The sequence below is a fragment of the Carex rostrata genome, chromosome 13 (genome assembly GCF_964058835.1).
Source record: "Carex rostrata chromosome 13, lpCarRost1.2, whole genome shotgun sequence".
NCBI lineage: Eukaryota > Viridiplantae > Streptophyta > Magnoliopsida > Poales > Cyperaceae > Carex > Carex rostrata.
In genome coordinates, this window is record NC_135930.1 from 6,331,324 (window position 1) to 6,448,190 (window position 116,867).

The following is a 116,867-nucleotide window of genomic DNA, read 5'->3' on the forward strand; positions in this document are numbered from 1 at the left end:
CAAAAGATAATTTCCTTTGTATAGAAAGGTTGTAAGTTCAAAATTCAAGTAAATAATCTTTTATAACCATAAAAAAAATAGAAGACTAAACTTCTTTCTCAACTTTTATGGGTTGGTATAATAACAAGAGTAAGGCTAGGGTGTGCATTGCATGCTCACCCAATAAAAATTTTCAGTCATTAGATTCATCTAAGATTAGTGCTATTATAAATTAAGCATATGCTCAATAATTTATCTCTCTCCATTAAGACCTTTCTCTTCTTACTCCGTCCCACACTTCTCTACTCTCTCCTTCGCGATTATGCTAGCTCTCCCTTGTGATTTCACCTCTCGATGCTCTCTCGCCGAGCAAAGCTAGGGTTTGTCCTGCGAATTCAAAAACCCTAATTTGCTACCATTGGCATCATCAGATCGGGTTGAAGTTCGGAAACCCTAAATCTACCCTCACCTTCATCCTAGCTCGTACCTCGATTTCAGAAACTCTAATTTTTGAGCCGTCAAATCCATGGCCTCTAAGTTCTCAACTTAGGTAAGCGTGCTCTCTCTCTCTCTCAGTTTTGTGTGGTATAGATACCACAACCTCTGAGTTCTCAACCTCTAAGTTTGAGTTTTGACTCTATAATTATTTGTGATTTTTTTTTTTGCATAGCTGATTAAATGATTCTTCATTTAATTAGAACAAAATGTGAAGATTAATGCACTTTGGCTCCATTTCTCCTTAGCCTAGTGTATGATTTTGGCTTAGCAAAAATAAAACCACTCGTTATTGGTTGTTCAGATCATAATAAATGACATATTTATAATTTTTAAACAATCTTGTTTGGTTATGTTTATGGCCGATTGACATCTAGATTGTTCTAATGAATATTATAATAAAAAATTGATAGCTAGTACACGGGGGTTTAGAAGCTCTGTTGCATGTTTCATTCATTTTTTTTTATGTTGATGTGCATGATACCAACTGTAGGTTTCATTCATTCTTTAAACCTGAAAGCTGTACCGTACCGACTTAATACATGAAGAATGGATGTTGCACGAGCATTGTTATTTGATGTGCCCTCAAGTAGCATGATTCCGTTTGAGGAGTCCTTAGTCCCTACTGGAGATTTAGATGAAGATATATATAGAGATCAAGGTAGGTTTCATTGGTACTGAATCTGAAATTATAAATGATGTTTAAATAGTCATTTAAATTTTATAATTTGATGTATCTTTGTATTATTTTGATAGGAGCAACTTGTTGACCCTTATCCTGAAAATGAACAAATCGAGGAAACATTGGACCAATGTTTTGAGCCCTTTGTTGACCCTTGTCCTGAAAATGAACAAATTGAGAAACCATTTGTCACACCCCAAATCCACCGGGTGTGACAGCCTGCCGCGTGTATCTATCAGGTGTCACATATACACGCAAGGCAGTGGATCTTTTATATGCATTACCAATATCCTCATTCGCTGCGTCCGTGTAATGAACCTGAAAATAATCGGGAGGGTGGGGGTGAGAATAAATCCTCAGTGCGAAATTTGCCACAGTTTAGATTATTGGACTTGCAATCAAACTCTATATTCAAAAATGAAACCCAAACAATAACAGTTCAAACAGATATATATTCATAAACATAAATAACAGAATGCCAATGCACGACAACAGTTAAATCAACCTGCAACACAGTTTACGGAATTTCCAAGATGAATTTCAAACACAACATATATTTTGGCTTAACTCGATTCATAACTCAGTTCATTAGGGCTTGTAGCAATTACAGATGTTCTTTCGAGCCGAACCTTTATCAAACCCACATCTGTAGGGTTACTGACACCTACAGATGGCCAACCGCTGGACCCTTTATCTGACACCCATCTGCAATCGCTTGGCTTAACAGTTTATTAAGGTCTGGTTTGAATCATATAAAGAAAATCCTTTTTAGAATCGTTTTCAATATTCGTCATATTCAATCGACCGTTCAAATGCATTAACATGTAGGAAAATGCCACAGATCCATAGACGTTACACATGTCACCCACGATTTCCAATCACATCTCATAACATAATCACCCTCCCTCGTCCCAACCGGTACTGGGAATATCGAGGGCCATTCACCTAAGGCCATTTAGGATCCTGGGAATCCAAGTCAGCATACAGCCCGACTTGGCAAATTCATTGGATCCAAGTGCTTAACTTCGTAAATCCATTCACATACATTCACATACACAGCTCGTGGTGACTTTCAATCAAAATCAGATCACAATAGATCAACATAACCTATAACCATACCAGCATGCAAATCATTCAATTCAGATCAATTCGAGTTTAATTTAATTGGGTTATGCAAATGCTCTACGCAATTCAGTGATGCAATCAATGATATTCAACATGACAAACGAAAACACAGTTTAATTCCTGAAAATAAAGTATCAAACAAGTCCAAGAATCCCGCACCTTATTATGACGAGCGTACCGCTTAATTTAAAGATCAGGCGTCTCGAATTGCCTCGCGAAATCTGGCTCGACTGAGCCTACACCTATATTATACGATTACTTGGTTTAGTTCGGTTACATTCTCAAAACTTAAATTCCAAAAGCCGTCTTTCAATTCGTCAATTCTTTTATACCTTTCGGCTCATTTATAATTATTTTAATTCAAGTCTAATTTAATAAGGCCCAAAACAATCAATCATTTCAATTCGATTCAAGTATATCCCAAGGCTTGTATTTTGCACAAAACAACCCTCAATTTAATTTATTTACATTTCAGAGCCATATAGGACTTCATAATATCAAGCCATGCATATAATATGTCACACCTATAATCACCCTCAATCTGGATTTAATTTAATAACAATACATCATTATAAATAAGAACACGGTTTATCAGTTATTATTTTATTTGTTTCCTTTATATTTATTTTAATCTAATAGTCTAAAATCACGTCCAATAAATCCACTCCAATTCATATTCACTCTGACAATCCATATATGTACAGTCCAGATCATTTTAAATTAAAACAGTCCAACTCTAATCTAAATTTTGAGATGCATAATTCATTTTTGAACTATGTTATATTTCAATTTCAACAATTCAGTCCATGTAACTTCAAATAATTAATAAACTAATAACACAATTAAACTGATACCAACACTTAGAATATTTAAGGTGTTCAATACCAATTCAATATAATTTCACATATGGCCGGCCACCATTTCAAACAAATCATTTCTTACATTTTAGCCCCTTTAATTCATACAAATCACCATGGTTCTATATTTTACAATTCCGACCATTAATAAAATCATTTTACAATATAACCCCTTATACTTAATTTATTCGAGCAATTCGATCGAGTCGGGAAAATCAACAACCCGTACTCGAAAATTAACAAATTCACATCCTACGACATTAATCAATTCATCCAGACACAATTCAAGAAGTTTATAATTTAATTTAAAATTTAACCGAAAGAGAGGATGTCAAAGGAGAACGGTCGATTTCGAGGGTTTCGTCTCGCTCCGCCTTGCAGCTGTCTCACTTGAGCACGAGCAAGCACCATAGTACCCCAAGATAGCACCAATCGAACACCGAGACGGCACCAAGCCTAAACCCTAGTTTCTAGGGTTTCACGGGAGGGGATGGGAGGCGGGAAAAGAGGAGGGGCAGGGGTTTCGGCCGGGTCTGGTGGGTCAGACCGAGAAGGAAAGAGAAGAGAGAGTGGAGCGGCGGCGGTGGCTGGCCGTTGCAGCGGCGGAATGGGAGGGGGCCGCCCTGTTTTTGGCGGAGAAGGGAGGAGAGGGGGCGGGGGCTGCAACTCTCACGGCCAGAGAAGAGAGGAGAGCAAGGGGAGCGGTTTCGGTGGGTTCGCCGGCGACGGGAGAGGGGAGGGGCGGAGCCCTCTGGCCTTGGGCGTAGGAAGAGGAAGGGGACGGAAAGAAGAGGGGGGGGTTTCTGTTTCTGTCACGGGTAGAGGGAGAGGAGAGAAAGAGAGAAGGAGAGGGGTTAAAGGGGCTGCATCAAGATTCGTGCTGGGTTGAAATCCAAAGGTTCAAACAAATCAGAATTTCATTATGGTCTCCTTTAATTGATTTAAAATCTGTTTCTCCTATAAATTCGAATCGAATTTTCGTAAAATTTTACAATTAAATTCGTATGTATATTTCGGACCTTTATTTGTCAATTTAAAATCTAAATAATTCGTTATCAAACAATATATATATATATCAAATCAAATCCTAAAATTTCATAATTGAATGAAATTCGTAAGTTTTATATTAATCTTATTGGCACAATAATTTTGTATATTTATTCTCCTAATTAGAACTCAATACAACTATTTATTTTATGTTTTAACCCTCTAAATTTTAATGTACATAATTTTATGATTCATTTATATTTCAAAATTTTAGTTTCGTTTTAGTTAATTAGACTTTTTATTTAAGCCAATGATTGATTTATCAATTTAAATCATGTTTTAAATTTCAGAATGTAACACCATTGGACCAATGTTTTGAGCTCTTTGTTGGTATGGAGCTCGATAGTATTGATGCTGCTTACGAATTTTACAACAACTACGGGTTCAAAACTGAATTTAGTATTCGGAAAGCACAAAAGGGAAAAGGGAAGTAGAGATAAGTTCTCCGCCTGAGCTAACAAAGAATGTTATTCAAATTTCTTACTTTGTTATTCAAATTTCCATCCACATTCAGCGCATTTGCGAAATTTATAATAGCATGAATCGTAATTGATCGAACGGCTGAAAATTTTTGCTCATAGAAAGGACTGGATGAGCATGTCACACCCTAGCCTTACTCTAATAACAACTCGGCGAGCCCTTAATAATTCCTTTGGTGTCTTTGACTTCCCATTCAAATGAAGCAACACAAGAGAATGAATAAATATATAATCCGCGTTATTTATGCCGCATCACATGGCCAATCTGGAGTGCTCTTGGGTACGATATAAATATTCATGGATATGACTTCCTTCAAAATCAGTTTTAAATTTTGTAACTAAGATAATAGAATTTAAAAAGCAGATTTTAATTTGGTGACTAAGATAATATTTTCTATGTCAAAATTGCCGATTTAAAAGTCAGGTGAAATATTTCTTTATAATAATTTAAAGATCTATCCCAACGATGTTTTAGGTTTGGAGCGGACCCAGGATTTTCATCAGGGGGCAAAAAAATATCGAATCAGGTTTAAATAACTTATCGGATTTAAACCCATTAACTAATTGGGTATTCGATAAAAAAAAATAATGTTTTGACTTATATTTTACAATACCCCGACTTATAATTTCTAATCCTATAACTTATAATTAATATTACTAATCATAATTCAAGAAATTTATTTTGATTTTAACACTAAATTTAACCCGAATTACAAATCAAACTTCCAGAGGGAGACAAAAAAATTTCCAGAAAGAGGCAAAGTCGATCGGTACCAATAGATCACTACTAAAATTTGAAATCCAAGGGGGGCGGCTGCCGAATTCGTATCCTCTGAGATATCTCAAAGTTTACGTGACTTTATGGAAAATTCCAACCGTTTAAATGCGTTCTGCACGAATCTCAAAGCACACATAATACTGACCCCCTACATCACCCCCGAATAGGCACCGGACACGTCGGTCACGCAAAAATTGAGATATCTCAAAGAATATGCACTCGTGGCTGCCCCTCCTTGTGCTACAGTAGATCCACCTCTGGGCTTGTTAGCGATCAATGAAGCTTTATTGAGATGATAATCATCTTTTACACTTATATACCAAATGTAATGAAATTCACTAATTTAGATATAGATCAATTTAGATTCATTTTGTTTTCACCTCTTCCATTATGAAATGGCAAGAGACCCCTAATTTTTTTTTTTTTTTAAATAAAAAACTTGAAATGGCAATATATGAAATTAGCAGCAGGAGCATTTCTAATACGGGGTGCCTGAACAAATCAAGTACCAAAATATGAGCTTACATATTTACCAACAAAAAAAAAATTAGGTGTATGGTTTCTTCAAAAAGGAACATAGAATAAAGACCCACACAGATAATTTACTCATCTCATCATGTTAACTAACGTAATATTATTCATGTTTCAGCATCATTGTTTCATAGCAAAATATTAACTCAAGAACTATTTCGATTCCGAAGAAAATCAGACAAGTAAATAAAAAAACCAACATAAAGAAATTACAAGAATCAAGGGAAATATAACACAAAAAGTAAACTTAAAGAACCAAAACAGTTTATTTAATTTAACTCTTGCAGAAAAAAATCATCCGAAAAGCAACTATGCCAACCCATCATTCACATAAAAAGATCATAATAACAAGAAGGGATTTACTAATACATTATTCAATTTTATTTTATGTGCTATCAACCTATGGCGATTCATCTTCATGGTAGAGATATAGACCAAAACCAAACCTTGCACACGCCTTGCAAAAAGCTGTCTCCTCTGCCTCTGCCACTGGATCTTTGTACCGGCCATCATTCAAAGCTATGGTACCAGTTGCTTCTCTGTGTGCCTACAGAAACTTCATTAATTAGTTTAGATAATTACTGGTTATGCAAATTTTCCATACTTATAGATGCAATCAAGCAAGCAGAGAAGGGAATTTCCATTTTTGTGAGAGTAACCAAATATGTCATCAACAGGCTCTGTCAAGTTTTTCCAAAAAAAAATCTGGTTCTCTTGGGTATAAATGCAAAATTACCTCAAGTGCAATAGAGGGAAAAAATATATGATAGGTTAATAACAAGCATTAACCTAGAAAAATGGTCAATTTCTTCATATTAATGTCCATGTCTTAGATAAATTGAAAGCAAACTGGTAGGAATTAAAGAAAAAAAAAAAAAAATGATATTCTATCCAAGGGACTTGCTTCAAGCATTCTTCATTTCATCCAAAGAAAAACACTAAAAAGTAGCAATTAAAATTCATATAAAGTTAACAAAATACCTCTCCATCAGTTCCACGGATTGTGACACGGTACACCACAGAAACACTGCCATTGTCAGAATATTTCACATCTCGCACTTCTCCACACCAACCTGAGAAATTAAACCATTCCCATTGGTTAGAGAGAAAGAAATGCATGTATGAGAAACAAAGAACCATTCATGTGAACTCAACAGCTGAGGTATCTTGATATTGTTTTTTTAGTTTTGGAGAGTTATTAACCTATAATAAGTGAATAATTAAAAACTGAAAAAAAAAATTATATTAAACATTACAAATGTGCACAGATCATAGATTGTTATGTGTTAAAAAGGATCACCTGGGGCATAGAAGCTCAACATTCGGTTGGCATGGTACCTGCATAACCATGCAGATAGACACCAATTACAACCACATAATATTTAGTAATGCAGATATGGTCTTTGAAACATCACCATTTGCCACTTTTGGCATTAAAAATTCAAATTCTCTCAGTGCGATCCTTGAGAATTCTGATTTGTGCCATTTTGGAGCTGATAAAAGGTGATCATTAATTTAGCATGAAAATTTGTAGTGAAAATGCTGATCTATGATTTTACTTTTTTAATTTGTACCAGTTCCAGCAGGAATCAAGGGGCAACCTCACGTGTACTGTTTTAAAAAGAGGCTTTTTGAGAGAAATAACCATGTAAAATTGGCACTAAAATTCTCAATCCTAGAATTTCACTTTTATTCTGTACTCATACAATGGAATGCATCCTTAAAATATCAACCAATGTATATCATACCCCAGCCTGAAAACTTAATTGAAAATTTGAAACTACCTAGCACACCTGAACATCTATTTTTAGCAAATTTAGCAAGATCTGAGAGAACCCGTGTGCAAATTTAGGAACTTTCATGAGTATATAGATAAGTTACCTAAGTAAATGCTATGTTTTTCTTAAAAACTAATATAAAGCATATCATGCCATCGAATCTAAAGCATGTACCATGGGATGGAGGTTTTGTCTTGCGAAATTATATTATCTGGTACGCGCTTGTTCAAATCGCGCAAAATTTCGACCAACGGCCGGGTAATTCCAGTGGTAAGCTTATCCAATGGTACCATATAATTCGAGGTCGGTACCGGACCGGCCGCGCCACCCGATTTCGACACCGATTTGCTCTTGTTGTCCCCTCCGGCGGATGCTCTGACCGACACAACGGAAGGAGCGCAATCGCCGGTGATCCTGCCACGTGGAGCCCATCGGAGAGATCGGATCGAGCAGGGAGAAGAGAGAATGGTTGTTGCTGATTCCATTTTTCTTTTTGCTTTTGCTGATCGATTTGAGAGTTTGGTGGGAAGTCTGGAAGGGAAGGTGGTATGAAGCAGCTTTTGTGAGCAGTGAAATGTTGAAAAAGGATTAGATTTTCCGTGATAATTATAATAAAATTAAATATGTAACGATGTTGAAGTAACTCGATTCAGGTTATTACATTATACGAGGAAAACATTTTAGGGAGCGATAGCAATGTAGAATCGTTCTCCTGCGGTCAAAAGTAATGAAGTAACATATAACGAGCGGAAATTTAATTTCGAAAATGACTTGATTCAGAATAGTGTACAAAATATATGCCACAATATATAATTTAAGTGTGTTGAGTTGGAATTAATTGAGTTTGAGTAGGTATGTGGTAGGTAGGTAACGAGAATTTCGAACATTTCCGTTGGCAATATGTATTCCATCCGGCTCTGTTCGGCGGAAGGAGGCGAATGGGTATAAGAATGGACCGAATTTTTTTATAGATATCCAAAAAAAATTAAATATTAAGAATTAATCAAAGTTGTGCAGGATTTTGAAATTTATCTAAACTGCAAAAACATTTTTGTTGTAATTCAGTCAAAACTACAAAAAATATTTGTGATTTTATAATTCCAAAACCACGGATTAAAAACAAAAATCGCAATTTTCTTTTTCCGGTTTTACAATTCAAAAACAACGGTTTAAAAAAAAAAAACACCGCAATAAATTTTTGCGGTATCAATTTTTTTCATTTTTTAGCTTTTTTATTTAAATAGAAATATTTATAATTTTTTTATTTTTTTATTAAAATATTATAAATATTTAATATATTTCTTTGAAAATAGATGGAATACTATATAATTTGATTTATTAGAAAAACTGCTACAAATAACTCAGATCAATATTTTTTATGCCGGATTTTTTGCTGTTGTAAGAAAAAATAATATATTTCTTTATGAGTTATTGAAAAACAAATAAAAATACTTGGAGTTTGAGTTATTAATCCCAGTTTAAAAGTCACTTCTAGGTAATACAGAAAATATTGTGATTCTTCTAGTACATTTAATTTATAAAAAAATGTATCTATTTTGAGAATTCTTTTTAATAACAATCATTAAATAACTTAAAATTTTTGTTTTTTTTCAAAAATAAAAATATTTTTTTATAAATTAAATGCACTAGATGGATGACAATATTTTATGTATTTACTTAGAAGTGACTTTTGAACCGGCATCAATAACTGAGAATCTAAGAATTTTTATTTTTTTCCAATAACACATAAAGAAATATATTAATTTTTCTTACAACCGCAAAAAATTTGGCATGAAAAATGTTGATCTGGGTTATTTGTAGCAGTCTTTCTAATAAATCAAATTATATAGTATTACATCTATTTTCAAAGAAATACATTAAATATTTCTAATATTTCAATAAAAAAAAAATTATAAATATTTTTATTTAAATAAAAAAAATCTGAAAAATAAAAAAAATGAAATTGCAAAAATTATTTGCGGTGTTTTTTTTTTAAATAGTGGTTTTTGAATTGTAAAACCACAATTTTTTTTTGCAGTTTTAGATTGAATTACCGCAAAAAAAAAATTGCAGTTTGGGTAGATTTCGAAATCCGGTACAACTTTGGTTATTTTTTAAAATTTAATTTTTTTTGGATATTTATAAAAAATTCGGGAATTGGATTGTAAAATCTTTGAATTGATTTTTACTGAAAAAAAAAATTTACTCTGAGTGAATTTTTTTTTCCATATGAACAGTAAATTCCGAACAGACCCTCGGATCTGACCACAAAATGAGCTTGGCATAATTTGGATTTTTCTTTAAAATAAATAAATAAAAACAGCTCTACCAAGACAAGGAATTGAAAGGAGAAGAAATCAGTGAAGCTGTTTTTTTTATAAAATCTAACTAATTTGTGTTTGTTGCGTTAAAATAATTAAAATTAATTTTATTTAAAAAAAAACCTCATAATTTATATTCTCGTTTACTATAACCGTTATTAGTCTAGTCACATGTGTAAACTACATGACATGACTTATATATTGTGTGAAGTGTTTATTTACATATTTGATCAAATATAATATGTCACAATATGTTATACAAATTTGTTAAGTTTGATCGTGTCTATAAACTAACTTTAAAATAAAAATAGTAATTAAACATAACTAGTTAAGTTATATTTGATCATATCATTTGTAATAATTGCATGACTATACACGATAGAATTATTTGAATAACATATATATTCTTTATTATTTTAATCACATTACATGAAAAAATATTTTAATCACCTAACATAATGACATAACGTATGTTAGATTAGTCAAAATCACGTTTTCATTATCTCATTGGAAATTATTTTATTGCGTTTTTTTAATCTGAACGCATTTACCGAATGTGATCGAGCCCAGAGACTCCAAACACGCGCACAAATAAAACGAGGCCAAATGCTACTTTTTAGTGGCTAGATTTTAGACCGCACAGTCATCGTATTTTTATCAGAGGACAAATGCACCCAATTTTTTGTGTATTCAAATGCACTCTATCTTTCAAAAATAATTTTTCTGTTTTCAAAGTCTGAATAGTCAATCCGAACCGTTAGATGCGATCTATATATTAAGATGTAGTTGGAGACCAAATTTTACATTTTTTGGAATTTTTTTACTATTTATTAAACCACTTTGAAAATCGCTGATCCAATGGTCCAGAAAATGTAAAATCAGCGATTTTCAAAGTGACTTAATAAATAGTAAAAAAAAATCCAAAAAATGTAAAATTTGATCTCCAAGCACATCTTAATACATAGATCGCAGCTAACGGTTCGGATTGACCATTCGGACTTTGAAAATGGAGAAAAAAGATTTGAAAGATAATGTGCATTTGGGTGTACAAAAATTTGGGTTCATTTGAACACTCCTCTTTTTATTTTAAATTTAAAAAGAGTAAGTTTAACCGTTTAACATATCATGTTTGAATTATATCTCATATAATTTAACTTTATTTTGAAAATTCAAATAATTAATCTAAATCTAAATCGTTTAACATAATTTTTATATTGAAGTACAATTTTTTTTTTTAGGTATCCTAATTTTTTGAGAAACAATAATTTTTACATATCTAAAAGATTAGTAATTTTTTTTCCCAAAAATTATAAAATTTGATATCCAAATAGATTTTAATATGAAGATTATGTTGAGCAGTTAAGATTGATTGTTTGGAGTTTAAAAACAAATATAATAATGTGAAATATGATTGGAACACAAAAACAATAAACCATTTTAATTATAATGGTTAAAAAAAATGCGTTAAGCTGATATATTAAATTATCTTTAATTAAATTGCTCATACTCGATTGTTAACTGTTGGTTAATTGTACGTAAACATAATTGGTTAACCACTTTGAATATATATATATATATATATATATATATATATATATATATATATATATATATATATATATATATATAGAGAGAGAGAGAGAGAGAGAGAGAGAGAGAGAGAGAGAGATGGGCTACGGTGAGTTGCGAAGTAAAATGTGTTTTATAACACCCGATAAATTTAATATTTTATTTTCTTGAAATCATTTTGGACTTACATGTAAAATAAGAAAACATAAAGGATTAAAATGTAAAAAGGTAACTTAAAGAAAAGAAAAGAAACAAAGACCAACGTGGCACAATTGCTAGTTACCACGCGGTCCATGGGTGTGCTCCACCGTGTTCTCTCTAATTGACTTTAATTCAATTAGATAGGGGATCAGACTAAACCAAAAAACAAAGAAAAAGGAAAAATGGAAGAAAAAAAAAAGGGGGAAAAGAGATATCTTGATAAAAATTCTTATTCGATTATATATTCGATTGGAATTCCGACTACGTCGCACTGATTTTGAATAGCCGTGGTAACTCGAATTGGATTTCTGTACTGATTGCTATAAGATAATCGAATTTCTCTATAATCTGTGTTTTCGAGTTGTGTGGTCAAATTGGACGTTTGAATTGAGTAGTGGATTATGATGGCATATCTAACGGGATAGTGGGGCTGATGTTCGAATTTGATTTGTGAAATGATGTGTATTCTGAAAATTTGTGAAATGATATTATTATGTGAAATTTTTAAATAGATAAAATTTAAATGAAATGAAATTAACAAATTGAAGATGCAAGCTAAAATCTTGTGGGAATTTAGTTGAAAACATATTTAAAGGTGTATTTTAATTGATTTGCCTGAGGTCCCTTTTCTACCTATATGAGTTCAATCGGATCTGAATCTAATGATTGTTTAGTAATTTAATTATTGGATTATTGTTGGTTTATAACTGAACCCGAACAGTACCTTTTGGTACCGAGGCCCACTTTTCTTATTGGGGTTATTTTAGTATATTTTTCTAATGTGTTGTTAAGTAGTTTGCGGGGTATTGAAGTCATATGAAAATAGGTACCTATCCATACCAGTTTAAATGGGTTACCATGGTACATCCATATAAATTTTTGGGAGCTTGTTTTTTAAATAAAATCAGACAATGAAAGTATAATTTGTAAAATACCAATGAATTGGTAAAACCAACTTGTCAGAGGGGCCTCAGTGCAAAGTTACATATATAATAAATTGCTAGCCGGAAACTCTATAAATGAAAATTGTAAACATATTTTGGATTGTTTAAGAAATTATTTAAAATAGATGAATAGAAATAGGGTTTTGAAACCAAAACTGAAAATTCGGATTTGGTCTTGGACTTGGATTGCTTGAATTTAAATGAAACATGATTACTATAAATATGCTAATTATATATATATGGATTTGCCTGATACTAATGTAGTATCGTATGAAATATAAAATACTTTATTGATATATGCATTGATCAGAATATATATATTATTCTCATATAGGCATAATTAAGAAAGAGACTCATGATACAGAGTGTCCAGGAAGAACGGATTGCTAGCGACCTCACTTGTTGCCCTACGATATCAGGTGCGAGGTTATTGGATTAGTCTGAGATTCATAACTAGGAATTAAATCGTAACTCGCTGTGCATTTTGAATATTTGATTGACTGCATTGATTGAACTGTTGCATCATATGCATAGCCCAATACAACTGAAACTGAATTACAGGTAAGTCTGTTGACTGTCATGTTGATATTGTTTATCGATTGCTTGATTCTTATTGTAAATGATTGATTGAGACCACAGTGACTGAAATTGAATAAATATGAAATACTGTAATCCTTGAACCTCCATATAGTGGAGAAAAAGGATTAATGTATTGTAAAGTCTAGCTAGCTACTAGACTTTACTCCAAGACCCTTATGCGCATATGGTGAATGGCCCCAACTGAATCCAGTACCGGTTGGATAGGGGATATTGAATAAATGTGAATTGTGATTGTGAAACTAATGAATTGTGGTAACTGTCTTATCATTGATTTTCTTTCCGATAATGACAGTATTGTAATATTGTTTCCATATTGGTTCTGTTAATAATATGTCAGAATAGTTAGAATGATATAAGCCCTGACACGACAGATACATGTTATATTATCTTTTAGTGTTACCAGACTATAATTGTAAAGTTAAGAAACCAAATGTTACTAGATTTAGTGGTTCTAAAGATAGGTCTCAAACATTACCTGACGTTATGGTTTTAAAAGATTTTGACCCAAACCATTTATTATGATAAGATTCTTAGAGTTCTAATTTAATTATGAAATATTTGTTATTCAATTGGATACTGTTATTGAGCATTTGCATTCGTCATTATGAAATAAACTGGTTGTTTCTCGTGCGGTGATTTCATTCTGAATATGAATTTCCTTCGAATCCAATAATCTGAGTGGCAATCAGCACTGAGAAATAATTTATTATTTCTCACTCATTTCCCCTTGTGGGTTACAGGTTTATTATACGAAGATAAAGAGCGATTCCATGTTATAATTGACAACAGGGCCACCTAAAGGTATGAGATTTGGAGTTATTTTATCTGACATGGTGCAGAGAGTATTTCTCTAGCATCATCCACTATAAATGGTCAGATAATTCGTTTTAATAAATTGGGATGTGACTAAAATAATGGATGCTATTGGCAATGCATAAAAAGATCAGTGCCCAGTGTTACGTATATTGTATGAAAAATAGACACGGTAGAATCGTCTCACCTCCGGATCGGGGGTGTGACACGTTTCTACTTCACACCGTATTTTTATTTCGAAAGTCCAAACGACCGATCCGAACCATTAGATGTTTAATCCATATTGAAATGTGCTTGGAGACCAAATTTTACATTACATTTTTTGAATTTTTTTTACTATTTTTTAAGCATTTTTAAAAATTGTTGTTTTGCTGTGAACAGTAAAAAACAGTAAAATTTTCTGGATCATCAAATCAACGACTTTCAAAATTGCTTAATAAATAGTAAAATTTGGTCTCCAAGCACATTTCAATATGGAGAACAAGATGAACGGTTCGGATCGACGTTTTGAACTTTAAAATCGCAAAATACGAGCGTGAAGTAAAATAGTCGCTTTACTTCGCAACTCACCGTAGCCCATTTCTCTCTCCATTCCTAAATCTACACTCTAAAGAGGTATGATCAATTTTACAATAATAATTATAAAATATAATTGATTGGTTTTTAGTAATTAAACCTTGTGGGTAAGTAGCAAAATAATTGCATTTTATTTCTTGAAGTTTATTCATTTGATTATCAAGAAGAGACCTCAATTTAATTTCATCCCTGTGATGATATATTAATATAAAAAAACAGGGTACATTATATTACAGACTAATATAGAGACATCCCCTGTTCAAGGCCCATTAACCCGGCCTTTGGTGAACAGTGCCATGCAAGCATGCACGTTCCAATTGTGAGAATCCAATCTTCTATAAACCCTAGGCTGAATAGCTACACAAAAAGAAACATTAAAAAACTAGGTTGTGCTTAAATTACATCAAAATAACTCCTCTTCTTACTACTACCACTCTGACTTAAAGTTTCTTTCTCACTCGCTGGGTTTTGCAACTACTGATAAATCTACTAAATGTTTAAATCTCAATTTCCCTAACTCAACATATGAAGATTCGGACAGTCCGAATGATAATTCAGGTCAATTCCATCTTAGAATTTACAAGGAGCTAATTTAGAGTTTATAGGAATTCAGATCTATTCCGGATACAAACTCTAATTTTGAGTTATTTAGAAATCCGGATCCAAACACGTCACACTTTTTTTTTTTTTGAGTATAAGCCCTTAGGCAGATTTTATTAAAAACTGAACTGTTACACGGTCCTAAAATATTAAAAAGTAACTTCTACATCTAAGAAAAGGTTAAGCCTTTTTTCAAACTTAAAGTCAAACATAGCAACTAACTTAAAATACTCCAAACCGCTAACTCCCTGCTCCCTTCTCATTTGTGCAAATAGTGTAAGTTCAGGGGCTCCGTTGTAAGTTTCATTTTTCCTCTGACAGTCTAATTTTCTTACCAGTAACAGCGGCAAGACCTCTAAAGCGGCAACAAGTAAAGCTGCAAGCCCTCTAACAGCGGCAAGACCCCCTCTATCTCCCTAATTTCACTTTTGCACCATATTTGAGCGACAACCAGCAACAGCGGCAAGACCTGCTCTTCCCATTCTTTCCCTTTCTCCTGCCTCTCCTTCCAATCTGAAAAAAACCCGATTAAGGTTGTGTTCAATTTCCGTTTGTGGTAGGAAACATTGCAGTGGTGTGCCTTTTCCTGATCTTCCTGTTTTCCTTGCCCAATTCGCCATGTTGTGTGAAGTTTTGACCGCCTCTCTCTTGATATGCTGTACCAGTATCCTGCTTGGATTAATTTGGTGCCCATTGATGCACTTCACTACTGATTCTGCTGCTCTCCAAGAGGGAATTTTTGTAATGTCCCCTTCCTGAATTGCCTTAATCAGTAGTTGGCAATCTGTGAAAATGTAGAAGGTACCTTCGCATCTTGCCTCCAAGGCATATTGTATCGCCATCAGCATTGCCTCAGTTTCAGCATGAAAAGGATCAAATTCCTCTCCTTTGTCATACTGTATGTAAACTAGGTCACCTCTCCTATTATATACTGACATGCTTTTTCCGGACCCATGCACCTTATCCCACGACCCATCAACCAGTATAACACGTCCATTTGTTGGTATATTAACAGCCTCTACCACTAATAGATCCCTTGGCCTCTGTTGTTGCTCTTGTTCCCCACTTGTTACCAGTAGAAGTTTTGCCAGTACTTCTCTGATATTGGGTTTCTTGCCATTGAAAATTTCATCATTTCTAACCTTCCACAACATCCATAGCACATTACAGAAATATGCCATTTGTGTCTCATCTAGAATTGCAGCCATTTTCAATAGTGTCTCCCCAAAATTCATTGGCAATTCTCCTACTCGTAAAGAAATTCGTGATGCAAACCATATTGCCCTTGATGCTGGACAGAAAAATAGCATGTGCATTGTGTACTCATTTTCAAGTCCGCATCTTGGGCAAGCTGGTTGTATTCTTCTTATCCTTCTTGAGAGCTCATGTGTTGTTGCTAACCCCCCTTGCAGCGCTCTCCACAGAAAGGTTCTAATCTTAGGAATAATTCCTTTCCATTTCCAGAGGCCTTGTAATACTTTTAACTTACTCTCTTCATATTTCGGATCCCACTGCATAATTCCCACTAGCATGTTGTACCCCTCTTTGACCGTATAGTTCCCTGTTTTTGCTGGCAACCATATTGCTCTATCTTGGATTAGTGGGTTTCGGATTGGTTTTTGCACCTCCTGTTGGATCTGTGGAACAGCTTCTATCCCCAAAAGGTCCCTTATAAGTTGTTCTTTCCATTGCCCAGCATCATAATCATATAGATTCGATACAGTAAGGTTTGTTGATAGTCCCCTACCCGGTACTGCCCCATTCCATCCCGGGTACCATGGTTCTCCCACAGCCATAACTGATGATCCATCTCCTATCTTAATGACCACTGTTTCCATTATTTCCGGTTTTGCCTCTTGTACTGCCTTCCACAAAGCACTTGCTCCCACTTGCCCTTGACTCTTCCAAAATGATTTGTCTGAATAGTACTTTGCTTTCAAGATCTGAACCCACAACCTTTCCTTAGCTGTTATCATTTGCCACACCAGCTTTTGAATTAAAGCTTTATTAAAAAGCTTAATATTCTTGATTCCTAGACCCCCTTCTTCATGTGACATGCAAACTTTATTCCATCCAACCATCGCCATGTACCGATCTTTCCCAATTTTTCCCCAAAGGAACCTTCTCATTATTCCTTCTAAGGTTTCTATTGTTCTGTTTGTGAGCTTTTCAATTGACATATAATAAACCGGGAGTGATGTAAGTACGGACTGGATTAACACTATTCTACCAGCATGTGATAGGAGTTTTACCTTCCATCCAGCTAGTTTGGATTGAAATTTCTGCACTAGCATTTCAGCCGTATGCTTTTGTTGCGCCCTTCCTTTTGCTAGTACTATCCCGAGGTATTTTTCTTTTGTACCTGCCACCTTTGCTTGGAGCACTTGAAGGACCTGTTCTTTACTCCTCTCCTTACACTTTTTACTGAACCACACGGTTGACTTTTCCGGGTTTACCTCCAGTCCCGATGCACTTGCAAACTCATCAAAGATGTCCTTATAGGCTCCTGTCTCTGTTGCCGTGGCCAAGCCCATCACCACTAGGTCATCGGCATAGATAGAGTGGGTTAGCACAGGTGCTGCTTGTGCTAAGCTTATACCCTTAATTTGACCGGTTTCTATTGCCATGTTTAACCTTTGCGTTAGGCTTTCCATTACTAAGATAAACAGGTATGGGCTTAAAGGACACCCTTGTCTTAACCCCCTCTTTGGCCTAATAAATCCATCCCCTTGTCCATTGATTCTCACTGTTACCCTTCCAGCACTTACACAGTTCTGAATTAACTCCCTCATTTGATCCGGTACCTTGATTCTTTTCATTGCCTCCCACACAAATGACCACTTGACTGTATCGAACGCCTTTGCAACATCTGCCTTCAAAAGAAATGCCTCCTCTTTGTATTCTGTACTATCAAATGAATGTAGTACTTCTCTAACCAAAATAGCATTATCAGCTATACTACGGCCTTTCAAGAAAGCCGTTTGCTGGTTTGAGATTATAGTACACATATGTTTTTGCAGTCTCTTTGCCAATATTTTCATAAGCAGGCGGTACATGATATTCCCTACTGTAATTGGTCGGAAATCCTTTGGCACTTCGGGTTCATCAATTTTTGGTATAAGTGCGATGTAACTGGCCATCCATTCATCAGGTGGTTGTTTTGTAATGAAAGCATTTTGTATCTGATACACTACCACTTCATTGACAGTCTTCCAATGATATTGCAGAAACCGTGCCGTTATGCCGTCCGGGCCCGGTGACTTATCGGGTCCCATTTGAAATAAAACCTCTCTAACCTCCATCTGTGACGGTATTCGAGTTAGGCTCATTTGTTCCTCTTCCCGAATTTCCTTCCATCTGGCTGGCCCAACAATTGCGAAAAAATCAGCCGCACTATTATCACTTACTTCTTGGGGCGGGCTGTAGATCCCCTTAAAATAAGCGACAAAGGCCCGTCTAATTTGGGCCTGTTCCATTTCCCACTCTCCATGAGAATTTTTAATTTTCAAGATCATGTTATACCTTCTTCTATTTGTTGCCACAGTGTGGAAAAAGGATGTGTTTTTATCGCCTTGGGTGGCCCACTGCAATTTTGCTCTCTGCCTCCAATATAACTCCAATTCGCACTCTGCCTTGTTAATTTCTTGTAAACATCTTTCCTCTAGGTCATGATCCTGTACCATCGGATGCAAGCACTGGTTTTGATACAAACATGTTTCTGCTTCCTTAATTCGGTTTTGAGGGGATCCATAATTTCTTGCCCATTTTCGGATATTCTCACTCATCTGTTGTATTCTTTGCTGCCATGTAGTGTTTATTGGTCCTTCCCACACATGTTCCCATGCTTCTGTAAACCCCTCTGCTGTAAACCACCAAGTCTCCATCTTAAAACTTCTTTTCTTTTTTTCCTGAAATTTCATTCTCAACAGAATAGCACCATGATCACTATGCCTTCTTGGGAGATGATTAACGTATGCCTGAGAATTTAGTTGAAGCCATCCTGCCGTTGCAACTACACGATCTAGCCGTTCGTATATAGCATTAGCACAGTTTCTTTTGTTAGTCCACGTAAACGCCGGACCTTTGAAGCCAAGGTCTATTAATCCTCCCTCAAACAAGAAGTTCTTAAAGTCCCGGCAATTTTTGTTCAAACTCGGATCTCCTCCTACTTTCTCATCCTCATTGGCAATAGCGTTGAAATCCCCCATGACACACACTGACCCCCTAACTTCAATGATCTCCAGGATTTGTTTCCAAATTGCCGGATTTCGGTTGTGGTTCGGATCTCCATAAACACAAACCAGATCCCAAACCACTCCATCGGGTTGTGTTATAACCCCATGAATTATTGATCGTGACTTACTTACTACTTGCAGGTTAGTTGCTCTATCCCACATCAAACAAAGTCCCCCGGACCGGCCTCTTGCCGGTACGAAGGAAGAATTCTCTAACGGAAATTGTTGAAAAACTGTTTTGCATTTTTTTAGCGAACATTTTGTTTCTGAAAGAAAGCAAACACTCGCTCTTGTCGAAAGGAGGAGAGAACTTATGAACTGCTGCTTCCGAGGGCCCCCAATTCCCCGGCAGTTCCATGATACGAGACTCATGGTTGGGGTGGAGACGGTCCATGACTCGCCTCCACTAGTCTTTTCTTACTAGCATGGAGATCCGCAGCCCCTTGACTGCCATTCCCTGTGCTATGTGTCTCTTCTGTCCCCTTTGCATAATACTCTATCGGGTTCGAATCCCTACCCGACCCTCCTCTTTTCAGTGACCCTTGCTGATACTGTTGTGCCAATTCTGCCACTATACCTTTATTTTTCGCATTTGGGTCTAGGCCCATTTGCAGACCCGATTCATTTAGGTCCATGTTAAAAACAGTTCCTTCTCTACCTCCTATTTTAATTCCTCTTGACCTGTAGACCCGTTCTTGGGCCGATGCTTGAGGTGTTTGTTCTGGCCCACTACCTTTTGGATTGTTCCTTTGTTCATGGTTTAAACCTGGATTCATGCTGGCTCTAGTTCTCCTATTTGTTGGTATCATGCTTTGATTATTCACCCACAGCCCCACTCTTTTTTTCAACATACTGGTTATGTCTACTCGATCTTTGTACTTAGGGTCCTGTTGCAACCTTTCCATTCTCATTTTATCCACACATAAGCTTTGGTCGTGCCCTAATCTAGAGCAGTAGAAACATATTCTATTGACCCTTTCATATACCAGTAGTGCTTTAAAAGCCTCCCGAGTTGGGTGTGTTACTTCCATGCTATCTTGTAGCGGTTTATCAATTGGTAAAAGCAACCTAACCTTATAGCATCTGCTTCCTGCAATGCATGTTTCAGTGACCTCTGAGAGTGGTGTTCCGAGTGTTTCTGCGAGGTTGAGTATCCCTTCCTTCGTCACTGCATCTACTGGGATTTTGTGCCACTGAGTGTTGATGGCTACATTTTTTACCTCTGGCACCTCGAGGTCGGCTGGACCATAAACTCGGCTTGTTGCAATAGCATCCTCTCTATAATTCCAGAGGCCCCTGTGTAGTACGTGCAATAGGTCATTTTCTAGAACAAATTGTATGAGGAAGATGTTTTTTGCCACCATTGTTATCTCTGTCTCAGGATCAACCTCCCATGCCTTTACCATGATTTTTTGAAAATTTGCCTCAATGACACTTTTGTCCGTGACCACCCTTGCTAGTACACACATAGCCCAGTCTCTTGTGCGTACCGTGCTTGGTGGTAACTCCACTGGGTTCATAGCCGCAAATCTTGCTAGGAATTCCTCATCACTGAGCTCTGTATCCGCCATGGTTGTTGTGATTTGATTTTTGGTATTCTGGTGTTGTGGGATGGTGTATACTTCTGCCTTTTTATTAGTAGAGGTATGCTTCTCTTTTGCAAAGTAGTTGTGTGGGTTTAAATGTATCTTTAAATTTGATCCATTTCCAGAGTGTTCTGAAGAAACCTTTTTTTCATGTGCAGCGACATTTGTATTTTTTTCTTTGCATTTACTGCCTATCAGGCTTTTTTGTGGAGCTTGTTGAGAGTAATTATGAGGCCCAACTTCAGTTAAATCCTGCCTTTTAAAATTTGTTTCTGCGCAGCCTGTGTTGGAGTTGGGTTTCTGAAGACAGGTGTCACTTTCCTCCTTTTGTTGTTCTTGTGACCTTCTTCCACCTTTTATTTCATGTACTTTCATTCTACTCTTGGTATTACTGTTCAGCTTTGCGTCAGAGTCTATTGGGTTTCGTGGTTCTGTGTTTATTATTTTTGGAGTAAGGCTGGGGTTGAATTCTCTTTGACTTAGAGAACAGGTTCTTTTTCGTGCAAGGTTTTGGCAGGTGGTGGGAGAAAAAGTTGGCTTGGTTGTGGTAATAATTTGTTGGCTTTTTGCTTTTTCTTTTTCACTCCCAGATCTTATGTGGTGACTCACTGCATGTGTTCCCACAAATAGAGTACTAATAAACAAGTTTTGGCATGGGACATGGATGTCTCCAATCTTAACGGCTAGTTTGTCTACAGGTTTTGTTAAGGCCTCCCACTTTTCAGCTTTTGGCTTTTCTCTGATTGCCTTCTTGTTTGGTATAAGGAAAGATGGACCTGTCCTATCATACACCGTGAGTGGTGCCATGGCATCTGTTGGTCCTTGAGGTGAACCGGTTCGTGAGCCCGCCGTGAAGGATGAAGAAGAAGGTGGTGGGCTTCTTTGAGCTTGATGCAGCATTAGCTTCTCATGAGCTGCTACAAGTGCACTTCTAGCATCATCATTTTCATCTGGGTAATACCTTTCTTCAGGCGAGATGTCTCCAATATACTCCCATTTTGTAACCTGTAGATAGCATTCCTTCCACACCCTTCCATATGGTAATACTGTTGAAAAAGGTATTCTTTTTGGATCAATGCATGTAATGGCCACGTTAATTTCTGTTCTTTCTTCACCCCACATGTTTTCTTCATCTATATGATAAGTCTCCCCACACTTTGCCATGACCATTTTTACGAAAAAAGGGTGCCAAAATTCTGGGGGAAATTCGATAATTCTGATTTGCACATCAAACAGTTTCGGTTGTTCATATGCCTTTCTCCCAATATCCCACTGCTCAAAAAGCCAGCCCGACTGGTGACACCATTGTGTTGTATCCCTAAGTACCATCTCTCTCGGCACTTCAGGTGGCAACTGTATTAGATAGACATCTTGCGTTTTTTTCCTCTGTGTATAGCTTTCCGGTGGCCCTCCATACCTTTTAGCGAGATATATTTGCACTTGGCAAATACACCCATTTCCTCTTGAGTTCCAGTCCACCGCCTTGACCATTATGGTTTTTTTCAATCCTTCCACCAGGTATTCATACACATTGTCTGTTGGCAGGTACACACACCCCCTTACCTCCTGTTTTAGGCTCATTGGAAAGTTTATTTCCATGTTTTGGTTTTGTCTCAGCATGGTATACTAAAGGTTTTGTAAGTGAAATAGATGTAGTATGAGTATTCAAAGAGATAGGGATAAGGAGTTAAGAGCAGGTAGTAGGTAAGTTCAGATGTAAAATAATTAAAGAGGTCCAAGAAGAGGTTTCAGTACGGTAGAATTTTTCTCAAAGCAAACTAAGGAAGAAACAAGAGCCACAGATATATTTGGGTGAATAAATGAAAACTTGCCTACTTCAATCAATGTATTCGAGGTAGTTTAGGTAGCTCCTTTAGGTAGTAGTTGCATTAATGCCGATGGGAATGTTGATGGGAGGTTTGATGGGGCTTCTCTTCATTCATGTTTTCTCCAGAAAAATCGCCATAGTACTGGGTACTAGAGCCTTGACATGATTCTATGGTAAAAGTAAATGCGGTGAGCGTGGAATTGACCAAGCAGTGTACGTATTCCTGAATAGATCTGAATTCCTATAACTCAAAATTCACTACAGGCTTTATTCCTGACAGTGTACGTCTAGAAGTCCAAGCAGACATTTTTTGTCTCCTATCCCATCCCTGAAAAACCACTTGATACACTTGGTTCAAACAATCTATCTTATGAAAGAACAGTGGGACCCAACTATCAGTATCACAATGAGTATCTTCTTTTGTTGCTCCACTCTTTCTCCGCTCTCCGTTCTTTTTCCTTCTCCCCAATGCATCTTCGACGGAGCTGTCCTGAACGATCATAGACGTCCAAATGATCATGCATAGCTCACGTTATTCCTCCCCGAATTTTTTATTAATAGAAAATAAATTATTAAAATATCGAGATTCAATACCGTTTGCATTTTTTTTTTAAAACTAAGAAGAACGGGGTAATACAACCCGTCCCTGCGGACGGACCAACTGAACCCGTCCGGTTAACAAACAATTAACCAACCTAACCAACTAAACTAAAACCAAACTAACCGAAAAAAAAAAAAAAACCTGGACGGGGAAGTCCAACCCATCCCACATAATTCAATAACGACAAAAACGCCGAATTTTTTATTAATAGAAATAAAATAAATAAAATATTTAAAAAGAACACTACCGTTGAGTTTTGTCGAAAACTAAGTAGACCGGGTCCTGTAAACCCGTCCCACCGGACGGGTCCAATTGACCCGTCCCGGTTAATCCGTATTAGCCGTTAACTAACATCACGGAAGAAAAAAAAAAAAAAAATTTCCCGGACGGGTTTAAGCATCCCGTCCCGAGTCTGTAAAAAAAAAAAAAAAAAAAAAAAAATTCCGGACGGATTTCAGCATCCCGTCCCAAGTCTGTATAAAAAAAAAAAAAAAAAAAAAAAAAAAAAAAAAAAAAAAAAAAAAAAAAAAAAAAAATCTGGACGGGATAAGTAAACCCGTCCAGAATTTGAAATATTATATTTATATTATATTATTATATTATATTATATTATATTATTATATTATATTATATTATTATATTATATTATATTATTATATTATATTATTATATTATATTATATTATATTATGATTTTATATATATTATATTTTTTTGTTTTTTATATTATATTATTATATTAATATACTTATATATATATATTATATTATGAATAGAACTAGTTTAGTTGTGCTTAAGTTCACCAAAGTGTTTGGTGAGCTTAACTCCAAAACTTATTAAATCGTTTTCAAATGACGAATCCAAACCGTTAGAACCTGCCTATCTTGCGAGTGATGCATCTACATGTGAAAATTTTAAACGTTCAAATTAATTTAGTATAAAGTCAAGCGGTAAGAAAACGTTCAAAAAATAAATGCACTAAAATTAATTTATTAATCTTTTAATCTTGACCGATTGACTTTATACTAAATTAATTCGAATGTTTAAAATCATAATATAATAATATAATAATATAATATAAAAAACAAAAAAATATAATATATATAAAATCATAATATAATATAATAATATAATATAATATAATAATATAATATAATATAATATAATAATATAATATAATATAATAATATAATATAATATAATATAATAATATAATATAATATAATATAATATAATATAATAATATAATATAAATATAATATTTCAAATTCTGGACGGGTTTACTTATCCCGTCCAGATTTTTTTTTTTTTTTTTTTTTTTTTTACAGACTTGGGACGGGATGCTGAAACCCGTCCGGAATTTTTTTGTTTTTTTTTTTTTTTTTTTTTACAGACTCGGGACGGGATGCTTAAATCCGTCCGGAAATTTTTTTTTTTTTTTTTTTTCCGTGATGTTAGTTAACGGTTAATACGGATTAACCGGGACGGGTCAATTGGACCCGTCCGGTGGGACGGGTTTACAGGACCCGGTCTACTTAGTTTTCGACAAAACTCAACAGTGGTGTTCTTTTTAAATATTTTATTTATTTTATTTCTATTAATAAAAAATTCGGGACAAAAACGCACCGCGCGAAAAAAGAAAAAAAAAAAGAAGAAAAGAACCTGGACGGGTTTGTCAAGCCCGTCCGAGAAATCGCAAAAAAAAAAAAAAAAAAAAAAAATCGGGACGGGGTAGTCAAGCCCGTCCGAGAAAATTCTGCAAAGTTACGTTATATTATATTATTATATTATATTATATTATATTATATTATATTATATTATATTATTATATTATATTATTATATTATATTATATTATTATATTATATTATATTATATTATATTATATTATGATTTTATATATATTATATTATTATATTAATATACTTATATATATATATTATATTATGAATAGAACTAGTTTAGTTGTGTTTAAGTTCACCAAAGTGTTTGGTAAGCTTAACTCCAAAACTTATTAAATCGGTTTCAAATTACGAATCCAAACCGTTAGAACCTGCCTATCTTGCGAGTGATGCATCTACATGTGAAAATTTTAAACGTTCGAATTAATTTAGTATAAAGTCAAGCGGTAAAAAAACGTTCAAAAAATAAATGCACTAACGGTAAAGATTAATTTTAGTGCATTTATTTTTTGAACGTTTTTTTACCGCTTGACTTTATACTAAATTAATTCGAACGTTTAAAATTTTCACATGTAGATGCATCACTCGCAAGATAGGCAGGTTCTAACGGTTTGGATTCGTAATTTGAAACCGATTTAATAAGTTTTGGAGTTAAGCTCACCAAACACTTTGGTGAACTTAAACACAACTAAACTAGTTCTATTCATAATATAATATATATATATAAGTATATTAATATAATAATATAATATATATAAAATCATAATATAATATAATATAATATAATATAATATAATATAATAATATAATATAATATAATATAATATAATATAATATAATAATATAATATAATATAATAATATAATATAATATAATATAATATAATATAATGTAACTTTGCAGAATTTTCTCGGACGGGCTTGACAACCCCGTCCCGATTTTTTTTTTTTTTTTTTTTGCGATTTCTCGGACGGGCTTGACAAACCCGTCCAGCTTTTTTTTTTTTTTTTTTTTTTCTTTTTTCGCGCGGTGCGTTTTTGTCGTTATTGAATTATGTGGGACGGGTTGGACTTCCCCGTCCAAGCTTTTTTTTTTCGGTTAGTTTGGTTTTAGTTTAGTTGGTTAGTTTGGTTAATTGTTTGTTAACCGGACGGGTTCAGTTGGTCCGTCCGCAGGGACGGGTTGTATTACCCCGTTCTTCTTAGTTTTAAAAAAAAAATGCAAACGGTATTGAATCTCGATATTTTAATAATTTATTTTCTATTAATAAAAAATTCGGTTATTCCTCCATGTTGTCAGACAAATCTTATTAAATGTACGTGCACCCGGAGCACGAGAGTAAATGACGTTTTTTTTTTTAACTGAAACCGGGGTCCACGCAAAGTTTCCGTTTCACCTTTCTTCCGAGTAGCTGAAGGGTCCCAAAATCTCACTTTATAACTCGCGCCTCGATTTTAATTCCACCTCAGTTTCATTCTAGCGAGTCTCATCGGCTCCATTCCACCTCAGTCTCTACCTGTTTCTCCACCTTGATTTCTACAGAAGATGTGGAACGACAACGAGGAGGAAGAAGAAACAGACAAAGTATACATAGGAGCCCATGAAGAAGAGGAAATAGGTGAGCGTGACGAGCGGCGGTCTCTCATGGACACCATCTTTTCTTGGTCGATAGAAGAAATAGTGAACAGAGATCTATATCGAGGCGAGGTATCACTGTATCAGTACTATCTCTTCTACATTGAGCGATTTCTTACTTTTTCTACATGAAATGCTTAAACGTTGAGTTATTATTGATTTACGCTCTATTCAAGTGAACTCGGGATTCAAACTATTTTAACCAGGTGTTTTTCAATTGGGGATTTATAGTTCAGTAAGGTGAGGCAAAGAATATTCTTCAAACTTGGATATTTTAGCCAATTTTAAGACTAACAGGTCATTTGAATTATTTATGAGCACTGCTTAAAATCTCTTAATGATTCCCTGTTCATTATCAGTAATAATAGTGTGCTTATTGACTGACTGACTGTAGTAGTCAGTTTATTCAGGGGAAAAAAGAAGCTACAGATAGTTGATCAATGAAACTCTGGTATCATGCTACTTACCGGTTTTTATCAGGAGTGAAAGTTCATGAATCGAAATGAAACAATGTATACTTACAAGATTCAAATGTAAAATAGTAGGCTCACACCGAAGTCATCCTTATTTGAAACAATTACAGTAATTATTCCTTAAATCCATGCATTGATGTCAAATCAAACCTTTAATTTCGTTCTCCAATATAATAATGTTGTTTTAAATGCAGGTACCTACAATACCAAAGTCATTCTCGTCTTCAAAGCAGTACATAAATTCGTTCTTCCCTCCTCTTATAGAAGAAGTGCATGCTGGCATCTCATGTAGTTTAGAGGCGGTGTCTCAGGCAGCTATTGCTTGTGTATCGGATTCGGGGATCCAGAAGAGCAGATGTGAGAAGAATAAGAAATCAGTGCTATACGAAATGTCAATTAACAAATCAGCGTACACACCAAAGCCCGCTGACATCATTCTAATTTCTGAGAGTATTCAACCCAAGAATCAATTTCAGATAAGGAAGAATGCGGGCTCATGCACACTTGGTTGGGTCATCAAGGTCAAAAGAGGAAATATTTTACATGTCAGGGCTTCAAAAAGAATTTGACAAATAAGGAAGCTGTGTTGCCTGATCAGGCGGTTGAAGTCAAAGAGTGGAGCGACTCCTGTAGTGAAGAAGCAGCTGAAGAATTTAATGTTGTGGTAAATGACGACAATCAGAAGAAGCCAAAGGAAAGTGAAGATGCAGGCAATTTGCGTAAGTTTTATGTGGTGTTTCTATTGAATGCGACGACTTATGAGCGCACTTGGGAAGTACTTCGTACAGGCCTTACAAAGGGCTCGAAAATTATTCGGAGCATTTTGGGTCCTACAGTGAGTTTCTCTTGAGCTATTCTATTATGTAATGATCTATTTTTCCATTGTTTTTCTAGAAGATTCACTCAAATAAAATTTTTTGTGTTAGGAATTTGATGGATGTGAAATCTGTTCAGAAGATACCTATACAAATGCACAAGAAGAAATATGTCATTTTAATCTTAATGCGTCACAGTCCAAAGCCGCAACAAGCTGTATTTCGGCAAGCAACTGTTCACATACATCCTCGGTAGAGCTTGTGTGGGGCCCACCTGGTACTGGAAAAACAAGAACAATTGGTACTGTTCTAAAAGTTCTACTCGGAAAGAGATGCAGAACACTTACCTGTGCGCCAACCAACACTGCTATCATGCAAGTTGCCTCCCATCTTCTCTCGTTAGTCAAAAACTCGCAAAGATGTGACACATGTTACCTAGGTGATGTGGTTTTGTTCGGTAACAAAGACCGACTGAAGGTTGATGAAGAGTTATCATCAATTTACTTAGATGATCGTGTGAAGAGGTTAATGGGGTTTTTTCATTCACAGACTGAGTTGAAAGATAAAGTGGGTGGCATGATTCAATTCCTCTCAAACCAACCGCCTCTGTACAGCACCTTCTTGATAGACAAGAGAAGAACCAACAACTTTAGCTTGACTTTCAGGGAGTTTCTGATTGACCGGATTGATTCTAAGGCGAGAGACTTGAAGAGTTATCTTTCTATGTTGAGGATTGAATTGCCAAGTAGTTTGTTTAAAAAGGAAAATGGGTTTCATGACCTAGATTGTGCCAAAAATATGGTCGATAAAATTGAGGATTTACTTCGTGTGGAGTCCCTCTCTGTCGAGGATTTGAGAGAGGCTTTTGAGAAATCCAATGTGGTTGAAGGGCTGGATGTTGATTGGTCAAGTTCTAAGTTAATCCTGTTGAAGAAGAAGATATGCATTTGCCTCCAGAGCTTAAAGAATGTTTTCAATAGGAACCCACAATTTGTCGACCTTGATGAGCGGTCGATCAGGAAATATTGCATAGAAGAGGCAAAGTTATTATTCTGCACAGTTGCTTCAGCTTATGAACTGCATAATAGAATAATGGATCCAATTACGATGCTGGTTATAGATGAGGCTGCACAGTTGAAGGAATGTGAGTCCCTCATCCCTCTCCTGGTCAACAATATACGCCATGCCTTCTTAATTGGAGATGAGAATCAGCTAGCTGCCATGGTGAAAAGTCAGGTGGCTTTTATTTACTTGGTATTTGAAACAGTCACCTAAGTGATAAAATTTAGTTCCTAGTAATGTTTTGGAGTTTGTTTTGCTTTTGTTTGATATTCATTTAAGCATCGATTCTGTTATTGAGAACAAACTAGACCAAAGGTTGTGCACCGAAAACAAAGTAGACCAAAAAAAAGCATCTAATGTTGGTAATAAACTCTTATATCCAAGTGTATTTGCTTAATTTTTAGAATTTCTAGATGTTTGAGATTTTTGGTTTCTCACAATGGATAACTGTAACTTTTCCAAACTACTGTTCTCAACAGATCTCTGAAAAAGCTGCTTTTGGAAGGAGCCTCTTTGAGAGGCTCATCTTGATAGGCCATAGGAAGCACCTGCTTAATGTTCAATATAGAATGCACCCACGCATCCATAAGTTTCCAAACAGGAAGTTCTATTCAGCTCGAATTTTAGATGGACCCAATGTCAGGCATGAGAGCTATTCTAGGAGTTACCTCAAAGAGCCAATGTATGGTGCTTACTCATTCATTGATATAGTGAATGATAAGGAGACCTCTGACCAGCTCGGGCAGAGCTGCAGGAATTTGGTTGAGGTTGCAGCTGTCCATCATATCATCAAACTTCTCGTGGAAGGTAAAGCAGCTACATATACATTTATATTTTATCCATACAAATATAATCCTAAGAGTTTGCTGGCTATTTATATTAGCTTTTAGGGTTGCAACTTTTGAATTTTGTTATAGTTTTAATGGATTGTGTGCACCATTTCCACCTTGCTGTAAGTTAATTGCAGTAAAACAAGTTTCTAATGTAACTAAGTAGAATAATTAATAGGATTAAAATAAAATTGGCAATGGTACTTGACGGATGTGCTATCTCTTTCTAATTCGCTAGCTTATCGATCATCATGTACCATTAAATTAAGATTATTATGCAAGACCCTGTGTTACTTTTGGAGGATCTTTACAGGGGCACACACTCTGAAAAATGCCAACTAATAATGCTTTGTAAATTTGACAGCATCTGAGACTTCTGGGAAACATGTAAATGTCGGTGTAATATCCCCTTACGCGGCACAAGTAAAAGCAATCCAGGGGAGACTTGAAAGATATTTGAAGCATGAGTTCCTTACTGTGAAGGTAAGGTCTATAGATGGTTTCCAAGGTGGAGAAGCTGATGTGATTTTGATGTCCACTGTCAGGTCAAATAGAGATGGTACCATCGGCTTTCTGTCTGATAAACGAAGGATCAATGTGGCCTTGACTAGGGCAAAGTATGTTCCTTCTTGCTGTTTGGTTTTACTGACTAAATTGTCAACCAATTCTAGTTAGAAATAACACTGTTATTACCACGTGTCAGTCTTGCATGATACATATAATTCACAGATCAAAAGGGAACTATAACAACAGTTATAACTCTGTGAGATTAATCTCTGTGTATTATGTATAATGATTTTACAGCATGCCTTAGAAATATGTGTAAATTGTGCAAATGTCATGCACAATTCCAAGCAACAATATCATGAGCGATTTTCATTTACACTTTTTGTACTCCATTATATGGTGGACCAGAGACCATAGTGAAGCTTATGTTTTTTTGTGACACAGATAGCATGTTTTTGCTTGTATTGAGAAAGTAAACTGCTGAAGTTATGTTTAAGTGTAGCTGGCTTATTCTTGTAGGCACTGCCTTTGGATTCTAGGAAATGGTTCGACTCTACAAAAAAGCAATTCTGTTTGGAAAGATCTAGTCCTAGATGCAAAAAACCGAGGATGCTTCTATGCCTATGATGATGCGAGTCTTGAAAAGATGATAAAAAGTTCCATTGAAGAACTTGAAAAATCTAGAAGAACATTCAACCGAGACGATCTTTTGGTATACGTCTTTCTTAAGGTTTAGATTACAGCTTTAGCAACCTTATTAAAGCATTCAGCCTTGGATATGTGTATTGCAATAATCAGTATTAACCCTGTATTTTTCTAATACCAGCAAGTGATCTTTCTGGTCCCTTTGTTTTGCTTTTGTTGAAACTCACTAGTCCACTCTGTACCATTAATGGTACGGTCATGCATGGAATATATGTATGGATTTTTACTACAACTCAGTCGCGACCTATGATGATATAATATCACAGTAATCTGTCTGCTCCTTTTGCATACAGATTGTGATTTTTTACATAAATGGTCACCTTTCAATTTATAATTTCTACATTGGTAGTCCTCATTTCGATGCAACTAAACTATAGTTTTTAAATCAACAGGACAACCCATGTGAAGAAAAGGCAGGTGAGACAACATCATCCCCTGAAGAGACCCTCTCTCATGCTGTTTCCAAGACCCAACCTCCAGTAAATAATTTATGGTCCCCTCAAGAAACTGCAGTCCATCAAAATCTGCAATTATTGGAAGAAGCCTCAAATGGCGAAGGTCCTGAGTCTTCTAACTTGAGAGAATCTACCAATGAGATTCCTGCATGGTTTTTACCTTTTATGGGTAGCAAATCCCTCCAACAAAGAGCTGATAGTACTTTATCAGCACAACCAATCCAACCTGTGCAAATGAACATCCCCCACTACCAAAGCAACCAGTGGCAGAGACCCAGCAATAGCCACCAGTGGCAGAGGCACAGTTATCCTAGCGAATCCTTGCATGAAATTCAGATAGGTGAGAAAAGGTCAGCGGATAGAAACTGGGGTAGTTTGGATGAGGTGGGCTCACAGAGGAGTGATGGTAATGAGAGACAGGTGGCACAACATGATTGGGCCAGAAGCCAGTGTGGTCATTGGAGCAAAAGAGAAGCACCAAGGAGAGGAGAGGCACTAGAAGGTTGTGCTGGTACCCATGACAGAACATCGTGGAACAATCATTGGAGGGGAGCACCAAGGAGAGAGTTGAAGAGGGAAGACAGGAACTTTGATCGAGTTGGTAGTGACTGGAGAAATGACACATCCCCTAGTGAGATCAAGAGAGCACGTGGAAAAGAATGATGAGGAGGTTGTGTAGTCTCTAAAATTTATTTATTTTTCTTTTCTCCTCCGCCACTTGCATCCCCTCTCTTCTTACTTGCTTAGAAGCTAAAACTTAGTGCCTACTTTGAACCCTCTGTCAATATCATTTCTCCCAATTTTTTCTATCTTCTCCTACTTTCCTAGATTGAGAGAGACATTGTGAAACTTACAGCCGATTTGATCTGGGGAAAAGCCCCCATTTCTTTAACACAACTAAAGAGCACGAGCTCGACCTCTGTTTTTCTCTTTCCTTCTTTCTATTTTTCTTTTCTTGCTCTGTTTTGATGAATTAATTTTCTAATATAGTTTTATTTATTCAATTTTGGATGTAGGAATGATGATCTTTTCCTAGGTTCGGTAAATGGCAAGATATATTAGTGATGAAAGGATATCATTTTAGTGTTTCATGGCATAACTTTGTTTCTTGTACCTTTTATTAAAATTCAATGAGGTACATGCCTGCTGCAGAGACTGTAGATTTAGGTACCGAGGTTTCTAAGCCACGATGGATGTTTTATGTTTGGTTAAGTTAATTACTAATTTTCTTTACTTATTTGGTTATCTGATGGTGAGGGTATCATGATTATCTTTGATTTTAATCAAGGAGAATGGTGTCGCTCAATCCGGGAAAATTGTTCAAGTATTGTTCAATGTGCTGGTACGATTGACGTATGACAAAATATGAATCTTATATATTTGTTGAGTGAATTTTGCATAAATTTTAAAGCAAAAAATGAGGGACCCTGTACTAGGTGAGGTGAAATTTGAAGAGTGAGAATTAGCATCCTTTTAATTAAATATTAATTGATGACTTCAGATAATTACAGATTAGATCAGATTCAGTAAAGGGGAGAACTGAAATGATTCTTTCTCTGGACGGATAATTACAGAGTTTTAGTTTTTATGCGAATGCAGATAATCTTGCCGAATTTTTTATTAATAGAAATAAAATAAAAAAATATCGAAAAACGGGATTACTTTTGATTATTTTCGAAATATAGGTATAACGGGTTTACACAACCCGTCCCACCGGACGGGTCTAATTATCCCGTCCAGATTACATTCCGTTAATCTCTCCCCTTACTTAAATTTGCGCAAAAAAAAAAAAAAAAAATCGGACGGTACTACACAACCCGTCTTGTTTTTAAAAAAAAAAAAAAAAAACAAATACCCGGACGGTGCTACACAACCCGTCCCGGGTTTTAAAAAAAAAAAAAAATGTCGGACGGGTTAAGTAATCCCGTCCGACAAATTTATTTATTTAATGTTTAAAACCTAATGGGTTCAGTTTATTCTTCTTTATATGTGCATTGGTTAATTTTCGACACTTATCCTGCCTTATATGTTATACTTCCTATAGGATCTTTTGTCCTTGAAGGAAGGTGGCCGTGGTGCTTCCAAAGAGTTCACTGAAAAGCTGGCTTCACTTCTAGAAGCTACCCCAACTCGGTAATAACGAATTGGAGAAGAGCATATGCGGAGTATGGCATTTGACACTGCTTTACAATTATTTCAAAGCATTTTTGTCTTTTGATTAAATATTAGAATGGGACTTGTAATGAACATCTGTTGGATCCCTTGTGTACAATTATCTCAGCTGGTGGAGAGCACATGCAAGGAGATGTTGGCTGGATTACATATAAAAGCATTTAATGAGAGTAAACAAGAGATTGCAAATCAATTGAGCAAAGCGGAGGACCCTACATCTGCAATCCACGATGCAGTCAAAGGTTGTATGACAAAATTTGTTGAATCATGTGAAGGTAATATATATATTTCTCATTGAACTGTAAGATAATATATTTAAGTTTAATAAATCTTGACCATTACCTAAGAGTTGCAATAGTGCACCAAAAGTCGAGGAACAATAATAATCCAGATAAGTATTGAAGCAGCTGAGAAAGCACTTCTTATCGTTGCACTTTGGCACGGGAAAAGGTCGAAAGGTGAAGCACAAACACTCGGATCGGATTCAGGTACGCATAATGGAAAGGGTTGTTAGCTAATGTTAGCTCGCCGTTACTAAATCAGTTCGACAATTGTGTACATTAATGATATAGGATTGGTGCAAGTTGGGTGTGTTGATATCTCAGTAGTGTTATCAATTTGTCGGACGGGATTACTTAACCCGGCCGACATTTTTTTTTTTTTTTTAAAACCCGGGACGGGTTGTGTAGCACCGTCCGGGTATTTGTTTTTGTTTTTTTTTAAAAAAACCAAGACGGGTTGTGTAGTACTGTCCGATTTTTTTTTTTTTTTTTTGCGCAAATTTAAGTAAGGGGAGGGATTAACGGAATGTAATCTGGACGGGATAATTAGACCCGTCCAGTGGGACGGGTTGTGTAAACCCGTTATACCTATATTTCGAGAATAATCAAAAGTAATCCCGTTTTTTGATATTTTTTTTATTTTATTTCTATTAATAAAAAATTCGGGATAATCTTGTAGCGCGATAATGCTTTTCTAACTATCTAAAAAAATAATAAAAGTTGTAAATTTTGATTTTCAAAAAAAGAATTTTGTTGTAAATTTTTTGGTCCACCTCTAATTGAAAGTCTTCACTCTGCTTCTTCTTATGGATGGCCTTTTACTGTTGATGAAGATATCAATGGACATCCTTAGAGAGAGACATATCAACAGTAAGTGCCATGCTATGACTTACCGCTTTTCAATGTGTATAACGACGACATTGGCTTTGATCCAGAAAAGATACAAGGAGCATTATATAAAAATAAGTTGTATATGCGAGCGCGCTTGATTTAGAGGAATTGGAGATGCGTATGTAAGAGAAATTCGTATCCTCTGCATTAATTGACTCAAAATAAATCTTTTGAGTTAATGAATCTCGACCATCTAATATTTTTAAGATCCGTACAAACTAGATCTGCACTAATATTAAAGAGTCCCTATGTTTTAGATAGAAATCGAATTAACTCCGTTTAAAATCAGACAATTGAGATTCATTAACTCAAAAGATTCCCTTTTGAGTTAATGCAGAGGATACACATTCATGTAAGAGTGTGACGATATTGACAATGGCCATCGTAAACCAATTTTCTGCTAGTTGTTAGCAAAGACAGAACTAAAAAAAAATGATATTGAGGATGCTGATCAATAAGTTATTGTAATGGTTTTATTTTACAAGAAATATGGTACTTATAAAAATTATAATTATAATAATAAATAAAGACCAAAACTGTTATTTTTTAATTCATAGTGCGACTTAGTCATTTCTAATTAGACTTTAGATCTGTTCCCCGATTGCCAGTTGAACACCATCAACTTTGATTTGCTACAATCAACGACATGAACTACATAGCTATAATTTATGAATCTTGTATTTCATATTCAGATTCACATTAATTGAACCTTCTGTGTGCTCATGCACGGTTTATCTAATGTTTTTTTTTATTATTATTATAAAAATTGTCTGTTTTAAGTTGAATAGCTTAATTATGTAAAGAGACGATTAATTTATCTGAAGTGCAAATATTTTGTAGAGTGAGATCATCTAGGTGGATCATAATTTTATAAAAAAAACGAGTGAAAACAATTTGAAAAGAAAATAGGAAAATGCAAAAAAAAAAAAAAAGGAGAAATGGAGGTATCCGAAGTTAGCTGAAATGGAGAATAAGAGAAACAAAAAAGGGGATCACAGATTTGAGGCAAAGCGAAGCACCCGAAAATAAATAAAGAAAATCAAGGAAAAGGAACTATTTGGACAAAAAAAAAAAATTCAAAATCTAAGAGAACTATTATGATTTATAACGTTCAGATAATCTATCTCGTTAACTCTATAACATTCAGATTCTATCAACGTTATAGACCATAATGTTCAAACTCCATACGTTAGGAGTAGCGACCAAAGAGCAATTTAATACTATTTAATAGTTTATATTTTATACTAGCATGCATTATTTCATATTGATTCCCACGACAACATACATTATTAATTATTTCATACTAGCAATTTGTTTGATTCATCATTCATCTTTACTTTATATCGATTCCCAAGACAACATATTGGTCATTATTTCTTCTTAGATTTTCTATTCTTTCTCAAAAGAAATTAGCATTGGCTCTGGACGTAATGATCCAAAACGTTCAGATAGCTTTTATTACGAAAATGGATTTTTTTTTATTTTTTTTTTCTGTTTTAGTTAGTTAGGGGGATTTAATGGGATAGATTATCTGAAAGTTATGATTTATAACATTTACTGGACGTTATAAATCATAACAGTTTTCTTAGGTTTTGAATTTTTTTCCAAAATCATTCATTCTTTTGATATTTTTTTATTTTATTTTTCTATTAATAAAAAAATTAGGCGAAGCACGGGTGGCAATAAGCCAATCTCGAGCGTAGCTAAACCCAGCTCATAATCAGATTGTAGGAACTGAACCGGAAAACCTTAGTCGGCTTATTGCATTCAGGTTTTGTCACCGGAAAGCCTAGATGAAAATAAAAATACAGCTACATCGACACTCCCATACTTTGATCTGCATCTAGACTTTGTCACTGGAAAGCCTTCTGCACATAAAGATGAGTTATAAGAGAAAGAAATACAATGACTGACTCTTCCATATAGCACGTGATGCACAATTTACACTACCATATAGCACAATTGAAGTAATGTACTCTTTATATATAGACTCCTCTTTAGCTATTAAGAAAAAGTCATAAAGTTTAGTGGTGGCAAATATCATAACTAATATTTGAAAACAAACATAATTGTAGACTCTCTTTAGATTTCTCGTTTCATTTTCGAAATATGTAGTATGTCTCTCAGTTTGAGCATGATTATTTCTAACTTAATACGAGGCAGCAAAAATCACAACTGATATGCACACAAAATCTCAGTTTGAGCATGTTTATAACATTTGATGTACATCGGACGTTCTATTTTTACCCTTCGTTTCTGAACTATATATCCTCTCTATTCACACCAACTGCATTATGAAAAGTAAAAATTACAGAATGAATTCTGATATATATAAATTACAGAACATTGCTCATATTGTCAAAGAGGTTGCTGGTTATTTATCATTGAAGGTTGTATAAGTATAAATTATTGACATGCATGTCAAATACTGCTAATAAATTTTATATATAATTTATTATGCAAAGTCTGTCAAGTAATAATATTTTTTAACAGTACTCTAAAAGATCAAATGCTATGTTTGAAGATCAAAACATTATTTATATTATAAATTAGAAGTTGGGAAGGCAACGAAATCACAAGAAAATATTGTTCTAAATTCACAGTATAAAATACAGTAAATTAGTAAGTTTTTCCAAATTCACAAGAAAGTTGTTAACCTTAAAAGAGGGGGTGACTGGGTGAGACATTGAGGGGCGCGGTCGGATGCGAGGACACTGGGAGAGTCGGGTGCGATACCTGGTTCTCTACCACTCGCATAGAGAGACAAGTTTTGAAGGCAAGAAGTGGGTTCCCTCTCACCTCTATACCGTATATAATGTTTCTTTCTCTCAACTCTATACTTTTTTGAGTTTTTCTGAGCTAGGTGAGGAACCAAAGCGTGAAACATTAATTATTCAATTTATTTCCATTTATGTAACATAGTGAAGAAGTGGGTTCCAGTGTCATGATTACAACTCTTGAGGAACAACGTGCCATCAAATAATGAACCATCAAAGAACTAAAGAAGGCTCACCAACCTCAGAAAAAGAATGATAAATTAAATAAATATAAAAAAAAATGGTGTTCTGCGCAGATTACGCAGAAATGTAGAAATAGAATTTTGAAAAAAGTGCCGGTAAGATCACAATTTAAAAAAATTAAGATGGTAACTAAAGAAATTTCGGAGGTAGAGGAAACCTAGGTACACATTATCCTAATTTTTGCATATTTTTTGAGTAATGGTAAAAAAGATAAAAGATACATGAACAGTATTCATCTGAAATTTTGAACGAGCTGAAATTGCATGCAAAGTATAATTTTAAAATTTTAATAGGTTTGGCTTTGAATCAAATCTTGAATTCTCTGCTGTTTGTAGGCCAATCAACAGAGGATCATTTCCAACTGGTTTCAACTTTCAAGTCCATCTTATAATCTTATATATATTAAATTTACAAAATGACACCGTTTTGAAAAAGGCTGAAAACAGTTTACGAAAATAAAGAAAACCAAACAAATTAATTTTGTGATGGAAATATGTCTTAAAAACAATAACCACATTGTAGACAAGAAAATTTGATTAATTTTTATATAAAGCACACTCATTTTGGTGAAAAATTCAATCAGATATGAAGGAAATAAGAAAAAAAAAAAAAAAAAACGTGATCATACAATGCGGATCATGATACCACAGCACGTATCTTGATGGGATCAAAATGCAAAACCTTTTGTCAGGATAGTTGGGCCCGAACCTGGCCTGTTCGAAGGCCCAAAGAAGTAATCATCATGTTGAATTCAAAAGCCCATAATGAGAGTAAAATAAGGCCCAGAAGGATTTCAAGATAAATTCAAAGTCCAAAAGAGAATGATGAAAGAATGTAAACGAAGTAAATAAAAGCACAGAACCGAGAAGGAACTATGCACAAATGACCCTGCTAATTCGGAAATCTTAAGCAGAGTTCAGGAATCTTCTGAAAGAAGACTTTGCGGTTTCAGGAATTCACAATCAGGTTTTTTGGGTATGGAAAATTTCCCAATCCACCTTGAAAAATCCTGAAACGTACTCAAATCACGAAATCTTTATAGAAGCCCCTGGAAACTCTGAAAATTATAGAAATACCACCAAAAGCTCCAGAAATTAAAAAAACTAGAACCAACAATAACCAAACAAAAATATCAAAGGTGGATTATGAAACAAATTTTGAAGAAATAGAAGATTAATTAGGAATTTATTTTCAAAATATAAATATATTCGAGGATATGAGAAAATATTTTTCTGGATGAGAGATTATTTATATGGTAGACATTCTTGTTGACATGTCTTAATCGCATGGTTGACTTCTCGTCCTGATATAACACTATTATCTGGTCAATTTAATTAATTGTTCAAACAGTCGCTAATACGACATAATCAGCGCTTTTGTACATCATTTTTTTTGTTTATAAGGATTCTGTATTAGTCTAACCTTATTCCAATCGAGCTATAACTTCTATAAGAGGTACAACTGTACTGTAATCAATTGGGCGGTACAACTGGTATTGGGAACTATCCTATCAGGGTCTACTAGAAAAATAAAAAAATAAAAAAAATAGAAGCAATTCCTCAGCTTGCATATATTGCAGTGAGGTGTAACCGGAAAGATTAGAGATAAATTTTCAAGGAAAGATAAGAAAGTAGAACTTAACAGCTTTAACAAATTAAACAATGTGTCAGGCGAGAATTCCCTTCCGCCTCTCTATCTTCTCCATTTCGTCCGTTCTCTGCTCAGGACCCACTCTTCAATGATAGTGGCAACTTTACACACAATCTAAAAGTTCAACATTGTATGTAACTAGGTGCGTTGTTGCGGCTTCGCTGCAACATTTTTTTCTTGTGTATTTTGACGTACAAGGATGAAATTAAACTACAATTGAAAATAATTGTTTGTTTTTTGTTGAAACAACAATTGAAAATAAGATTAAATGACAAAGGAACCTATTGTAATAAATGTTAGTTGAATTTCAAACCAAAGTCATAGTACTGTACCAGCACATACATGCAAGCTTAAAAATATTTGTCTATAATTCATGTTAGAGTCAGAAAAAGCTTATTAAGGCCTATAGATGCAAATCATGGGAAAAAGATAAACGACCAGTATCACTACTAGATCTGACCAACTCGGTACCAAAAACTAACAATAGACTTTAGTTATCTAGCTGTAAGACCTAGAGTCAGTTAATTACCAAAAATAGAGTACCTTCTCGATGTCACATAACTTGCAAAGCCTTTCTATGAAACCTAACTCTATAGTATTCTAATAAAATTGTTCTCGCCTCTTTCAGCAGCCACCCTCTCAGAGAGCTATGGCAGAGATTCGCCGTGGTTGGGTGTAGTTGCATGTGCGCACCCCCCCCCCCCCCCCCCTCCCCCAATAGCTTCTTTCTTATATTCTAGAATGTATTGCGGGATTTGCATTGTCTTACCACAACTTGTTTCGCCTGAAATTACAACAACCTGTTCATCCAACAACCAAAAACAAAACTGCTTTAATCATTCCCCTCCTTTGTCAAGTTTGAGTTTTCTCATTTACAAAAAGTAAAACATAAATAATAATTGAAAATAAATTGAAGAACTGATTTTTGAGATATTTCGACTTCTGCAGAATTCTAGTATTTTTTGACCTTCAGATGATTCCTACACAGTAGCATATATGTATTTACATTTGACATAGTACAACTATAAGCACGTTGAAACATCATTTAAAACTTTCGAATATTCTCATCTAGCTCAAGTAATTTGGTCATCTATTTTATCAATTTTTTGTATTCAAAATATTTAAAAAAAAAAACTCTATGGTTCCTTCCCATTTTATCCATTCAAATTGGATAGAAAATTTTGGATTTAATTTTGTTTTTTGTTTCCATTTTGATTCAAAGGAAAGGTACGTGGAACGTCAACAATTCACTATGAACAACTTTTAAAAAATTACGCAGTATAATTGAATTCAATGTACCTTTTTCAAATATGTATTCAGCTAATTAAAAAAAGTTTTTGTTATTTTTTTATGATAGTACTGATTTTCTTTATAATTATAAAAATATTTTTTTTATTTTTATTATATATATGAATCCAAATTACACATAAATCCTAGAAAAACGTATATACCAACCAAGTCCGTTGCTGGTTGCGGATATTTAAGCTTTTTCTAAGAATTTTCTCAATGACTGTGCTTGGACGGGCCACGTCAGACTGCTGATCGAGAGTCTAGTCAGAACCAAAGCTGTCGAAACTGCTCGACCTAGAGAATGCGAGCCTCAGTAAAAAACCTTTTGTGCTTCATTTTCTCTGCAAGTGATCCCCTAGTAGATTGTCCACCTCTCTTTGCAAATCAAATGGTATCGAGTCTATCGACACCGAGACATCATCAAATTAATTGAAAATTACCATTTTGCCATCCAGTTCAGATATTCTGATATTGCAATTGCCTCCTCAAAAGATCAATAGTAACACATGCTCAAAATAATAAGGTGCTAATCAATATCCAAAATTTTCAGAAAAAAAAAATCATAATAATGCCCCTAAAAGTCCCCAAATATAATCCGTATTCCCAAAAATAACAACATAGACTATGATTAATTTATAACTTTAAATTTAATGGTATAAAAGGTGTAGGTAAAATCACACCAATGCCACTCACGCTAAAGGCAATTTGAAAGTTATAAAAAGTACAATACCTCTCTTAAAGGTTTTTTATCATTGAGATCCGGTCAGTAATTGGGAAGTGGTACTTACTAACACAACCACTCTTTCATAGGGACGGTTGAAAATTCAAAAGCAATATAATATGGAATTAAAAATTTTGACACTTAGTTAAAAGAGAATATCACTTTGACATGAAATATTTTATCATCTCTTAGTTGACTCGTATTACTTTACATAAGACATGTCATACACTCGGGTCGATAGAGAACATTTGTGCTAGAAGGGGAAACTTCGAGTCTTGCGATTTTTGAAGAAGATGCACTAACTAGGGCTGGCAAGAAAGATCGTGGCTCGTAGCCCGCTTGGTATTAGCTCGTGACTTGATCGGTAACAACTCGTCCGTTAGTGGGCCGAGTTAAAAATAGCTCGCTTGCCACATACTCGGTCATTAACGAGCTATTTAATACACATAGTTTAATATGATCTATTCACTTTAGGTTGGGGATACTATGTTATGTATGTTATAGCCAGTGTTATGGTAATTGCACTTTGGATTGTGCTTAATTTGATTAGTAATTTTGTATGTAATGTGTGAATTAATTATAAGCAACTAAGTTAATTTGTATGAATTTGTTTGATTTGATTTGAATGAATTTATTATGTGAAGTATGCTTGTATGAATTTAGATATTTAATATTTTTGTATGTATGAATTTAATTGCAAACTTTTTTTTTGAAAAATAGTGATATATACCACCGATTTTATTAAAATCATAGCATATTTGACTTAGTACCTAATTGGTACCAAAATCAAATATAGCAAGTCTATACAGTTGTTCAAAACAAAAATAAAAACAAAAACAAAAGAAATACCAAAACATCATAACATGCACATAACTAACTAAGGCAACAACATAAGAAAATACTAGTGTTCTAAATAACGCACTATAGTGGCGCTATAGCGTTTTTGGACCTTAAACGCTAAGCTATGGCATCAAAACGCGCTATTTGAGCTACAGACACTATAGCGGTAATAGCGGTCCGCTATAGCGCATAGCGTGTAGCGCAAATAGCGCGCGCTATGCAACATGAGCTGTTTTTTTTTCAATTTATATGGGCTTTAAATAAAGGCTCAAATTGGATTTTAACTATGATTTTTTTTATTTTGCAATTCACGTACTAAGTTTTATATTAAACTATTAATTATTAAATGAGAGATCCATCAAACGAAATCAAATAATGAAGCTATAGCGCGCTATGCAACATGAGTTTTTTTTTTCTTTTCAATTTATATGGGCTTTAAATAAAGGCTCAAATTGGATTTTAACTGTGATTTTTTTTTTTGCAATTGACGTACTAAGTTTTATATTAAACTATTAATTATTAAATGAGAGATCTATCAAACGAAATCAAATAAGGAAACTACAGCGTGCTATGCAACATGAGTTGTTGTTTTTTCAATTTATATGGGCTTTAAATAAAGGCTCAGATTGAATATATTAAGATATTTCTTGAAGTAACAAAATGATACTTACTATATGGTAGTTTGAATATTTTGAATAGATTAAGATAGTTAATTATGTCATGATGTCTAAGTTGAAATTTAAATAAAAAAAATTATATCATGATGCTGAATATATTTTGAATAGAAAAAGATCGATAGTTTATGATATTAGTATTACTATGGATATTTTGAGTCGCAATTTGGACTTCGTATTGGTTTAATATGAATATTATAATTTTTTAATAAATTTGATGTTATTTATTGTTCTATGAGACTTAGATAATGTTGATATTTAGAACAAATATATGATATAATTTTTATAAAAATAAAAATAAAACACTATGTAGCATAGCTTTCGTTATAGCTTTTTTTGTAGGTTTCCCGCTATGACGCGATAAACGCTATTTAGAACCTTGAAAAATACCAAAACATCAAAATATGCATAAAACTAAGTACTACATATCTAATAAGTCTTCATCATCATCCTCTTCTCCAGACATTGGTAGTTGATTTGCTTAGTTGCACTTGAATTAAGAGTATTTCTCAATAATTAGTCATATAAATATTATTTTGTTTTAGCCATATTTGATAAGATGCGCTATAAAAATTTATGATATAGCTAAAAAGAAAATATACAAATTTATAAATCTACCAAGCTAGTAAAGAGCTAGCTCGACTCGCTCGGATAAGTCACAAATCAGTCTTGAGTAACAGTTTCAGCTCGGGACTTAAAATCTAAACTTGCTCGCTCAGTTTGATCCACAAACAAGCTGATTACGAGTGAAGCCTAACTCGCTCTTTAGCAGCTCATTGCCAGCCCTAGCCCTGACACAGAGAAAGAAATTCTATTGGTTTTATGATTTCTATTTTTTAGATCAGCAGTATGTTACGCGGGAGGAAAGGAGGGGAATGCCACGGAATAGCAAAGCAGGGAAAAAGGAAGAGGGCTGTATACGTGGGCCGGTTCGGAGTCCGATCTGGGCCAATGCTAGGATTCGGCCTAATCGGATCGAGCCAGAACATAGTATGTATCTTCAGCGATTGGAATTCGGTTCTATTTATTTAGATATAGGGTTTGTTTTGACTTTTGAGATTCGTATCAAGTTAAAACTGCCGAGTCAGATCTAATTGCACTCAGGTATTGCATTTGATCTGAATTCACCAGAACGAGCTGATTCATTTTCAGATCGGTTCAGGTTTAAGCGAGCCTTTTCGGATCAGGCTTAAGATAAGAACTTTCAAATAAAAAAAAAAAATATGAGAACTTTTTTGCCAGTTCTACTTTTAGAACTCTGTTGGCTTTGAATCAAATCTTGAACTCTGCTGTTTGTAGATCAATCAACACTGGACCTTTTCCAGTTTTCCAACTGGTTTCAACTCCATCTAATAAGCCTACAGATATATATTAAATTTACAAAATAACACCCTGCACAATTTTGAAAAAGGCTAAAAACAGTTTATGAAAATCAAGAAAACCAAATAAATTAATTGTGTTGGAAATATGTCCTAAAAACAAGAACTGCAATGTAGACAATTACAGAACTCAATTTTTTAACTAGATGAATACATTAAAACCTCTGATCTATTCTGAAAAATTAAAAGTTGGGTAAGTGTGACCAGTAAAGCTCCATGTAAGACCTTCCTTTCTTCCCTTCTTTGCCAACTGATCTTCCAACTTGTTTTGGCACCTACTGACATAGAAACATTTACAGTGATACTGCTCATTTAACATTCTCCATATATCAAACGTTTCCTTGTTGGCTAGCTTAGCTAGTGACTGGTTGAGTTTACCTTTGCCATTCTAAATTGTGATGCAGAGAACACCATTGATTCAGTCTTGATTGAGGCAAGATACCTTCTGAAAGTTTTAGTTGTGGGTAGATGCCCTCAATAGGTGAAAGCATTTCTGCACCTCCAAATCGCCCACATAGCGTTGGCAAACATCATACATTGTTCATTATAAAGATTGGAGCTAATTTTTTTAGTGCCAGTTAAAGCGAGAGTCCTGGCAAAACAACAGCTTCTTGCAATGGCAGACTGAAAGTTCTCCCCCTTAACTGAATATGATCAGAGATAAATATGACACCCTTACCCTCAAATAACCAAATAATTAACGTAAATTAGTAATTTGAATAAAAATTGTATCACCAACATAACCAAACAGAAAAGATCCATTGTGGCTCAGAAACCTCAGGATCTAAATCTACAGTCTCTACAGCAGGCATTTCCCTCGTTAGATTTCAATAAAAAGGTACAACAAAAATGTTATGAAAACCTTAAAAGACTAAAATGAAATATCCTTTTAATGACCAATCCATCTCACCATTTGCCGGAAGCTAACAAAAGATCACCAATCAAGCAATTAAAATAAAATTAATAAACAATATATTAGAAAATTAATTCATCAGCCATATATTGAAAAAAGCGATCCAATTGAGATGCTGGTTATATATTGACAAGCCGGGGAGGGATCAATGACTCACATTCCTTCATTTGTGGCCTCGTGGTAGCTTGGTGAGAGCACCGGAAGAGAAGGGGAGGAAGGGAGGGGAAGAGGTAGCTTACGTATTGCACTGGATTTGATTTCACCAGAACGAGCCAGTTCATTTTCATATCGAATAGGTTTAAGCGAGCTTTTCTGATTTTTTTTCGAGTCAAGTTCGAGCGAGATGAGAACATTTTTGCCAATTCTACTTTTAGAGAAACCGAGAGCCGATAAGAGTTGCTACTAAGTAAAGGAAAATTTAAATTTTGCTCCCCTATAGAAATATCAAACAAATAACCCTCTTAGGTTGTGCTCCACATGGATCCAAGGGGAAGGAAAATTCATTCTTCAATCATTTTTTCGGCTTTAAAATTCATACAAGATTCACTCTTCAAAGATATAAAATTCACCCTTTTCATGCATCAAATTCGTGTCAGCACAAGCAAATCTACTTAATTAAAATCGAAAATAATTATGATACCCTCATCCTCAAATAACCAAATAAGTAAAGAAAATTAGTATTTTTAATGAAAAATGTATCACCAACATAACCAAGCAAAAAACATCCCTCCTGCTTAGAAACCTTGGTACCTAAATCTACAGTCTCTACAGCAGACATTTACCTCGTTGAATTACAATAAAAGGTACAAAAAAAAATGTTATGCATACCATAAAACACTAAAATGATATATCCTTTCATCACTAATCCATCTCACCATCTGCGGGACCTAATAAAAGATCATCAATCCTGCAACCAAAATCGAATGAATAAACACTATATTAGAAAATTAATTCATCAGCCGTGTATTAAAGAAAGGGACAAAGGTTCTTTTAGAAGAATATTAGTTCTTGATACAAAAGTTTGTAGAGGAATGCCAAGTTACCAAGAGCGGATACAGGTGGGATAAAATTAAACCATTCTGTACTTTTTTCGAAGGAACGTTTGTTCTGATAAAAACAATTTAAGTTATTATTATAGTGTGTATTTCTAGCATCCACCCTTCTGTTGCAACTCCTTATTTATAAGGCAGGAAGCCTTTTGACCCAATATATCACTACCACTGCAAAACCATACATTTCAGAGAGCAAGGAAGAATCAATATTCATGTGCTCCCATACAAATTTTAAAATATCAAATACAAGCCTGCAAATTGTAGAATATCATATATACTATAGAGAACCCCTTAAAAGCAGACACAAAAACACTGCTTACATTGCAAAAGGTCAACCAAGTATTTATGAAAGAGTGCTAGTAGGAGCATCTGCATCATTTTGGTGGCTTTGCAAGGGTGCCGACAATATTTCAGTTTTAGCAGAGATATACATAATATTAAAGGTTTTGCAGATGTACACATGAAATTGCTCCTTCCGACAAAATATTTCACAACTCAGAAATCTTATATTAATACCAGAAGGTTGATATACTACCTCTTCTATAGGGGTTGCACCATCAGGCTCTTTGTTTTCCTCCTGATTTTGATCATCGTTATTATCTTGATCCTCACTTTTGTCAACTTCCATTTGATCAGCTTTTCCAGAGCCATTGGTTTTGTTACTGCTATTAGTATCGTTTTTGGGGACTGCAAATTCAGCTGGGATCTGGCCAGTACTCAATGCCTGCACTCATTTTAAGGGTAAATGTGATGAGAAAAGGAAATAAAGACACGATGTGAAGGCATTTTATATATATTTAGTTAAGTGTTACCCTTTCTTCATTACAGTGACAACAAGAGATCTGGCACAAGTATAACTATCATCTGATTTGCTTGTGTACAGTTTAATTCTACTGAAGGCCACTAAATAATACCATTGTTCAATTTGCCCATTCAAATTTGACTTGTCACGCTATATAACACTATACGGAGGGTTTTATCATTCTGGTCAAAGGTCGTTGTGGTCATTTCAAATTCAGGTTAAGCTCAAATGATCAATCTCAAAAAAATACATCTGATATAAACTCACAACAGAAGTGTCTAGTGTCCAATCTTTTCTAATTCATACAGAATAGATTTGAAAAACTTGAAATTTCAATGCCAACATAATTACATAAAACATATTTTATTGTTTTGTTGCAAAGAAAACAATTTGTTTGGCTCAATAAAATAGCAATTAAATAGAGCCAATAATTTGACAAGCACCTTTGACCGGTATCAAAGATCAATGGTTTAAAGTGACAGATAAATGCAAGTGACCAAATTCGAACATGTGGTATACTTTATTAACCTCTTGTGAAATTATTGATTGCATCAATGTATGTTCTTTCTCAACTATCAAATTTCAGTGGTTGTAGAGAATTGTGTTTACTTAAATTACTTTCCACTAGTACCAGTTTTTCAAAGCTCATACACTTGAGAGACCTTCTCAGGATATAATGTCCATCCTACCAGTACCAGTAGGAACCAGAAGTATCGTAATTACCAACAACAGAGAAAATGGAATATTTGGGCATTTAGGTCATATTTGGTTCTGGAGTAAATTTAATTAGGGTTTAATTGCTTATTTCATCTTACTCATATTTTCAACCTTGTTTGTTAGTTTAAATTAATCCGCACAGAGTAAGATGTTGGAAAATGAATCACTACATAGTGGGTCCTACAGACAGAGAGGTGGAGGAACTTACTCCGGATTAACCCACCCTCTTACATACCACAAGGAGAAGTTAACCACCGGGAGAGGTGGAGTAACTTACTCTGGATTAACCCACCTCTTACTACATCTTACTCCTATGTTAGTCCTTGTTTGGCGGCTTAAGTGTGGAGTAAGAGATTACTCCACCGCTTACTCCACAGCCAAACATGACCTTATGGTATGTAAGAGGGTCAATAACAAAACTACAATTTTTTTAACTCACGGCCAAAACAGTTGAGTACCTTTTCAAGCCTTGCAACTTCTTCAAGTGTCTGGGAGTTCACAATTGCTGCCTGCACAAAGATAGAAAAGAAAAATTAAAAATAGTTATAATAACTTGAAAAACACCAGCTCACAACTTTAACCATATGGAACTAAAAAATAACCTTTCACTTCATAAAAAGTTCATGTAAAATTCATTGCAAGTAAATAATTACCTTGATGGCTGTAATTTGCTCGGGAGTGGGGCCCACTACCCGTGGACCCTGCTCTGGCTTTTGCTCAGAATCCTTGACCTCACCAGGGGTAAATGTTTTGACAGGAACCTTTTTCGCTGCCTCTTCAGCCTCTTTTGATGAGAAAAGCTTAGCAGCTTCAATCCTTTCCTAGAAAAGTAGAAATTCATCTAGTTGTCATTCTAGGATTTTTAGCCTCATAGCACAAACTATATTTGACGAAATTGCCATTATCAAGTTTCTGAATTCCATTTTTTCGTCAATACAGAACACTAATCAGCTTTCACTTATTCTTATTAAGGTGTGATGGTAAGGTAATAATAAACATTCAGACTACCCAAGTACCCAATGAAGATCACGGTGACAAGTTTTAGTTTTCAAAAGAGTTGTCCCAATAGTCAGTATTCCTCCTACTAGAGTAGAATACAGTATCTTCATTTTTTAAAGTACAAACGTAAAACAAATGAAATAACCCCTATTTGACAATCCAGAAGTTAAAAGACAGAAGTACTTCAACTTAAAAGTGGCGTAAAACAGACAATTCGCTGTTTTGATATTTGAAGAGTTGTGAAGGATACTACAAGAGACGGATGACTTCAGATATTGAGATCTATATTTCCAATTTTTTATATGGGATTTCTATAGAAATCATCAGAAACTCACCTATATTGCAATGGGCTCTTGAAAACAGCAAAATGCCCATGTCATTCCAAATGGGAACCAATACTTGTCGTTTATATAGCTGATACCACCATTTTGTTAATTTGAATCAGATAATTACTAAGTAGTTCTTGACTTCTATACAACCAAATCAATTAATACATATTTATAACCAAGCAATTTAACTGCCTTTTCATTATACACAGAGTAAAGCTGGGTAAAATTTATTAATGCATAAAGGAAAATAACAAACTCCGTTAGTTAGTGGCTTGGTTGTAGTATCAAATAGCTCAGAAAATATCAGGTCCTAATTGCAAACATGACATTTTAGTCTTGCATATATAGTAAAACATTAGGTGTTATCTGCAAAAAAAAAAAAAAAAAAAAAAAAATTAAAAAGAAAGTTCAAAGACAAAGTATAGAATACCTTCTGCTTGATCTTCCTGAAATCGAGAACTCGCAAATGCTTCAGTTTATGGATCACATAAAGACGATAATTCGGCTTTTTAGTAATATTATTATCTAATAAGCTCAGAAATTGAAGGTTAGGCAAGGAGACGAGTGGGTCAATCTCAACTAAGTTCACCAACCGGTTGTTTGTTAGAATCAGAGTATGAAGCTTGGGCAAAAACTCTACATGAAAGAAAATTTAATTAATTTAGATCTGTGGTCATAAGTTCACCTAGGGAAAAATCTAATTGTTATGTAACGCATTTTTTACCCAAACTAGAACTAGTATATCAACTACATTCCTCAACAACATCATAGAAATCTCATACTTGCAAGTTGCAACAACCTAATTGAGAGTATGGGAAATATTTGATGCTATTTTTAAATGTGGTAAAACACTGGAGTATATTGTAAATATCCTGAAAAATAAAAAAAAAACCACTAAATTATTGTGGATTGAAGTTGCGCACCAGCAAATACCTGCTGAATTTTAAAAATGTGGAACCGATGCGATTTGGTATGGTATGAAACTCACCTCCAATGTTGGGATTGATGCGAGTGATCCTGTTATTGTTGATCAATATGGTGCCAAGGCGGTTCATATATGGAAAATTTTCGAGCTTTACTATCTCATTGTCAGTTAAGTCAATAGTGTCAAATTGATCCTGTTCGGAGAAAAAAAAGGTATATAAACAATCACCTTCCAGCATACTAAAAAAATCTAGTTAATTTCAAAATTGGGTTCTATCGGAAGTAAGGGTTTACATCTGTCAACCTCATAACAGTACCAGTCAGGCCTGTACTAACACTTTAACAGTACAATATGATGGGAAGTAAGACTACTAAATTTAAGCTTTGTTTTAAAAACGGAGGTAGAAATGCTCCAGACCAGTACAGAATTAGGGCAATAATTTGACTATCTAGTTACTACATAAAGTCAGAAAACGAACCTCAGTTGCCCCCAAGTTCTCTAGAACAGCAATCTTGTTGCCTGAATGTAATAAAAAATACTTATTTAAATACTCAAACAAAACCCTAAACCCTAGAACTGAAGGCGATTTGAAAGAGGAAATGGGAGATGATTAATCAGAAATCAAGAACAAGGAAAAGAGAAATAGAAAGAAGGAAAGAGAACCTCGGAGGTCCAGCTCGCGCTCTTTTATTGCGTTGAAGAAATGGGGGCTTTTCCATATCAAATCGGCCGTAAGTCTCACCATGTCTCTCTCTCTACCTCTCTCTCAATCTAGGAAAGTAGGAGAAGAAGGTAGAAATTGGGAGAAATGGTATCGACAGAGGGTTCGAAGGAGGCACTGAGTTTAGCTTCTAAGCAGGTAAGAAGAGAGGCGATGCAAGCGGCGGAGGAGAAAAGAAAATGGCCAGTTTAGTAGATATCCTTGCAAAACTGTATAATTTGTTTGTTTGATTTAGACCCTATAAACCTTGCGGTTTTATAATATAATCCCTGAGCTTCCTTTTGCGTTAAAGCGATGTGCACGTCGATAGACTTGGTTGATCTGAGTTTTTGTTTTATTTTTTTCTTAGATTGAAATCATTAATTGATGAATAATTATATGAAACCCCCCACTCTTATCTCTCTATTTTTCCCGCACTCTCTCTCTTTCTTAACTGCCATATACCCCCCACTAATTTCGTTAAAAGTTTCTTTTTATCCCCTCATTAAATTAGACTGTCATTTAATACCAATCCCCACATTAATTATGCATTCCTCTAATTATTCCTTTAAAAACAATCTCCGCATTAATTATACTGTTATCTAATAACAATCCATGTTAATAAATGCTTATCTGTTAATTGATGTTCAAAAAATTATTTATCATTATTTCTGAGAAGTATTTACCCTTGTAACATAAAGTATTTATCATTATATCTGAGAGTATTTATCATTGATGTTTTACTGAAAGTTGCAAGTATGTCTGAGAAGTATTTATCCATGTAACATAAAGTATTTATCTATATAATGTAAAGTATTTACCTATGTAACATAAAGTATTTATTATTATGCCTCAAAGTATTTATCATTGGGTGAGGGGATTGTTTATTTAATGCTCTCCAGTTGTGTGGGGACGATTCAAAAAAAAAAAAAAAAAATTTGTGCGAGGACAATTAATGGATTGATTTATTCTTTCATAAATAGATATCATTGCATAGGGTTTAATACCTGACAAGTTCAAGGTAAATACTTTGATGCTTCAAGTTAAATGCCCGCAGTTTTTTAAACGCTCATTAATGATTGAGCGGTCCCCCATGTTTTTTTTGGCAGTATCTGAGGGATAAATGTGGGGTGGAGGCTGCGGGGATTGTTATCAGCGTCCTTAATTGATATAATGATACATAATGATCATGTATTAAGTGTACAGAATTTTTACTTGTATCATATTATTGATAATTTGTTTACATTTGATTTAGTTTTCTCGCCTTATTTTTTGAATGTGTGGCTTTCATATTATGTTTTCCTCCTAATTTAAAAATATGCATTTGATTTGTCTAAAATACAATATAATTCTTAAAATAATATATTATTTTGTGCTTCTCTGCTATATTATTGTGAACAACTAAGTTTTATAAAATAATCGTATTTATTTACCATTGCATGTCTTCGAATACAATATAATTTTATTTTAAAATTTTACTTTTCATTCAGAATATATTGATTTGTTTTCTTAAACAGAGACTGAAAAATAGACTAGTTAATGTTGATTTAAGTTGGATTGATCCAGTCGATTTTTTGTATTTTTTTTTTCCAAAAATTGAGAGGAAAAAGAAACATTTTGTATTTAAAAAATGAAAGTTTTTAAAAAATTGGTAGGTTAAATCTTCATCTTTCTGTTTTTTCAGAAAATTTTGGATCATAAAAAAAACGATTTAAAAAAATTCTAAAGAAATAGTAAAAAAAAAATTAAAAAAAAATGTAAAATTTGGTCTCCAAGCACAATTTAATATGGAGATCAACTTGAACGGTTCGGATTAACGTTTTGAACTTTAAAATTGAAGATATAGACGTGAAGTAAAATACTTGCTTTAGTTCGCAATATATATATATATGTTTTGTATTTACCCTATACAATGTAGCCTGTCAATCTCTGAGTTCGACCAAGAAAAATATTTTTTTAACTGTCACTTCTTGATATTGGAGATTTTTGATCTTTAGGTTTTGCCTTTGCGTCCCTTGTTGCTTTTCTTCTTATTGACTATTAGAAACTCAGGGTCAATAGAGAAAAGCCTCTGACAAAGACAAACCCATTATATGAGCATTCATTCTTTGACAATACCAGTGCCGATACCAAAAGCTGAATAAAGACAAACCCCTTATATATGAGCACCCATTCTTTCACAATACCAGTGCAAGGGAGTGTACCAATTGTTGAGAGTCTGTGTAAAAGATACATTTGTCAATCCCTTCATTATTTAAAATTTCAATCGAGTCCCAACTACTCTAATATCTTTAGTCTGTTTACACTCTCCACCGCTCTCCAAAACAAGATGTCAGTCATAGCATCTCAAGTTCTGACAAATAAAAACTTGCCTCAGATTTTATTTCTCCTCTTTGTTTTATTTGCATTGATAACTTGGGTTAAAGCAATCAAGCTCTCTAAGTTTACGCAGCCCTTAATCCCTGCTCGAGCTCAATCAAAATGATTTTTAGATACACTCAAAATTCGCAATCGAACAAATGATAACAAGAGAAACAAAACAAAATCAGACTAAAAAGGGAGCATAGAAACAAGTAGGAATGAGGCTGTTATACTCAAAATTAAAAAATAATTATAACATTATTAAGTAGCAAGTTTTGTTTGGGGGACAAACCATCACAAACTATTTCAATATCTAAGACAAAATTGCCTCCATCTTTAACCTTCAGAAAACAAAACAAAAAGATGATAATACCACGCAAACCACATTCCAAAATAGATATGGTAAGTACCAGTAATAATATTATGTAAATAAATTAGATCATAGTAATATAGCGTCTATAACTAAGTCCAGACCTGTTACATATTGTCAAGTAATGTCACATAAGAGAGTATAACTATTAATTAGCTAGTTCTACTATTGCACTTCTCTAAACATGTAAAAACACAGTCATCCTAACCAGCTAAAACTACAGCTGAATTAGCCTATTTATTATTTCTATCTGTAGACACATGTAAACTATACAAAACCCTAATCCAGCCTTTATCACTTACCCTGGTCTAAATAAACTGTAACTCGCCAGCTCACCAACTAATCCAACTATATGGCCTCCTCAACATTGCTTGAGAGTATCCCATGGGGAGGTGGAAGGCTTTACCTGACAAGGCCACGGGGACCACCCACAGGACGACTGTTCTCTTGTCTCTCTATCAGGCCCCACCTTCTTCCAGCAGTCAACTTTGTTCTGTTCAGGCATAAAAGCACGTGCTCTCTTTACCTCACTATGGGATGTGTCATTTCGCCAGTCATCACATTTAGTGTCCCAGTCACGGCAAACTCCACCCCTCTTCAATCCTCTCCCTGGTGTTCCGTTCCAATGACTGTTCAACGATGTACTGGCACAGGTATCACGGGTATCAGACCAACCATCTCGTGCCACCTGCCTCCTTGGTAATTCACTCCTGTTGTCCCAGGATGTTCTGGCATGGGTACCAGCCCAACCTTCTTGTGCCCCTCCTCTCCTTGGTGCTTCTGTTTTGCTCCTATGATCTTGCCGGCTTCTGGCCCAACCATCTTCCGCCACCTGTCTCTCAGCACCATCCCTCCTCTGTGAGCTCACCTCATCCCAACTATCCCAGTTTTTCTCTGCTGTCTTAACCTCCCCCATCAGCATTTCATGCCAGGATTTGTTGGGATAACTGTGCCTCGATTGCTGGTTATTCGTCCCATGGCAGTAATGACCCTGATGCCGCCAGGTGTCAACAAATTGATGCCTTCCATATCTGTTGCTGGGCCTCTGCCACTGGTTGTTTTGGTACCGGGGGATGTTCTTTTGCTCATCTTGGATTGGTCGTGCTGATATAATACTATCGGTTTTTTGTAGCTGTGGCTCGGTGGCTCCATTGGTAGATTCTCTCGAGTTAGAAGATTCAGGGCCTTTGCAGTTCGAAGCTTCTTCCAATAATTGCAGATGTTGATGGACTGCAGTTTCTTCAGGGGATCCTAAATCATTTACTGGAGGTTGGGTCTTTGCAACAGCCAGAGATGATGTTGTCTCACCTGCCTTTTCCTCACATGAGTTGTCCTGTTAATTTAAAAACTACAGTTTAGTTGCATTGTAATGAGGACTACCAATGTAGAAATTATAAATGAAAGATGACCGTTTATGTAAGAAATCATAATGCAACAGGAGCAGACAGATTACCGTGATATTATGTGATAGGTCATGAGTGAGTTGCACTAAAAATCCATACATACATTCCATGCATTACTGTATCGTTTATGGTTCAGAGAGGACTATTTGAGTTTCAACACAAGCAAAACAAAAGGGACCAGAAAGATCACTTGCTGGTATTTGACAGATACAGGATTAATACTGATAATATTCTGTGAGGCTGCAACACTTCAATAAGATTGCTAAAGCTGTAAGCTAAACATTAAGAAAGACAATTGTATACCAAAATATCATCTCGGTTGAATCTTCTTCTAGGTTTTTCAAGTTCTTCAATGGAACTTTTTATCATCTCTGCAAGATTTGCATCATCATGGGTGTTAAAGAAGCATCCTCGGTCTTTTGCATCTAGTACTAGATCTTTCCAGACAGAATTGCTATTTGTTAGAGTTGACCCATTTCCTAGAATCCAAAGGCAGTGCCTACAAGAATAAGCCAGCAGCACTTGTTTAACTTTAGCAATTTACATTTTCAAAAGTAAAAAAATATGCTATCTGAATCACATAAAACATGAACTTCACTATGGTCTTTGGTCCACCATAAAATGGAGCATAAATAGTGTAAAAGGAATTGGACATGATATTGTTCCTTGGAATTGTGCATCACATCTGCATAATTTACACATATTCTAATGCATGTTATAAAGAACTCATTGTGCATGCATGGTAAGATTTGTAGACAGAAATTAATCTCAAGAAATTATTACTATTATAATTCCCTTTTGATCTGTGAATTATATGTATCATGCTAGACTGGCAGGTGGTAATAACTAATAACAGTGTTATTTCTTACTAGAATTGGTTGAAAATTTAGCCACTTAAAAGAACAGCAAGAATAAACATACTTTGCCCTAGTCAAGGCCACATTGATCCTTCGAACATCAGACAGAAAGCCGATGGTACCATCTCTATTTGACCTGACAGTGGACATCAAAATTACATCAGCTTCTCCACCTTGGAAACCATCTATTGACCTTACCTTCACAGTAAGGAACTCATGCTTTAAATATCTTCTTCCAAGTCTCTCCTGGATTGCTTTTACTTGTGCCGTGTAAGGGGATATTACACCCACATTTACATGTACCCTGGCAGTCTCAGATTCTGTCAGATTTACAAAGCATTAGTTGGCATTTTTCAGAGAGTGTGTCAGTGTGTGAGTGCAACTGCTAAGATCATCCAAAAATAATACAGGGCCTTGCGTAATAATCTTAATTTAAGGTTTCATGATGATCAATAAGCTAGTTAATTAGAAAGAGAAAGCACTCCGGCAAGTATCATTGCCAATTTTATTTTTAATCCTACTAATTATTTTACTTGGTTCCATCAGAAACTTGTTTTACTGCCATTAACTTGCAGTAACTTACAGCAAGGTGGCAATGGTGCACAAAATCCATTAGAACTAGAACAAAATTCAAAGTTGCAACCTAAAAAACTAATATAAATAACCAACAAACTCTTAGGATTATATTTGTGTGGATAAGAAAATAAGCATATACATAGCTGCTTTACCTTCAGCGAGACATTTGATGATATGATGGACAGCTGCAACCTCATACAAATTCCTGCAGCTCTGCCCGAGGTGGTCAGAGGTCTCCTTATCATTTACTATATCAATGAACGAGTAAGCACCATACATCGGCTCTTTGAGGTAACTCCTAGAATAGCTCTCATGTGTGACATTGGGTCCGTCTGATATTCGGCCCGAATAGAACTTCCTGTTTGGAAACTCATGGATGCGTGGGTGCATTCTATATTGAACATTGAGCAGGTGCTTCCTATGGCCTGTCAAGCTCAGTCTCTCAAAGAGGCTCCTTCCAAAAGCAGCCTTTTCAGATATCTGTTGAGATTAGTAGTTTGGAAAAGTTACACTTATTCCCTTGTGTCAAACCAAAAGTCTAGAGCATCTAGAAATTATTAAAAAAAATAAGAAAATGTACTTGAATATAAGAGTTTAGGACAAAGTTAGATGCTTTTTTTGGGCTAGTTTGTTTCAGTGCACAACCTAAGAGTCCCGACAACCAAGGGACTTCAGTATTAGTTTCTTTTGGTCTAGTTTGTTCCTGCTCAATAGCAGAATCGATGCTTAAATGAATATCAAAAGAGAGAAAAGTAACTCCCAAAACATTACTCGGAACTAAAATTTATCTCTTAGGTGACTGTTTCATATACCAAGAAAGACCCACCTGACTTTTCACCATGGCTGCTAGCTGATTCTCATCTCCAATTAAGAAGGCATGGCGTATGTCGACAAGCTGAAGAGGGATCAGTGCCTCACATTCCTTCAATTGTGCAGCCTCATCTATAACTAGCATCTCAATGGGATCCATTTTTTTTTCATGCAGTTCATAAGCTGAAGCAACTGTGCAGAATAGTAGCTTTGCCTCTTCTATGCAATAATTCCTGATTGACCGATCATCAAATTTGACAGGAAGTGAAAATTGCAAGTTCCTCCTGAAAACATTATTTAAGGTTTGGAGGCAAATGCATATCTCCTTCTGCAACATGACTAACTCAGAACCTGACCAATCAATATCCAGCCCTTTAACCTCATTGGATTTCTCAAAAGCCTCTCTCAAATCTCTGTCATGGAGGGACTTGGCACGAAGTAACTCCTCAATTTTATAGACCATGTTTTGGGAGAGAACTAGGTCATGAAATCCCTTCTCATTAAATAAACTACTTGGTAAATCATTCCTCAACATAGCAAGATAATTCTTCAAGTCTCTCGCCACAGAATCAATCCGGTCAATCAGAAACCCCCTGAATGTCAACCTAGTGTTGTCAGTTCTTCTCTTCAATACCAAAAATGTGTTGTACAGAGGTGGTCGATTTGAGAGGAAATCTATCATGCAACCCACTTTATCTTTCAACTCCGTCTGTGAACGAAAAAAATCCATTAACCTCTTCACACGATCATCTACATAAATTGATGATAACTCTTCATCAACCTTCAGTCGGTCTTTGTTACCGAATAAAACCACATCACCTAGGTAACAAGTGTCACTTCTTTGTGACTTATTGACCAACGAGAGAAGATGGGAGGCAACTTGCATGATAGCAGTGTTGGTTGGCGCACATGTTAGGGTTCTACATGTTTTCCCCAGAAGAACCTTTAGAACAGCACCAATTGTTCTCGTTTTTCCAGTACCAGGTGGGCCCCACACAAGCTCGACCGAGGACGTATGCCAACAGTTGCTTGCCGAGATACAGTTTACGGCGGCTTTGGACTGTGACGGATTAAGTTTAAAATGGCGCATTTCTTCTTGTGTTTTTGTGTAGGTAACTGCTGAACAGGTTTCACATCCATCAAGTTCCTAACACAAAAAAAAATAGATTTTAGTCTCATAAAAACTATAGATAGATCATTACATCGTAGAATAGCTCAAGAGAAACTCACATTAGTACCCAAAATGCTCTGAATAATTTTTGAGCCCCTTGTAAGGCCTGTACGAAGTACTTTCCAAGTGCGATGATAAGTCGTCATATTTGATAGAAACACGACATAAAAAGACCGAAACTTGGGCAAATTGCCTACTTCCTCACTTTCCCTTGGTTTCTCTTGATTGTCTTCATTTTCCACAACCTTAAATTCTTCAGCTGTTTTCTCAGCCCATTTGATGTAATTTTCAATATCTAATGGATGACTAGAGGAGTCACTGCACTCTTTGACTTCAACCACCTGATCAGGCAACACAGCTTCATTTTTCGTCAAAGGTAAGTATCTGTTTTCCTTTTTAGTTTCTGGGGCTACTATGTCAATTCTTCTTGAAGCCCTGACATGTAAAATCCTTCCTCTTTCTACCTTGATGACCCAACCAAGTGTGCATGAGCTCGCATTCTTTCTTATCTGAGATTGATTCTCGGGTCGAATACTCTCAGAAATTAGAATGATGTCAGCGGGCTTTGGTGTGTGTGTCCCAACACTCCCCTCCATGTCAATTGACATTTCGTATAGCGTTGATTTGTTATACTTGTCGAGTTTGCTCTGCTGGATCCATAATACACTAGCAGTAGGTGCCTGAGACACCGCCTCTAAGCTACATGAGATGTCAGCATGCACTTCTTCTATAAGAGGAGGGAAGAAAGAATTGATGTATTGCTCTGAAGATGAAAATGACTCTGGAATTGTAGATACCTGCATTACAACAACATTATTATATTGGAGAACAATATTAAAGGTTTGATTTGTCATCAGTGCATGGAATCGAAGGAATAGTTACTGTGGAGCTTAATTGTTTCAAATAAGCTTAGCTTCGATTTTACATTTGAATCTTGAAAGTATGCAATGTTTTATTTCAATCAATGAGCTTTCACTCTTAATAAAAAATGATAAGTAGCACGATACCAGAGCTCAAACCCTTATTATACTGGTAATAGTGCTACAGACACTGACTCATTCTGGTACTTCTGTATAACTTAATGATCCAACTGAAATAAATGCTAAACAGAAAAAAACTAATTGCCAGTTTCATTAATCAACTATTTTTAGCTTTTTTCCTTAAATAAACTGACTAACATAGTCAATAAGCACAACAGTATTACTTATAATGAATGGAGAATCATTAAGAGATTTGAAGCAGTGCTCATTAATAATTCAATTGACCTGTTAGTTCTAAAATTCACTAAAATAACCAAGTTTGAAGAATATTGATCCTCGAAGCTTCTTTTTTCTAACATTACTGAATTATAGATCCCCAATTGAATAAACACCTGCTAAAACGTTTTGAATTTCAAGTTCACTGGAATGGAGCGCAATAGCAACGATAACTCAACCTTTAAGCATTTCATATTCAAGTTGAAAGCGAGTGAAAAGAAAAAGTGAGAAATCGTTCAATGTAGAAGAGATATTACTGATACCTTGCCCCGATATAGATCTTTGTCCATTGTTTCTTCAATTGACCAAGAAAATATGGTGTGCATGAGAGATCGCTGCTTCTGACGCTCACTTCCTTCCTCTTCTCCATCGACTCCTTTGTCTGCCTCGTCCCTTTCTTCCTCCTCGTCGTAGTATCTCATCTTCTATAAAAATCAAGGCAATCGAGGCGCTGAGTTACAAAGAAGAGGGTTTTAGCGAAAAGAGAGAGATCCGACGAGAGTCAACTGAAGTCGCTGTCGCTAGAAAGTAGAAAGAAAGAAACTGAGGTGGAATGGAAATCGAGGCGCGAGTTATAAAGTGAGATTTTAGGACCCTTCAGCTACCCGGAAGAAAAGTGAACGCGTAACTTTCCATGGACCCCAGTTTCAGTTCGTAAATCTCCGATGTTATCGTGCTCCGGGTGCACTCACATATAATAGGATTTGTCCGACAAACGTGGAGATAAAACGTGAGCTCCTGCGTGGACCGCGTGGTCATTTGGACGGCTGTGATCGATCGAATTGTTTGTGGATTTGCAAATGGACGAAGACGGTTCAAGAGACAATTGAGGGAATGGGAGATAGAACGGAGAGTGGAGAGGGAAAGGAGCAGCAGAACAAGCTACTCCTTAGGACACTGAGGGCTGGGTCACACAGTTCTTTCATGACATGGAATGTTTGAACCAAGTGTATCAAGAGGGTTTTTTTATGGACGGGACGGGAGACAGCATGAAAACTCTGTTTAGACGGTACACTGACACGAGTTACTATTGTCAGAAAAAAATTACAAAAAATATATATCCTTTTCGTGCCTGAAATTAGTGAATTCAGATCCAGCGCAATAACTGAGTGAGTACAACTAGATCTAAGTCGTTGGTTTTAGGTTGGCATGAATCTCAACGGTTCTCTATAAATAAATAAACACCGAATTTCAGAATTTAATAATAGCTAATTGTAATCACTGGGAGGATAAGGACTAGAAATTAGCTGGCACGATGATTAATAAAAAAAAATGAAATTTATCCGTATAATATTTGAATGATAATTTTTAATATCGTTTTGAATTATTTTTCAATTTAAAGAATTGTACTAACAATACAAAATTTATTTTAAATTATTCGTATTATTTACAAACTATTTATTTATTTTTTGTAAATTTAGCAATATTTTGCTATTTGCGTTATAATATAAAGAGCTGTATTATAGTCATAAAATATTTATCTTATAAATTTTAGATATTGTCAAATTATTTCAATCATTAACTAGGTATTGTGAAAGGCAGAGACACTGGCCAATTTAACCGAGTTACATATTTACATTCATGCAAATACACTTATAATAAAACTTAAAGTTGTACAATACTGCATAGTCCGAGATCAAATTATAATTAGCGGATTTTTTCTACATTAGTTATGTACATGAAACTTAAGATGTTTTCTTTTAGCAAACCGATAATAAAAACAAAAAATCTTGAGAGTCGACGTGGATTGGCGAGAATCCAAATGATCACAAGCTTTTTATTTAATACACTTTTCATCCACACAATTTATACGTGCTATGCGACATTTTATATTCTATCGAGCGAGATTTTGCTGTCATTATTTTTTCAAGTTACAAGTTGACAAACAACATCTTTCTTGCACTAATATTTCAAACAATAAAATTCAAATTTCTAGTCTTATTAGTTGATCTTCATCCTTTTTTGAATGAAAAGCATGCACGTTGAACATTTATAAATTTTAAGTTTATTTTACACAAATTAAGGAAGTCAATGTACTAGAACTTGTGTACTACAAACATTGAAAAGTCTGTTTCTTTCTTAAAATTTTATTAGCTTGAATGTATTGCATTATGCATATAAGTTCAATGTCGAACAACAAAACAACACGTTGTAATAGAATCGAACTTATTCCAAGACATTTCAATTGTAAAGCAAACACTAGAGCTGTATCATTAGAGCTGTATCATTAGTTTAAATTTAGGTTCTTGACAATTTGACAACAACAAAAACCAAGTTTATTGGTCTAAATTATTATGCCAACTATTGAGAAGGTTATCAGATCAGGTTCAATTTAAATTTCAATGATAAATAGCTTACATTACATGCTTGAAACTTCTTGGAGAAGATATGCGACAGAAGTATAACACTGGAGAACAAAAGTTACAATAATTACTAGCTAAAAAAACAGTGTTTTCTCCGAGACATTTCAACTGTAAAGCAACCAGTAGAGTTGTATCATTAGGTTTAATTAAATTTCTTGACAATTTAACAACATGAAAACCATGTTTATTGGTCTAAATTATTGAGCCAACTATTGGAGAAGATTATCAAATCAGGTTCAATTTAAATTATTATGATGAATATCTTACATTACATGTTTGAAACTTTTTCGGAGAAATATGCGAAAGAAGTATAATACTGGAGAACAAATGTTACATTTATTGCTAGTTAAGAAAGCATTGTTTTCTCCAAGAGCTCCTGCAGCTCCCCACTCTTGTATGCTTCTGCAAAACAAAACAATATTTTTTACATAAACAATGACACCGACTGAAAATTGAAGAATTCTCATTTATTCTTTTTAGTTGCAAGTAGTACCCAACTTTTCACTATACTAGGCATAAGCTGATACCTAACAACTATACTGGTAAATCTAGTCTATTATGGAAGCTGGTACACAGTTTATTGATCAGTTTTGCTTGATTTCTGTCAATTTAAGCTTAAGGAAAAAAAAAAGCTAGAATAGGGTCAAATGGTCAATATATTATTTTAGCTATAACATAAATTTTGCCATTCAAACAAACTCAAAGGTCAAAAATCATTTCCGAGTCCCCGAAAAAGAGGGACCTGTATCTGACTATGATTAAACATTTGTACTCATTCCAAAACTCCTGAAAAAACATAGCTTATAAAACTTGCAAATTAAACTCCCCAAAAGTAAAAAAAAAAAAAAAAAAAACTCACCAACAGTGATGTCACAACCTCCGAAAAACTCGCCATCAATGTACAATTGTGGAAAAGTAGGCCAGCTTGAGTACTCCTTCAGACCCTGACGAAATGCCTCATTTGAGAGCACATCTAGGGTTTCAAAAGGCACATTCTGGGACTTCAATATCTGCACAACTGTGTGAGAAAAGCCACACTGAGGGAAGTCTTTGTTGCCCTTCATGAACAAGAGGACTTTATGGGAATTGACCACCTTGTCCAGTGTTGATTTCAACTCTGGGCTCAATCCTGCATATTTTGAGCATAAGTTTACCAAATGACTTTATAAAACCAAGGAAAGGGTTCTCACATTTCATTGCAGCTTATACCATTTTTTTTAATGTTTTGTTCAGTGGTGTCAATTGAAATCTTAATGGTGGGGCTGGATAATGGTGTATCAACACAATATAACCTCACCCAAGTAAGTGGCATATATTAAATTTTACGTATATATACAACACATACACATCATGTTTATGATGTTGGATATCATGTTTAAACTTTATTTCTGAAGATTGTCAAGTGATACCTCCTCTTTCTCTTATATCTATACAATACACGGTTAATTCTATATAAAATTTATATCATTTTGGGCAATTACAGATGAAATTATGTTTCTGCCAGAAATTTATAAGATGCTCACTCATGATTCCTCCAATCCCAAAAAAAGAAAGAAAAAGAATGAGACTATGTATCAAGTCTAGTGATATTAAAATTATAGAGAAAGTAGGAAATAGCTAGTATCGTCCAAGTCAGGTCTGGTTTTGGTGAAACACATCGAGTTGTTGGATATAGTTTAGTGTAGTGTACTATAGTAAAATATGAGTAATTCAGCAGCAATTAATGAAGTTCTAAAATTAACAAAACAGAAGGAAAACAATCTAAATTTGAAAGAAGATTTAGCAGTGTCCCTACTCACCACCTGCTGGACTGGTATCAAATATCATATTGTACATAGGTCAGTCTAGTTCAGCTAACTTAATTCATGAGGCCAGTACAAATATAATGTAGCATACTCCGAAACTAAGGGACTTTATTCAAGAACTAATTGGATGGAATCACAATTCTCTGTTATTTCATTCTAATTAACCTTTCAGAAGTCCATCAGACATCCTAAATTTGAAATTTGCCTTCACGGGACTTCCAAAAGTTTGCAACATGATTAAGTTGCAGTGCCGAATGCAATTGGTAGAACCATCTCTAACAAAAATTGATAGCTCCTAGAGAAAAAAAAATGAGAGAGGGAGAGAGGTGGGGTAACCGGAGCTACACCGAACGGAGACAGGCCTCAATCGTCGATGCGTGTGGGAGAAAGGAGCAGAGCACGAGCGCAGCGAAGGGAAGCTTCTAGAAGAGAGGGCAGTGGCGGATACTTTGAAAGAGCTTCTAGGAGAAGATGAGCAGAGAGGAAGAGATGGTCTCAGCGGCGTCCTAGCCGATACGGTGGTGGTAGAAACCATTGGAGAAGGAGAGAACTAGAAACTGGAGTTGGGGATTTTCCTGGTTTGGGTTGTTTGACGAACTGTACGGGCCACATAAAATCTTTCTAGAACTGGGAATTTTGTAAGAAAACCCTGAAGATACCTATATTTGTGGACTATAGTTGGGAAGAGCCAAACCTTGTGAAATGTTGGAAATTAATTTCTTTTGGGTCGCCCCCTAATAAATATACGACTATGTAGACAAATGTGTAGAGAGTGAACAACTGACAAATAACGCTTTGAGAGTTACATATTTTCGTACTTCAAACAGTACATAGCTACAAAAGATCAACAAGAAGAGGAGAGAGAGATTGCGGGTGGGGCCCTGCTTTTAGTGGGACCCGCTATCGCTGGCCTGGCGGCTCTGGCCAACCACCAAGCGACAGCGCAAGATTCTTTGCAGATAGCGGGTCCGGCTAGAATTCGTATCCTATGCATTAACTCAAAAGGGAATCTTTTAAGTTAATGAATATTGACCATTCGATCTGCTTTAGAATCGTGCAAACTAAATCCGCACTAATATTAGAGGGCGGCCCCTATATCATAAGCAGGACCGGATTGGCTCCGTTTAAAATCAGACGGTTAAAATTCATTAACTCAAAAGATTCCTTTTTGAGTTAATGCAGAGGATATGCACTCGTCTGGATATTAGTGTATCATTTTCTATGTAAATAATTACACAGTAGACGTCTCGTTATTTTACGAGTAGACGTCAAATATTCTGTAAATAATTTCCTTATTTTACGAGTCGGTCCTGCAAGTTTTTTAAACTTTGGAAAGAATTTTTTCTTTAAAGAATGATTGCACGGTTTTTCATACTTTTTATTTTTTGAGAAATATAGCTTTGAGATATTTTTTAATAATATTGCTGAATTTTGTATGCGGCTGGTTTATAAAATGGAAGAATTTTCAACCAATTAATATTGTACTTAAAATTCGCAACAAGTGGCAATCATTAATGAAATTATGTAAAACAACTAAACATTAATTATTGATAATATACCCACTTGAAAATGCATATAATACAAATTATTGAGCAAGCAATTGCCAATAAAAGCAACTAAACATTAATTATTGAACTTCTAACATGACACTAACCCAAGCAATACTATAACAAAAACTCTGACCTTGTACTCTTAAAATCAATTTTGAAACGGAAACCACAATTTTTTTTTTAAGAGAGCTTGGAAATGACTACCAGGAACTAGAGTCCATATTCATTGTTAATATCAGTGTTTTAAAATGCGGCCGCATGGGCCGCATATACGGTCGGCAACCGTGCTCAGAATGCCCATGCGGTTTTGACCATGCGGCCGCATATGCGGTCCAAATATGCGATCATGCGGATTAAAAATGCGGTCATGCAGTCCAAATATGAGGCCATGCGGTCTGAATATGTGGCCATGCGAACTGAAATATGCGGCCATGCAATTTTTCCATGCGGTTTTGATAATTTGATTGTATTTTAATTAAAATTTATATTAAAAAAGTCAAAACAATATTGTTGGTTATGTTATTATGTGAAAATAAATTCAAATATATGAATATGATATATATATATATATATATATAGGATTTGGCTAATATGCTATGGGTAGCTAAGAGGCCTCCCGTGCTACGGCTCAATATTCGACTTTTCAAAATCCTAACGGTCGATCCGAACCGTTCATCTTGTTCTCCATATTAATATGTGTTTGGAGACCAAATTTTACATTTTTTGGAAAAAAATTTAGATTTATTGAATATCGCTGTTTTTTATGGTCCAGATTTGTCTGAAAAACAGCGATTTTCAATAAATCTAAAAAAATTTCCAAAAAATGTAAAATTTGGTCTCCAAGCACATATTAATATGAAGAACAAGATGAACGGTTCAGATCAATCGTTAGAATTTTGAAAAGTCGAATATTGAGCCGTAGCACGGGAGGCCTCTTAGCTACCCATAGCACCGTAGCCAAGTCCTATATATATAGAGAGAGTGGCTAATATCAAAACGTTTGCACCAACCCTCCCGTGCAACCGATTCAATTTCCGATTTTTAAAGTCCAAATGATAAATCTGAACCGTTAGATGTGTTCTCCATATTAAAATATGCTTGGAGACCAAATTTTACATTTTTTGGAATTTTTTTACTATTTATTTAGCCACTTTGAAAATCGCTGATCTAACGGTGGCTTCTGATTTTACTGTTCCAAACAGCCACCGTTGGATCAGCGATTTTCAAAGTGGCTTAATAAATAGTAAAAAAATTCCAAAAAATGTAAAATTTGGTCTCCAAGCATATTTTAATATGGAGAACACATCTAACGGTTCAGATTTATCATTTGAACTTTAAAAATCGGAAATTGAATCGGTTGCACGGGAGGGTTGGTGCAAACGTTTTGATATTAGCCACTCTCTCTCTCTCTCTATATATATATGTATATATATATATAAACGTGAATTTTTATTTTAAAATCCGCATATATACATCCGTATGAAAATTAGCATATGCAGTATGCAGTGGCCTTCTGCATGCATGAACAAAACCGCATTTTAAAACACTGGTTAATATAATTAATATCATTGCCTTCTTCAATGTCATAAGATCCAACGGTTTGAGAGTCGTAAAGCACCCTGCCATCTTTTTTAAGAACTTGTTTTATTGATTGCATCCCTGTTTGCTGACGGACTCTACTTTTGAGCGTAGAGATAGTATCATCAGCATTAATCTGCACTAGAAACTCACGGTTGTGCAATGGGTGACTGCTGCTATACATCAGTGCTTTGACTCTAACATTCATGTTTGTGATTACGCTACTATGAATTAATTGATGTATTTGGGGGCAAAAAATAAAGATATATGAAACACCACAGTTTGGAGGTGAATTTCTTTGTTGTTGCTCGGGAGAATTTATAGGGTTAGATTATACAAGACATGTTAAGAAATTGATCATCATGCACTGGCTTTATTTAATATTATGTAATAAATTCCGACAAGAAATTATATTTGTTTTTATTTCATTAATAGGGAGTGCTATTTTTAGCTCTAAAATTGTAACATTTGTGTCAATATATTTTTTGAGTTAAAGTTGGAGGTTAAGCAATCAATTTATGTCAATATTTAAATATTTTCCATCTCTAGCTCTTTTTTATGAATCTCAAAAAAAAAAAAAAAAAATGTGTGATATGGCTAAAATAATCAAATCCCTTCTCATTCCATCATATTTTGTTCATCTTTCTCCTTCATCTCAACTCTCAAGAAAAAAGAAAGGAAAGATAATGGAAAAAAAAAATTGATGGGACTTAGTTTAAGTAATTGCAAAAAAAAAAAAAAAAAAAAAAAAAACTAAGATTTTAAGTTACGGCCATTTTTATTAATAACCCAAAATAAAAAGTGAATTTTAAAAATAACCCCGCATCCTATTTTTTTTCAAAAATGACCAAACCGCCCGGCACACGGGCGGTCTCCTCGGAGACCAAACCGCCCCCCCCCCCCACGGGCGGTCTCCTAGGGACCAAACCGCCCCCCCCACGGGTGGTCTCCTTTTTTTTTTTTTTTTTTTTTTAAGAGATATGAGTATTTTGATTTAAATAATTTTGTGAAGAAAAAGTTTTATTGTTTAGAGTGTATATGTCAAAAAAAATTGTATATATGTATATGTGCATATGTATATGTGTATATGTGTATGTGTATATGTGGATATGTATATGTGTATGTGTATATGTGTATATGTATATATGTGTATGTGTATGTGTATGTATATGTGTATATGTATGTGTATATGTGCATATGTATATGTGTGTATGTGTATGTATATGTGTATATGTGTATGTGTATCTGTATATGACGACCATTTTTATTAATATCCCAAAATAAAAAGTTAATTTTAAAAATAATGTGGATACATTTTAATATATGACGGCATTTCATTGTTGTTTTGGTTGTAATAATATTATATAATTAATATCCTTTTATTAATAATTATTATATTATTATATTATGTTGTTAATATATTAATATTGTGTAATTAGTATCTTATTAACGATATATAACTATATAATTAATATGTTATATTATTAATATATTAAATAATTATTATAATATTTTATAGTTATTATTAATATATTAATATTATATAATTAGTATCTTATTATTAATATATAATTATATAATTAATACCCTATATTGTTAATATATTAAATAATAATTATAATAATATTATAACATATTTATATTGTATAATTAATATTTTCTTATTCATAATTATTATTAATATGTTATATTTTTAATATATTAAATAATTATTATAATAATATTACAATATATTATAGTTGTTATTAATATATTAATATTATATAATTAGTATCTTATTATTAATAATTATATAATTAATAATTAATATTCTTAATATAGTAAATTATTATTATAATAATATTATAATATATTATAGTTGTTATTGATATTGCTTCCGATGGAATTTACTTGCAAAAAAAAGTATGCATATTTTTTTTCTAAAATATTGATATACATTTTAATTTTGTTTTTATGTGAATCAATAAGTTAAAAAATCAACGTCTAGAAACTATCCACCGATTTTTTTATTTATTCCGGATTTAGGAACCAATTTCCGGAAAATTTTTTTTTCAGAAATTGGTATGGAAACCGGAAATTTTTTTTCCAGTTTGGGTAGTTTTGGAAATAATCAAGAGGCTTGGTTAGTTTTTTAAATTTATATATTTTTTTGGATATAAATAAAAAAATCAACGTCTAGAAATTATCCACATTAGTACATTTTTTATAAGCTCTTGATGACAACCAAAACAACATTGAAATGCCGTCATATACATATACACATATACACATATACACATATACACATATACATACACATACACATATACATATATACATATAGACATATACACATACACATATCCACATATACACATACACATATACACATACACATATACACATATACATATGCACATATACATATATACAATTTTTTTTGGCATATACACTCTAAACAATAAAACTTTTTCTTCACAAAATTATTTAAATCAAAATACTCAGATCTCTTAAAAAAAAAAGAAAAGGAGACCGCCCGTGGAGGGGGGGGGGGGGGGGGGGGGGGGGGCAGTTTGGTCCCTAGGAGACCGCCCGTGGGGGGGGGCAGTTTGGTCTCCGAGGAGACCGCCCGTGTGCCGAGCGGTTTGGTCATTTTTGAAAAAAAATAGGATGCGGGATTATTTTTAAAATTCACTTTTTATTTTGGGTTATTAATAAAATTGGCCGTTTAAGTTATGACCCGAAGCAACTCTCTCTACAGTGATGTCAAACAAAAGCCCACGTGAAATTGTCTGCCTTTGCAAGAATATCTGCACTGGCACGTGTTTAGTGTTTACCCTACAATATTCATAAAAAGCCTACATTCTTCCTCTCCATTTTTAATAAAATGGAGATGTCAATCTATCAACATAACTTTCAATATATGCGTTTACGAATTAAACTATAACATCTGCCTTTTCTTAATTTTATTTTTTGGATTTTTTTTTAAAGTTGATAAGACTTGATTATCCGATAAATATTTGTTTCATATTCGTATTCGAATTCGTATCCGTGAATTATCCGTTCTGTATCCGTTTGAGATGAATTTGGTATTAAATTTTAACATCCGTTTACTATCCGTATCCATATTCGTATCCGCTCATTGAAAAACGGATATGAATACGGTATGAGCATTATCCACTCTGAATCCGCTCCATTTTCACCCCTAAATACGACTCTGCCAATTATCTGTAAAAAACAAAATAAAAATATTTTGTTTGTTTTACTTTTTGGAAACTGAACCTCTGATTTCAAAATCAAAAGTACGGAATATGAAAAATAAAAAAATAAAAATCCTAAAGAAACAAATTAACTCTTTCTATGTTAGTAATGGCGAATATACCCTCAATCTTAGTGAGCTACAAGCCTGCAGGGGGTGTTCTCACCACATGAGCGATTAAATTTTAAGCAGAGTTAAGAAGCACTTGTTCGGTAGAATGGGATTAAGCAAAAGGTGATAAGTAGACAAAAAAAGATGCTAAGGAAGCTTAATCTAAAAAAAGTGGTGCCTTAAGAATTGAGATAAGAGGGGTTTAAGTTTAGAAATTTGAGTAAAAGGAGCACAAGTTAATCCTCACTGAGGAGAGATTGTTCTGATGGAATAAGCTTCTAAAGAGTCTAAAGAAAGTGTAAGGAGGGATTGCCGAATACCCACGCAATAATTATTTCAGAGTAGTTTCATAGTTTCTTCGTATAATTTCGTCACCAAGTCTCCTCTCTTTTCTAACAGGACAGGAACTCCCTTCTCTATATATTTTCTTTAATTTTATGTGTTTTTAAGAAAAGACGTTCAATAAGATTCGAGTTATTTATAATTATTTTATATTAGGGAGAAATAAAAAAAATGATAAAATAATTGCCGATTTTACAGATTAAAAAAAGTGTTAAAATTATTTCGGTAATTTTTTTCAAAGAAAAACAAATATTGTCACAGGTAGAAAATCCGAACTCGTAGTTCACTGTTAGATGAATTGGTAGAAAAGCAGATTTGTACGCAGTTGGATGAATTTTAGATGATGAAAAACTTCCTTTAAATTTTTAATTTTATCCTTAAAGAAATTGTCGAAAATATCCGGTCAACTATCCAAAAGAACAGCCCAATTCCATTTTCCTTTATTTTTAAACGCTCAAGAGAACGAAAGCCCAACATCAAAGATCCATTGTGGAATTCATTTAAAATTCACAAGCCCAAATCAAAAGCCCAATTCCGAAAAATTAAATAAAAAATTGAAATGGCGAGAGTGGGATTTGAACCCACGCCCTTTCGGACCAGAACCTTAATCTGGCGCCTTAGACCAACTCGGCCATCTCACCATTTGTTGTTTAAAACAAATTTATTTTATTTATAAAATGTATTTATATTTGATTGATAATGATATTGTAACGCCTAATCGACCTCCGTTACACCAAATTACGAAACGATGCCTATTCTCTTTGCTTATGCAGGTTGTGTATCATTTTATTTTGCCTCTCGTTAATGTATACAAAAAAAATTATTGAAAGTATATTTTGGTGTGTAGAGTTAGAGTGTGTTACTACTTGTTAGAACTTATCCTAGATGCATAAATTAATTGGTTAAAACAATCAGCTTAAAATTGAGTCGAGATATAGAAAGGTATAAGCCGTGTGGTCAATGTCATTGATAATTTTACAAAAAAAATTTATAGGATTGAGACCAAATTTAATTTTTAGTCAGAAAAATATGAAATTAATAGACAGTGTCAGAATAACTTTAAGATCACTTCAGAGTAGGTCCGATGCCCATTGGACCTACTTTGGTTCGATGGGTGATCTGGCCATCCAATTGCATCAAGAATCGTGTACTCTGTATTAAAATCCGTATAGTTTTTATCAATTTCCGTGCGCACAGATCTTAATGTTAATCGTACGGTGATAGAGCTAATTGAACCTAAAAGTAGGTCCAATGCCCATTGGACCTACTCCTATCTACTTTAAGATATAATGGAATTTTAGGTATACCTCTCAAAACTTTTAAAACTACCGTATTTTCCCATCTATTATTAATAATAGCATACACACCCTTATAAATTTAGAAACTCGCAAATTAACAAAATTTATTAATTTTTTTTTTTATTAAAACTCATTTAGGTTTAGAAAGTACTCAATTACCCTTTAAAAAATAAAACATATTTAGTCCGTGTAAGAAAAATGTTCGTCTTTAAACTTATCAGTTTTCCAGAACAAATTGTTTATTTATCTATTTGTGACGCACATATTATGACACCGTTCACATATGACAAATGATTCTTGCTCCTCAAATGCTTGTATAACTGCTCTATTCTTATGCATGGTATATCTAAACAATAGACGTGTCTTCAACTTTACTTTGATGGAAGTTTTGCTAATTATTATGGTTCTCAAATTCTTCTGCTTTTTTAATTTTTCCTTCCCTTGATCTTTTTTTGAAGTTTTCCTTCCCTTGATCTTGTACTGCGAGCTCCTTTTTATCTGTGTATATAATGCTGTTTTTGTTGATATTTTTGAAAAAGGGTTAACTATTCACTAATGATGTATTAAGCTTGCATTGGTAGAATTTTTTTTTTTAAATGTGAAATGTGTTATGATGTTTTGCAAAGTATAAATAATGTCTGTATTTTGCATTAAATTCTTGATCTTCGAAATTTCAAACGTCGATGTCAGTTGAATGCAATCTATATATTGAAATCGGACGTAATATGAATTTCCTCATTTACCCATCTAAATATAAAAAAGTTCACAAATTTAACAAATTTATTGTCTTTTCTTAAAACTCATTTTAAATTTATAAAATTTTCATTTTACATATTAAAAAAAAATGAAAGTATGTAGTATGTTTAACAAAAATTAATATTCAATCTTCTAATTGATCGGTTTTTGAGAGTAAATGATTTATTTCTTTACTTGTGACACATATACAACAATATTTAGACATACATTTGTGATTAATATGTATTTGATCCTCATAATTTAAAAGTTTAACTCTGTGTGTGCAGCCGTTTATGAACATTTTACATAATGCATGTTCGACATTTTTTGAGTAACAAGTTGGAGATATAAGAATGGTTAGTGCTACTTATCAAGAGTAACTACAAGAATCTGTTACTATCGGTCAGGATAGAAAGAGATTATTGTCAAGGGCAAGCTAACATAAATTGTTATTTCTGAAAACATCACTAACATAAATTTCTATTTCTGAAAACATCGCTATTACATTGCTATTATCCTCGCACAAAGTGACAGATTCTTGATTATCAACCAACTATTATGAGAATATCTACACAAAGTGACAGATTCTTGATTATCAACCAACTATTATGAGAATATCTACCATATTTAATCTGGACTATGTGAATAACACACTGTTTGAAGATGGCGAAGTATATTAATTGTGATTTATCTCAGGAACTTGATTTCTAACGAGAGGTTCAGTAAAATATGGATGCATTACTCAGAGTAATATATATCTTTCTAATTTCTTCTTATTCTCAGATTTGTTTTCTTTTTTAAGCATTAGGAATGGAATACAATGGTTCTGTTCCCCCCTCTTTTTCTCTCTCTCTAAAAACATGTCTCTCTCTCTCTCTAAAAGCATGGCTTTCTCTTCTCTAACTAAAAACTTGGCCTCGTTATAATAAATTTGGTTCCATGAAAGAGGTATAATTGAAAAAAAAAAATTCTGACTATTATTCTTAATAATGAATAATTATTTCTATGAGTAAATAGAAAAAGATAAATATAATTAAGAGATATTTATATATAATAAAAAGTACAGGGTTAAATAAAAAAATGAAGAAGTCTTCGAGGAAAATTCATCAAAAAAGTATGAAAATATTAAATAGTTTTCCCAGGTAGAAAAACAGATTTGTTGGTAATAATTATTTTTTTATCACTGTACATAATCTGCATTGGATATTCCGGTACAAATCAAGGTTAAACAAAGGAAAAGTAGGGAATTTGGCAAATTCTCATATATATAATTTGAGCACATGTATAATAATTACCCGAAACAAATAATGGTACCCATTTAAATTAATTGCATCCTTTTATTAATTATTCCTTAATTTATTAATCCCTTAAAATTTTAATTTCAGCCTTAATGAAACTGTCCAACAAATCTGGTAAACTATTCAAAAACTAAAAAGTCCTCGGCCACATTTTTTTTTTTTTTTTTTTTCATATTTTGCTTTTGAATTTCTGAACCGGCTCAAAAGAACCAGCCGAATTCCATTTTCCTTTTCTTTTTAAATATTCAAGATAACAACTTTAAAGCCCATACATCAAAGACCCACTTTCATATTCATTTATAATTCACAAGCCCAAGGCCCAATCTGGAAAACAAGAAAAACAAAAAAAAAATGAATTGGCGAGAGTGGGATTTGAACCCACGCCCTTTCGGACCAGAACCTTAATCTGGCGCCTTAGACCAACTCGGCCATCTCACCACTTATTGATTATTATGGACGATTTAGTTTTATATTGTTTTCTATAAATGCGACATTAAAATAGTTTGTAGGTCTGTCATTCATTTAAATGGTAAAATTTGCCTTTTAAAATGGGAATAACTGCAAAAAATTAACACGGACTCTTATGACAGAGTATTGCTATTTTTATTTCTTATCCAGAAAAAATAGAAATTGATTGAGAATCATATCTAGTTTGGTGGTTAATAATATATCTTTGTGTTACATGTTACGGTTCGAAATCCAGTATTTATATTTAAAATATTTGAAGAATGCCCTCATCGCACTCTAAAGATAAAAAAAGAAAGATAGACTGCTTGATAATATTATTTTATCTTCTCAAATAATTAATAAAGAATAAGTTACCAAATTTTGTCAAAGAGAGTCAAATGTGCGTCTATTTTCTAAATATATTTTATCTTTGACCGCTTAAGTTTAAGCTATATAAGTTTAAATGCTTGTAAATATGACATGTAAAGACAGTCGAAAAGAAAAGTAAATAGTTTTCAACAATTTTGATTTAATTTTTGAAGTTGAGTTGATATTGTAGAATTTAGCTCATAAATAGGGGTGCAAACGGGTCGGATACGGATCAGATAGTGGTAAAATTATATTCGTATCCGCTTTTATTTTTCGGATACGGATATGAATAAGATATTAGACTGATATGGATACGGATCGGATATTAAACGGATACGGATACATATATCTGCCTTTTATAATAGTGAATAACATAAATTTGTTCATAATATATATTAAACTATATGAAATATATCTACTATTCGGATACGGATAATTGAAATTTAAAACCATATCCGTATCCGTATCCGCACGAATATTCGGATATCCGTATCTAATTTTCGGATACGATCAGATAATATCCAACCCGTTTGCACCCCTACTCATAAATCACTATAATTAGTTTAAACTCAAATAAATTTGCTTAATTAACTTTACATACTATATTAAACTGATCTTATGCACAAAGATTCGAAAATATTCATACAACTAAATTTGAAACGGTTCTGATACTATTATTTGTTTATAGTTAAAAGGTGCTATATTACTTTTGAAAATTAATATCTTTTTTCTAATAATTTATTCCGACTATACAAAAAACAAATTTATCTGTTATAATTCTTAAGGATAAGTATTTTAAACAAAGAGCTAATTTTGTGTGTTGATTCTGAATGATGAGTATGGTTAATATAACATTAGTGTTATTTCAGTCTATATAACACCAACTCCAAAATCTATTAAATCGAGTTTAAATGGTGAATTCAAACCGTTCAAACCGATTTACTTTATTAGTTGTGCGTTTACATGTAAAATTTATGAGTTTTTGAGTTTATTTGGTATCAAGTCAAGCGGTCAAATGTGTGAGTTTTTAAGTTAATTTTAATACATTCATTTTTCAATTTTTTTTGCCACTTAATTTGATACTAAAATAACTCGAAAATATAAAAAGTTTGCATGTAAACACATCACTCATAAAGTAAATTAGTTTGAACGGTTTGAATTCACCATTTGAACTCGATTTGATAGGTTTTGGAGTTGGTGTTATATAGACTGAAATGACACTGATGTTATATTAGTCATACTCCTGAATGATACATCAGCTTAACTTAACTTGGACCCGTAAACGGTCGGATACGGATCGGATAGTGGTCTTACTGTATTTGTATCCATTATGATTTTTCAGATACGGATACGGATACGGATTAGATATCGGACGAATACGGATATTTTATATAATTAGCTTCTTGGTTACAAAATATCTATTATATTATTAAAATATTAGTCACTAATTATGTCATAGTGTTATATTGTTCATCAAAATATATATATCTATATTGAATTTAATAAATTATTGGTACAATATACAATTTAATGAATCAATTTCAGAACATATAGCATATTCGTTGTGATTTAAAAGTGTAAACGGTCGGATACGGATAGATAAAAGTTTTACTGTATCCTTATCCGTTATAATTTTTCAGATACAGATCAGATAATTTAGGTAATTTTTTGAATTCGAATCCGGGATAATATCCCATCCGTTTACACCCCTACCTTTATCTGATATATACTTAGCTAGAAGAATTATACATTTTTTGCTAACATCGTGATATAAGTTGACTAGTGTTAACGTGCATCGTTTAATGAACTGCATAATGATATAAATTCAGTGAACTTATTATTTAAATTTATAATCCATTAATTACATGGTGGCTAAGAGAAACGACAAATTCATAAATAAGTAAAATCATTCATTATGAAATTTATATTTGACGCACAATTTGGTGGCTAACATTCTTTATGACCGACAATAAATCTAAATTCCCTTATAACACTTAAAGTGGATTTTTGAGGAATTTAATTAGTTCATCAAATAATATAAAGTTTCAAGCGAGTCTATGGTTATATGTATATTACATATAGGTCCGTGTTGTAGATTTATACCTCTGTTTTTAAAGTCTGAACATTCAATCTGAACCACTCAACACAATCCATATAGAAATGTACTTGGAGATCAAATTTCACAATTTTGATAATTATTTAATATATTTCAAAAATGTAAAAAATCAATATTTCTGGATGATTTAAAATTTTGAGTACACAGTTCTAAAAAAAAAAAACTAATATTTAATCTTCAAGTACATTTTCATTTAAAAATCATATTATGCGGTGTGGTTCGAATGTTTGAACTTGAAAAAAAAATATAAATCTACCGCGCACGCACCATTATATAATATAATAATATATAAAAAAAATATCACCATCGCCTCACTCTTAACTTTCAATTAATTAATTGATATTATTATATTATAGGTTACAACCACACACGAAGCAGTCATCTACTCATCTTCCATTTTCTTCATTTAATTTTATAGCCACTTTCAATTAATTAATTGATATTATTATATTCTAGGTGACACAACCACACACGCAGCAGTCATCTACTCATCTTTCATTTTCTTCATTTAATTTTATAGCACATGCAGTTAGGGGTGTTCAAATAGTTCGGTTTAGTTGGTTTTGAACCGAACCGGAGAATTTCGGTTTAAATGGTTCGGTTCGGTTATAATTTCTCAAAACCGAATAAACCGAACCGACCGGTTATATAATAATTCAAGTATTATTTTGGACTTAAAAATCAAGAATAAATATTGATCTAGAACTTTGGATATTTTAGAACATCAATATATTTGTATAAAATTGAACCATGTGTGTAATGGTATCTTAATTTTCATTTCTATGAAATTATGAATGTATTGGCTTATGTATTGAGTTTTGATTTTTTGAGATTGAATTTCTCTATTCGGTTCAATCGAACAAACCAAAGTATAGTTCAGTTTAATAGGTTCGGTTTTAGTTCGGCTTGGCATTTTAATTGGGTCGGTTCGGTTGGGTTTTAATCGGTTGGGTTTTAGTTCGGTTTGGCAAATTTAATTCGGTTTAAACCAAATTAAGGACCATTTGAACACCCCTACATGCAGTTACCCATCACATTATCAAACTGGTTAAGCATTGTTATCACTTATCAATAACATAAAGCATGGATTACCTATTTAATTGGGTTCTGCTACAGCATTCTGTCACTCTGATAGGCAGATAGGGTACCGAGTTCAAATCTGCTGCCATTATTGGGATGGCAGCACTGTGCCAAAGCTCCAATCTCCACCGTTCATTATAGCGTCAAGTGGGGTTTCATTAGGTCTGTATTGGTGATGCTCAGGAACATAACCCGAAAATTGGGTTGTAGGGCTGAATAAGTACATATCATGTAATTTTTTTTATGAGGTGTTAATAGTATTAATTTTTAGTAAAAGTTAAAGTTTTGAAAGAGAAAAATAATAAATTTCAAAACATATATAAGGGTGCTTAATATTCCTTTGCTTATACGATCCATCTCTCTGTCCCTGGTGATGCTGATGATTTCGGCTCATCCCTTTGCTTATACATCCCCATGAACTAAACGATGATATATATATATATATATATATAGGTTGGCTATTCTACTTCCATAAGCATATGCCCACATATGCTTATAACCCATTTTTGCATTTCGAATGTCCAAATGGTCGATCTGAACCGTTCATCTTGTTCTCCATATTAATATGTGCTTGGAGACCAAATTTTACATTTTTTTGAATTTTTTTACTATTTATTAAGCCACTTTGAAAATTGTTGATCCAACGGTGGCTGCTGATTTTACTGTTTTGTTAAGCCACCGTTGGATCAGCAATTTTCAAAGTGACTTAATAAATAGTAAAAAAATACAGAAAAATGTAAAATTTGGTCTCCAAGCACATATTAATATGGAGAACAAGATGAACGGTTCAGATCGACCATTTGGACATTGGAAATACAAAAATGGGTTATAAGCATATGTGGACATATGCTTATGGAGTAGAATAGCCAACCTCTATATATATATATGCCTCCATTTTTGGTGCCTTCATCATGCCTCCATTTTTAAAAACTTTAATAACTCAAAATTTAAATCTTAAAATTCAAAATGAAACCGTTGGATGTGAACTACATCATTTTATCTATGCACGTGAAAAAAATTATGGCATTTTAACTTTATTTTGGTTGTCATCTTGAGCTTGCAAAAATATATACTAATGTGGATAATTTCTAGACGTTGAATTTTTAACTTATTGATTCACATAAAAGCAAAATCAAAATGTGATAATTTTTTATGGACATATAGAGAAAATAACATATCATATCTAATGGTTTTATTTTGACGTTTAAGTTTTAAACTTTGAGTTATTTAAGTTTTTAAAAATGAAGGCATGATGGAGGCACAAAAAATGGATGCATTTGAACCCTCCTCTCTCTCTCTCTCTCTCTCTATATATATATATATATATAGAGTACGGCTAACGCGCTTCCTCTAGCATATGGGCTGAAATGCTTCCGGTGGAAATTTGAAATTTCAAAATCCAAAAAGTCGATCTGAACCGTTCATCTTCTTCTCCATATTAATATCTGCTTGGAGACCAAATTTTACATTTTTCTGAAATTTTTTACTATTTATTAAACCATTTTGAAAATCGCTGATCCAACGGTAGCTTCTGATTTTTACTGTTTGGTAAGCCACCGTTGGATCAGCAATTTTCAAAGTGGCTTAATAAATAGTAAAAAATTTCAGAAAAATGTAAAATTTGGTCTCCAAGCAGATATTAATATGGAGAAGAAGATGAACGGTTCAGATCGACTTTTTGGATTTTGAAATTTCAAATTTCCACCGGAAGCATTTCAGCCCATATGCTAGAGGAAGCGCGTTAGCCGTACTCTATATATATATATATATATATATATATATATATATATTTGATATCAATTCAAACTACCATCACCAAATGAGAGATAACCGACATGGAGAGAGCTATATTAAACGCATCTTTTGCAATTTTCAGAGCTAAGAGAATATTTTTCTCTAATTAATACCAATTAATTTAAAAAGTTAATGAAAGAAAGTTTTTTTTTTTTTTTTTTGGGCAAGCAGCCTCTGCGAAGGTTTTCAAAAAAAAAAAAAAAAAAACTAATATCCCATGGACAATCCTTCACTTCATACTAATTACACCATGACATCCAATGGCAATTGATTCTCTTAAACATGAAGAAAGAGAGGAATCAGTAATACTGAGGTCTCGTCGATCCCTAGATGAGCTTCCAATATATTGAAGAAGTGGATAGCAAATACAAAGAGCTAATTTTTCCACTCTCAAAAAGAAGAAGGGTGGCTTGTGTGTGCCATACAAATGTTAGAAATTTATTTTAAAACTCAAAATTTAAATAATATTTATTTTAATATTAACGGTTTTAAACTTTATGAATTATAGAGCTAATTGTGAATTAATTCTTTTGATCCAGTTTCTACATAAATGATCATTATCCACTGCCTCAGAAAATCAAATCCAATACATATTGAATATGAGTTGTGCATGGCATCAATGCTCTCTGTATTTATTCTAATCAATTGAAGGAATTGAGAATATCATGCGCAAACATTAAAATCAATTTCTGTTTGAGTTGATTTGCATATGCTGACCATTCATTCATATTGACCGTTTATTTTCTTTTAATATAAAACGGTAATATTAGAATAATGAATATTATCTTAATTGCCATGAATGCACAAACTTATTGTGTTAATGTTATTTGCCTATAAATAATACATAATACTTGAAGAGCTTATAATCTAATAATCTATTGAACAATTTACATACTCTCTTGCTCTTTCTCTTAGCTCTATAATTTATAAATTCAATTTCTATTCTCCCCCAAATAAATATTTTCTTTATAGAAAACATATTATTCTGCTATTATTGTTGAAAGAAGCTATATCAATATCTATCATTGTTGCGCCCGCAGGTAGAGGAATACCGGCGTAACTTGGGACAGTCTTAACCGATTATTCCTGCATTTAGGACGGAAAGTTGCCTTAGATCCGCATTTTGCAGCTCCGGGTTAAGAGGTTTTAATTATATTCTTGATTATATTTTTAATATAATTTTTATGTATTTTATTAATCAAATTTCAGATTTAAATTAGTTGATTAGTTAATATTTTTCCAACAACAAAAATACAAAGGTTATTGGCAATTTGAGCAGTTTCTTCCAGGCATTATGTAATCGTGGGAAGTTTTTTTAAAACCGGCACCACGTGGCTCAAAGCCCTCACTTTCACTTTAATGCACCGAAACAAGTATGCTTTGTTGTCCCGGTCCAACCCTTCGCTTAAACTCAATCCACATGATTGTGTTCCATCACTGAAATTCACTATGCTACGCGAGATGAACAGTATCTGGAAACCCTTCCTTCTCCTAGAGTTCTAGGAACTCATTTGTCATTCCATGCTTCCAGAGAGCATCAAGACATCAAAATGTCCAATCGTTTAATTATATCTGTAGAGAGCCAAAAGATGTCTTAGTCGCCCTTTGGTACATGGCCACAATAACTCAAGGCTTCAACAAATTAATAATCATTTCCTTTTACTCAAGCCTTCGAATTATCTTGTGAGGTTAAAATGCCCTATGGTCCTGTCTGGGATCATGTTCATGAATATTACATGAACAGATTGCATCCTTGTGCGAACATTTTGTTCCTCAATTATGAGGAAATGATGAAGGATCCGATCAATGATGTGATAAGGCTAGCAAATTTCATTGGATGCATGCCCCTTCTCAGAGGAGGAGATAAAAAATGGTCTAGTGGAACAGATTGTCGACTTCTGTAACTTTAATAAACTGAAAATTAAATCTCGATGTCAACAAAACTGAGGGAATTGGTAACGTACAACATGTTTTTTTTTTTTTTAGAAAAGCTGTTGTGGGGGATTGGCAAAACCAAATGACGCCTGAAATGGCTATCAAGTTAGATGAGATCACTAAAGAGAAATTACATAATTTAGGTTTTTTGTATTGAGTGGCAAGCAATGGACAACAACAATGATCGATGTACTTCATGCGATGTTTTTTTAGTTAATTTGGTGTTACTTTTAATAAAATAGTTAATTTGGTTTACTCAAAAAAATAAAAAAGTTAATTTGGTGTTATTTTGAATAAAAACAGTTTAGTTGTTAATTTCATGTACTTGGTTTCATTTAATTAAAAAAGAATTAAGATCCACTATCTGCTGCAACGCTTCAAGAGACCCAAAAATGCTTCAAGAGGCCTCAAAGCAAGAAGAAAAAGAAAATGATATAACTTAAAATGTTCTTTTACATGTACACATATATATAGCTGAGGTTATCTTTAAACAAGGCATTTATAATCACTTGAGTTAGTCTCCAGGGTTGATTGTTACTGAATTATAGGCCAGCGCTTCATTCTGTTGCAGAGTGACAGAAAAATGATTTGAGCCTTGGTCTGTCAATTTGGTCAATACTTGTATAATAATGCAATTGATGAAAGAAATATATACAATATTTCTAAGTTACAACAATTCTCATTTTGTACAATTAGTTGACATGGGAGTTGGTAATTAGTAAATAACAATACCGATCTAGCAGCTACGATACTTGGTTCCGGAATCATGAAATAAAGTTTTGATCAATTGCCAATTAAATGAAGGAAGCTTGAATTGTACTAATCGAGTTTAATATGCTTCAATCAAACTGAACCATATGGATGGAACCCTCACAATTTAGCATTAGAGTAAATGATGAATAAAAAATATATATAGAAAATTCAAACTAAATTTGTTACGAGATTCAATCCCAGCCAAGTAATATAAGAAGTGTTTCGGCAAGGAGGAGAAAGGAGATAGCCGGGAGAGGGAGGAGGAGGCTGTCAAGCAGGCATGAAGGAGATTGATTTGTTGGGTTTTTTCCCGGCGAGGAGATCGAAGAGGAGATAGGCGGGAGAGGGATCTATACGATACTTAGCTATTATACATTTTTTTCTAACATCATGATTTAAGTTGATTAGTGTTAACATGTATCATTTAATGAACTGTACAATAATAGAAATTCAGTGAACAGATTATTAGATAAAGTGATTTTTGAGGAATTTACATTATCAAATATTTACCAAACAATAAGGACAGCACTTACAAATTAAGATTGGAGGCAATGAATAAGTTATTATAATATAATTTAATTTTATAAAAGAAGCTAGAAGTAAATACTTACAAAAAATAAAAATCACTCCTAATTAAGTTTCAGATCCACCCACGTCACATAGTTTTAATTGTTCGGTATTATTATGAATTATAGGTGACACATAACCACACATGAAGTAGTCTATTTCATCTTTCCTGTTCTTTCATTTAATATTTTAGCACATGCTATTACTAATTACATCATCACACTGGTTGAGCATTGTTATATATCAAGTCATGCGGACAATAGAAGTCAATAACATAAAGCATGGACCACTTTTAAGTTAGTTCTGATACAGCACTCTGACTGAGTGCCAGAGTTCAAATCTGCTGTCATTATTGCAATGACAGTAGTGTGCCAGAATTCAAATCTGCTCTCCACCATTCATTATGGTGTCAAGTGGGGTTTCGTTAGGTCTCTTTCTGTATTGGTGTTGGTGATTCTCAGGTACGGGAACCAGAAAATGAGAAAATTTAGATTGGGGCTGTAAAAGTAATTGTCATTTTATTTTATGAGGGAGTTAAAAGTATTAATTTTGTAAAAATTCAAATTTTAATAAACAAATAAAAATTTCATATCATAGAGGTACTTAGCACCAGTGTTGCAAATAACAGTTAAGTCATTCGATAAATCAGTTATTTAGTGGGTGACGGTGATCAAAAGTAGGGATGAAAACAGATAATTTTCGAATTTGAATTCAGATAATTTCTGAATATAAGAATAACAACTCCAATTCGGAAATGGATTTAAATACACAAACGAAGCGGATACTGCCGAAAACGGATTTAGATGCACAAATCCGATAGTATTATTCAGATCATCCAGCTCTTCAGACCTGCGCTCACTATCCTGTCTCCACCCTATGAAACTTTTAGAGGTCAAGTATCCCTCACACCTTGTTTGGTTGGAGAGTAGAGAAAGAAAGGGGAGGTGAATAATAAAAAGTAATGGAATGGAATAAAAAGAAAAGATTAACATATTTAATCTCTTCGTGTTTAAATGATTAATGATGAAAAATAAATTTAATTTTTCTTTCCATTTTATTTCTTGTTTGGTTGATTAAAATTTAGAAGATTAATGAGAAATTCAGTGACTGTTGTAAGATTGTGATCAAAATTTTGTATGAGAATTATATAGGTAAGATATAGAGTTGAACATTTGTATTATTTTTTCTAAAAATATTTGTAATAAAATTTCTTTCCATCTGTTACATCTCAAATTGAAAAAAAAATCCAATTATATTGATTACAATAATACAAAATTAAACATTTCACCTCTAACGTAATTTTATCAATCAAACACAATTCAATGGAATTTTTTTTTTCTTTCCATTCCCTCCTTTCCTACCTCTACTTTCCATCCAAACAAGATATTAATAACACTCTCTCTTACTGTTCCTTACAAAGAATTCATATCCTCTGCGTTAACTCAAAAAAGAATCTGGACTCTCTGATATGCTTTTAGATCTGTACGAGTTAGATCCACACTAATATTAAATAACTCATGAATTATAAGCCGTAGTCGAATTAACTATATTTAAAATCAGATGGTGGAGATGAATTAACTGAAAAGATGCTTAATGCAGACGATGCTGACTCCCTTACAATCTGGATAGAACCGGACATCCCGTCCATTTAGTATAATCAATATTATCAGCCGTTGGATATTTTTGAGACCTGCGTCATTGTTTGATCTAACTGCGAGCGCCGCAAATAACTTGGACGATGCGCTGAATTTGATCAGATCCGGTAAAAAATATTTTGTTTTATTTTTATACTGGCCACTTGGCTTAATTATAATCATCTCAAGTTATTATGCAATCATTTGAATTTTAGTGAATAATTAATTAATATTTTAGTCAATAATTAATCACCCTTTGGCCTCACCTATCCATTAATAGGATATATAGAAACAAAATTGGAGCAAGATATAATATGTCGTCGACTAAACACGAGAAATTGACCGAGTATTGTAAGTTAAATAAACATGTCTATTTACAAATATGACAGAATAAGTATTTCAAGTATTAAATAGAACTAAATAATTAGTTAGATTTAAAATGTTCAGATTTAATGAACAAAAGAGTAAATAAGAAAGTATCTTAAAATAAAATGAAAAAATAGAAAAATTAAATATTTTGATGAGTAAATACACAATATCTCCATTCTTATATTATGCATGTACATGTCCTAATCCGCCAACGGCTGATTGAAAGATGAAATTTCATATTTAATATCAGCCATCCAATTAAATAATACGTCATCTTTTGATTAGATGCATCTTTTTTACGTGTAAAAGTCTAAATTTAGTTAGAAACATACTCGCCGCACATATTGCTACACGATAAGTTAGAATTAAAATTGAATAAAGAACAAAATTAGAGAGAAAATCAATTTATTCTTTTTCTTTTTTTCTCATCTCTAATTATCTCCCATTTCTTATTTATTTATTTAAGAATTACAATGGATGATCAATTTATTTTAAAAAATATCAAATACTGACATCTTAGTTTCAATTGTTAATTATATGGAGGACATATATTGAGGAGAGATTTTAGTAACATTAAGTATAAACAGTGCCACAAAATGAAGCAACTAATTTATTAATACGAATTCATTTTCATTAAATGTTTTTTTGGCTTTTGCCTATGGGATGTATATATTTCTACAAAAAAAAAATTATCAAATTTCTTTACTTATATCAAAGTTTGAAATTCAAATTGTAAATCAAACTTTTGATCTTCTTTATTTTATAAAATATTTCAACTGATACATCAGCAATTCTCCTAATAATTGTCTTCTGCCACCATATCAATACTGATTCTAATACTTCTGAAAATCAGAAATTAAAGCAAAGATCTATACTAGAAGCATTTCTTTAAAGAAGACGGATCCTGAGATTTGTGCTTATATGAAGAAAATATACGAGAGGTACCAAAAAACATTTTCAGAAGATCAATACTGGTTGCATTGCATTAAAGAAGATGGATCTTGAGATCAGTGCTTATATGAAGAAATTGTACAAGAGGTACCAAAAAGATAAATATGTCAAAATAAAAGCCAACTAGCATCTAATTAAATTATTCCAACAGCACAAATGATTAACCTACCTTCTAATTAATATCTAGACCGTATCAAGCAGTATCAATCAAAAGAAAGACATAACAACCAGTTTGGTACCAAATTAACTAACAAAAAAATAAACCAGCTGACAACAATTGGAAACACCAAAACAAAAGCTTACCACCAACTTGCTAATTTATAATTATTTTTCATAAAAGTCAATATATATATATATAGAGAGAGAGGGGGATTAGCTACTCTACTTCCATAAGCATATGAGAGCATATATATGCTTATAAATTATTTTTGTGTTTTTAATATCCAAATAGTCGATCTGAAGCACTCAACATGTTCTCCATACTAGAGTGTGCTTGGAGACCAAATTTTATATTTTTTGGATTTTTTTTTTATTATTTTTTTAGAATTTTTTCAAAACAGGGTTTAAAAAAATAATAATAAATATATGAAAAATGTTGAGCACTTCAGATTAGCTATTTGGACATTGAAAACGCAAGGAGACTTATGCTCTCATATGCTTATGTAAGTAGAGTAGCTAATCTCTATATATATACTAGGAAAAGCCCTTAGGCTTCCATTAAATTGTTTCTTTTTTTAATATTTACTTTCTTTTAACTAATTAAAGAAAGTCTTTTTAAACATTGTACACTATATACATGTATTTCAGTTTCTTTTTTTCTTTGAAAATTCTAACATTATGTAGCCAATTGAAAAGCACACAGGAATTGAGATTATGGCTTAAATACTGTTAGCTTATGTTGTTAGTTGTTAGCTTTTAGCTTAAAATACATATAGATTGTATATGGCCTCTATCTTTTCTATTCTTACAGGTAATAAGTGCAAGTAGTGCACTGTACACGTAAATGGCGCGATATCTTAGCCCGTCGTAAAAAAAAAAAAGACAAAAAGAAAAACAAAAATAAAAGAAGATCAATTCCGAGAGTTCCGAAAGGAGGAACCAAACCAGGGACTAGTCCTTTTAAAAACGAAGGATTCAAAACGAATCCTAAAACGGAGAGTTCCTCCTCTCGGAACTGAACCAGGGACTAGTCCTTTTAATCCTTTAAAAAACAAAATCAAGAACTACTCATCATAAAACGATAAATCCATAAGCCTATTTTCCAATTCATTCAAAACCTCAAATTAGAACTCAAGTTAAAATATTCATGCTTCATTTGTTGAGATAAAGACAAATTATTTAATTCGCAATTTCATCAAAATTGAGTTAATTAAGCCCTCATATATTGGAAAAAGATATGAAAGAGCAAGTTCAGGATTCATTCCTGATAATACATTAGATTCTATTCCTGATAATGTATTAGATTGTAGCAATATCAATCCTTTTTATTCCAAGACGAAAATGCAATCATTTAGTCCATCTAGTCAACATAAAGGAACTGTGGATACTTTGTTAAATCGAAACAAGGATTATCAATAAGGAAAATGTTCCTGTACGCTAGGGATTTGCTGTGGATGAGGCCTATGTTGTAAAACCATATTTTTAATATCATTTATCAACTTGTCAGTCGCTGACAAGGTTTAAAATATATATATATATATATATATATATAGAGAAAGAGAGGAGGGATCGGATGACACTGTTTTTTGGTGACATCGGATGACATCGTGCATTTTTAAAGTTTTCAAAATCCAAATAGTTGATCCAAACCGTTTAACATAATGGATATGTTAAAATGTGCTTGCAGATCAAATTTTACATTTTTTAGAATTTTTTTACTATTTATTAAGTATTTAACAAAATTGTTATATTCAGACCGTTGAATTTTTGTACCCATCTTAATAAATAGTAAAAAAATTCAGAAAAATATAAAATTTGATCTGCAAGCACATTTTAACATATCCATCAAGTTGAACGGTTTGAATCGACTGTTTGAACTTTAAAAATGCACGGTGTCATCCGATCCCTCTTCATATATATATAGCGGATTGAAAGATGTGGAGAGAGATGCCCAATGTGTTGCAAAGTGGGCCCGGGACAAACTGTTGCTCAATGAAAGCATGTGGGTCACAACAGGCCCACGGTTTAGCTTTTAAGGGCCATATAGCTAACGGCCTCCTAAAGGTCATTTTTATGTTTGATTTCGTTTCAATATTTCGACCTCATATTAGCAAATCCATACAAGGGAACATCAAATATTTATATTCTATAAAAAAAGATTTCCCAGTTATAAGTAGGGGTGCCAATGGCACCCTTTTATTTGATCCGTATCGCATCCGATAATAAGGGTATGGATAAAAAAAAAATTCGTAAACTTATCGAGTATGGATACGGGTAAAGATTTTTTTTTCGTTATCTAAACAGGTAAGGGTACGGATAAAGTCTATTTCGTATCCGTTACCCAATTGGATAATTATAAAAAATTATACATATTATATATATTAATAAGCATTGAAAAGAGTACTTAATATTTGAACAAATGATTATACACGTGCATATTGTGCAAGTGCTGCAACTAATTCACTTGTATCCACAGACAATTCTAGTCTTTTATGAATGAAATAAGGTACCAACATATCACTTTACTATACATCTGTGAAATGAATATATATGTTTTAATGTTTTACTTAATAACTAATAAAAATATTATATTAGTATTATCCGTTACTTACCTGTTACCATTTTGTTATCCGATAATCAAAACAGATAAGTGTATGGTACAGATAAGATAATTTGTAGCGGGTAGGGTAGGATACTGATGGTAAAAATCAGAGCTAATAATATTTATAACTCTAATTGTTTAATTTACAATTGATTCACAAGCGCATCAATCTCTCATGTAGTATAGATCGGAGTGTCGATCCACAGATATAGTGTATTAAGAGATTGAACAATAGTTAAGTCTAGGTTTTTTATTGTTTGGATTGTTTGGTTGTTTGGTTGTAGGAACAATTAAATTAGTAAAGTAAATAGTTTGTGTATAAAGGATGAACTTCTAGGGATAAGGCTATATATCCTTCTTACTTGTTTAATTTAGTTTATGGTTGCAAAATCAATTGTATGCGGTGTTGTCACCAATCGCATGTGAGTGCTAAACCTATCAATTATAATTTCCAACTCTAGTCAGTATCAAATGCAAATCTGAGAGTGACAATACTGTGCGACATACATAAAAGTCAAAATTTGTGTTAATTTGCTTATTAGGAAGGATAGAAATCCTGAACCTAGAGACTTTCTACCTGCTAAATACCTTATTGTATTTACTATTGTTTGTTTGTTTGTTCACCACAATCACACTGATAAAACCGAATCAACCTAGACAAGTAAAAACTTGTTAAAACTTAATACAATTATCCTTGCAAATTAACACTCCAATCTATACTATATGGTAGGATCATACGCTTGTGATATGATCGTAAGTTAAATTAGAATTTACAAATATGAAAAGTAGTAGTTCTCATTTGAAGTCATCAATTAACATAGTCCATTTGAAAACCTATAATCACAAAAAATAACATTAATTTTATCTTGTACATATCTTGTATATTATCTTGACATTTTCTTGAAGTGCTGAAAATAACATATAACTACCATCTTAAAAAAAAATTAGTCATTGATTTAGTGGCAAAGGTACATGATCTCTATGTAAGAGGTCATGGGTTCAAAATTCATATGAAAAAAAAAATTATTGTAATAATAAAGATATTAAATAGTTGAGTAGCTTGATTTTCAACTTTACTAAAAAAAAATTACCATCTTAAAAAGATACAAGTCAGGTGCAAAAATTACTAAATTGTCATTGCCCCTGCAAACGTAATAACTCAATCAACCATATAGCAATTCAAACAATTTGTAGCTCAATGGAAATAAACCTGGCTTAATTATCTTAGCCAAAATTCGGCCTAAATTTAATCCAAAATTCAAGAAGTCAGTTTATAAATGAAGAACAGCGCATTAGTAATCATGGAAGATAAAACCGTCAAATTTTGACTTGGTTACTGGAGCTTGTTTTTGGTAATTGCAAGTATGGATCTAAATTAGTTAGTTGTTGTAGATTTCAAAAAAGAAAAAGAAAATCAATACTAAGACTATATAGCAATTCTGTTTGAAGAGTAAAGATATTGACAGAGCTTTATTATCTTCACGCAGCACATGACTAATAAAGATAACATGAAAAAGGTATCATGAAATCAAACCACTTCTGTCAATATCTTTATGAGTGAGTCTATGATACTATGCATATCACGGGTTGGTCCGTGCTACGGCTCAATATTCGAGTTTTCAAAATCCTAATGGTCGATCCGAACCGTTCATCTTGTTCTCCATATTAATATGTGTTTGGAGACCAAATTTTACATTTTTTGAAATTTTTTTACTATTTTTTTAGATATTTAGAAAATCACTTGTTCTGAAAATTCTGGACCATCCAAAAACAGTGATATTCAATAAATCTAAAAAAATAGTAAAAAAATTTAAAAAAATGTAAAATTTGGTCTCCAAACACATATTAATATGAAGAACAAGATGAACGGCTCGGATCGACCGTTAGAATTTTGAAAAGTCAAATATTAAGCCATATTACGGGCCAAATCGTAATATGCATAGTACCATAGACTCACTCATATCTTTATTGTTAAAAAGTCGGGTAGTTTGAAAAAAAAATTGTCAAGAGAAACAAAAAGTTTTTTTAAAAAAAAAAAATCAATTTTAATTATTTTAATAAAACAAGCATCATTTGTTTTGTTTTTATAAAAAAAAAAAGGAGAGAGAGAATTTAAATTTTGTTCTAAGGAATTTGCGTTGGCCATTTTTATTTATTTCTCTTTATACCGATTCCTAGAATCAGTGGAACTGTCTTTTATACAAATCAACTCAATAGTGCTTGTTCTGTTAAAATAATTAAAATTAATTCTATTTAAAAAAAAACAATAGAGAGAAGTTAGAAACTTAGGATCAATGGTTTAAATAGCGTTTATCGCGAAATAGCGTACGGGTTAAAAAAATCGCGCTATGCTCAAATAGCGGCGCTATAGCGCGGAATAGCGCGCTATAGCGGCGCTATTTGGGCATAGCGACATAGCTTTTTTGGTCGGAAAACGCTATAGCGGCGCTATAGCGCGCTATTTAAAACACTGCTTAGGATACAACCTATAACTGAAAGACTAGCTAGAAACCCAAAAGAAAGAAAAAGAGAAAGAGAGAGGAGACTGAATGGTGATCCCACGCAAATGGAAGTTCCTTAATAAATGGTGAAAGGGAGGAGCCAGCAAAAATGAGACAGAGTGGCAGGTCCCACATAAGTCGATGCGTCCATTTCTGATCCACAATCGCACGCACGCGCTATAAAAACTATAAAATTAGGATTATTTTTTAATTTTGTTTCTGAATTAAAAATAAGTAATTTAAAAAATAATTTTTAAATTAAAACGAATAATATAAAGAAGAGAAATGTTATGATACCCCGAGCGCGTCTCCAAATAGTTTAACAGAAAAAACTTCCAATGTTTTCTAACTTCCATTTTCAGTGCTAATATCAAAACATTTAAAGCTCTGTTTATAACATTTTATAATGCTACTCGCAAGCATGTAAATCTCTGTCTGAAAGCATTAAAATTATAAATCTGCATAGTTTTAATTCCTAACTACTTTTGTCTTCAAGCCAAAAATGAAAAGATTCATTCCACTCACTCTTTTTTATTTTTTCTTTGATCATTATAATTTATTTTTCCAACAATCCATGATAAATTTTACGAATCTAAAAATACAAACATTTTCTATTCGATTTTATCTTTCAAATAAGATCCATGAAGAAATATTTTTGAGTAATTTTAAAGTACAACTCATGAGACTTTAAATTTTCAAGTTTTTAAATCTCAATCTACAACCATTAAAATTTTCAAGGCTTTGTACACAAGGTTTATATGCTTTGTAAATGCAGTGTTATTGTTGAGTTTTATATGCTTTGAAATGTTATTGTTGAAGTTTTAATTCTTTGTACATGAGATTTATATGCTTTATAAATGCAGTGTTATTGTTGAAGTTTATATGCTTTGAAATATCATTGTTGATGTTTTAATTCTTTGTACATGAGGTTTATATGCTTTGTAAATGCAGTGTTATTGTTGAGTTTTATATGCTTTGAAATGTTATTGTTGAGGTTTTAATTCTTTGTACATGAGGTTTATATGTTTTATTCTAGAGATTTAAAGTGTTATTAATGAGGTTTATATGCTTGTAAATAAAGGTTTAAATTATTTTGAAGTAAAATTAAAAAATAAACTGAAAGTCACAAAGATTTAAAGTGGTAAAAAAAAATTATGACACAAATATAACTCGAAAGTTATTCTTCATGGATCTCATTTGAATGAGAAAATCGGATGAAAAACGTTCATATTTTTAGATTCGCAAAATTCATTAAGGATCGTTGAGAAAATGAATCAGAATGATCAGAGAAAAAAAAAGTGGGTGAAAAGAATTTTTTCGTTTTTGGCTTGAAAAACAAAAGTAGTTAGAAGTTAAAACTATACAGATTTAGAATTTTAATGCTTGCAGACAGAGGTTTAAATGCTTGCAAGTAGCATTGTAAAATGTTATAAACAGAGCTTTAAATGTTTGGATATGAGCGCTGGAAATGAAAGTTAGATAAGATTGAAATTTTTTTTTTTGTTAAACTACTTGGGGGGACACGCTCGGGAATTTTATTTGGGGTACAATTATTAGGCTCCCATAAAAAATATATATATTTTGAATAAATAATCACATAATAAAGTAATAAATTTTCTATATTGAATTAATATACCCCACACATTTATGAATAATTATTAGTAAAAAAAATAAATAATTTTCGTTCATATAATTAAACAACAATTAATAATTGATTAATTAATTTGTATTATTAAATGATTTGACATGTCTTAGATATCTTGAAACTCAATTACTTTATGAAAATATTAATTTAAATGATTTTTAGAGAGGCAATGTAATGATATATAGGTACAATCAATCCTTTAAGAACCTTGATAAATTAAAAAAAACATGATTAACAAAACATCTTTACTAAGTTAAAGAAAATATGAATCGCAAGAGATGACCACCTCTAATCATCTGTGAATCATAATTAATATATTTTATTTTGAACAAATAATGTCATTAATTAACTCTCTCCATATAATTTTCTATTTGTTTATCTTAAACATTGTAAAAGATTGACAACATTTTCTATAATATCAGGTCAAACACAAAGATAATAATTTATCTGATAAAATCAAGATGGAAGTTGTGCTGACAATATTAATTTCATCTTCAGTGCATATGGTGGGATTTGCCGAAATTTTTATAAATATCCAAATCAAATAACAAATTACGGAATCTATCCTGTTTTGCAATAAAATTCGAAAAATACCCAATCCGGTTATCCAATAACTGGATTTGATACAAATGTCCGGTTACCCACTCCCCGGACTCAAAAAAACAAATCCGGTTAATGGTTAACCGGATTTGTGAATTTTGCCTTCTTTTTTTTTGAAAACAGAATTTTTTTTTATTTTTTGTATTAAAATATTAGAAATATTGAATATATTTCTTTGAAAATAGATGAAATATAATATAATTTGATTTATTAGAAAGACTGCAACAAATAACCCGGATCAATATTTTTCAGATCGGATTTTTCGCGGCTGTAAGAAAAATTAATATATTTCTTTATGTGTTATTGAAAAAAAAAAAAAAAAATTAGATTCTAAGTTATTGATCCCGGTTCAAAAGTCACTTCTAGGTAATCCAGAAAATATTGTGACCTTTCTAGTACATTTAATTTATAAAAAATTGTATCTATTTTGATAATTCTTTTTGAAAAACAATAATTAAATAAATAAATTTTTTTGATTTTTTTCAAAAATAGATACAACTTTTTATAAATTAAATGTACTAGAAGGATCACAATATTTTCTAGATTACCTAGAAGTGACTTTTGAACCGGGATCAATAACTCAGAATCTAATTATTTTTATTTTTTTTTCCAATAACACATAAAGAAATATATTAATTTTTCTTACAGCCGCAAAAAATCCGATCTGAAAAATATTGATCCGGGTTATTTGTTGCAGTCTTTCTAATAAATCAAATTATATTGTATTCCATCTATTTTCAAAGAAATATATTCAACATTTCTAATATTTTAATACAAAAAATAAATAAATAATTCTGTTTTTTTTTTTAAAAAGGCAAAATTCACAAATCCGGTTAACCATTAACCGGATTTGTTTTTTTGAGTTCGGGAAGTGGGTAACCGGACATTTGTATCAAATCCGGTTATTGGATAACCGGATTGGGTATTTTTCGAATTTCATTGCAAAACAGGGTAGATTCCGTAATTTGTTATTTGATTTGGATATTTATAAAAATTTCGGTGGGATTTCTGAAGAACACCTTCCAGTTTGATTTCATCAGATAAATTATCATCTTTGTGTTTGACCTGTTATTATAGAAAGTGTTGCCAATGAAATATTTCACAAGGTTTAAGATAAAAAATAGAAAACTATACAATGATTATTGATTAATAGCACCATTTGTTAGAAATAAAATATATTAATTGTAATTCACAAGTGAGAAATATAAAGAGGATTAGAAGTGGACATCTCTTGTATATCATACTTTCTTTGACTTAGTAAAGGTGTTTTGTTAATCATGTTTTTTCTGAAAGAATAGACATCAGGTTTGTTTGTTTGATATAAGGTTTGCACGAATCTTGATAGATTCCAACAACTAAATCAGCTGAACCGAATGGGCTGGTAATCTGGTATTGCCCTGAATTTGCACCAGGCTTTAAAGTACTATCTACTATATATTGTAAATTATTTATATTGATTTTCAGATGCTCGTATTTTTTTTTTAATTTAGGTCAACGTCTAATTCGGAAAATATTTCTTGGAATACATTTAAATTTCATATGTGATTTTATTACTATTTTTTTGGAAAGAAATTGATTTTAGTCAGTGCTACAAAAAATGGTTTGAATTAAGTATTTTTAAGTTTTTATGTCTTTTTAAGTCTTTTGAATTTTAAGCATGTGACCTCTCAAACTTAGTTGTTATTAATATTATGTTAATTTTGTCTTGTTGTCATATCATATTAGCTTCAAACAATGAATCGAAATTATTGTAACAGAGTATTTTCACGAATGATATGTTTATATACAAAATTTATATATGTTCAATTAGTTAAATATAGATCAAGCAGCTAAAAAAAGAGGTTGAATATATATTAGATTAAATTGAAAATTTACAAATTTAGCATTAAATTTATTACCCATGAAATTGATAAATTTTAAAATTAAACTCATTAAAGAGTTTGATGAGTTTAAAATCACACTAAATTTATACCCAAATGTGAATCCCAAATCAGTATCAAAACTTGATAAAATATACCCTCCCTCCGTACGTAGTACTTTCAAACATCCGGATTAACATCTAAACTGGGCTCTATTTTACTAAATTAATATTGTAATAAGAGATGGCCACATGGCAAGTAGCATGTCGTTCTAGTGGTCATAAACAAATAAGTTAGCAGATCTATTTTATTTTAAAAGATTAAAAATTTTACCTTTTGGTGATTTTATAATTTTATATTCGAAAAAATACGTACCAAAATTTGATCCACACAACGGTCGGTTTCATATGAAAAATCAATTAAAACCGATCTTAATTCTTTTTCAGCAAAGGAATAGTTATAGTTCTCATTTTTCATAAACACGGATTTTATTAGGTTTTGAATATGTTATATTTAAAAACATATATTATTTTAACTAGCAATATTAAACGTAATTCTTACCATCAAATTTCAATTAATTTACGATTCAAACTCAACTAAATCTGAATTAAAATAACTTGAAATTTAAACTAAAACCCATGCAATTTTAGTAACTCAAAATCTCAAATTTGATATCATACCAAGCATAAATTCGAACAATCTGAAATCCGTATTGACCCGAATCCAAAACCCGAATGTTGATCTCGACTAATTTTGTCTTTATCTTGGGATTGTGATTTATGAACAGTATTGGTCCAAATCAATGTAAATGGATTTTGACAAAAAAAATGTATATATTATTGCCGTATTAATTGTATGGAAATACCTAGCAGATATTAATATCTGCACCGGTGCCGTATAAATATAAGCCTAGCTAGCTGTTAGTTTATTGATTTCATATCAATCTAGCATTATCCAAATACAAGTTTATTTAAAAAGTTAATTATAAAATTAAATTTCTATTCAATTAAAATTAAAAAATTCAAAATATAAATAAGCAGTCATTATTTCAACAAACTAGATTTGGATTATATTTTTAATGATGTATTAAAAATTTAGAATACTTAAAAAAAATACATGCATGATGTGAATGAACATACAATTATTAATTTGTGTTATGAAATTGTAAACTAAAAACACATACTTGAATAAAGCTATCTCCATATGAGAGGTTACATATAAAAAATCCAGCATGCCATAGAAATTGATGTGATGTAAACGCTTGATCCCCATCTCATATTAAACAAACTCTTTAATTTAACTAATTTATACGAGTGTAACATATAAATCTAATTTCTGTACAACTTGATGATGACAATCCTGTAATATCAATAAGTAATTGTGACGATCTTCGGCCATTTTTATTAATATCCTAAAAAAAAAGATTTTTTTTAAAACTATCCTCATGTTTGGATTTTTTTTTTTTAAAATGCCCCGACCGCCAAGCCCACGGACGGCCCATCCCTCCTAGCAGATCGCCCGGGCCAGGGGCAGTCCACTAGAGACCAGACCGCCTGGGGTCCGGGCGGTCCTCCTTTTTTTTTTTTATTAGGGAGAGATCTTAATATTTTGATTTAAATAATTTTGTGAAGAAAAGGTTTTCTTGTTTAGAGTGTGTGTCAAAAAATAAGACATTTGATATATTTATGAAGTGATCTCGTAACTCTTTATAACTTTGATTTGGTTTGTCAGTTAGATATCACAAGTTTAAAGATAACACTAATTAAGGACTTGCAGGCCTCTGACAGCTTGTTGATCTTCTTATCTTTATTTTTGGTACTAAAAAAATAGTTTAGAGCTACTAAAATATATTAAAATCTCAAATTAGACTATCCATGTACAATGCACCCTAGACTGACATCTGGTATGGTACAAAGTCCAAACTCAGCAGCTAAGCACTAAGCAAAGGCCACTGGTATAGTGCAATGCACTAAAAACATCAAATTTGACATCTTCTAATAAATCAGCAAGTCTGGACTGATATAGGGACCAAATTGCAAAACTGATTATACCAACATGTAGAGCATTCAAAAATACACAGAATTGATACAAATTTCAATTTATTTGGATTTGTTTACAATTAGTTATGAATTTTAAAAGTTCGATTTTTGAAAAAACTTTAAACAGTCATAACTTTGGCTAGGAAAGTCGGATTTGCGTGTATGACCACTTTTCAGAAAGGGGAGGATGAGACGAATCCGAATATCATCCCGGGAGGAAGCCCCGGGTATCTAAAGTATCAAAATTTCAAAAAAACGTCATTTAGTGCCTCAAAAATTCGGTTTAAGTTTTCGTTCGACGGTAGGCATACAACGATCGGTATTTTATTTAGTCAATAGCCTAAGGGATTATTCAAGAATGAAATAATCAAATAATCCAATTATTCTCTGAAAAAATGGTATAAGTTGACAATAAGCAAATGGTATATGTTAACAAGAATCAAGGCCAAGTCCTTAGTGTTATTGTTAGACTTGTGATATCCAACTAACAAATCAAATCAAAGTTATAAAGAGTTACGACATCACTTGATAAATATATCAAATGTCTTATTTTTTTTGGCATACACTCTAAATAAGAAAACTTTTTCTTCATAAAATTATTTAAATCAAAAAGAGGACCGCCCAAACCCCAGACGGTCTGGTAGGAGGGGTGAGCCGCCTCTGACTTGGGCATTTAAAAAAAGACAAACAAACAAGAGGGCAGTTTTAAAAAAATCTTTTTTTTAGAGTATTAATAAAAATGTCCGTTAATGAAATATAACTAAATTGCATTCTGCACTTTAATTGGAATATGAGGAGGGTTTCAATGCCTCATTTTTTTCATACCTCATTATACGTCATATTTTATATTTTTGTTTTCAAAGACCAAATTGTCGATCCAAACCATTCAACAAAATATTTATACTAAAATATGCATGGAGATGAAATTTTATATTTTTTTGAATTTTTTTTCTATTTTTTAAGATAGGTACAAAATCACTGTTTTTGAACCGTTAAAAAAACAGTGATTTTCTACCCATCTTAAAAAATAGTAAAAACATTTCAAAAATTATAAAATTTCATCCCTAACGATATTTTAGTATAGATATCATGTTGAACGGTTCGGATCGACAATTTAAACTTTGAATATGAAGAAAATGAAGATATAAAATATGAGGTATGATGAGTTATACAAAAAATGAGGCATTGGAACCTCCTCTTGGAATATTATAAATTTAATGTTATATGACATATAATATTACAGAAAATCTAAATGTATTTTTAATTATAGCATATACGTTGTTATTATAAAATTTAACGAAAATTCTTATTCACCAATATTATCTTGGGGGAATGTCATGTATGCCCCTCAAAAAATTGAAATTACGTATTTTCCCCTCTAAAATTCATAATATCATATTTACCCTTCTAAATTTGGAAAACTCACAAATTTATCTATTTTATTACCTCATATATTATAACTCATTATAAATTTATAAAGCACCCATTTATCCTTTATTAAAAAGTTAAAAAATATGTAATATGTTTAAGAAAATTATATGTAATATGTAATACATTTTTCTTAAACATGGTCCACAATTTTTTATCTTTTTAATAAAGGGTAAAATTGAGAACTTTATAAATTAAAATTAGTTTTAATAGAAAAGGCAATCAAATGAGTAATTTTGTAAGTTTTTGAAATTTAAAGGGTAAATGCAATATTATGAATTTGGGAAGGAAATATACATAGTTTTGATGTTTTTCAGGATATACATGAAATCCCACCTATTATCTATTAACTTATTTAAATTTATATCTTACAAAATTTAAATGCTATATGAAAAACGGATCAAAATAATTGAAAAATATATACACACACATATATAGCCCTAGATTCGGATCCTCTAAAATAACTCAAAGTTGAGTTTAAATCCGGATCGTCTGATTGACTTGGCACACAAACTAAAGAGATTTCGTAAATTTCTAGCTTAAAAATTTGAGTTGTTTCATGATCGAACGGTCCGGATTCAAACTTAAAATTTGAGTTATTAGTTTCATGATACCGGAGGACCCGGACACCATATATAGGCCATAGCCCTCCATTATTTTGATTGAATAACATGGAAATCCCTCCACGTAAGCTACAATCTCCTACTAAAGAGGCCACAAAAATCATACCTTTACCTCTCTCAATAAATTCAACTTCAACCATTTCCCTTCTACGGAAAACTAACCATAGTTTAGATCCAACTGTTCTCCACCTATATATTTACCTACACAACACACAGCTTCTCTTCCCCTCAAAACCATAGACGCTCTATCTTCTCTAGAAAGAGAGAGAGAGAGAGAGAGAGAGTGCATGGATGCACCGATGGGTTCTCTCAGCAAAGAATCAATAGCAACTGATGATCAAAGTGATGAAGAATTGAAGAAGATCGCACAAATGAGAGCTCTTGTTGAAGCACAAGACCCATCTGCTAAGGTTTCTATATAATATCATTTGAATATTTTTAATTTGATCAATATGCTCATTTTGTCATCAGTTATTTGGTTGCACCATGTTCTAAAAGGGTGATTCTAGTAGAGAGCGTGCCAGTATGAGGGAACTAATTTTAAAATAAGAAAATAACAGAACAGATAAATGAATTAGTAAATTAAGCATAATTAGGTAATAAATCGTTATCAGCGCTCAGATAAAGCAATTAGAACAAATTAAAGACAAAGAGCTTTGTTTCTTTTGGGATATATAGTTGTGGGGGGTCGACTAATAATTAAGTAGGTGCATGCATGAAGCCTTTTCGGATTTTCTTTTTGTACTGAATGAATGTTTCAACAGATCAAATTTTTGTTTTGTTGTTTATTAACTCTTTGTAAGCCGGTGCATTAATAGCTGTGCACTTTGTTTCGATCTTAACCCGTTTGTTGTTCTTGAACGAGTTCCTAGATGGCGCCCATGACCATCTTTTTATTATGTGTGTAGCATTTGGAAAAAAAAAATTATATAATGATATTGTTTTCGAAAATTCTCGAAACATAGCAAGAAGAAGAACACTATAAAGTGTTCAAATTTTAATTTTAATTTTTTTGTTGTACAGTCATCTATTCAGTAAGTAGAAAATTAGAAAAAATAAATTCAGAGATAATTATTTTTAAATTAGAAGTGAAATTATTATCAAATTAAAAGTGAAATAGTGTGCAAATTTATTAATGTAATTCAATTGTCAGATAGAAATCATTAAAAAAAAGAAGGAACAAATGGAAGTATCAACGAAGGGGAAAAGACTATTCAATTTCTGAAACATTCTTTTAGTCAACAAGTGTAAAGTAGGAGACCACACTTTCAAACTATGGCATGGAAAAGTCTTTTTTGAGACATTTAGGCATGGAAAAGTCAAACCGGCTTTTGAATGTGACATGTGAGAGTTGAAACGCTTTGTCCAAACAGCAATTTTGTAAGAAAATATAACACTGATTTCTCAGATTTTTATTTCTTTTTACCTTCAAATGTAAAATTGGACGCAGGGGGTGTCAACGGCACCCTTTTTTATCAGTTTATCCGAATCGTATCGTATTTGAAAATATAATTTTTTTTTCGTTAATTTATCAGGCGCAGGTAATAATTTTTTCCGTTATTTTATCCGTTTTCGTATAAGATAATTTTAAAAAATAAAATTATATATATATATATATATATATATATATATATATATAGAGATGGGCTATGGTGCATTGCAATGCATAGGCCATGGTGTGCATTGGACCATAAATCACCGATTCAAAGTCCAAATGACCGATCCAAACCGTTCATCTTGTTCTCCATATTAATATGTGCTTGGAGACCAAATTTTATATTTTTTTGAATTTTTTTACTATTTACTAAGCCACTTTGAAAATCACTGATCCAACAGTGGCTTCTGATTTTACTGTTCCAAACAGTCACCGTTGGATCAGTGATTTTCAAAGTGGCTTAATAAATAGTAAAAAAATTCCAAAAAATATAAAATTTGGTCTCCAAGCACATATTAATATGGAGAACAAGATGAACGGTTTGGATCGGTCATTTGGACTTTGAATCGGTGATTTATGGTCCAATGCACACCATGGCCTATGCATTGCAATGCACCATAGCCCATCTCTATATATATATATATATATATATATATATATATATATATATATATAGAGTTAGGCTGGGGTGCTATGGATAGCATAGTGGCCTCTATGCTACGGCTCAATATTCGAGTTTTCAAAATCCAAACGGTCGATCCGAACCGTTCATCTTATTCTCCATATTAATATCTGTTTGGAGACCAAATTTTACATTTTTCTGAATATTTTTACTATTTATTAAGTATTTTACAAAATTGTTGATCCAACGGTGGCTGCACAAAACAGTAAAACCGTTGGATTAGCGATTTTCAAAGTGGCTTAATAAATAGTAAAAAAATTCAGAAAATTATAAAATTTGGTCTCCAAGCAGATATTAATATGGAGAATAAGATGAACGGTTCGGATCGACCGTTTAGATTTTGAAAACTCGAATATTGAGCCGTAGCATAGAGGCCACTATGCTATCCATAGCACCCCAGCCTAACTCTATATATATATATATATATATATTTGTATAAAGATGATACATGATACAATAAAGTTTTGTATTTTATTAAAATTTTATAATATAAATTAGTTGTATTTATTATTATTATTTTCTTTTTTCTTGTTTTGAAAAATAATTTATTAAAAGCACAAATTGAAATATCAATGACATTTTTTTATTTGTTTATCCAATTTGTATCGTATTTGAAAAGACGGATAAGAATAAAGATTTTTTTCGTTATCATAACAGTTACGGGTATGAAAATGTCTCCACCCAACCCGTTAACACCTCTAGCTTGCATTCTCAATTTTTTTTTTTAAACTACTATATTATTGAACCGAACTTGAATGCATGCTTCTAGAATTGTCTTAACACATGCGTTCAAAATGAGAATTTAAAGGGATGATATTATGCATTAAAATTCAAATTGTGCATGCATTTAGGCAATTCTCGAAGCATGCATGTGTTAAAATTTACTTCCTCATTTAATATTAATATTTGTTTTCATGATCTGAACGCATATATTTAATGCTTTGTCAAAATTATTGTAATTTATAAATTCAGTATATTGTTGTCTATCTAAAATCCGAAATGTCAGGGATACTCTTGTAAAAAAATGTGTTATGAGCAAATAATTTTTTGTGAGAGTTGATATCTATTAGATTCTTTTTCTGATTAAAAAAAAAAACACATCTATTAAGGTTCTTTTAGGTCCCAATCATACTATTATATATACTCATTTAGTCATTTTTCATGCCTATAGGTTGAAGTTAGTTGGACGAACCAACCTACTTCCAAACCGTATTAATTATACCTACATATTAACAAACCTACAAATGGTACTACTAACACTATTTAGAAGTCCTTTCTGTAATCTGGCATTATCTACCCGTACAGTACAGAGTAGCAATTTTTCGTTTTCTTCTTCATTTTTTTTTGTTTGAGAAGAAGGAGGTGTCAAACAACTCAAATATCTAATATTGATAAGAGATACTCTATCCGGATTTATAATTGCAGTCTTCCACAATGAGAACATTATTATCTTCTGTCACTAGATCAATGGCCGATGTTTCAATTTTTCTTCTTAAGACTTAACAAAACATGCTTGTATGTTATGTCTTGGCAAATCCAAAATAATTTACTATTTTTATTTTTAAGGTTTCTCTAATCATTTTTATGTTTAGTGGTCTCCTTTCATTTCTCTCATTCTTAACATTTTTTCTAACCTCATTTGGAATTTGGACCCAAAAAAAATGAAATTAATTGACCAAACATCCGGAATGAAATTTTGGACCCGGATCTGCTGGATCTGAATTCTGAAATTTGAGTTAGGCTGGGTGCTATGGATAGCATAGTGGCCTCTATGCTATGGCTCAATATTGGAGTTTTCAAAATCCAAACGGTCGATCCGAACCGTTCATCTTATTCTCCATATTAATATCTGCTTGGAGACCAAATTTTATAATTTTCTGAATTTTTTTACTATTTATTAAGCCACTTTGAAAATCACTAATCCAACGGTTTTACTGTTTTGTGCAGCCACCGTTGGATCAACAATTTTGTAAAATACTTAATAAATAGTAAAAAAATTCAGAAAAATGTAAAATTTGGTCTCCAAGCAGATACTAATATGAAGAATAAGATGAACGGTTCGGATTGACCGTTTGAATTTTGAAAACTCGAATATTAAGCCGTAGCATAGATGCCACTATGCTATCCATAGCACCCAGCCTAACTCCTGAAATTTTAGGTAATATGTCTATGTACTTACATTCCATGCATTGTATGTGAGGGAACAAAAGGCGGTACGGAACCCGGTTGGTAAGGAACTATGGTACAATCTTGAGTCACAAAGGGACCATAATTGGGGGACCAAAAGAAATTAAAAGGACACTTGGTTGATTGGCAGCCATAGCCCATAGACTTGACATCAGGATCATTGATTTCCTGGTGGAAATAAATGTTCAAAAAGGTACTACTGTTTATACATCATAAAGGGACTGGAAAACAAACCTGCTTCTTTGTGTCAAATAAAAGGGGGACATTTGTGCGACTTGGTCAGTATGGCCATTACAAACAAAAAAAAAAAAAAAAAAAAATGATAGCAACTTTTTTCATTTCCTATTGTTGTTAATGCAGCGTTATTGACTGATAAAACCCAACAACAATAATTCATTTAAATTTAAAAGCGCGCTCACCTGTGTTCAACATCCATGTATAAACCAATTTGATTTTGCAACTTGGGCCAACAGGTCAAATATAACTACTAATCAAATAAATGTTTCTAATTGAACTTGTCAAATCATGCATTGTCATGAAATGCAGGAGGCTGATGACAAGGCGGTGAGGAGGTTTCTTCGAGCGCGAGACCATGACATCGGCAAGGCCTCGGCAATGTTTTTGAAGTATCTCAAATGGAGGAAAAGTGCAATCCCTAATGGATTTATCTCTGATGAAGAAGTAAAAAATGAACTTGAGCAAGACAAGGTGTACATGCAGGGTTTCGACAAAATCGGGAGACCGGTAGTGGTTGTTTATGGCGGCAGACACTACTACTCGAAGCGTGAGATGAATGAGTTCAAGTGTAAGAATCGTTTTCATTGTCTTTCGATAACAATAATAATGAAAATAATAAGAACAGTAATGTAAATATAAAAAATTTAGAAATCATTACTACAACTGTCATCATTATTACCAAAATATTACTCACATTATTATTATTATTATTATTATTATTATTTGTTATTATTATTATTATTATTATTATTACTACTACTACTACTATTACTACTTCTGCTGTTATTATTATTTGAAAAAAATAGAATTCACATCCACAAATGTAGCTCTAACCATTTGGAGGTCATTCTAGTCTTATAACCAAATTTGCATTTCCCTTTGACATTTTGACCCAATTATCTTTTACGAAGCTTACAATTTGATTGGTCATTTTTTTCTTTCTAGAATGGATTAAATCGAGAAAGAATTGATTAACAAATTATGTAAACAATTTCAATTCACTTTATCTAAAGGACAAAAAAGCCCTTGTATAAATTGACAAATGGTACAAAGTTGATTGGTGAAAAAATTCACTCTGGGAGAGAGAGATGGGGACGCAATGAATTCAATGACAAGGACAAAATTCTAATTTTTCTATTCTTCCGAATCCCAATCCAACTTTTCTCCAAATTCAATTTCAAGCAAGATCCATTTTTCCTTTCCAACCAAATAAAATCACTTCTTATTATATCTTGAGATAATAAGCTTTGCTGCCAGCTGTCAATAACAACAAAATAATCTATTTTAACCCGTGTGTTTTGAAAACCTTTTAAATCACTTCTTGTGTTCAAGTTAATTTTACAAGGGTTATCAGCAAAACTGTCAAAAGTTTTTTCTGGTGTTCATCAAATAAATAAGAGACATATACCAGCAGAGAAAATATCCTGTTATCTACAATTTTATATTGACTAATTTTAAAACAAAACAAAACAAAAAACAGAAGGACGTACTATTGCAAATTACAATCATTAAAACCAAATCTTACTGATTGAACATCCTTTGTCTAGCACTTGACTATTAGTGGTGTGTTGAATATTTTCTGGTGTGTTGCATATCCTGAAAAGATTCTGATATAACTAACGAAATCTCATATTTGTTGTAGGTTATGTTATCTACTGCCTTGAGAAAATATGTGCAAGGTACTTGTTCATTGAATTCTTAGTCTAGTCATGTCAGAAATAAATGAATTCGTATCCCCTCAGGTTACCTGACTGAGTAGAATTGAATCGGACGGTCCGAAAATGGATTGGCACGCCTCTCAAAGCATAAATAATCCTGCCCCTTCTGTCATATCGAATCCCGACTGGCTGAGAGTAAATCTGAGCCGTCCGTTTCAATTGTGTTGAGTCAGGTACTTGGGAGGATACGGATCCGAAATAAATTGCTAGCAAGTAGCCACCTAAACTCTAGTACAATTTAAATGTATACAAGTAAATAACACCAGAGACGGAGGCAGAATTTTGAATAATGGGGGTCAAAACATACAAAAAAAACCAATAACATAATATAATTTTTTTTATGAAGTAAATATTATAACCATTAGTGTTTGGATTGGAGAGAGGAAGAGTTTGGATCAGAGAGAGAGAGACAGGCATGTGAAGCTTCTCGTCTTTTGAAAAAAATTAATATAAATTTTTATAAGTCCCCAATTTGTACACATTAAAAAAAAATTTCTTGAAAAATGAATGGGGATCAACTATACAAAATTTTTAGAAAATCTATGGGGTCATTTTACAGGTACCTTTAACATTTAACTATAAAATATACAAAAGTACCATGTATAATAATTAGTTTTTGAAAATGAATATGAGTCAATTGACCCCCATTTGATGCACTTACATTAATAACACTATCAATCGATCATACAACTAAAAATGTTCTATTAGACATGAGATAAGATTATATTGACAATATATATACTTGATAACTATGGAAATCGGCGCAACTTGTTAAAATTAAACGATTCAAATTTGTGGAATTTGGAGCAGTTTAAAAACTGATTAGTATGCCATTAACCATGCAATTTGGAGAATCAATGGCACATTTAAGATCAATCTATTCTCTCAAAATGGCACATTTAAGGTCAATCTATTCTCTCAAGTTTCGCCATATTTGGTATACATGTATATATTTAAACTCCATTTTAGATTTCAATTTTTAAGAAATTTAACATGAATTTCCACAATTGTGATATGAGGGATAGACAGGCCAAAAGTTTACACAGTGCTACTAGAAGTACAATACCAGTACCAATTTAAAAGCTAAAAAATAATTTGACATTAATATTCACCTAACTCATGCAATTTGTGTACCGACGCACAAACAATCACACCAAGCCAGAACAGAGCTTTATCAAACTACAGAAGGACCACGGAAAATTTAGTAATATGAGGAAAGAAACAAATAAATAGGAAGTTAAGACTATATCTATATCCTCAACTGTAACCATTAATTTTTGACAATTAAGAAAATTAAAAATGCAGGATGCCAGAAGGTCATGAGAAATTCATGGGCATCTGTGATTTGAAAGGCTGGGGATATTCAAATTGCGATATTCGCGCTTTTCTTGCTGCTCTCGATATCTTACAGGTACATGACTTGTATAAAATACCGAGAGTTCTTTTATATTATTACTGTAACTCTTGCCTGTGTCTGAGAACTATTTTTATTTGTGGTTATAGAATTACTACCCTGAAAGGCTTGGAAAGGTGTTTCTGGTCCATGTGCCATCGATGTTCATGAAGGCATGGAAGATCGTATACCCGTTTATCGACAAAAATACGAGAGAAAAAGTGATCTTTCTTTCCCTTCTTTTCCTTTGGTTTTCTCACTTTCTGTAATGGTAGTACTGTTGTCTATATATTTACAGCCTGATAACACAAGTAGGGGGTAACCGATATATAATATAAGACCGCCAAAACCCGAATTGAGAAAAGAGTAAAGTAAAAAATAAAAATGGTCTCCATATGAAAATGTATTTGCAATATTATTGGCATTAAATTTTTATTTTCAAAGTTCAAATAGTCGATTTGTACCGTTCAATACTTGCAGGGTAAATTTTACATTTTTTTTTAGAATTTGTTTACTAATTTTTAAGATAAGTAGAAAATCACTACTTTTAAATGGTCTAGAATTTTTAGATCAAGTGATTTTCTACCTATCTAAAAGATAGTAAAAGAATTCTAAAAATATAAATTTGATGTACAAGTACATTTTTATATGGAGATATTGATCCATAATAAGAACCATTATGCACTATGCATAATACCATGCAGAAGCTGATATATAACTTCTCAATTAATTGTTCAAATGAGATGGATGCACCCTACATCTCCTTGATGTCGTTTTCACAATTTATATCCATCGTTTTCTTTTTACAGATTGTTTTTGTGGATGATAAAGATTTGCAAACAGTACTATTAAATGACATTGATGAGAGCCAGCTCCCTGATGTGTATGGTGGAAAGCTACAGCTTGTTTGCATAGAAGATTAGACAAATTTGCCAAAACAAAAACAAAAAAAAAACTATACAAATCTATACATATTAATATAAAGCCATTCAGGTTTTGGCATCATCACATGTCACTTCTTTAGGTCAAGATCATGCTCAAAATACAATGGATTATTATGGATGCCTGGAAAAATGGCAGGTCTACTTGTGGGTCTAAAGCCTAAAGGCAGTATAGAAAGGGAAATTTCCTTCTTTTCTTTTTATGTAGTCAATATATTTGGTAGAGAAAATAAGTGAGTCTAAGATCATAGATCACTATTGTCAGATTCGTTTGTTGAGGAACAAAAATGTTTGGGTTAAACGTATCAGTTGTTCTTCTAAATTTTAAAGAAAACGATCTGAATATTTGATCATCAAGTGCACTATACCATGTCACTAAGGAGTATTTGTTCTCTGATAATTTTAAGGGCTTATGTAATTGCTAATATTGAGGCAATCATTTGATCATATTTAACATAAAAAACACCAATGATGGTTGCAAATAACAATCAAACGGTATGGACTGCTTTTAATTTTATAAAAGTCTTTATAATCTCAAACTACAAGTTATTTCATAATAAGTAAAGAAAGGCACACGTAACAAGATGCAAGTCCATCATGCAGTTACTGTACCAATAAGCAACTTATTCTCATCCAAAAATTCATATGGTGGCACTGCGAGGTTTAATGGGGCGGGGCCCTTCCTAACCCGGCCCGAACTATCATAATGCGACCCGTGACATGGGCAAAAGAACCCGTCAAATTCCCCTGCTTTTGGCAAAGGGACGCATCCTAGATGGGTGCACACTCCTACCCAAAGTTCGAAAAATCGGCTGATTCCGAGTCAAATTGGCCGATTCAACTCGGAATCGGACGGGACCGGGCTGATTTTTGTCCGATTCTCAAGTTTGTGTGATTTATTCCAAAAAAATCAGATGAACAATGACAGAATCAGCCGATTTTCCGTCCGATTTACACCGATTCAAGCCAATTTAAAGCAAAAATATTTTCAATTTCACTAACCTGTGCCGATTCAAGGCGGAGGAGAAAATCGCGCCATTTGAGCTTCAATCACGCCAGAGGAGAGAAAATCGTGTGAGGACTGAGAAGCAAAATCGCGCAGGAGGAGAAGGAAGGCCGAAGGGTCTGATTTGTGGCATTTTTGAAATCCAGCCCTTCATATTTTTATTATTTACAACTTAATATGTATATATATTTTTTTAATACAGAGGACGATGAGATGATCCCGTCAGTCTGTGGATCCCGTAGTGCTGCCAGATCAACACTGTTTGCCAGCTTGATATGCTCATTAGTACGGTGCCATATGAAAACTGGCTTTCCTTGCCACTTCACGGTCATAACGGATCCAGGTTCGATGCTTGAAAGATCCACCTCAAGTGTGGATAGTGCGAGCACATCCTTCGAAGGCAACATGCTAACAACAAATTTTATTATTAAGAGACGGATAAATGATGCATATACAAAACGCCCCCCCTGTGAGAACGAAGTATGCAAATGCTTTCTTGCTCGGGTCACCTGGTGGATACCGTTCATGGATGCTTTCATTGTACTCAATTCTAGGGTTAGGTTTTTTTTATTGCTGAGAGTGTTGGGGATTTGGGGTGAGGTCCGCTGGGCCCGTGTCATGATGAGTCGGTACTGGGGTCCTTGATGCATAACCTGAAATATGTAAAATTAGGGGACTTCCTAAAAATAGATTAAAATGTAGCTAAAGAAAACTAACATAAGGTATGAGTGAGGCTATGGTACTTTGCAATGCGCAGATCGTGCCGTGCATTGGAATCATATCTTCGTCTTCAAAGTTCAAATAGTCGATCTGAACCACTCATAATTAATTATTACCATATGAAAATATACTTGGAGACCAAATTTTATATTTTTTGGAACTTTTTTACTATTTTTTTTAGTAGGTAGAAAATCACTACTTTCGGATGGTCCAGAATTTTTAGATCAAGTGATTTTTTAATTGTCTCAAAAAAATAGTAAAATTTTTTTCAAAAAATATAAAATTTGTTCTCCAAGTACATTTTCATATGATAATAATGTTAAGCAGTTCGAATCGACTATTTGGACTTTGAAGACGGAGATATGAATCCAAGGCACTAAACAATCTGCGCATTGCAAAGTACCATAGCCTCACAGCCCTCACTCCATAAAGTATCACTGGTGCATATTAAGGATTTAGAAATCAGAACCTCTCTCATTTATTTGACCAAAGAAAATGCTTTGTCCGGCAATAAAAAAATTGCCAGACCGTATGTCATTTGTTTATTTTTTGAATTTGATATATCCTACTTGGACTTTGCATACCTTTCATATAGTTATGAATGTATATGTGATTTTACTTGGATTACCTCCTCTAATCAGTGCAATCTGCTAATGTATTGTGATTATCTGTGTGGTTGTTAACAGGTTACTTTCAGTGAAAAGCAATACAGCCAACCAATATGTTAACATGCTCCAATATATAAAAGAATTAGCTGGTTGGCTTCATCTTTTGATTTAGAATTTAATTTCATAATTTATTGCCTTGATAATTAGATCATTTGCAAAAATAAAATTAAAGAGTTCCAACTGGGCCTTCTCTGCACCTTGGGTATTTGCTTAGTGTCGGAAGTTAAATTATTTGGGCTTCTATAAAGTCCTTTTCCAGCAAACTTACATTAAACTATTTACGTTTTTAATCAAAGGAAAGCATCCAGTAAATATTTTTTTTTTCAAAAAGAAAATCACTTTCATTTTTTGCATTTATCTGGTAATATTACTCTTGAAACTTACTTACATTTTCTCAACTGAGCAAAACCATTTAAGATCCAACAGAGCTTCCCAATAAAATCTAATGTCTAATGATCCATTTAAATGTTAGGTCCATTATGAGCCCATTAAAATAATATTCAGGTCTCAAACTATTCTCGGCGAACTCAATTTTTGTTTTCCTTCCTTTTCCTTTTTTATTAAAAAAAAAATTACCCAATAGCCACTACATCAGTTAAATGCACTGCCATATATATTATCTTATGGATCAACTTTTAGTTTGTTCCATTAGCTATTTTTATTTTTAAAAAGAGCAAAATTTAATGAAAAAAAGGGCAACTGCTGACCTCTGTTGAACTCTGTCCAAGGAATGAGACCTGTTCCTGTTAGTGATGCACCGAAAGGAAACGATCTTGCCGGAGACAGCACCAGGTCCCATCGCCGAGGTAGACAAGCTAAGCGTCTCCAAGTTATCAACCTGACCAGCATCTCTTCACCTTACAATCGAAATGTTCTTCTTTCTTTCTTTTTTATTTATGGAACCCCTTTTGTCCTTTTTGCACTCTAAGTAACACGTGTGATCCTGGTGTAATTCTAAAATTATATTTTTATTATTATTTATTTCCTCTAACAAGATAGAATCAACAAAGCCGTCTTAGCTCAGCTGGTAGAGCGCACGGCTTTTAACCGTGTGGTCGTGGGTTCGATTCCCACAGACGGCGATTTTTTTTGAATTTTTTATTTTTTATTTTTTGAAATAACTTAAACTAGGGGTTGTATTGTAAAATAACCGTCTGGTCATGTTTGGTTATAGATTAAACAATGGAATAGGGTTTTAGATCTCACTTATTTTACTAAATGTGGTTTAATTGAACTGGATTAAAACGAAATAAGCCGATTTTTAGATCGGACTAAAGCATCTTTTTAGGTGATTTAATTTTAATTGATTGTGAGGCTTAACTTTTTATTCTTTTTATAATTTTAATCACTTTTTAAGAAATATAAAATAAGCAATTAAATTTTTTTTTTCATTTACTTATAAGGAAACTTATAACTTTATCAATTATAGAATCAATATATTTTTTAAATGGACTTTTTAAATCAACAAAATATGCAATCTAGAAAATAATTAAATAATTTTTTTTTTAAATTGTACTACAAAATAATAAAAAATTTGTTCATCAACATAACATATTTTTGACAAATAAATTAGTACAAATATAACTTTAATTAAATAAGATTCATTAAATACAATGTGCTTCTCTAAGATTTATACATAACTCATTTTCTTGTACAATTTCTTTCAATCAAAATGAAAAGAAAAAAAATACGAAGAATAGTTTTATTATTGTTATTACAAATTTTGTAGGACAAAATAATTTGTAATATCAAATCATGCCTTAAACCATTAAATTCTTATCAAACAAGAAATAATTTAAGTCAAGATATAAATTTAGATATCAACCAAACATAAATAATTTATATCAACTTAAGTTGGAATAATCAAGTTAGACTTCATTAACTTTATAGTCCACAATCAAACGACTTAAATTGAAATAATCAAGTTAGACCTCATTAACTTTATAGTCCACAATCAAACATGACCTAACGAATAAAGAGTAGTTTTCAAAAAAATCTACATGCAATGTATACAAGAATGTTCTATTTTCAAAATTGTTTAAATAACTAATTCAAAACAGTACATGAAGTTCGTTTGTATTGTAAAAAAAGGGTAAAAGAGTTTTTGTTCCGGCCACGGGGTGAAAAAAAGTATGTATGGAAAGAGCTATTTTCTCAAATCAAAGTTTATTCGGTAACAGTCAGAACTCCAGAAGAAATAGAGAAAAGAGATGAAGAACTTGTTTATGGTCTAGTGATAAAGACCCATGCATTCTATGTAGCAAGTTATGAGTTCGAAACCTACAAAGTAGAAAAATTTTCTATAATATATATAGAAGTTTGAAAGTGCTTGACCTCCAATTCATGATCTGAAAAAAAAAGCTCCTAACATTTTCAGGTATAATTCATCTCTATATTTGTTCTATGTTTAGAATATCACCCCTTTTAACATGTTTTACCAATGAAAAAATAATAGTTAACACAATCGAAGGCCAACATCATAAATTTATTTAATTATTCCTAATATATGCTACAAATATAATAACATGTGAAATATGGATACTAAAAACTGCTATACAATAGTAAAATTCAACCAGACTCCAATCTATCAAAAAATATTAAGAACATGGCCCAATGCCCCGATTCCTCTTGAAATTTCTCTCTTTCATTGTTCCCTGTATTTTTTTCTCTGCTAATACCTTGTTCTATGTATCGCTTCTTGCCAAGCAGAGATTATTTTTAGTTAAGAGTGATTCATTTTTCTTTATATTCTTAAAATTACATCTAGTCTAGCTTCTGATCGAGTTCCTGAAGCAATGCCTTCTTTTCCTCCTCTGGTAATGCATTGAACATGAATACTGATTTGTCACCGATATCATCCTAAAAAGACAAAAATGAATAGGAAATGTGTCATTTGTTGTCGATGGAAGTAAAAAACAGATGTGCATATTTTGAAAATATGTTATGGGAAACAATACCTTAATTGGTTGCTGAAATTTTCTCGCGGCAAATACTACAAATAATGCCATCCAAACCCCCAAAAGGCTCAATTTTGTTCCATCATCCATTAAACCAGACTGCTCAAGTAAAAAATAAAGCAAATTATATACAGGTTTTTGTCAACAACTTATGAGGTAGAGATATGAAGAGAGAGGAATACCAAATGGCCGAGCAGAACTCCAGGTATGATAAATGTCAAGATGCCTGCCTCAAGTTTTCCATAACATAGACCTGTTAATCATACAAAATTAACTTAAAAAGATTCAAATTCATATTAAAGAACATAAAAACTCATAAATCTAAATATCCAACATAAAAACTCATAAATCCAAATATCCAACATACCTTCTTTGAAAACCAGACCAGTTAAGGCTGCAAAGACGGGTCCCACGAACCACAACGAAACTGGGTGCTCGACCACATACTCAACTAAACCCTCGTTAAGTGGTTGTGCAAGTGCAAAATAAGCACTAATAGATCCAATAACACCAAGAGCCCACAATGCTTGTAAAAATCTTTTAATGGGGGTCACGTAAATATGGATCAAAACCAGGGACAAACCAAGACCACCTGCTCCAACTATGTAGATAATGTCGAGTTGGTTTCGGATGATGCCAGAAACAGGGTTATCTTGAGGGAGATATGCTGACGTGGCACCTAATACAAAGGATATGGCAGCAGTGACTAGGCCTGATCTGTATAGAATTACCTGAAAGCGTAATTAATTTATTTTATGCATAAACAGGAAGATGATGAAATGCCGCAAGTACAATTGGAAAATTATTATACCAATCTACCACCTGACTGTACAGGTAGTTATCAGTATAACGGGTCAAAAAACCAATGAGAGGTAGGCTGATCCGGTTTCGTTATTTTGGATTATGTTGAGTAACCAACCAGAGATAACAACCCAGCCCAACCAACCCATCCCCAGCTGGGTCATAAAGAAGACAATTTCATTAATGAGCAGAATCCAAAATGACACAACATCAAACCCGGAAATAATTTAAAAATCTTTTAACCAAATTGAATGTGAAATTGATGGACCCCAACAACACCATACTCATCTGATCAGTGTCTCTACTGGGTAGTGTACCAGAGTACTGACATACTGGTTGAATCATATCTGTTGCTACAGTAAAATAGCACTGTGATTTAAGTTTTGTATGCTGCAATTTGCTCCATAAGTCTGATTCTGGTAATTTGACATACAAAATAGTATGCTGAGCAGCCAAACATGCAATATTTTGTTCTTTAGGAAATGATATTCAGCAGCAATGAGTGACTGTCCGTCTTAGCAATTTAACACTTTTAATAAGGACTAATGCAATTACAAATGCAAAGCTATTGTATTTTAATTAAATACCTCCCGCACATCTTCATCTTCGACGGTCCAAGGACCGTACACGCCCTGGTACACCGTTCGATCCGTCCCAAGAGCAGCGCACCGTCCGATCCACCTGGAAGAACCACGAGCGATTCCCAAAGAATGGCGCGAAAAGGAGGGTATAGGGAGGTGGCAACTGATCGGCGGTGAAGTAATTCTACTGATAGTAGTAGAAGGAAGTCGGGGTAGAATCGCCGAGGAGGCGAGAGATAGAGCAGCCATGGGAATGGGTTAAAGCAGAGCTCAGTTTGAAACTTCTGGAGTGCTTGATATTTTCTCCGCCTCTTATTCTTGTGGGATATTTCACCGGAGATGAACTCCGGGTTTGGAATAGTATCCCCTGCGGATGTTCCGTGCGGAGCTTTTTTTAATCTGGTCCGTTTATTTCGGATCGGACGGAACAGATTAGATGCTGTTCGAATTGAAAAAAAAATTCTAAAAATTTACGGAGCTTTTAATAGAGTCCGTCCGATCCGAAACGAACGGACCAGATTAAAAGCTCCACACAGCGCCGCACGAAACGACTCCGCAAAGGATACGCTTCCATTCAGATCTATCTTATAAAGTTCTATCATGTATAAAATACTCCTGGAGGAAAGGAGATGATCCCAAATAAACTTCTACACCCCTATTTCAATACGAATCAGGGATTGCAGCAGATTTCAATTCATTTCAACACAACTCATTTTAATTTATATTCATCCGGTCACTAAATTTTGTAATTTATCACAAATTACTAGTTGAGCAATTGTATTCATAATAAATTTTTTTTTTTGTTAATTCGGTCGATTATGCAATGCAAATTGGAGCAATTAAGCCAAAAGATATTTTATAATTTTTAAATATTTGCATTAACCTTACTATTGTAGAAGTATTTTAAAATTAACCAGTTCGTGTACTTTCATAAAATTAGATTAGTGTCTTGTCCGGTTTAAAATTTAAACATAAAATACAACAAATAGAAACAGGTCAAATATTTTTATCTTTAACTTTTTATTATTATTTTTTCTTTTGTAATGAAATGAAATATTTTGTCTTTGCTTCTTCATTAAATAGGTAATCAAGGTAATTAATATTTTAATAAGTAAATATGTTAATTATTTTCTTATTCTGTTGTCATCAGTAATAAATATTTAACATAATCAAAGCTCATTAATATTTTAGTGAGTAAACATGTTAATTTTTTTTTCTTGTCATCAATAACATAAAAAAGGAAAGAAAAAGATGTTATCAATTAATTGCTTAATTACTTTTATGACAACATTTATATGAAGAAATTGCAAGGACTAAATTCAGAGAACTAAATCAGTGTAGCGAGTTTTTATAAAACTAAATTCAAAATTCAACCCAATTTACACAAATATTACAGCATCAAATCACAATTGCATAAAAATATTCATCTTAATCGTTTAAAATTCAACAAATTAAAGGACAGCTGTTGACAGGAGACTTACATGCTTAATATAAAAGAATTTGACAAATTGAGTCGTATATTTTGTGCGACAATAGAAGTCAAATTTGACTGAAATTTTGACAATGGAAGTCGAAGTGAATGGGCGCTGGTTAAAATTAAATCCACTCATATTTAGTTGGAACTAACTCTCTAGTGAAAATATAGAAAGTATCTATGTTTCAAATTTAAGAGAGGCTAAAATAGTCACGGTCAATTGGAGATGTTAAACAATGTAAACTCTGAGTTGATTTTTCATTTCTTTGCTTAGATTTACGCAATTCAAACTGCTGCCATATAATAAAATGTGAGTGTAATAATAGCATCAA

At 33.1% G+C, this 116,867-nt stretch overlaps 8 protein-coding genes, 1 long non-coding RNA gene, 3 other non-coding genes and 1 pseudogene across 13 annotated transcripts; 5 read left to right on the forward strand and 8 right to left on the reverse strand.

Annotated features, from left to right (window-relative positions):
* Positions 1-1,378: 1,378 nt before the first annotated feature.
* LOC144563956 (uncharacterized) lies at positions 1,379-3,556 on the reverse strand. Its single transcript, XR_013514508.1, has 3 exons — positions 3,456-3,556; positions 2,441-2,523; positions 1,379-1,474 (listed from the first exon to the last, which is right to left on the reverse strand). It is a non-coding gene; the product is annotated as an uncharacterized LOC144563956 (long non-coding RNA).
* Positions 3,557-6,114: 2,558 nt separating this feature from the next.
* LOC144564263 (DNA repair RAD52-like protein 2, chloroplastic) lies at positions 6,115-8,310 on the reverse strand. The gene is made up of 4 exons (XM_078313847.1): positions 7,926-8,310; positions 7,274-7,311; positions 6,955-7,046; positions 6,115-6,520 (listed from the first exon to the last, which is right to left on the reverse strand). Exons 1-4 carry the CDS (start codon positions 8,234-8,236, stop codon positions 6,374-6,376), a joined length of 588 nt encoding a protein of 195 aa, XP_078169973.1. The 5' UTR covers positions 8,237-8,310; the 3' UTR covers positions 6,115-6,373.
* Positions 8,311-26,806: 18,496 nt separating this feature from the next.
* On the forward strand, positions 26,807-27,982 carry LOC144563886 (uncharacterized). Its single transcript, XM_078313353.1, has 2 exons — positions 26,807-27,012; positions 27,608-27,982. Exons 1-2 carry the CDS (start codon positions 26,851-26,853, stop codon positions 27,980-27,982), a joined length of 537 nt encoding a protein of 178 aa, XP_078169479.1. The 5' UTR covers positions 26,807-26,850.
* A 2-nt stretch (positions 27,983-27,984) lies between these two features.
* On the forward strand, positions 27,985-32,489 carry LOC144564499 (helicase SEN1-like; the record flags this gene model as incomplete). The annotated part of the gene is made up of 6 exons (XM_078314096.1): positions 27,985-28,248; positions 28,340-29,464; positions 29,770-30,097; positions 30,485-30,737; positions 31,147-31,339; positions 31,725-32,489. Coding segments are annotated over 6 exons (2,889 nt in total), but the record flags the coding sequence as incomplete, so codon positions are not given.
* A 13,779-nt stretch (positions 32,490-46,268) lies between these two features.
* Positions 46,269-51,344, reverse strand: U2A' (U2 small nuclear ribonucleoprotein A). Its single transcript, XM_078313920.1, has 8 exons — positions 51,106-51,344; positions 50,921-50,961; positions 50,506-50,635; positions 49,948-50,153; positions 48,843-49,010; positions 48,648-48,698; positions 47,206-47,394; positions 46,269-46,525 (listed from the first exon to the last, which is right to left on the reverse strand). Exons 1-8 carry the CDS (start codon positions 51,185-51,187, stop codon positions 46,520-46,522), a joined length of 873 nt encoding a protein of 290 aa, XP_078170046.1. The 5' UTR covers positions 51,188-51,344; the 3' UTR covers positions 46,269-46,519.
* A 2,563-nt stretch (positions 51,345-53,907) lies between these two features.
* Positions 53,908-60,444, reverse strand: LOC144564182 (uncharacterized). 2 transcript variants are annotated; one of them, XM_078313726.1, is made up of 8 exons: positions 60,210-60,444; positions 58,750-59,487; positions 57,536-58,666; positions 56,862-57,189; positions 56,198-56,453; positions 55,580-55,775; positions 54,693-55,206; positions 53,908-54,623 (listed from the first exon to the last, which is right to left on the reverse strand). In XM_078313726.1, exons 1-8 carry the CDS (start codon positions 60,366-60,368, stop codon positions 54,235-54,237), a joined length of 3,711 nt encoding a protein of 1,236 aa, XP_078169852.1. In that variant the 5' UTR covers positions 60,369-60,444; the 3' UTR covers positions 53,908-54,234. The 2 variants fall into 2 exon arrangements, with proteins under 2 accessions (XP_078169852.1, XP_078169851.1); XM_078313725.1 differs by having other exon boundaries at positions 53,908-55,206; positions 60,210-60,442.
* Positions 60,445-62,531: 2,087 nt separating this feature from the next.
* Positions 62,532-64,749, reverse strand: CXIP1 (CAX interacting protein 1). Its single transcript, XM_078313921.1, has 3 exons — positions 64,451-64,749; positions 63,169-63,438; positions 62,532-62,711 (listed from the first exon to the last, which is right to left on the reverse strand). The coding sequence occupies exons 1-3, from the start codon at positions 64,647-64,649 to the stop codon at positions 62,656-62,658; spliced, it is 525 nt and encodes a 174-aa protein (XP_078170047.1). The 5' UTR covers positions 64,650-64,749; the 3' UTR covers positions 62,532-62,655.
* Positions 64,750-71,493: 6,744 nt separating this feature from the next.
* On the reverse strand, positions 71,494-71,574 carry TRNAL-AAG (transfer RNA leucine (anticodon AAG)). Its single transcript has one exon. It is a non-coding gene; the product is annotated as a tRNA-Leu (tRNA).
* A 3,047-nt stretch (positions 71,575-74,621) lies between these two features.
* TRNAL-AAG (transfer RNA leucine (anticodon AAG)) lies at positions 74,622-74,702 on the reverse strand. The gene has a single exon. It is a non-coding gene; the product is annotated as a tRNA-Leu (tRNA).
* A 5,628-nt stretch (positions 74,703-80,330) lies between these two features.
* LOC144563887 (cytosolic sulfotransferase 8-like) lies at positions 80,331-82,162 on the forward strand (annotated as a pseudogene).
* Positions 82,163-99,856: 17,694 nt separating this feature from the next.
* On the forward strand, positions 99,857-108,676 carry LOC144564321 (uncharacterized). The gene is made up of 6 exons (XM_078313922.1): positions 99,857-100,145; positions 104,586-104,844; positions 105,919-105,955; positions 107,300-107,405; positions 107,498-107,608; positions 108,197-108,676. Exons 1-6 carry the CDS (start codon positions 100,023-100,025, stop codon positions 108,308-108,310), a joined length of 750 nt encoding a protein of 249 aa, XP_078170048.1. The 5' UTR covers positions 99,857-100,022; the 3' UTR covers positions 108,311-108,676.
* Positions 108,677-111,731: 3,055 nt separating this feature from the next.
* On the forward strand, positions 111,732-111,804 carry TRNAK-UUU (transfer RNA lysine (anticodon UUU)). Its single transcript has one exon. It is a non-coding gene; the product is annotated as a tRNA-Lys (tRNA).
* Positions 111,805-113,180: 1,376 nt separating this feature from the next.
* LOC144564275 (integral membrane family protein) lies at positions 113,181-115,372 on the reverse strand. Its single transcript, XM_078313862.1, has 5 exons — positions 115,068-115,372; positions 114,047-114,410; positions 113,862-113,932; positions 113,680-113,778; positions 113,181-113,581 (listed from the first exon to the last, which is right to left on the reverse strand). The coding sequence occupies exons 1-5, from the start codon at positions 115,308-115,310 to the stop codon at positions 113,486-113,488; spliced, it is 873 nt and encodes a 290-aa protein (XP_078169988.1). The 5' UTR covers positions 115,311-115,372; the 3' UTR covers positions 113,181-113,485.
* Between the last annotated feature and the right edge of the window lie 1,495 nt (positions 115,373-116,867).

Bases quoted from the DNA above. Each gene is read 5' to 3' on its own strand.
- LOC144564275 (XM_078313862.1), bottom strand. From the start codon at position 115,310: ATGGCTGCTCTATCTCTCGCCTCCTCGGCGATTCTACCCCGACTTCCT. The intron at 114,411-115,067 runs GTATTTAATTAA...TTACGCTTTCAG, and splicing joins AAGATGAAGATGTGCGGGAG to GTAATTCTATACAGATCAGG. The intron at 113,933-114,046 runs GTATGTTGGATA...TATGATTAACAG, and splicing joins TGGTCTGGTTTTCAAAGAAG to GTCTATGTTATGGAAAACTT.
- LOC144564263 (XM_078313847.1), bottom strand. From the start codon at position 8,236: ATGGAATCAGCAACAACCATTCTCTCTTCTCCCTGCTCGATCCGATCT. The intron at 7,047-7,273 runs GTGATCCTTTTT...TTAATTTCTCAG, and splicing joins GTTGAGCTTCTATGCCCCAG to GTTGGTGTGGAGAAGTGCGA. The intron at 6,521-6,954 runs GTATTTTGTTAA...AAGTTTCTGTAG, and splicing joins TCCGTGGAACTGATGGAGAG to GCACACAGAGAAGCAACTGG.
- U2A' (XM_078313920.1), bottom strand. From the start codon at position 51,187: ATGGTGAGACTTACGGCCGATTTGATATGGAAAAGCCCCCATTTCTTC. The intron at 50,154-50,505 runs GTGAGTTTCATA...TCTTTCATGTAG, and splicing joins CATCAATCCCAACATTGGAG to AGTTTTTGCCCAAGCTTCAT. The intron at 48,699-48,842 runs GTAATTATTTAC...ATCTTTGTGCAG, and splicing joins AGCAAATTACAGCCATCAAG to GCAGCAATTGTGAACTCCCA.
- LOC144563886 (XM_078313353.1), top strand. From the start codon at position 26,851: ATGTGGAACGACAACGAGGAGGAAGAAGAAACAGACAAAGTATACATA. The intron at 27,013-27,607 runs GTATCACTGTAT...TTTTAAATGCAG, and splicing joins GAGATCTATATCGAGGCGAG to GTACCTACAATACCAAAGTC.
- LOC144564321 (XM_078313922.1), top strand. From the start codon at position 100,023: ATGGATGCACCGATGGGTTCTCTCAGCAAAGAATCAATAGCAACTGAT. The intron at 100,146-104,585 runs GTTTCTATATAA...CATGAAATGCAG, and splicing joins CACAAGACCCATCTGCTAAG to GAGGCTGATGACAAGGCGGT. The intron at 105,956-107,299 runs GTACTTGTTCAT...TTAAAAATGCAG, and splicing joins CTTGAGAAAATATGTGCAAG to GATGCCAGAAGGTCATGAGA.
- LOC144564182 (XM_078313725.1), bottom strand. From the start codon at position 60,368: ATGAGATACTACGACGAGGAGGAAGAAAGGGACGAGGCAGACAAAGGA. The intron at 58,667-58,749 runs GTGAGTTTCTCT...TTTTTGTGTTAG, and splicing joins AGAGCATTTTGGGTACTAAT to GAACTTGATGGATGTGAAAC. The intron at 56,454-56,861 runs GTAAAGCAGCTA...TAAATCTGACAG, and splicing joins CATCAAATGTCTCGCTGAAG to AATCTGAGACTGCCAGGGTA.
- CXIP1 (XM_078313921.1), bottom strand. From the start codon at position 64,649: ATGGTTTCTACCACCACCGTATCGGCTAGGACGCCGCTGAGACCATCT. The intron at 63,439-64,450 runs GTTACCCCACCT...CAAAATATGCAG, and splicing joins CTCCGTTCGGTGTAGCTCCG to GATTGAGCCCAGAGTTGAAA. The intron at 62,712-63,168 runs GTGAGTTTTTTT...TTTGTTTTGCAG, and splicing joins AGGTTGTGACATCACTGTTG to AAGCATACAAGAGTGGGGAG.